This window comes from Opisthocomus hoazin, chromosome 1 (genome assembly GCF_030867145.1).
Source record: "Opisthocomus hoazin isolate bOpiHoa1 chromosome 1, bOpiHoa1.hap1, whole genome shotgun sequence".
Lineage (NCBI taxonomy): Eukaryota > Metazoa > Chordata > Aves > Opisthocomiformes > Opisthocomidae > Opisthocomus > Opisthocomus hoazin.
In genome coordinates this window covers 3,553,786-3,665,819 of record NC_134414.1, presented here as the reverse complement: position 1 = coordinate 3,665,819, position 112,034 = coordinate 3,553,786, and the positions used below count along the sequence as shown (strand labels likewise).

Here is a 112,034-nt window from a genome sequence, read left to right as displayed (position 1 = left end):
ACCCGTTCCAGTGTTTCACAACCCTCATTGTAAAGAATTTCTTCCTTATATCCAGCCTAAACCTACCCTGTTTTAGTTTAAAACCATTACCCCTCCATTCCCATAACCCCATTACCCTCCCCACTGGCTGCTCACCTACGTGAGAAATCTGGCAATATACTCACCTTGGCCTTTTTTCCACCCCCTGCAAAACATTGCTCAACAACCCTCACTCAGCCCGGGGCAACGGTAACGCGTCCGGGACGGGCAGCAGCAGCGTCCCGCTCGTCCCCAAGCGCAGCAACCCCGGCAGAAAACAGGCAGTTCACTGTCAGAACCTGGTTTTTATTCTGTTTTAACCCTGGCCTTTGTCCCGCGGTTAAAAGTCCTCTTCGCTGTCCGAACGCACGCGCTGTTTGTACACAGTTGGCGTATTTCTGGTTTGGGATTTTCACAAGCAGGGTTTACTCTGTTCCGAATCACAGAAGCCACAACATGAGAGACGCCTGCATGTCATTTTACCCACACATTTTACACATGCAAGTCAACGGTCCTTCAGTGACCCCCCCCACCGCTTTTTAAAACATTCAGACGAAGCCACGCTGCTTCAGCCGAGACCCAAAACAACCGAAAGTCTTTTCCCGCCCCGGTGCTCCGCCGGCGAGCTGAGGAGGGCACGAAAGCACGACGATTTAAAGCATTATCGGGGGAAAAAACAAAAGTGTAGCAACATCCAGAGTTGTTTTCAACAGTTTGACAGCAAACACCAAGGAAACGAGGCGTACGCAACCCCCCCTTCGTTAACCAGCGGCAGGTTTTCCCGTTTGCATAGTGAAGAGCTAATTCTAGAGCTGATGCTTCGCGGTGTTTTTACAGACACGGGGAAGAGAAAGGTTTGTGTCCGACATGCGCGATGAGCGGGGATCGTCCCGGCTCCCGCGCTGGCAACCGGCGTCACGTCCCAGTTCTACCCAGCTGCCACCCACAGGGACGTGCCGCGGGTGTCCATCACGGTGCCATGTGAGACCGTCGTGTCCCACAGCCGTTAGTTTCCGTCTCGGGTCTCCCGACGGGTGAGAGCGGCCGGGTTTTTGTCAAACACCTCCCCGCACGGCGTGGGCGCGACAAGCTCCTTGTCAGCTTTTCGCTGGACGACCGGGAGACGGCACGGGGCTGTCGGAGGCTCCCGGCGCGGCCCTGGGCTCTGTCCTCGGAGCGTTGCTGAAGGCTTGGTTTTAAGATCAGTGATAAGTCTTTAAGGCTTCAACCTCCCCCTTTGCTTTCGTTGAGAAAACACAAAGAAGCGCTTGTTCAGGCTACACTTCATGACTGCTGTGCGCTGCATGTACAATAGCGTTTGAAGAAAAATACTGACAATATAGAACAACATCATACAATCATCTGGCACGATCCCTTCTTTTGGCACTTTTCCTTCATTTCTCTGATCTGACTGGCTCCAAACTTTTCCGTACGGCTTTTCCCGGGCAGAGAGCTCCAGAGGGTCAGAAAGCAACTTGCCGGAGTCGGCGGCATCTTTGGCAGACACGGTCCTCCTGTCGTCAAACCCACCCCAGCCCCTCCAGCGCTACCGGCGCCGCTACCTCTTGACCTGTTGGTTTTTTTTTTTTAATTCTCCCAAGAGAAGACAGCTTCACGTCTTGGGAGGAAGCTCACACGTCCGCGCCGTCCCGCAGCCGTCCCGGACTGCCTTCCTCACGGAGAGAAGGCGGCTGCAGAAAGGAGGAGGGGTTGGAAACGATTTTCAAATACGTGCGAATAAATACTCCGTTCCGTCCTAGGGCCTCCGTGGATCTTGTGCTGCATCCACCGTTCAGCAAGAGGTATTTGACTTCTCAGCCGGCGTTATCTGTGGCAAAGGTAGTGTCATACCTGACCTTTGAAGAGCGGAGGCTGGGAATTCCTGCTCTTTTAAGTGTAATTATATACAATTACTTTTTTTCTTTTTTTTTTTTTTGCAAGCTCACACAAACTTACAGAGCGTTAAATTAATAAAACATTCATCCTAGCTTCACGTGGCCTCGAGTCTCGAACCCGACGCCGCCTCGGGTGGATTTCGGCCGAGGGCAGTCCCTCTCTGCCACCTCTGGAAGAAGATGAGAGGCTCCAAGGCGAGCCGGCTGGAAGACGGCCCGTGTTTGCCCCAGTCCTCAAGCAAAGAGATAGAGAAGGGAACGTGGAAACGCAGCCGGCAGCTTCATCGGCCTGAAAACCTGTGGGTGCACAACCCCGTGAGAGAAGATCGATCCCGCCCCGACGCTTTCCTGAAAGCTGCCGTGACCCCCAGTTGCGACCACACGCCCCAAGGTCTCCTTCGACGCAATGGGCCGTGCGTGATGCTTCAGGACGGGGGTTCCCCACCTTGGGGGGAGCCGGCTGCCCAGCGAAGGCGAGGTTTGGGAAGTCGGGGGCGCGAGGGGTCCCCTTAAGTTTTTTTTTTCAGCTGGGGACAAGCTCCCGCTCAGGCAGTGCCTCCCGCACTTCCGCCCAGCTCAGATTTAGAAAGAGGAAATTAACACACAAAAACCAGAATAGTTCTGTAAGCTTTCAAAAAGAAGATATTTAAGACACCGGCCTGGTGCGCTGGACTGTGAAATCTATTTTAAGAGGGGAAAGAAAGGATACATTCAGCATGTGAATTTAGTTTTTTGTGGTGTAGGCTGGCTCAGAGAGCGCCCGGCAGCCCAAGCCTGGATGAAACCCACACAAGCACCACGAGAAAGAAGGAAACTGCTTGGGGAAGTCTGACTCGGGCTCAGGGGATTAACCGTGGGGAAGGGGCAGGGAGAAGGGGACCTGGAAAAATAATTAGAAATCTAAATGCACTTGGGAAGTGCACGCTTCAGCTCCAAATCTTGGGAAGAAACGACATGAATTCCAAGTAGAAGCTGTGGGTTTCCCTCCCGAGCTTATTTCACCGCAAAGTGCAGATCCAGGCCATCGCTGCTTCTCTCTGCGCCGCTCTTCTAGGTCCGGCCAAGGCTCTAATGACTTTAATTTCCTTCCAGTTCACAGCTGGGTACAGGAGCAGGGTTCGGTTTGGGTCAAAAGCGCCTGCTTCAATCAGCACCTAACGAGGCTGCGGCGCACGCGAGGGCACGGAAAGCCGTCGCTCGCGAGCCGCAGCGGGTAGGCAGAGCAGGCCAGGTCTAGCCAGCCCTGGGTACGACTTTCGACATCCAGTAGTTTGTGTGTTAAGGAGATACAGAGATTGAGATATATATATATATTACGGAATCATTGCTATAAGATTTCTCAAAACGAAAGCATCAATCTGTTGAAATATAGTATTTAAAATATATAAATTTTATCCATTAAAATATAAGATTTCTTTTTTTTTTTTAAAAAAAAAATCCAGTTCAATTAGGAAAAAAAGCGCCAGGGTCCTTGCAGTTACGCAAGGAGAGAAAAAGAAAACCAGCTCCCGTTTTCTTTTTTAACCATTTAAGATGGAGGGAGAAATTTAACTGTTTTTGAGCTCGAGGAAATCGGGCAACGACCGTTCTCTTAGGTCAGATCCGTCTGTTTCAACGCGTCGGCTCTCCGCCCTCCACGCCGTGGGGTCACGGCCCGTTTCCCCCAGCGCTGCGGTTACATCCCCAAAACACCGCTCGCCATCTGGCACACGGGTCAGCGAGATCGCCAACGAAGGTCCCGGCGGGCGCCGAGGGTCCCCAGTGAATACTCTGCAAGGCAGCTTTCAAGTATCGAGTTGAGCCGATGGTTTTTTGAGCCCGAGCGCTGGAAATGGTCAATGAAATCATCGTGCTGTTAATGGACGATGGGGAAGAGCGTCGGAAACACGAAGAGCCGCTGAAGGCCACATCTGGGCAGGCAACACACACTCCACCAAGCCCAGGCTCCACTCTAGCTCTGGTCCAGGCTGCCGTGCCCGACTTCACGCCTTTAAGTGGAAATTTTTAGTGCATCGCTCCCCTGAGCTTTCTTAGTGGTTCGAACCTGAAGACAGCCAGCTCGGCGCAGGGCGGGCTTCCATCGCCCCGAGCACCCACGTCCGTGTGCCTGCCCCAGCTCCGCCACCAACGCCACCGGGTGCCTGCGAGAGGACGGCGACACGTCAGGTACCTTGGGATGCCTCCTCGGGCCGCGCTGGGACGTGTGAGGACAGCTCTTGGCACGCCGAGAGATCGCTTAACTGAGCAAGAACCTGCAGGCTACGCGTCAGCAGGGAGAACGTCCGTCCCGGAATCACCCGGCCAGCGTTTCCCTTTCTGGATTTCAAGGTCAGCGAGATGAACAGGCAACCCTCTCGCCTTGGAAGAGCGAGGAACCGGGGGAGAAGCTGCATTTGCTCCCCGGGTCGCAGCGCCCAGAGCACGGCTCCCAGCTGCCCTACCCCGAGCTCTCTGCTGCGTCGCTACCACGAGCGTACGCGTTCACAGAATCACAGAATGGTTTGGGTTGGAAGGGACCTATAAGGCTTTTATTTTTATGTCTTTCTTCACTGCGTTTGGCTTTCTGCTTAAAGAAAGTAACCGATGAGCTGCACTGCTGGTGCAGACAGGGAGATACATTCATTTGTAAGTACTACGGGTGGATCTATTTGGTGCTTCTAGCAGAAATACGGATCAGCCTCCCTCCCCAACGGCCCCCATGCCAGGTCGTTCCAACACGCTGACACCAGTAACAGTCTGACCACCACAGCCAGCTGCAGCGGGGCAGGCAGAGAGGAGAAGCCTGTTTCTAGGACAGAAAAAAGCCCACTTCCCGCGAGCAGAGCTCCGATTTCTCTCGGCACGTGGAAGCGGCGAGGCAAGGGACGGATGAGATCCTTATCCCGGACCCCGCGTGCTGCTCACGCAACCCTCCCAGCTGGGGAACCCAACCGTCACCGACTGCACGCGGAGACGTTGCAGTGTATTCACGGGGACGACGGACGCTTCTTTCAGACCAATGGACCAGAAAGGCCAGAGGATTTTTTTTCTCGTTCTCTCTTTCTGTTAATCTGAAAGGACTCTGGCTTCCCTCTGAACTGGACCTACAAACATCTTACCACCAAAATGAAAAAACAATTGTGTGGGTGGAAGTATGACAAAAAAATAGTTTTCCTATAAGGTAATCTGATAAACCTCATCGTCCTCTAGAAAGGCAACATCGTCCACCAGTGCTACTTAGCACCCAGAGTGCTCTTCGACCGCAGCAGATACCGATCGACTCTGACTTTCCGCCTATCCACTGTCCTGTTCTCGCTGTCGAAAATCCGCTGCAGGTGCAGGGCCAGCCTCCTGTCCTCCTCCTCTTGTTGGAGCTTCTGCTCCATCTCCCGCACCAAGCGATCCTCCGGAGGCAAGCCCACCTCCCCTGCCGCGTGCCTCAGTCTTTTGACGGAGCCGTTGTGCTCCAAGTGCTTCGTTTTGCAGCGTCTCTTCCGGCCCCGTCTCAGCGTCGGGGGCTGTTCCCCGATGAGGTTCTCTACGGAACTGCAGGTGCTGTTCTGGACGTTGATCAACTCGCTGTTGTTCAGGTATTTCAGCTGCTTTTTCCCCGACGTCTTGACGGGGACTCCGAGCGTGCTGTTGTCAGGCAGCGACGCAGCGACGCCCATGAGTCTTCTGCTCAGCATTTTCGGGCCAAGATTAAGACAGGATGTGTCCATGAAGGCGTTCACTTTTAGGTCAGGGACTTCGGACGCTCGTGTGTTTAGGGAGGCGACATTCGATCTCGCATCTGGTTCGGCGGCGCTGTCGTCTGTTGTTAAGGCCTGTGACTCTCTGTTCTTCTCGCTCCCTCTTCCCAGCTTCGTTTCGCTGATGGAAGGAAAGAAATCCAGCTCGGGGCGAGGGTCTCCTGTTGCGTCAGGCGGAAGGTGATCATCCTGCGCCTGCTCTTTAGTGCAACCGCTGGAGTTGGTGATGTCAGGAACTAGAACGTCTTCCCCGGGCTCCGAAGCCAAGGACGTAAGGGTCGCTTTAGAGAGAGTCTTTTTGATCTGGCGCTCCTGAAATATCTGCTCCCATTTTTTCAGTATTCTAGGACTGGCCTCGTAGGTGGTCGGCTTCTGCAGGCTCCGGTTCAGGTTTCTCGGGGTGGACTTGATAATGAGAGGGCTCAGGACTCTGCCGTCAGGAAGCCTCTTCGGAGGAGTACACGGGGAGCAGACGATGGGCTTGAAGTGGTTGAGCTCTTCCGAGATGCTGTCGTTGCTCTCGGGGCTGATGGATCGCTCTGGCTTGTGCAGGACCGAGAGGGATGAAATGGGGTTGAGAACCAGGCGTTTCTCTGCCGTCAGGTCCGGGGCGGAGAGGCAGCGGTTGTTTTGGGTGGACGACAAAACTCCAACCAGTGGCGTTGACGTGCTGGTGACGGGTGGCACCTGCAAGGCAAGGCACCACAGCTCAGAAAGTCTGTCATCGAGAAGAATATGGACAAGCACGCGAGAGGGCAACAGGAGACCGTGAGGCTACCACGCTCCGCTCCTGCAGCAGACCAGCCGGAGAGCTCTCTGGAACAGCCGTGGCAGCCTCTGCTGGTCACGGCACCTTTTGTGGCCGATAACATCAGCAGAGGACACCGGAGTCCAGCACGACCTGGGTCTCAAATTTATTTCAGTGTGAGAGCTGTTCTTGCCACAAGTGGCGACCACTCCGATGGCAAAATGCTTGAAGCAAGGCAAGACGAGGAGAAGCCGAGAAGCACTGCACCACCACGGCTGAAGGAAGCCACGCTCTCCAAGGGAAATGATCTCCACAAAGCATTTTTTGCTCCCTACCAAGCTGTAGGAGACAAAGAATAAATGCTTGGCCCAGGTTTAACACAGTGCGCTGCAAAACGTCACGAGAAAAGGTGTTTACGTGCCTGAGGCAAACTGGTGGAACAACCTTGGTGAGTGTCTGTGGCCACCACGCTGGACACTGCCCGACACAGCCTCTAGCAGAGCTTAAGGGCAGCGCTTCTTGTCATCATCTCCAAAACCATCCCCTAACGCTGCCACACTGGGAACGTGACAGAATCCAGACACAAATAAATCAGAAATAAAAGCTGCTCGTGTACAACTGCACATGGTGTTCTTCTTCTCTACGGTGAAATTATTTTATCCAGCAGCCAGTTTGAACGAGAGCCTTTCCCTGCTTAGCCTGAAAGAGAGTTGTTTCTACAAGCTTAGTTTGAGGTCAAAGAAAGTTTGTGGGACACCCTTGTAGTGCAACTCTTAATTGGTCAGGTGCATACGACATCTACCTAAAAAAAACCTCCTGAGGAGGCAGGTCCATTATAGACCCTTTCTTTGAGCTCAGTCCTGTCAGCTTCGATGGGAACTGGACCACGGTCCATGGCCATAACCTCAGAGGTGCGTGGCTCAGTGATCGCTGGGGTCAACTTAGTGTGCCCAGTGGGGATCTTACCGTTTTCCAAGCGACATCCCCCAGCCAAACTGACCTCCCAAAGGATTACAGAATCCCAGCATGGCAGGGGTTGGAAAGGACCTCTGTGGGTCATCTAGTCCAACCCGCTGCCGAAGCAGGGTCACCCAGAGCAGGCTGCACAGCACCGCGTCCAGGTGGGTCCTGAATATCTCCAGAGACGGAGACTCCACAGCCTCCCTGGGCAGCCTGGGCCAGGGCTCCGTCACCCTCAGAGGGAAGAAGTTCTTCCTCATCTTCAGCTGGAGCTTCCTCGGCTTCAGTTTGTGCCCATTGCCCCTTGTCCTGTCGCTGGGCACCACTGGAAAGAGTCTGGCCCCGTCCTCCTGACCCCCACCCTGAAGATATTTGTAAGCATTTCTAAGGTCCCCTCTCAGCCTTCTCTTCTCCAGGCTGAACAAGCCCAGCTCCCTCAGCCTCTCCTCGTAGGAGAGATGCTCCAGTCCCCTCCTCATCCTCGTAGCCCTGCGCTGGACTCTCTCCAGTAGCTCCTCATCTTTCTTGAACTGGGGAGCCCAGAACTGGACACAGCACTGCAGATGGGGCCTCCCCAGGGCAGAGTAGAGGGTGAGGAGAACCTCCCTCGACCTGCTGGCCACACTTTGCAGAGGATTTTGTTCCCCAGGGGAGCTCTGGAATTGAACCCTCCCCTTCTCCATCTGGGAAGAAACTGAGCCCAGGAAGGACGGGTGTCAGGAGAAGGAGGTGCAACGTCCTAGGGCCGGAGCTGTTCCAGGCTGAGAATTCACAGCCCTCGCCACTGAATCTGCTGCTGCCAGCTGCCGGGATCCCATGGGTGCATCAGAAAGGAGGCAGAGCACGGCCCTGCAGACAGAGCTTAGCACAAGAGCGAGTGTGCCAAGTCTGCTTCTGCTGGCAGGGCCGGAGGGTCAGTGGTGCTGGCGGGCACGGCGCAAGGCAAGGTGTTTGCAAAGCTTCCAGCCAGTGGAAGGTGCCCAGCGACGATCGCTGGAAGAGCTTGAAGAACCTCCGGGTCAGGTTCTCCTGCGGTGCTTTGTGATCGCCGCTCATTTTGAAGCTGGCAGCGCACTGAAAAGCCAGGCCTGTTGCACAGGGTAACAGAGGCGGTGAATTCATTTGGGCTGCTGGGTGGGAGGGGAAGCAAGGCCAGGCCAGCTCTTCCCATGGCGCTGCAAGCGCAAGAGCATCCTAACATCAGGAGAGCAAGGAGTTTTGCTCTGTTTAAACACCTTTGGAAAAAACAGGACAGGAAGGGGGTGGGAGAGAGGATTTTTTTCCAAACTGTGGAAAGATTTCTATCTAATTGGCTGGGGATTCAGCCTTGAAAAGAAAATTAATGACAAAACAAAAGCACGATGAGTACCCTTCCAGCTTCCAATTACCCTCCAGTGCTAACAAACAACTCTGTGAGCTCTCTGCTTTCCTGCTTGGTAATTTCTAACCTAGCCGGTTTTTATTGTGAGCTGCAAGGAAGTGATTGGCCCCACGGCGATAACACAGCACTAGCAGTGCCACAAGCACAGCATTTTATATCGCCAAGATTACTGGCGCTGTGCAACCTCAGATAAGAATGTTTACACACAGAAACCCCGTGTTTCCAGACGCAGCCGGTACCTTTGTTTTGTTGGCTGGGGCTGACCTCTGCCTGCTCTTTGATCTTTCCTGAATGGTGTCGTTGCAGCTCTGACTCCTTTCCACCTTGGCGGTCAGGTTCCTGAAAAGCAGACGTGTGAACATGAGATTGTTTGTGACCTGAGGAACAACCAGCCCAACCAGCAGCCACCTGCAGGGGAGGCATCCGCCTTGGCAGCGCCCGGCTGGCAGAGATGCCTCCTACACCCGCGGGCAAAGGGATCCAGGAATGCTGGTAGAGATACCTCCTACACCCTTGGGGCAAAGGGATCCAGGAATGCTGGCAGAGATGCCTCCTACACCCTCGGGGCAAAGGGATCCAGGAATGCTGGCAGAGATACCTCCTACACCCGCGGGCAAAGGGATCCAGGAATGCTGGCAGAGATACCTCCTACACCCTTGGGGCAAAGGGATCCAGGAATGCTGGCAGAGATGCCTCCTACACCCTCGGGGCAAAGGGATCTAGGAATGCTGGTAGAGATACCTCCTACACCCTTGGGGCAAAGGGATCCAGGAATGCTGGCAGAGATGCCTCCTACGCCCGTGGGCAAAGGGATCCAGGAATGCTGGCAGAGATACCTCCTACACCCTTGGGGCAAAGGGATCCAGGAATGCTGGCAGAGATGCCTCCTACACCCTCGGGGCAAAGGGATCTAGGAATGCTGGTAGAGATACCTCCTACACCCTTGGGGCAAAGGGATCCAGGAATGCTGGCAGAGATGCCTCCTACACCCTCGGGGCAAAGGGATCTAGGAATGCTGGTAGAGATACCTCCTACACCCTTGGGGCAAAGGGATCCAGGAATGCTGGCAGAGATGCCTCCTACGCCCGTGGGCAAAGGGATCCAGGAATGCTGGCAGAGATGCCTCCTACACCCTTGGGGCAAAGGGATCCAGGAATGCTGGCAGAGATGCCTCCTACACCCTTGGGGCAAAGGGATCCAGGAATGCTGGCAGAGATGCCTCCTACACCCTTGGGGCAAAGGGATCCAGGAATGCTGGCAGAGATGCCTCCTACACCTTCAGGGCTAAAGGATCCAGGAATCTCAGAGCCACCACCGAGCCCGGGTCTGTGTTCAAGGGCTCCGCACCAAACACGCTGACACCTCCACCTACGGCTTATAACTAATTGAGGTCAGAGCTAACGAGGATGCTACAGAAACCTCTGTGCTTCTCATGTGAAAACACACTTGGTTATTCAGCTGCCTCCACTGGATCCCGTGCAACAGCTTTCACTGATAAGCTGTGCGGGGCTGGCGCTACCTCTTAGCACCTGTGCTGGAGAGGGACCCAGCACTCTTGAGTTCCTCACACAGAATTTGGTACTTTAATGATTTTTGTAATTTCAATCTACAGGGAATGATTTTTCTGCTTCATGAGATGAACACTAACTTTCTTAACCCCCAGCATTTTACAACAGGTAGGAGGTAATCAGATAGATGCTATATCTACCAATTAGTCTGTTCTAAAACTCCAGAAAAAATATTACTTATTTTGGATTGGAACAACCATTTTAATTAAATGTAAAGCATCTCAAGTATGTCGAGAACAACAGTCAAAAGAACATCTGTAACGGACATTAATCGGCTTGAATAAAGTCTCAGCATCTTACCCTGAAAGGAAAGCAAAGGAGTAGGCACTGGTCTTGGAAACAAAAGCCGACCGATGTGTTTGCTTGCCCTGGAACGGTTCTTCATTCTCTGAATCCGAGAGACGTTCAGGAAACTGAAGTCAATCAAGGAAGAGTTAGCTGACATGTACAACAAAAAGAATCACTTGGAAAATAAAGCTTTCTTGCAAAGTTATTAAATATTTCAAAAGCTCCCGTTCCGATCACACCTAGAGGACACAAACTGAGAGGGCAACCTGCCAGCAGATACACGTGCTTGTGTGGCTCGCTTCACTGGAGCCGTAACAGCTCAGAGGCTGGCCCCAAAAACATAAATAATGCAAAAACAAGCACGCAGCTCCTATGTACAGCTGTCAGTCATCAACGAAGGTTAATTTATTGATCAAGGAAACGTGAGAAAATCCTACAAGAAAGGTACTGCGGGATGTTATTCAGTACCCCCATATTAGCCTGTCAGTCTTTAAATCTTAAGAGCATTTCCCGCAGAGTCTCACAACCAAAATGAGAAACAGGCAAAATTCAGCACGAAGGATCTGCTGGACTGCAGTACTGCACACCTACACCGTGGAAGATTCATGGAGATACGTTGATAGAAATGCATACATGCCTGAAGACCAACGATACACAAAGCAGAACGGTTACCTCTACAGATTTAATTAATATGTTTGGAAGAGCTGCACCTTCAGTCATGAGTGAGGGTAAAAGGGGGGACAGAAACCTCTACAAGAACATCCATAGTCACAACAAACCTCAGAAGTCGGTTCTCATTAACATGGATCTTTATCATCTGTTAGCTCGTGGCCTTCAAGGGCTACAACGGAGTCAATCAAATCATCCTAGAAAGCTCCCTGTGTCAAAGGATGTTTCAATGGGCAGGAACAGGAGACACTCAGCTACTCAAGGTCTTGAAAGAACTAGTTCCTGTTCCAGGACCGCGTCTCAGCAGCATTTCACCTACCATGTGGTCATTTCAGCGTCTACCATGTGGACAGGAAAGAGAAGCACGAGCTTACTTACACACTCTTGGTTCACTTTAAGCACTAAAGATTCATCTTTTTTCTGTTGTTCTTCCATTTTTCTTTTTCCTACGTCCACGTCATCTAGGATGAACTTGTGAATCAGATCCTCGGAAGCTTTTTCTTCTTGTAGTTTTTCCTCTCTCATCTGGAAACAACGACAAAAGAGACAGCGTATTTAAAATGTTTTACCTCCCACACCTGGTTGCCAACAAGTGGTCTTCCAAGAGTCTGGCTGCATCATTTAATTTTGTGTCTTCGTTTCTCTACTCGAGAGCAGAGCCACCACCTCTCTCCTTCAACAGGTTTGCTTCTACAACGCTTTCACGTTCGTGCACCCTACACAAATACCACGGGTATTATCTTCTTTGCAAAACAGCAAAGGCACTGTTCGGCCCAGGGTTTGACAAAGACTTCTCTGCCACGCTGTTTTCTAAAACAGAGAGACAAAAGCTTTTGTCTGCTCGTAGATAATCAGACTACAAATAAAAATGTCCAAACCAGTAGTTTCATTCAAGCTATGACATTTTGATTTTAGTCTTTAAATGTACAACACAGGACACCCGATTTGGCAGACATACGGACAGCATCACCTACATGAAGCGGTTAGATACAGCAATTCCCACGCTGAAGCCTACAGGCGATATGAAATCCCGTTGTTTCACTGACACCTTGGGATGGAGAAGCCCCAAAGAGATTACCTCACCCTCCGATGGCCAACGGGAGGCCCAAAGCTGGAATTCCGTTTATCAGCCGAAGTGCAAATGCGGATGAGAAGTGCAAGGGAACGCCAGGCTCTAGGACACAAGGATACGGATCCCTGGGATCCTGCCTGCTGCACATGGAACAGCCGCTGCCCGCACACCGTGCTGGGCAGATCTGCTTTTACCTCCTGGCTTCCGACTCTGCTCCGCATAGTTAGCCCCTACTGATACCTCCTTGCTTTGTTAAGACATTCCTGCAATCTGTGGAGTCTGATCCAAAGAAGGCACCAAGCACTTGCAGCCTTTTTGGTCTCATCCCCTATGAGCAATACTTCCCCTACGTTCCCCTTTGCTTTTCTCTAATTCCACTGCATTCTTTTTTCTTGCTACCTTTTATCACCCTGGCAATTCAAAAAGGCTACGATGCAACATTATTTCAGCCATATGCTGTGCTACCGCGTTTCACAAACCTGAAGGCTGCACCAGAAACCCTGCCGACCTGCCAGGGCAGCCCCAAGCTGCGTCCTGCTGCACGGTCCATCCTCCTTCTGCGCCGAAGGCTTTTTCGCTCTGCCTTCTAAAGTGTGCCTCTTCCCGTGCCCGCAGACTCCCTTTATCTTCCTGGAAAATCCCCTACCCATTCCTGAGCTGGTGGAAGTCCAGTAATAAGAAAAGTGGATTTCAGAAAAGTGCAAAGACTTTCCTTCCTTCCCTCCCAACAGCACAATCCATCACTCCGTGATCCCTTTTAACCAACCAAAGTCGACTTTAGCATCCACAAGCTCGTCCTGGCCAGGCTCTCCCTGCAGAGATTTCTTTCTTCCTGAAGCAAAGGATTATCCCCAGCACTGTAGGTGACCCTGCTTCAGCAGGAGGGTTGGACTAGATGACCCACAGAGGTCCCTTCCAACCCCTACTATTCTGTGATTCTGTGAGCCACGACTCCGATGGGCTGCCTGTCCTGCTGCATTATTGTGCTCCCCCTTACCTTAGGAATCAACTCCCCATTTCTGCCAGGACCTCTTTTCTGCAGACTTGCTACTCTAAACCAACAAACCCCCTTTTCTCCTCCTTCCCCCACCCCTTTTCCTGATAAACAGGCTCTGCAGTACATCAGATAACACCCCCCAATCGTCCCTGCTCAGGATAACACCACCTCACTCCCTTCTCACTCACCACATAGCTTGTCTCTTACCTCTTCCTCAACTTCAGACTTACACACAGGCACGAATACTCCACGTATATATGTACACATACCAGGTTCTTCCTTCTCCACCCAGCCTCTGTGCATAAGTTATCCTTGTCTGGGACAACAAACTTGACCTCTGATTAACAGGTCTCCATCACACTGATGTGAATCACAGCTATGGCTACGCACTAGGAATCCAAATACTTTGTTTATTCCTCATATTTGAGCGTAGGTATCTCAGATGCTTCAGAAGCTGCCCTGTTACGTTCCCTCCTATCTTCTCACACCGCTGCAGTTTCCCCCTCTCCTCCCTGGAGAGCAGCGCTGCGGGACCCGGTGCCCTCCAGTAACGCTCACGGCATCCGCAGGCAGCTCGAGCACTGGTCCTACAGCACGGCACGTAAAGGCAGCGGGAGACGTTGCAACAACTCCTCATTCTTCCACAAATATGGAGTATTTTACTTCCTTGCTGCAAGGTGGGGGAGAGGGAAGCACGGACACGCAGGTGAACGTGCCCCAAAAGGTGAAGGGATAAAGAAAACAGAGTTCACGATGCATTATATGAAAAGCACCTCATGATTTTCAGACTGGGAAGGACCCAAATCCTCCTGAATCCAAACCCCCAGAGACAAGGAAGAGAGAGGCAGAGGAGAGAAGGTAGAAACCTGGAAAAAAAAAACCCCTTTTGCCTGATTGTGGGTGTTTAGCAAACGTTTTCAAAGACTGGTTTGACTTCTCGTTTAGAGTCGTTTTAAGATGTATCTTTGAATTCCTGATCTATTAATAATCTCCAGCAATAACTACAACACAGTGGCTGACTAATACAGATTATGGCTACGTGATGCAGCCACGATGAACAGCCTGCTGTACGTTTCACGACCAACATTTCTGCACTTTAAGGAGCCTTTTTTAACTATCTGAAAAACAAATTCATGTCACAATTTATCATAAAGATGACTCTTTTGGGCTGGCTGAAACACTTGCGTCCCTTCTGTATTTCTCACGTGGAGGAAAGCTATATGGAAATCTTCACTTTTTCGTCTAACTTACAAAATTATACTCGATTCCCAAATGTAAAGGCACATGTAACAACACACTGGGATATTTAAGGATTTTAAGCCAACCCATGGCATGGTTAATGGGAGGTGTGAGAACAAGCTCTGCCGACAGTGAACAGTGAAAAAATCAACAGGATCCTAATCCTAATTAACAGGATACAAAAAGGACTTTAGGTCCAGGATTCAAGTCGCAAAGAAAAGCAAACAAAAATTTATACTAATTACTTAAAAATAAAAAAAAATATAGCCTAATGTAAATTTATACTAATTAAAAATAATTAAAAAAGTAGCCTAATGTAAATTATCTCCCAGAGAATTCACTTACAGCCGTGGCAACACCGTGCTGGCACGGAGGACTAGACACTGGAACGAGCTGGTGTGAAACGCCTGCCCTGGGAGGAGTATCTTACGATAAGTGAGTAGCATCTTTGAAACGCTGGATGCAGGGCTGCCAGCTGCTGTTAGCAGCACGGCCATCAGAAAACACCCTTTAACCTGTCTGTAGCCCTTTCAGATATCCCATTGGAAACCGGAGGGAAAAACGCTGTACGAGCAATCGCCACTTTTTCGCTCAAGAACTGCTCAGAATATCACAGAATATCACAGAATAGTAGGGGTTGGAAGGGACCTCTGTGGGTCATCTAGTCCAACCCTCCTGCCGAAGCAGGGTCACCTACAGCAGGCTGCACAGGACCTTGTCCAGGCGGGTCTTGAATATCTCCAGAGAAGGAGACTCCACAACCTCCCTGGGCAGCCTGGGCCAGGGCTCTGTCACCCCCAGAGGGAAGAAGTTCTTCCTCATCTTCAGACGGAACTTCCTGTGCCTCAGTTTGTGCCCATTGCCCCTTGTCCTGTCACTGGGCACCACTGAAAAGAGCTTGGCCCCATCCTCCTGACACCCAGAAACGAGGATTTCAGGAACATCATTCTTGATGTTAACGTTTGTTTTCGGAAGTTTGGTAAACTCACGTTTGACATCTTCACTCCACAAGCTGTCTGGGTTTGCCTGCTCGCTGCCCGAGCCTGCTCCGTCCGCTGGCAGGCTGCATGTCAGCGCATGCCTCAGGTAGGAGTTTCCCTCCTGGCTGCGTGCGATTACAAGCCACAGGCTGCTTGTGACAGAAAGACAGCGTACCAGGATGACTTAGGTTCTCAGTACGCAGAAACGATCTCCTCCTCTGGATAAATATAAAATACAAAAGCACCAAGCGCGCTGTGTGAAAGAGGGGGGGAAAAAATCTCGCTATCCTGCACAGAGGGCAAACGTTTCATCTCATTCTGAAAGCCAGCTGAGAAAACTACAGTACAAGATTATCCACTTCAAATAAAAATTCTTCAGTACATAATCACAGAATGTTCAGGGTTGGAAAGGATCCCTGGGGATCCCCCAGCCCAACCCCCTGCCGAAGCAGGGTCACCCACAGCAGGCTGCACAGGACCGTGTCCAGCCGGGGCTTGAATATCTCCAGAGAAGGAGACTCCACAACCTCCCTGGGCAGCCTGGGCCAGGGCTCCGGCACCCTCAGAGGGAAGAAGTTCTTCCTCGTCTTCAGCTGGAGCTTCCTCTGCTTCAGTTTGTGCCCGTTGCCCCTTGTCCTGTCGCTGGGCACCACTGGAAAGAGTCTGGCCCCGTCCTCCTGACACCCACCCTGCGGATATTTAGAGGCATTTCGAAGGTCCCCTCTCAGCCTTCTCTTCTCCAGGCTGAACAAGCCCAGCTCCCTCAGCCTCTCCTCCTAGGAGAGATGCTCCAGTCCCCTCCTCATCCTCGTAGCCCTCCGCTGGACTCTCTCCAGTAGCTCCTCATCTTTCTTGAACTGGGGAGCCCAGCACTGGACACAGCACTGCAGATGGGGCCTCACCAGGGCAGAGCAGAGGGGAAGGAGAACCTCCCTCGCCCTGCTGGCCACACTCCTCCTCATGCACCCCAGGATCCCATTGGCCTTCTTGGCACCCAGGGCACACTGCTGGCTCAGGGTCACCCTGTCGTCCCCCAGCACTCCCAGTCCCCCTCCGCAGAGCTGCTCTCCAGCAGGTCAGCCCCAGCCTGTACTGGTGCCTGGGGTTGTTCCTCCCCAGTGATGGTAACTACTTAGCTTTCAGCTGCAAAAGGCTGAGGAAGCAGGTCAAGAACGAGGATTTATAACACAACTCGCATCTGCGAGACATAAAAGCTTTTGAATGCTCCTCTCCCTTCCTCCGCAGGAAAGCCAGCACGGGTTATCCCCGTTTCATGGGCCAGGAAGCTGAGATGAAACCTCTGGCCTCGAGACAGAGAGGGAAGCCCAGTTATCCACAACCTTCAATTCCCAAACCCGACTTCTCCTCCCCTTCTGCCTAATTCAGAAGTTCAGAGACACCAAGAAACTCTCCCTAAGCAGCACCAGCCATAGCTTTGCCTGGAATAAGGAAAAAGCGCGGGTGCATCACCAGTTGCCATTTTGTCAGCAAAATGACATCGCCCTTTTCTCTTGGGTGATGATTCAGAGAACCCCTCCGCCCCCAGCTCTTTCAGACGAGGTTCATAAAAAGTGAGTTTAAGTCAGGAGGGGAAAGAAACCTACCTCTCATCTGCCAGCGAGCAAAAAGAGGAAGGCAGCAGGCCGAACAGGAACGAGACAAAAACATGCCCAAAATGCCAGAAACACGTCAAAGTATTTCCTTTTGACTGGTGGCGAAGTGAGAAGTGTTGGCACTGGACCGCACGTCGTCTCTTTTTGTTCAAGTCAACAAGCAGTTGCAAAAACCTCTTCAGCTGCAGCCTGACGATGCTTCAGATGTGCTCACTTCATATAGAACCACAGAATGTTTTAGGTTGGAAGGGACCTTAATGATCATCTGGGTCCAACCCCCCTGCCATCAGCAGGGACATCTTCCACCAGACCAGGCTGCTCACAGCTCCATCCAACCTGGCCTTGAACCCTGCCAGGGAGGGGGCAGCCACAGCTTCTCTGGGCAACCTGGGCCAGGGTTTCACCACCCTCATGGTGAGGAATTTCTTCCTAATCTCTAATCTAAATCTGCCCTCTTTTAGTTTAGAGCCGTTCCCCCTTGTCCTATCACTGCACACCCTTGTGAAAAGCCCCTCTCCATCCTTCCTGTCGGCCCCTTCAGGCACTGGCAGCTGCTCTAAGGTCACCCCGGAGCCTTCTCTTCTCCAGGCTGAACAGCCCCAACTCCCTCAGCCTGTCCTCGGAGGAGAGGTGCTCCAGCCCTCGGATCATCTTCGTGGCCTCCTCTGGCCCCGCTCCAACACATCCATGTCCTTCCTATGTTGGGGGCTCCAGAGCTGGACGCAGGACTCCAGGTGGGGTCTGACGAGAGCGGAGTCAAGGGGCAGAATCCCCTCCCTCGCCCTGCTGGCCACGCTGCTCTTGCTGCAGCCCAGGACACGGTTGGCTTTCTGGGCTGCAGGTGCACATTGCCGGCTCATGTTGAGCTTCTCACCCAGCAGCACCCCCAAGTCCTTCTCCTCAGGGCTGCTCTCGAGCCACTCTCCGCCCAGCCTGTGCTTGTGTTTGGGATTGCCCCGCCCCACGTGCAGGACCTTGCACTTGGCCTTGTTGAAATATATATACTTTAAATATATATAATATTATACTAACGTATAATACATAAATATATATTTATATATACTTTAAATATATATACTATTATAATATATAATTTAAATATATATAATATTTAAAGTCAATAACGGAGTGCTCAGGATTAACAAGCAGTGACAAAATACCCACTCTGTCCTGCATGGATGCAATGCTCCTATAAAATTTTTATGGACCATGGGAGAAAACATGGTTTAATCCTTCCAGAAGGTCCGGATACACATCAGTCTGGCTGCCCTTGGAAGAGCTGCAGAGCTCAGGTCCTGTGCCCACAACCTCAGGCAGTTCCTGCTCCTCTGGACACCCGGGAAATCCTGGCCTTGCAGCTGGACTGAAGACATCAAGCAACAAGTCCGGCGGGATCAATGATGAGTTAGCTCCAATATCATCATGGAAACTCTCCCACTTGCTGATTTCTAAAATCCTAGCGAGGTTTAACGTTAATACCTACAGAAAAAGCTTTATTTCTTCTTTAAGCCAAAGATACGCTGGGTATACTCATCCTAAAGGTGACAGTGAAAAAAAAATACTTTGCCAAATACAGTGACGCATGTTTAAGTTAACTAATAAACGAGATTTTTACATGATTTGTCTGCACTTAAGTCTTACACCGCTGCCTAAACCAACTGTTTCTCAACAAAGCATCTCGCCCTTGCTAAAAATGTCCCAGGTCACCAGGCTTTACGCACAATGGGACCGAGCAGAAGTCACCCAGACCAGAGCAGTCTGCAATTCTTCAGTTCAGTTAATGACAGGTCCGAGTGATCCTAATGACCTGTAGTGACACTGCCCATCAGTGTCACTGCTAATTCCTCACATGGAGAAGCGGGAGCGAAGACCCTTCCACATTTTCTAATTGTCTCCTCACCTCCATGCATTTCCCAGACTAGTTATTTACCTTAAATCTCACTCAAGCAGCAATTTCCTCCTTAGCATCGCTCAGTGGACAAGGTTTTTTCTTCTAGCTAAACATCAGCTTCCCAACGCTTTCTACGGTTGTTGAGATCTTCAAGTGAAAACCCAAAGAAAATTCTTCAACGATGAGAAAAAAAACCTCTGTTCCTGTTCCCCAGCAGGTAAACTAATCAGCGAGAGGCTGGCCTCATCTCCCGGAAAAACCACCATCAGAGATCAAGGCCCCGAGCCAGCGATTAAATCTGTCGACACAGACACCAGCAGCGGGGCAGAGTCCACGGGGTTTTGGCAGGACGGCGCGCAGGTCCCGGCAGAGGAAGGGACGACAGAAGCGGGAGCTACGAGCGGCAACGTGAATGTTTCAGCAAGTTACGGGCGACTCTCACGAGAGGGGCTGCAATGGAAATCAGTATCCGCTCGGCTGCAGCAGTTGTTGCTTTCACAGTAATGATTCTCACTTAAAAAGCAGCCAATTTCCATAAATGATTGGCCACCGGAGACGTTTCGGTGATTTAGATTAAGAAAAAAATCCCTTTTTAAATGTAGAAAATATTTTCCCAGACTTTAACTCCAAAACAGCCGAAAAGCTTTTCTTCCCTTCTCAGTTTTTGTCTTTAAATTACATTTTTTTCTTGCCTAAAACCAGACAGAAAGCTGTAGTTTGGAATAGATGGTTTCTGAGATGGATGTTAAGGCGGTAGCGAGAAAACGCCTTGTGCTGCAAAAGCCTTTCTGGAATTACATCCACAAATACTGATGCTCTACTCAACGCTGTGTGACCGAGTGGTCACTTGAGGTCCAACAAGCAAGGTGCTCTTCCATGTTCTGGAAGGTGGCCTAAGACAGCAAAACCTAGCTTCTCCATGTTCGATTACTGCCAGCATTCTCCTGAACTGGCTGAGCAGCATAAAGGGAGTAAATGACCTTTGTCATGGAGCAGGAATAAACAGCCCTTCAGGTTTCCTTACAGGTAGGATGGCATTCCTGCAGGAAATCCAAGTCATTCTCAAATAAAAACTCCAACGACACACAATACCGTACCTTCCTTAGCTGGCTTTCATATTCTTCTCGGAGTTCCCCCGGTTTGCTTAACTTAATGGGTGCTCTGAATATAAAATCTGGAAAGAGAAAAGAAAAAAAAAGGAATCACTTTTTAGCGTATTATGCCTGGGGTTGTCCATTATTTCCCCAAAAGGGTAAGCTCTCCAGGGACTGCACAAGCATCTCTGCAGCGTTTCTTCAAGCACGTGTATTTATGTTACGACGCTGCTACCCAAGCTCTGTTTAACACACAGAAACACTGGGAGAAGGGTGGCCAAGGAACACCATTTGGCACTGCTATAGTTTCTTCTGAGACTCTGAAGAGTTCTTGACAAGCACTGAAGCAATCAGGGGACTGTTAGGAGGATGCAAACGCAGAGGTTCAGTAACAGCCCTGGGATGTCGCAGGGAATCCGAGTCCTAGAAATAAAACCAGGCTTGAAGCGTCTACTCCAAGAAACACAGGCTGACAGCAGCAGGGCAACATCCCGAATCCCCACCCGTGCCCTTCTGCCATTTAAGTGAACGCATCGAGAACGCTCTCTATTTTCTCAACAAAGTGTTTTTACTCCTCCACGTCCCCTCCACCTTCGCAGCCGTTTGCAGTGCTGTCCCGCCGATCCGCAGCAAGCACAGCTTTTATTCCGCTTGCAATGCGCTCCCCGAGGTCAATATTTCGAAGCCAGGCAGGCTGCTCCGTCCGGCAGGAATTCCCCATCCTGCTCCCACTTCCTCCCTTCCCCCTCGGGAATTCAGAAACCAAAAGTGTATTGGCAGGGGGTTATAGTTTAACCTCCATCCCTGGAGTCTGCTGCTCCCCAAATGACTCCCTTCTTCACGCTGGCCTCAAAGCTCCCTCCGGCTTCTGCGCGGCGCAAGCTGCACTACAGTCGGAGGAGCACGGCTGGAAGAGGGAACAACCGGCATAAAACAACGACCCCTGAACAACCGGCCTGGCTCAGCTGGTATCAGCGCTCCAGGCAGGGCCAGCACGGCTCAGCATCCCCACGCGCCGCGCTCGGGGTCAAACGGGTACGACAGCGAGGAGGAAGCATCAGTGGTATTTCCTCTTCCCAGCTCGCTGAAATTAAGGGATATAAAGCGGCAGCTCCACCGCTTGTTTTGCTGAGGAAGCTTTTTGATTCCTCAGACACATTGGCCTGAAATGAGAAGTTCACGGCGGGGTAAGTAAATCGAAAACCCAGCGGCCGGCTGCCCCGGCGGGCACCCGCCGGTTCACGGCCACATCTGCCCCCTCCCCGGGGACAGGTCACAGCCCTGGCGCTGAAACACACCATTCTGGGCACAGAGGAACCTGATGAGGTTCAACAAAGCCAAATGCAGGGTCCTGCACCTGGGGAGGAACAACCTCATGCACCAGTACAGGCTGGGGCTGACCTGCTGGAGAGCAGCTCTGCGGAGAGGGACCTGGGCGTCCTGGTGGATGACAGGGTGACCATGAGCCAGCAGTGTGTCCTGGGTGCCAAGAAAGCCAATGGGATCCTGGGGTGCATCAAGAAGAGTGTGGCCAGCAGGACGAGGGAGGTTCTCCTTCCCCTCTACACTGCCCTAGTGAGGCCTCATCTGGAGTACTGTGTCCAGTGCTGGGCTCCCCAGTTCAAGAGAGATGAGGAGCTACTGGAGAGAGTCCAGCGGAGGGCTACGAGGATGAGGAGGGGACTGGAACATCTCCCCTACAAGGAGAGGTTGAGGGAACTGGGCTTGTTCAGCCTGAAGAAGAGAAGGCTGCGAGGGGACCTTAGAAATGCTTACAAATATCTGAAGGGTGGGTGTCAGGAGGATGGGGCCAAGCTCTTTTCAGTGGTGCCCAGTGACAGGACAAGGGGCAATGGGCACAAACTGAGGCACAGGAAGTTCCGTCTGAAGATGAGGAAGAACTTCTTCCCTCTGAGGGTGACGGAGCCCTGGCCCAGGCTGCCCAGGGAGGTTGTGGAGTCTCCTTCTCTGGAGATATTCAAGACCCGCCTGGACAAGGTCCTGTGCAGCCTGCTGTAGGTGAGTCTGCTTCGGCAGGGGGGTTGGACTAGACGACCCACAGAGGTCCCTTCCAACCCCTACTATTCTATTCTATTCTATTCTATTCTATTCTATTCTATTCTATTCTATTCTATTCTATTCTATTCTATTCTATTCTATTCTATTCATTTAAAGACTGCCTAAATCCCGTTTGCACCCGGCCTGCCTTCCACCGACTTGTTTTTAAAGTTCTTAGAGGAAAGCCCCGTAACTCCAGTCCCTCCCCACCGGTGAGTGCGAACTCCAGACCTTCCCGCTCGAGGAGCTCCGGAGAGGGAACACTGCCAATGCCAGAGCTGAACAAATCACCAAGTATTTCTTTAACACTTGCTTTAAAGGCGGCAGAGAAACCCTCTTGTAATCAAACATCAAGCATGCAGACTATATGGCTTCTTTCTTTTAAAAAAAACCCAGAGCTGCTGTTCCCTCTTACTCACCCGCCTGCGTGAGCTCGGCTTGTTTTTAAAGGAAAAACCCTCAAAATGTCCCAACATGCGTGATAAAAATCCCGAGCAGTGGCGATGCTGGGGAGGCCAGGCTGCATTCCTCGCTCCTGCTTCCGTGCCTGCAACCGGCCGCGCTGGAAACCTTCCACTGGCTTCTCAAAAATGTGTTTTTTCATTTGTGTCCTTGAGCAGTTCCAGTTCTTTGTGAATTTTATCAAGCTGAACTTCCACGGAAGTTCCCAAGAGCGGCGGCAACCTTCAATTACTTCTGAATGTTTAAGGCTTGTCTCAAACCTTATCTTCATGGCTAAAAAGGTGTATTTTATCCCTCCAGGGTAATAAAAGCGCACGAGCTACCCCGAGGGAAACATGCAGCAGTGAAGACGAGCCACATCCAACTGTTTCATTGCTTACATGCGTTCAGCAAGCCAAAAGGGATTTGAAAGAACGGAACTATATTTATCTATAAAGTTGTGCCAGTTTAGCTAACATCGGGTGGAGGCAACTTTATGTACAGCATCTTTATGCAACAACTTGTACTTTTTATAGATGGGTCAAAAGACAGAGACCCCAGATTTCTAACTCTGTGTAGAAGAGATGAAAACAAAAATGTATGCACAACTGTGTATCTACGTTTACAACAACCTGTCATAGTTTCTGGGTTAAAGTGACGCTGCACGGTGGCTGCCCCCAGCCAGAATCCCAGAATCCCAGCACGGCAGCGGTTGGCGGGGCCCTCTGGGGATCCCCCAGCCCAACCCCCTGCCAAAGCAGGGTCACCCAGAGCAGGCTGCACAGGACCACGTTCAGCCGGGGTTGGAATATCTCCAGAGAAGGAGACTCCACAGCCCCTCTGGGCAGCCTGGGCCAGGGCTCCGTCACCCTCAGAGGGAAGAAGTTCTTCCTCGGCTTCAGCTGGAACTTCCTCTGCTTCAGTTTGTGCCCATTGCCCCTTGTCCTGTCGCTGGGCACCACTGGAAAGAGTCTGGCCCCATCCTCCTGACACCCACCCTGAAGAGATTTAGAGGCATTTCTAAGGTCCCCTCTCAGCCTTCTCTTCTCCAGGCTGAACAAGCCCAGCTCCCTCAGCCTCTCCTCGTAGGAGAGATGCTCCAGTCCCCTCCTCATCCTCGTAGCCCTCCGCTGGACTCTCTCCAGTAGCTCCTCATCTTTCTTGAACTGGGGAGCCCAGCACTGGACACAGCACTGCAGCTCGGGCCTCCCCAGGGCAGAGGAGAGGGGGAGGAGAACCTCCCTCGTCCTGCTGGCCACACTCCTCCTGATGCACCCCAGGATCCCATTGGCCTTCTTGGCACCCAGGGCACGCTGCTGGCTCATGGTCACCCTGTCGTCCCCCAGCACTCCCAGTCCCTCTCCGCAGAGCTGCTCTCCAGCAGGTCAGCCCCAGCCTGTACTGGTGCCTGGGGTTGTTCCTCCCCAGGTGCAGGACCCTGCCCTTGCCCTTGTTGAACTCCATCAGGTTCCTCTCTGCCCAACTCTCCAGCCTGTCCAGGTCTCACTGGATGGCAGCACAGCCTTCGGTGTATCCGCTGCCACTCCTCCCAGTTTGGTGTCAAGCCAAGCATGCTGCCATCGGCACAGAACCGCTGCAAATTGAACCGGACTCGTCCTTGCACCGGGATGCAGCTGGGGAGGAAGGTGAGATGGTCAGAGCATCACGCGTGTTCCTCCAGCACACCTCCACGTGCTAATTCTGCACGTTCAGGTCCAGGACAAGGCTGCTGAGCTGTTTTGATGCGTGCTATGGCCTAGGACGACAATGGAAATGGGTAGATGATGGAAGAAACAGCTTTTTACTTGATTTTGCAGCAAAACTCCTGCTTGCTCTTCCTCTCCGGTGATCTGTGGGTCAACAGAGATGGTTTCTGAAGGAAGCTGACTTGGGAGCGCTGGCACTGGGATGCTCCTTCCAGTCAGGGTGATCACACCAGAACAGTTGCAGCAGCAGGAACAAACCCGGCATCCTGGTCTTTTATGCTGGCAGACAGTAGTTTCATCCTATTGTGCTCAATCTTGGAAGAAATAATTGATTTCTGCATTATTTGAGAGGACAAAAGATTTTCTAATTATTTAATGCTGGTTCTCTTCGTAAGAGACGATTGACTCGTAGCCCCAATCCCCTCGAGTGACTCCATCCTCTCAAGGGCAGCACACAGAAGCGTGCGTTACACACCGTCACCGTTAATCCGCCCTCCTGGCCAGCAGATTTTACATTTACTGGCGAAAGATTCAGAAACATCCATCTGGTGAATTCAGCAGCACGGGCTGAATCAGTTGAGCTCGATTCAGAAACCCTTCAGTTCCCTGTCTGTCGTTCAGAGGCTCCCGGGTTTTGCCAAACCGATGCCACCCGGCAAGGCAAAGCTCTGCCACTGGCAGCAGCAAATCCCCCTCGCCCCCAGCTTCCACGGAAACTTTCAGCAGACTTTCTAGCTTCCCTTTATTCCTGGCAGGGATAATCAAAACCTTGAGGTTTGCACTGTTTTTCCTTTTAACTTCCAGCAGTTAGTGTTTATACTTGCAGATGAAGATGAGATCTTCATGTTTTCAAAACACAAAACAAGAAGTTAGAAGGTTTCTGACTACGGAAAGGTTTGGAAACAGTTTTCCCCCAAGAGTAGCTACTCTAGTTCTTTTAAAAGGATGTAAACTAAATTACATGAAGATACACCAGTGGCATGCATCATGTACCCATACAGCTCGGCACTGGCGGATTGGGGCATATTTGGAAACAAGAAATTAAAACTCAGAACATTTCAGCCACAAATCTGCAACTTTTTCAGCAGCGTTAGAATCAGTACGGTTGGAGATGTAGGAAGACCTTGGGCTGTCACGTACAGGGAGGACAACACGCGGCATGGCCAGTCCCTTCTCCTGCCCTGCCGCGGGCAGCTGTGGTCACAGCAAACCGGAGGTGGAACTGAGCTGAGCTAAGACTGATCTACTGAACAAAAATGCAACCCTCTAAAATTTTTTCACCCCAAAAGCAGCTCCTGTACCACAACAGGCTCCAGACCAGTTCTCATGCAAAGCCAAATGGGACAAAAATAGATTTGGAGGTGGTCAAGGCCAGGTTGGATGGGGCTTTGAGCAACCTGGTCTAGTGGAAGGGGTCCCTGCCCCTGGCAGGGGGGTTGGAAGCGATGATCTATAAGGTCCCTTCCAACCCAAACCATTTTATGGTTCTATCGTTTAATCTAGTTCTGAGCCTTGGAGTTCCAGCTGAAGCAGGAGATGACACTAAAAAAACATTAATGTGGGTGATAGCTATTAACATACTGTCATTTCTCCCTCGCTTGCTACACCCTAAATAAGCTAGTACCAACAATTTCAATGCCATTCCCAAGACAAGTCTTCCCAACAGATTTTCACAGAATCACACAATGGTTTGGGTTGGAAGCGACCTTTGAAGATCATCTAGTCCAACCATCCTGCTGTGGGCAGGGACATTTAGTGGTGGACTTGGCAGTGTTAGGTTTATGATTGGACTCAGTGACCTTCAAGGTCTTTCCAGCCTAAATGATTCCATGATTCTATGACCTTCCACCACATGAAGTTGCTCAGAGCCCTGTCCAACCTGGCGTTGAACACTTCCAATGGTGGGGCATTCACAGCTTCTCTGGGCAACCTGCTCCAGTGTCTCACCTCCCTCAGAGTAAAGAATTTCCTCCTTATGTCCAATCTAAACCTACTTTCTTTCGGTTTAAAGCTGTTGTATCTTGTCACTACAGGCCTTGGTAAAAAGGCAGCAATAAGCTCTCCCCGCAGCCTTCTCCTCCCCAGGCTGAGCAGCCCCAGCTCTCCCAGCCTTTCCTCCCAGCAGAGGGGTTCCAGCCCTCGCATCATTGCTGGGGCCTCCTCTGGCCCCGCTCCCACAGCTCCAGCTCTGCCCTGTGCTGAGGGCTCCAGAGCTGGACACAGGACTCCCGCGGGGGCCTCAGCAGAGCGGGGCAGAGGGGTAGAATCACCTAATTTTGCCTGATTTATGTTCCAAATGGAGCGACTCGGCATCCAGCACTGATGCCAGGGCACAGAAACCACTGCTTTCCCCCATACCTCTTGTTCCATTTCTTCATTTTCAAAAGCTTGGTGTGGGGAGCTGAGAAAAGGCACATAAAGCCACCAAGAAGTGGATTTAGACATGAATGAAAAGTAAGACAGAAAACGAAAAAGCCCATCAGTTAATGGGAAGAGGGCAAAGAAATAATTATGAAAGCTTCTTTGAGGCTTCCTGGAGCAAAGGGGTTTTCTTTAAGGTCGTGGAGAAGTAGGGGACCGAGAGAGGAGGCAGCTACTTGAAAACAGCAAAACAGTAGGCTTACTTTCAATATGCAGACGGGTACTACAACTAATTGTTAGGTCATTAGCAAGTATCTAGCAGGTAACAGGCAGACACCAAACTAACATCAACTCCGTAAGAACAACTCACACTAATTCAACCCAATCTCCTCCTCTGATGGGATAATTAGGGGATGAGGGAGGAAACAGGTAACGATACAGGTTCATCTCCTGGGGTGAGAGGGTATTTTACCTGATGTAAAGACCAAGATAGCCACGATTTTTCTTTGCAGAGAAAGTGAAGGACTAGCAGATGCGCTGTGTTAGGGGTTGCCCACGTACTACTGAGCAGCTCATGCAGGAGATACCTCCTGCACTGTCCAAAACTTGCCCTGCACAGAAATGCGTAAGGAAATAAAGCAAGAAAATAAGAGAGCAGGAACTGGAGCATCTCTCCTGTGAGGAAAGGCTGAGGGAGCTGGGCTTGTTCAGCCTGGAGAAGAGAAGGCTGAGAGGGGACCTTAGAAACGCCTCTAAATCTCTTCAGGGTGGGGGTCAGGAGGATGGGGCCAGACTCTTTCCAGTGGTGCCCAGCGACAGGACAAGGGGCAATGGGCACAAACTGAAGCCGAGGAAGTTCCAGCTGAAGACGAGGAAGAACTTCTTCCCTCTGAGTGTGACGGAGCCCTGGAACAGGCTGCCCAGGGGGGCTGTGGAGTCTCCTTCTCTGGAGATATTCCAGACCCACCTGGACACGGTGCTGTGCATCCTGCTCTGGGTGACCCTGCTTCGGCAGGCGGTTGGACTGGGGGATCCCCAGGGGTCCCTTCCAACCCTGACCATTCTGGAATTCTGTGAACCACTGCAAAGGAACTCAAAATCCTGCCCTTACACCTCCGTGGAGAAAGGAGGAGAAGAGCTGGCTGGGGAGCCAGGAGTGTGGGATGAAGGCATCAGAGGAAAGCAACTCTGAGTCCCAGATGGAGAAGCTCTAGGGAGTGGGAGCGGGGTAAGGAGCGATAGCTCTTAACCTCATGAAGACAGGTTATGAAATTCTGCTCGATACGGTTTAGTGCCAACACCCCTTGGCTCACGGAAACTATTTCATTTCAGGCACAGCGCTGCACCAACACAAAAGCCTGCGCGCAGTCCCGGAGCTGCCAGGCACACTCGCAGCCCCGCAGAGCTGCCAGGCTGGGTACAGCAGGGCTCATCCCGAGACGGAGCCGGAATTCCAGCAGACGCAGGCTCATTCCACGAGGCTTCCTTGCGTGCCGCTTCCCAGCTCACCCGTTAGTTCCCGTATTGTCTGGCTACATCCCTGTTTTGCAGGATAACCCTGTCCTCAGCACCCTGAGTAACAGCACGCCAGAAATATTTCCTCTTTTTCGTTTGGAAGCATGCGAAAAAAACCATTCTTAGAAGCACAGTGAGAAAAAAAAATAGCTAGTCTAGCTATAACCACTATTCAGATGGATGCACAACTAGCTGAAAAACTATTTTCCACGAGTTAATGATCCTCTCCCATGCCAGGACAGCCTCTCACATTGGCTACTGGGGCTAGCTCTGGGTCTGGTCACAGAATCACAGAATCACAGAATAGTAGGGGTTGGAAGGGACCTCTGTGGGTCACCCAGTCCAACCCTCCTGCCGAAGCAGGGTCACCTACAGCAGGCTGCACAGGACCTTGTCCAGGCGGGTCTTGAATATCTCCAGAGAAGGAGACTCCACAGCCTCCCTGGGCAGCCTGGGCCAGGGCTCCGTCACCCTCAGAGGGAAGAAGTTCTTCCTCATCTTCAGACGGAACTTCCTGTGCCTCAGTTTGTGCCCATTGCCCCTTGTCCTGTCACTGGGCACCACTGGAAAGAGTTTGGCCCCATCCTCCTGACACCCACCCTTCAGATATTTGTAAGCATTTATAAGGTCCCCTCTCAGCCTTCTCTTCTCCAGGCTGAACAAGCCCAGTTCCCTCAGCCTCTCCTCGTAGGGGAGATGTTCCAGTCCCCTCATCATCCTCGTAGCCCTCCGCTGGACTCTCTCCAGTAGCTCCTCATCTTTCTTGAACTGGGGAGCCCAGAACTGGACACAGTAGTGGTCCTAATCACCCTCTTCATTAACGGCTTGAATGGTAGATTAAAAATAATTTGAGTATCGTGGATGACCAGAGAGAGGACAGCGAGGGAGCAGGTTTCCTGGGCAATCTTAAATTAAGCCCATCCCATCAAACAGCCACACAACACCAATGCTGCGACGAGGGGGGGAAAAAGAGGTGGTGCCGACTTTAATCAGTTTGACGTGGGGAGTAAATCACTGCTTTTCACGTCGCAGGGCAAGGCTTCCTCAGGCTTGCCGTTTCTAAACTCTCAGCGCTGTGGTCTGGAGACAAAAAAAAAAAAACCTGGCGACAGGCTACGGAACAACAGAAATGACAGGAAATTAAGGAATCACCAGGAAACGCTCAAGAACCAGACTGGTCTGGTCCAGCGGGGAAAGAGGGAAACCACAGCCAAAAAAAGACGCGGAGGAAGGAGGGGGAAGTCATGTTAGAAGTCTGGCGAAAACACCCCACCCCTCCTACAAAAGCATCAGTTATTAATTTTTCTGCATAGCTACCAGGCAGAAGTGAAACAAAAGAAATCAGCTGCGTTTGTAACGAAGGAGATTTTGATTAGATATTAGGCAAAATTTTCCTAGCCTTCAGAGGCTGAAACAAAGGCGGCCGTGGGGTCCCCTTTGGCCATCTGTGTACGCACGGACAGCTCGGATGTCTGCGAGGAATGGTTTAGGCGCACTCCACCCTGCCTCGGTGGAGGGGAGCAGATTTCCCCTGTCCCTTCCAAAAACACCTGGGGGATTCGTTATACAAACACTCATTGATTCTTTCCCTCCCGGATCGCTCTCATGTCAGGAGTTTAAAGCTCATGCCCAGCTTAACAAGCCCTTTCCTTGGAAAACTGAATTTCTCTTTCCCTCTTCATAGAGGAACACTTGTCCTCCAGCAATTTTCCAAGCTCGCTGAAGTCATCTGTAATCTGGGATGGTAATGTCAGGATAGGCAAAAAAATCTATCAGTGCAGGCACGTATCCAATACTGAAGGTAAGCCTTATGGAGAGGGGCTTTTCACAAGGGGGTGTAGTGATAGGACAAGGGGGAACGGCTCTAAACTAAAAGAGGGCAGATTTAGAGTAGATATTAGGAAGAAATTCTTCCCCAGGAGGGTGGTGAAACACTGGCCCAGGTTGCCCAGAGAAGCTGTGGCTGCCCCCTCCCTGGCAGTGCTCAAGGCCAGGTTGGATGGAGCTCTGAGCAGCCTGGGCTGGTGGAAGATGTCCCTGCTGATGGCAGGGGGGTTGGAACCAGATGATCTTTAAGGTCCCTGCCAACCCAAACCAGTCTATGATGATCCTATGATTCTATAAGATACAGCCATGATCGCATCTGCTTGTCCTTTTTCACAAGATCCTTTTCTTTCGTCTTGATCTGCAGAGTATTCCAACTTCCCCGGGAGAAATGTGGATGTGCTCATTGTCTTAACAAATCAGGCTGAGCACCTCGCCGTGAACATGTTATGTTCTTTCTTCTTCTTGGCTAGCTGAATCCTCAAACGCACACCCGCAGTCTCCAAGCCTCCCATCTGCTGCACCTATCTGCCTTCCAAGACTTTCACCAGGCAATTGCTTTAATACAAGAAACCTTACTTAGCAAAGCATTACAGCCAGCGCTGCATCTTTAGCTCAAAATGTGGTTTTCCAGGGGGCCTACAGGAAGGTTGGAGAGGGGCTTTTCACAAGGGTGTGTAGTGATAGGACAAGGGGGAACGGCTCTCAACTAAGAGAGGGCAGATTTAGATTAGATCTGAGGAAGAAATTCTTCCCCATGAGGGTGGTGAAACACTGGCCCACGTTGTCCAGAGAAGCTGTGGCTGCCCTGTCCCTGACAGGGTTCAAGGCCAAGTTGGATGGAGCTCTGAGCAACCTGGTCTGGTGGAAAATGTCCCTGCTCACGGCACGGGGGTTGGAACCAGATGATCTTCAAGGTCCCTTCCAACCCTTACCAAAATATGATTCTATGATTCTATCTAGGGTGCCTTTGCAGGTTCTATATGGTACTCAGAGATGCCCACAGAGCAGGTGGAGAGGACGTGGGACCTACGGGCCACCGACACCGTTCTGCAGTAGCAGCTGGAGGCCCAGCTGAAGGGCATCAAATGCCCAGAAGCAGGCAAGCAAACCCAGGCCACGCTAAGACACAGCACAGGCAGCGAGTACGGGTTGTCTCCGCTTACTTCTATCCAGTTTTGCTGGACAAGTGTCATGAGAAGCACATCGCCCTCACATGTACTTGTACAGGATCTAATGCAGAATCCCCAATCTCAGCCAAGGTCTAAGAGCTCCCTAAGTCCATTAGTACCTATAAATCCCAAAGTGAATGACAAAAATTGAGGCTTGAAACCATGATTAATTAGCTAACTTAAGCTGGAATAATAAAGGTATGTCAAGAGGTCACACCAAGTAGTTAATAAGATTTTTGCAGTTTTTAAGTGATTTAATTAAATACCTCAGCTTATTCAGTGTTTGATGACAGAATCACAGAATAGTTGAGGTTGGCAAAGAGCACAGGAAACCAAACCCCTCTCCTCAAGCAGGGTCACCAGGAGCAGGCTGGCCAGGTCCACGTCCAGTTGGGTTTTGACGATCTCCGAGGATGGAGACTCCACAGCTTCCCTGGACAATCTGTGCCAGTGTCTGGTCACCCTCACAGTAAAAGATTTTTTTCTTCTCGTGAGTGAAACTTCTCGTATTTCAGTTTGTGCCCACTGCCTCCTGTCCCGTCACTGGGCACCACCAGAAGATCCCGGTTCTGCTGCCTTCACTGCCTCCTCTCAGGGATCTGTACACGTTGGTAAGGTCCTCCCAGGTCTTCACCCATCTGTCATTACGGGTGTTATGGGGACAAGGGTCAAAATGGCAAAAAGCAAATGGACATGATGGAAAACAAGAGCGACTTCTACAAGTACGTCAGCAGTAAAACGAAAATGTGGGTCTGCTGCTGGGTGGGGCAGAGGACCTGATGCCAAAGGACATGAAAAAGGCCGAGATGTTCAATGCCTCCTTTCCTCAGCCTTTACCGGTAGAGCAGGTCCAGAGGAGGCCACAAAAATGGTGAGAGGGCTGGAACCCCTCTGCTGTGGGGAAAGGCTGAGAGAGTTGGGGCTGCTCAGCCTGGAGAAGAGAAGCCTCCAGGGTGACCTTATTGTAGCCTTTCAGTATATAAAGGGGGCTTATAAAACAGATGGAGAGGGACTTTTCACCAAGGCCTGCCATGACAGGACAAGGTGAAACAGCTTTAAACTGAAAGAGGGGAGATTTCGATTTGATCTAAGAAAGAAATATTCCCCTGTGAGGGTGGTGAGGCCCTGGCCCAGGTTGCCCAGAGAAGCTGTGGCTGCCCCCTCCCTGGCAGGGTTCAAGGCCAGGTTGGATGGGGCTTTGGGCACCCTGGGCTGGTGGAAGGGGTCCCTGTCCATGGCAGCGGGTTGGAACTGGGTGATCTTTAAGGTCCCTCCGAACCCAAACCTGTGATTCTAAGACCAGCTTCAGGAATCCTAAGCCCCTGAGGCCAGTGGGAAACTCCAGAGCAGGGAAGACCCACCCTCGCTGGAGGAAGGATCGGGTCAGGGAACATTTAAACAAACTGGACATAGGCAAGTTGATGGAACCTAACGAGCTGCACCCACGAGGGCTGAGGGAGCTGGTCAACATCATTGTGAGCCCACTCTTGATTATCTCTGAAAGGTCATGGTGACTGGGAGAGGTTCTTGAGACCCAGAAGAAAGCAGATGTCACTCCTCCCTTCATCAAGGGCAAGGAGGAAGAATGGCAGGGCCAGCCCCACCTCGATCCCTGGGAATGTAATGGAGCAGCTGTTCCTGGAAACCACTTCAAGACAAGGGCAAGGAGGTGTTCGGGAGGTAGTCGGCTTGGACTGATGAAAAGGAAAACCATGCTTAACCAACACAGTAGTCCTCTGCGATGAGATGCCTGGCTCATGGATGAGCGGAGAGCAGTGGATGTTGCTTATCTCGATCAGTGAAGGGCCATGAAGATTTCACTAAGTGACTGGAGTACCTGACAGGTGGCCAAGCGTGGAGGTCGAGGGAGGGGATTCTGCCCCTTTATTCCGCTCTTGTCAGACCCCACCTGGAGTCCTGCGTCCAGCTCTGGAGCCCCCAACATAGGAAGGACAGGGATGTGTTGGAGCGGGGCCACAGGAGGGCCACAAAGATGATCAGAGGGCTGGAGCACCTCTCCTACGAGGACAGGCTGAGGGAGTTGGGGCTGTTCAGCCTGGAGAAGAGAAGGCTCCGGGGTGACCTTAGAGCAGCTGCCAGTACCTGAAGGGGCTACAGGAAGGATGGAGAGGGGCTTTTCACAAGGGTGTGTAGTGATAGGACACGGGGGAACGGCTCTAAACTAAAAGAGGGCAGATTTAGATTAGATATGAGGAAGAAATTCTTCCCCAGGAGGGTGGTGAAACACTGGCCCAGGTTGCCCAGAGAAGCTGTGGCTGCCCCCTCCCTGGCAGTGCTCAAGGCCAGGTTGGATGGAGCTCTGAGCAGCCTGGGCTGGTGGAAGATGTCCCTGCTGATGGCAGGGGGGTTGGAACCAGATGATCTTTAAGAGGAGGCTGAGGGAGCTGGGACTGTTCAGTCTGGAGAAGAGCAGGCTCAGGGAGATCTTACCAATGCGTTTAAACAGCTGGTGAAAGACAGTACAGAAGATGGATCCAGGCTCTTCTCAGCGGTGCCCAGTGGCAGGACAAGAGGAAACAGGCACAAATTAAAATACAAGAAGTTTCATTTAACATAGCCAAAGACTTTTTACTGTCAAGGTTATCAAGCACTGACCCAGGTTGCCCAGAGAAGCTGCAAAGTCTCCAATCTCGGAGACAGTGAAAGCCCAACGGGACACTGTCCTGGGCAATCTGCCGCTGGTCACCCTGCCTTGAGCAGGGGTTGGGTCTCGAGAGGCCCCTGCCAACCCCAGCTTTGCTGTGATTCTCCAACAAGCCTCGCTAACGGCAAGATAAACCAGATCCACTGCTCGCTCTCTGCGCGTAGGAGGTTACCGTTCGTAACGGATCGGCTACCTTTGATTTCCACGCCATTAGCCCAACTTACAACACAAGTGGCCAATTATCTCCACGGCTTTTAGCCCGACGCACCCGTCCGGTGCTGCTTGAGGACAAGCTCGAGCCTAAGCTGGAAACGCAGCAGAAACGCCGTTCAAGATCACAGCTCATTTTAGCTCCCCTCATCGGCTGTTAACTCAACCGCTCCACAGCTCTAAGCACAATTTTACGGCGGCGAGGTCTACGGCACGAAACGCGACCAGAGCGCAGGGCGGGCAGGGGTTGGTCCGGCCCAATTCAGAGCGCCCACGACAAAGCCGCGCTCGAGGCGTACAAGGTGACGGCTCAGATGCACGTGTCCACCCGCGTTTGGGGGGCACACCTCACGCTTCTCGGCGCTTCTCAGTACCCTCAGCAAGTTTGCTGATGACACCAAACTGGGAGGAGTGGTGGATACACCAGCAGGCTGTGCTGCCATTCAGCGTGACCTGGATAGGCTGGAGAGTTGGGCAGAGAGGAACCTGATGAGGTTCAACAAAGCCAAATGCAGGGTCCTGCACCTGGGGAGGAACAACCCCAGGCACCAGGACAGGCTGGGGCTGACCTGCTGGAGAGCAGCTCTGCAGAGAGGGACCTGTGCGTCCTGGTGGACGACAGGGTGACCATGAGCCAGCAGCGTGCCCTGGCTGCCAAGAAAGCCAATGGGATCCTGGGGTGCATCAAGAAGAGTGTGGCCAGCAGGACAAGGGAGGTTCTCCTTCCCCTCTACACTGCCCTAGTGAGGCCCCATCTAGAGTACTGTGTCCAGTTCTGGGCTCCCCAGTTCAAGAGAGATGAAGAGCTACTGGAGAGAGTCCAGCGGAGGGCTATGAGGATGATGAGGGGACTGGAACATCTCCCCTACGAGGAGAGGTTGAGGGAACTGGGCTTGTTCAGCCTGAAGAAGAGAAGGCTGCGAGGGGACCTTATAAATGCTTACAAGTATCTGAAGGGTGGGTGTCGGGAGGATGGGGCCAAGCTCTTTTCAGTGGTGCCCAGTGACAGGACAAGGGGCAATGGGCACAAACTGAGGCACAGGAAGTTCTGTCTGAACATGAGGAAGAACTTCTTCCCTCTGAGGGTGACGGAGCACTGGAACAGGCTGCCCAGGGAGGTTGTGGAGTCTCCTTCTCTGGAGATATTCAAGACCCGCCTGGACAAGGTCCTGTGCAGCCTGCTGTAGGTGACCCTGCTTCGGCAGGGGGTTGGACTAGATGACCCACAGAGGTCCCTTCCAACCCCTACTATTCTGTGATTCTGTGATTCTAAGACCCCCCACGATTCTCTCCAAGACACCTCCAGAGCTTTAGGAAGTTTGGGCAGGCAGAAAACGACAACCAACAGGGTGACGGGGTGCCCTGCTGCAAAGCATCCACATCTCGGACAATTCAAGGCAAGCAGAGAACTAAAACTAATTTTTCTTATAGAAAAACAACCAAGGCACTGCATACGCACTCCTGCAGCACGGCTGGGTATTTTCTTTCAAGCTAGGTCGGACCAAAGCGAGTATATTTAAGCGTGACCAACACAACCACCTTGGAGCATAGATTGACTCGGGGAGTTTCTGCTGTCCCTCCTCCGGCTGGGCCGGGGAGGAGGAATCGCTCCCAGCCGTTTGGCTCGGCTCCCTCCGGACAGCCCGTCTGCTCATTGATTCAGCAAATCCTTCTGCGCGAAGGCTTCCCAGTTTGCTTCCAGCAAAGGTTAGCGGGGTTACTTCAAACCACCAATTTAAGCCGTTTAAGCTCATCCTGCCAATTTTTCCCATAGCAAATTAGAGGACGCTGACACGAGCGTGAACCGGGAGACCAGTAACGCGCTGGAAAAGGAACGGTCAGGGCACGGCTGGACGGTTAAAAGGACGTTCAACCGTGGCTTAAAGCCTCGTCTGCTCTCCAGGGCTCCCACCAGCGCCGCGACGTCGGCGAAGCGCTCGCGTAGGTGCGGCGTGGGCAGCCGATCTCTGCCAGCGCTGCCGCGTCCCCTCTCCAACCGAGACGCACCGCGGCGCCGGCAGAAGATCCCGGCGCTCCGGGAGGTTTTGACAGCGGCAAGGTGCGCGTCTTCTGCATCCTTCCACCGGGAAAGAGCAACGCCGCCGCCTCAAACGAGGGTTTATTTTAAGCGGTAGGCAGGGAACGGTTTTCTAGGAGTTGAGGAAGGCTGCCGGCTGTCGAGGCGGGGAGGAAGCGCGCGACAGAAAGCTGTGACCTCAGAAACGATGGACTTTTTTTATGTCAACAAGGGACCGGGACTTCCCACGGCGCAAAAGCTTTCCGCTCCCGACGTGGCAGAAACCCGCCCGACTTCCACCAGCCCTTCCGACGGGCAGCACCACCATACCCAGCCACTTTTAGGACAACTTTATGATAAAAATAATTGCCCGTTCGCTATTCCGGGGTCCAAACCCAGCCCTGCTCCACGCTGGGTGTGTTTAGACCCGTGGGTGCTGAGAACGGGGCGAGACGCTGCCGGCAACCGGCTCCCACCCAGCCTTCACACCTCGCCGCTGCTCCACGGGAGCCGCCCTGCCCTCACCCCATCGCCGACGCTGCCGGGCACGGCGAAGCGGGGAAAAGCCGCGCGTCCGCAGGCCTCGAGGCCCACCACCACGAGAAGGCCTCCAGGCCCATCTCCCACCGCCGCGAAGGAAGGTGGGCTCGGCCTCGCCGCTCTCCCGCCCGGGCTTGGCGCCCGCTGAGAACTCGGCGCAACCGCCTTGGCGGCAAACTCGGCGCACCTGGGTCCGGCGGCCGCTGCTCCCCTCCTCCTCCTCCTCCTCCTCCTCCTCCTCCTCCTCCTGCGGCGGCCGTGGTGGCGGCGGGCTCGGGCCGGGCCTGCTGGCGACGGGCCCAGGTGGAGAGGCGGCTGCGGCAGAGCGGGCAGCAGAGGCCCGGGCCCTGCAGGCAACGCTGGAAGCAGGCGAGGCAAAGCGAGTGGCGGCAGGGCGGCGTCACCGCCTCCGCCAGCGGCTGCCGGCAAACCGGGCACTCCTCCTCCTCCTCTTCCTCCCCCGCCGCCGTCGCCCCGGGCCGTCCCCGCCGCCTCCTCCCCCGCCGCGCCTGCACCGCGGCCCGACCGCCCGGGCCCGCCGCCGCCGCCGCCATCTTCTCACGCTTTGGAGGGACAGAGCGTTGGGGGCGGGGAGGCCCCGCCCATCACACATAATTCATAACGAGGCGCCACCCCCCTGCTTCATATTCATGAGCGCCGCGGCGCTTCTGCGGCCACTCCGCGTCGGCCGCGCCCTCTTGTTGAATATTCATGAGTCGCGGCTATATAAGGAAGGGCCGCCTCTCTGCTCCCTTAGTAGCTGGAGGCCGCTCGGTGCGGCGGGGCCGGGGCCGGGGCCGGGGCCGGGGCCGGGGCCGGGGCCGGGGCCGGGGCCGGGGCCGGGGCCGGGGCCGGGGCCGGGGCCGGGGCCGGGGCCGGGGCCGGGGCCGGGTGGTTTCGCCTCACAGAGCCCGGGCGCGGTGTGAGGGGCTGCGGAGCGGGAGCGCTGACCCGGAGGAGGCCGATGTCACCTCCGCAACCCCGGCGAGGGCCCAGGGCAGGGCGGCCGCGCTCTCCTTCAGCAAACCGCAGCTCTCCAGGCCGTGGCCCGCCATGGGGGGCTCCTCTGCGGTTGTGAGGGGGATACATCTCCTATTCCAGCTTTCCTGGGTGCTTCGGTGAGGGGGATATATCTCCTATTCCAGGTGAAGGGTGTAATCCTGGGTTGTTGCAGCTGGTGTGGGTTCCATGGAGCTGCTTTGAACCTCAGGGGTTTTATGGCTGGGGGCTCTTGGCAGCCCCAGAGTGTGTCTGTGGGGAGGACGCAGCCCTCCAGCCACTCCCGGCCTCCTCCTCCGACATGATCAGGTGGTGGGTCTTCAGACACCACGAAATCCCCATGTGCAAACAATCCTTTGCTGTCTTGGTTTGCTGTTGCTGACAGTTTCTCTTCCTTCTGTCCACAGCACGTTCTCCTTTTTGGGCTCCTTGGCACTCGTTAGGCACAGCTTGACTTGGACGTCGCAAGGCCAAGTGGTGGAGGGCTTCCCATCCTGGCTAGAAAAGTCCAGGAGCTCCACAGATGAGATCAGCAGGTTATAAAGTGGCAGAGCACAGGGGCCAGTACCGCACCAACCCTTTAGTTTAAACCTTCCTGGGTTATATATTTGTATATACCCTTTTCTGGGTAATGTGTGGTACTCCCCATCTGCAATACTGTGTCCAGTGCTGGGCTCCCCAGTTCAAGGAAGATGAGGAGCTACTGGAGAGAGTCCAGCGGAGGGCTACAAGGATGGTGAGGGGACTGGAGCATCTCTCCTACGAGGAGAGGCTGAGGGAGCTGGGCTTGTTCAGCCTGGAGAAGAGAAGTCTGAGAGGGGACCTTAGAAATGCCGATAAATCTCTTCAGGGTGGGTGTCAGGAGGATGGGGCCAGACTCTTTCCAGTGGTGCCCAGCAACAGGACAAGGGGCAACGGGCACAAACGGAAGCTGAGGAAGTTCCAGCTGGAGACGAGGAAGAACTTCTTCCCTCTGAGGGTGATGGAGCCCTGGCCCAGGCTGCCCAGAGGGGCTGTGCAGTCTCCTTCTCTGGAGATATTCAAGACCCGGCTGAACGTGGTCCTGTGCAGCCTGCTCTGGGTGACCCTGCTTGGGCAGGGGGTTGGGCTGGGGGATCCCCAGAGGTCCCTTCCAACCCCTGCCATGCTGGGATTCTGTGATTCTTCAATACCTGCTTGTAGATAATCAGTCAGCATTTTTGCAGTGCTTGGTTCCACAGTCATGGGGTCTGCAGGAACCCAAATCCCCCCACTTGCGGCCTCAGGCCAGCCTAGCAGCCATGTCCCCAAAATCCCAGGTCACCCCCAACCCATCATCTTCCACTGCTGCTTGAAACAGGGGCTTAAAATTCATCTGGAGTTTTTTCAGTTCTGCTAAAGAACTCCCTGAGGAGGGGTGGGAGGGGTGGTGGGGCAGGTCCTGCTCTTGCTTAAGCTAGGGTGTGAGCTCCTGGGGGGTGAGGGGTGGGGAGGTTTAGGAAATCACATCCCTGAAATGATCCGCTTCCAACACAGAGCCTGTGAAGCTCTGTTCCTTGTGGATTCTCTGGTGTCTGGTAATACATCCCAGTTAGTGCAGGGCACTAATTTACATTTCTTACACCCAGCTCCTGTTTGCACAGGATATTTTAACGTGCAATACCCTTGAGATTTTGATCTTCCCGTCAGGCTGGTTGGAAGGGCCAGCTGATTCAGGAGCGATTAGACCTGCAAGGCTTCCTTAGCCCAAGCTAAGAAACCGGGATAAAACCCTTACGAAGGTGCACTCCTACCTGCAGCGCTTGCAGCAGCAGGGACAACGCTGCCGTGCGTCTGCTGCTGTCAGCGTTTGAGGGCTGAGCGATGCAGAGTTGATTATTTTCGTTAACAACATTTAACAAATACTCCTCGGAGGTTTAATGTAAGGAGCAGTCATTTTTGAAGGAAGACCGACAGTGTTTGGCCTGCAGCATTAAGCGATTAGCAAACGAGGAGGAGACCTTCAACGCTCAGGGAGCAGACTGATGATTTAACAAACAGCTTTTGCTGAGGGAGAAAGGCTTTGAACTGCTTTCCTGCTGTGAGGTGCCGCATCTTTTTGGGGAGCCTTGGAGGAAGAGATCCAAAATCACATTTAATCATTGTGGGGTCTTTTTTAGGGGAAGGGTGTGGGAAAGAGGTTGCAAAACAGAGCTGGCGTAGAGGGGTGTGCCCTGGCTGCCAAGAAAGCCAATGGGATCCTGGGGTGCATCAAGAAGAGTGTGGCCAGCAGGACGAGGGAGGTTCTCCTTCCCCTCTACACTGCCCTGGGGAGGTCCCATCTGCAGTGCTGTGTCCAGTGCTGGGCTCCCCAGTTCAAGAAAGATGAGGAGCTACTGGAGAGAGTCCAGTGGAGGGCTACGAGGATGACGAGGGGACTGGAACATCTCCCCTACAAGGAGAGGTTGAGGGAACTGGGCTTGTTCAGCCTGAAGAAGAGAAGGCTGCGAGGGGACCTTATAAATGCTTACAAATATCTGCAGGGTGGGTGTCAGGAGGATGGGGCCAAGCTCTTTCCAGTGGTGCCCAGCGACAGGACAAGGGGCAATGGGCACAAACTGAGGCACAGGAAGTTCCATCTGAAGATGAGGAAGAACTTCTTCCCTCTGAGGGTGACGGAGCCCTGGCCCAGGCTGCCCAGGGAGATTGTGGAGTCTCCTTCTCTGGAGATATTCAAGACCCGCCTGGACAAGGTCCTGTGCAGCCTGCTGTAGGTGACCCTGCTTCGGCAGGAGGGTTGGACTAGATGACCCACAGAGGTCCCTTCCAACCCCTACTATTCTGTGATTCTGTGGGATGTGCAGCCAGAGCAGGGTGGGCAGGGAAAAAGAGGCTGCAAACAGGCTTTGAAAATAAGCAAGACAGCAAGGCGTGGGCATGAGCAAGGGGTACTGGCTGCTGGCAGGGACGAGCTCCTTGTGTACAGCGAACCCCAACTCCATCCCTGTGGGGTTATCAGCTGCCTTGGGAGCTGATTCCTGGGATCTATTTCACGGTGGCTCCCGTTTTTCCCTTCCTCCTCCGGGCAGGGTTTGCAGAGGGATGCTCTTCCAGGAGGGAATGGTTGAGGAGAGGAGCTGTGGCGTCCAGATGCGTGTGCTTTCCTCAATAGTTGGGGGAATACAAACCCCCCTGCCATGTTGCTGGTGACAGGGGACTAAGCTGAGTGGTTGGTTATTAAAGACAAATGCTACTTGGAGTTTCAGATCCGTGTGATATCACATCCCAGCATTGCCCGAGGGGGTGCAGGACTCATGGAAAATCCAGCTGGCAAGGTTCCCATGGGGTTATTCAGTCACCCCCTTTCCCGGCAGCGGGATCAGCTCAGCCCGAGTCACTCCTGAGCAATGCTTGGTCATCCTCTTCTGAAAGACCTCCAGTGCTGGCAACCCACCTCCCTGCCAGGCGACTGGCTGAGCTTATCCCTGCCATCAGAAAGGGCTTTTTTTTTTTTTTTTTCTGTTGTTGGACATAAATCTTCCGTAATTCTTGTCTTGGTGTCCCTCCTGGCCCCGTTAACCTGCATCCCTTCCTCCCGCCTCAGGCTGGTAACGGAGGATTCTCGACTCGGAGCTGCCATGGCACAGCTGCTCCCTGAATTGAAGTGCTGGGGTTGGGGAGCGAGTCAGATCCCAGGGAGGGGTTTGTGTTATGTCCCAAAGCATCCCAGGGAATTGTTAGAAAGATCCTTGGTACAGTTTTGGTCTCCAAAAACTGGCCCCCTGCTAACCCAGCCCATCCCCAGGCATGTTTTTGAGGTTACTGGGGCCACAGGTTGTTCTTCAAAAGTAGTTTAGATGCAGTCACGCTGTCTGGGAAGGAATAAAGCACTTAACAGTGTGGCTTTAGCCTGGGTAAGGACTATTTAATTTGTTAGTAGCTACAGGCTCCATCTGTGGAGCCTCAAATTGCTGTGACACATACCACAAGCGGCATGGCACACCAGGAAGGGGTGGGAGCGGGTGGTTGGGTGAGGGCCCTTGCTGCCACCACCTCTGTGCTGTCAAAATCCCACCCGGTGCCTGTCTCCCCCTCCAGACACCTAAATTGCTTCAAACTCTGGGCTTCTCGTGGGGAGTCTGAGATGGATATCTGCTTGGAAAGCCCACCAGCACGCCTCCGAGCTGGCCTGGCACAAGCGAGGTGGCATGCAGGCTTGTGAGGTTGGGCCATAGCTTGTTGGGGTGTTAGATGTGAGGAGTGGGAGATGCACAGCACCCGTGCAAGCAGGAGGCCTGGCCAGCTCACCAGCTCTTCTGCTTTCCAGGTTGTCACGTGTGCTGGGTTGGGAAGGCGTCTTGTCTCTCTGCTGAAGTTGATCCTGGACCCCTGCTTCGATATTTGTGCAGCGCCGAGTGCATAGGACACTTGGTAGCATCTCAGCATCCTGGGAGATGAGTTAGCAGGGAAGGAAGAGGGGGATGAACCATCCCGGTCACATTGTCCCAGAACTTCTCCTGGGGTGAGTCTGCTCTTTCCTACACCAGCGGTGGGGGCTGAGGTTGGGGTGTTGCGACTCACACGGGGAGCGGGAGAGGCTGTTTTGTTTCTTCAGCCAGACTAGGGAAGGAGGACGTGGGACAATCTGGACTTTGTCAGTCACCCACCACAAGTTTGACTGTTCTTGTGTGCCCTGGGAATGAGGGGAAGATGGACGTAATAGAGATTTAGGGAATTTTTCAGGAGATTTGTTCTCTCTTGGTTTTAGGTTGCCATGGCTGCCAGACCTCTCTGGTGCCTCTCCATCCTTCTGATACCTCCAGCAGCTCCTCATCGCTGCGGTGTAGTTGGAGTTTATTTATCTGCAGCTGAGTAGAGTGCTCAGGTTTTGGATCAAGGGTAGCAACACCTCTGGGGACCTCTACATTGCTGAGACAGTGTTAGTGGGAGAGCCACCCACTCCCGCAGGGATGACCAAAAGCTTCGTGAAGCCATCGTGGAGGGGCAGGGCAGCGGGTTGGATGGGACGTGCACGAGGTAGCAGTAAATGCCACCAAACCATCAGGTCAAGCGCATGTTTTTGGGGCATCTGTTTGGGGAGTTAACTTTTTTTTTCTTGCGAAGCTGTGTGCTGAGCAGGACAGAGCACAGGGAACCCGTGCCTCAGGTTTGCACACCCTGCTTTCTAATGCCTCATGCTCTTAACAACCAGCAGCGAATGTATTTGAGGGAATTGCACCCCAGTCCAGACAACCAGGGGTGCTGGACTGATTTTTACCCACGCTCCCTGCTCCTTCAGGGCTGTATCACAGAATCACAGAATGCTTTGGGACCTTTAGAGGCCATCTAGCCCAACCCCCTGCAGTGAGCAGGGACATCTCCAGCTGATCAGCTTGCTCAGAGCCCCGTCTCCACTACCTCTCTGGGCAACCTGTGCCAGGATTTCACCACTCTCGTGGTAAAAAATTTCTTCCTTATATCCAGTCTGTATCTCCCCTCCCTTAGTTTAAAGCCATTACTCCTTGTTCTCTCACAACAGGCCTTGCTAAAAAGATTTTCCCCATCTTTCCTATAGGCCCCTTCAGCTACTGAAAGGCCGCAATAAGGTCTCCTCGGAGCCTTCTCCTCTCCAGGCTGAGCAGCCCCAGCTCTCCCAGCCTTTCCTCCCAGCAGAGGGGTTCCAGCCCTCGCATCATTGCTGGGGCCTCCTCTGGCCCCGCTCCCACAGCTCCAGCTCTGTCCTGTGCTGAGGGCTCCAGAGCTGGACGCAGGACTCCCGGGGGGTCTCAGCAGAGCGGGGCAGAGGGGCAGAATCCCCTCCCTCGCCCTGTGCCCACGCTGCTGGGGATGCAGCCCAGGGCACGGTTGGCCTTCGGGGCTGCCAGCACACACTGCCAGGTCATGGCCAGCTTCTCATCCCCCAGCACCCCCAAGTCCTTCTTGGCAGGGCTGCTCTCCATCCCTTCATCCCCCACCCTGTGTTGGACCCAGGGGTTGCCCCGACCCAGGTGCAGGACCTTGCCCTTGGCCTTGTTGAACCTCATGAGGTTCACACAGCCCCACTCCTTGAGCCTGTCCAGGTCCCTCTGGATGGCATCCCGTCCTTCTGGTGTGTCTGGCTGTCGGTGCAGGAGAGGTCTTTGAGCTCAGAGATGCTCCCCTGGTGTGTTAATCTGTTTGTTAGGTGGGATGTTGGGAGGTGGTTTGTGTCCCAGCGTGGCACGTGGTGTGGATGCCCTGTTGACCATCAGAACTAAACCTCTGCTGCATGGCAGCTTGCGGTCAGAGGGCTGGACATGGCTGCTTCTACTCTTCAGTCCGAGGTAGCTCTGCCTGTGTCATCGCTGACAGATGCATTCAGCCTCTTCTCGAAGATCTCCAGCAGTGAGGACCTGAAGCCTACCCAAATGATCAGTCCCAATCTTTTAGTTTCTCACTCTTTTACCTGAATTTCTCTTATTGAAATCTAAACCTGGGACTTGTCCGGTCTCGCTGGGATGTCTCCCCCTACCTGCCATCGTCTCTGAACAAGTATTTGTTTCTATGACATATTTTTATCATAAGTAAAGAAAGGGATCTCAAATGCCAGCACAGCTCAGAAGACATGTTTCTTCTCACAGGGCTGCCTCAGCCACGGTCCTGCTTCGATGCCCCTGGTTGCTGCTGCTCCGTGCTCTCCAGCCCAGCCGCTTCATCAGCTTCCCCCAGGACGCTGCTTCCTACCAGCTTCATCTTCAGGTGTGCAAGGACTTCTTGCTTAGCCCTCAGCTTGGCCAAGGGTGACTTTATCTTTGTTTTTTTTATTTCCTGGGAAGACCAAAGGTGCATCAAGTCTTTATTTTGAAGTCAAACGGAGCTCTCGCCTTCCTGCGTGTTGCCTGAAACGCTGATTTTAGTAGCGCTTGGGCTGGATGTCACCGCGATGGCCGTTGTACTCGGGACCCTGAGAGCGTGACTTGGCTTTGCGGGTTTCTACATTCAGGGGCTTGAATCAGCTTGGAGAACTGATATTTTCTGTGGCATTTTTAAGCAAGCCTTAGGTTTGACGGAGCCCTGGAACAGGCTGCCCAGAGGGGCTGTGAAGTCTTCTTCTCTGGAGATATTCCAGACCCACCTGGACGCGGTGCTGTGCAGCCTGCTCTGGGTGACCCTGCTTCGGCAGGGGGTTGGGCTGGGTGACACACAGAGGGCCCTTCCAACCCCGACCATTCTGTGATTCTGTTCAGAATCCCCCTCCAGAGTAACTTGGTGCTTCCTTTGGCGAAGGAGCCGGTGCCGGGGATTTCTGTCCACCCGGCTCCATCGCGTGCTCTCTGATCCTCCTTTAAGGCCATCCCTTTCGAGCGGGGTCAGCGATCGTACCAGCACCCCTGGATTATCAGTGTGCAAGGAAGGTGAAGCAGAGAAAATCAGAGAGGCAGAGCCTCTGCACTGGTTGCTATGGAAATCTCTTGTACTTCTGCTTTTCATCTGCTTACTGGGGCACTAAAACAATCTGTCTTTTTACCATATTTTAGTGTCAGGTCCCTCTCCGATGAAGGCTTTCAGCTACCCTAGACATTGAGTTGGCAGCAGAGCAACTGTGGCTGCAGAGTTGGAGGTGAAGCCCTACGCCTCTGGGCCTCCCTGAAAGACCCACAGCTGGAGAGAGGAAGGCAAGACCCGAGCCCAAGAAAGAGCCTCTGAATGCGAGCCAGGAACGTGCTAGGGGTTATCATTTACTTGCCGTCTGTCTCACCCACAGTTCTGCTTTAGGCGTCTCTAGTTTAGCTGTTGAATGACTAAAAGGATATCAGTGCATCGATCCTCGCTGCTGTGGGGATCCACAAAATGCCGGCTGACAAAAGCTTAATTTCCAGGAAACAAAAAAAAATCGTCGTGACTTTGTGAAGATGAATGATGATGCGAAGGAGGCGGTGGTTTGGTGCTGGGTCTGGACTTAGTCCAGCAGCTCGGGTGCCTCCTGAAGATGCTGCTGCTAGACAGGGTCAGATGGGGCACGTTATCCCCGTGGACACCCTGGCCCCCGACAAAGCTGCCCACTCCCTGGGATCAGCCTGGCTTGGCAGATGGGGCCTGGAGAGCCCTCGGAGAGGAACAGAGAACATGGGGAGAGGAGACATTTCCCCACCACAGCCGCTTATGCAGCAAGCCACCGTGCAGAGATTTAGCTTTCTGCAGAGGTCCAGCAACCGTGGATTTGGAAAGGGATCTCTGACAGATTTTCTGCCAAATTAGAATCATAGAATGCTTTGGGCTGGAAGGGACCTTTAGAGGCCATCTAGCCCAACCCCCCTGCAGTGAGCAGGGACATCTTCAACTGGATCAGGGTGCTCAGAGCTCCATCCAACCAGGCCTGGAATGTTCCCAGGGATGGGGCATCTCCCACCTCTCTGGGTAACCTATGCCAAGGTTTCACCACCCTCACGGTAAAAAATTTCTTCCTTATATCCAGTCTAAATCTACCTTAGTTTAAAGCCATTGCTCCTTGTCCTATCACAACAGGCCCTGCTGAAAAGTTTGTCCCCAGCCCCCTTTAAGCACTGGAAGGCTGAAGTAAGGTCTCCCCGCAGCCTTCTCCTCCCCAGGCTGAGCAGCCCCAGCTCTCCCAGCCTTTCCTCCCAGCACAGGGGTTCCAGCCCTCGCATCACTGCTGGGGCCTCCTCTGGCCCCGCTCCCACAGCTCCAGCTCTGTCCTGTGCTGAGGGCTCCAGAGCTGGACGCAGGACTCCCGGGGGGTCTCAGCAGAGCGGGGCAGAGGGGCAGAATCCCCTCCCTTGCCCTGTGCCCACGCTGCTGGGGATGCAGCCCGGGGCACGGTTACTCCTGTGCATCCCACCTACCCTGGAGAGAACTTGGTTTCCGTGGCTCCAATTTCTCTTCCAACCCAAACCCCTGAAAGGGGCAACAGTTTTAAACTGAAAGAGACTGGGTTCACATTGGATGGAAGGAAGAAATTTTTCACCCACTCATGGGTCGGGCAGGAGTGTCAGAGTCCTACTCCTGTCTCATCCTGCTCGACACCCTCCTCTCTGCAGGGACAGGGAGTCCTGCCCCTCTGCTCCGCTCTGCTGAGACCCCCCGGGAGTCCTGCGTCCAGCTCTGGAGCCCTCAGCACAGGACAGAGCTGGAGCTGTGGGAGCGGGGCCAGAGGAGGCCCCAGCAATGATGCGAGGGCTGGAACCCCTCTGCTGGGAGGAAAGGCTGGGAGAGCTGGGGCTGCTCAGCCTGGGGAGGAGAAGGCTGCGGGGAGACCTTAGAGCAGCTGCCAGTGCCTGGAGGGGCTGCGAGAGAGCTGGAGAGGGGCTGTGACAAGGGCATGGGGTGACAGGGCAAGGGGTGATGGCTTTAGACTGACAGAGGGGAGGTTTAGGTTGGATATAAGGAGGAAATTCTTCACTGTGAGGGTGGTGAGGCCCTGGCCCAGGTTGCCCAGAGAAGCTGTGGCTGCCCCCTCCCTGGCAGGGTTCAAGGCCAGGTTGGACGGGGCTTTGAGCACCCTGGGCTGGTGGAAGGGGTCCCCGTCCATGGCAGGGGGTTGGAACTGGGTGATCTCTGAAGGTCGCTTCCATCCCAAACCCTTCTGTGGTTCTCAGACTCGGGACGTGTGGAGCTCAGCGCTGACCTGCAGAGGGTATCCTAAGCCCATGCATGGCTCCAGCCTCATCTCCCGCCACCCCAAGCCAAAACCTCGGCCATGCCCAGCCTGCCGGGGAACATTTCTCTACTTCTCACCTCTCCCCAGGACCTGGCAGGGTTTCACCACCACCGTTTCTCCTTGTGGCCCTCCCAGCGATGATGCCCGGCCCTGGCCAGACACTGCCGTGCGGTGCAGGTGGGGATGTGTTGCAGTGCAGACATGAGATACGGACAGGCACAGGGCACTGTGCTCCCCCATTTTTTCTCTCTATTCTTCCCCCTTGATTTGCCCAGCCCCTCTTCAGCCCTCTCTCTTTTTTGGTTGCTGATCTCAATCCCTGGAGAGGAATCTCTTACTCAGTGTCCTCTCTTCATCGCTCAGTATAGACCATCTACATACGTTGGTCTTGTGCTTGGCAACATACTTGGACACTAAAAAACCTACTAGATGTCCCATTCCAGGTTGGACTGCGTGGAGAGAGTCCAACAGAGGGCTACAAGAATGGTGAGGGGACTGGAGCTCTCCTACGAGGAGCGGCTGAGGGAGCTGGGCTTGTTCAGCCTGGAGAAGAGAAGGCTGAGAGGGGACCTTAGAAATGCCTCTGAATCTCTTCAGGGTGGGTGTCAGGAGGACGGGGCCAGACTCTTTCCAGTGGTGCCCAGTGACAGGACAAGGGGCAACGGGCACAAACTGAAGCTGAGGAAGCTCCAGCTGAAGATGCGGAAGAACTTCTTCCCTCTGAGGGTGACAGAGCACTGGCCCAGGCTGCCCAGGGAGGCTGTGGAGTCTCCTTCTCTGGAGATATTCCAGAGCCCCCTGGACAAGGTCATCTGCAGCCTGCTGTAGGTGACACTGCTTTGGCAGGAGGTTGGACTAGATGACCCACAGAGGTCCCTTCCAACCCCTACCATTCTGTGATTCTGCAAATTATATTTTTAAGCTTCATCAGTCGTTGACTGCCTTAAACCCGCAAAGATGCAGCTTTAGAGCGGTTGAAGGTCCTCCAGCACTCAGATTCACGCGAAAGCAACCGCTGCCTGCAGTCATTATGGCTGTTTGCATGGGGAACAGACGTTCTCGGATGCTGGCAACCCGGAGCTGGCACGTGCTCCCACAGCGTTTGACCGGATCCTGTTGCAACTCCGCAGAGCCCTTGGGAACACACTTTGCGTTCAAGGTGCTGTGACAAATTATGCTGCCTCCAGCACAAGTCCTGCAGGTTGTTAGATCGCTGTAGGGTGATAGAGGTAAAGGCTGCTCCTCCTTTTCCCCAGAGCATGAGTGGGGAGAAGAAGAGTGATGTCCTCAGGAGAGGTAATGTCCTCTGTAGGCAGTCTTTGCAGCTCGAAGTGTGGTATGAGACTCAATAAAGCTCCTGAGTGAGGCGGAGTTTCACTCATGGTCCAGTGGACAGAGCAATCTTCGAGACTGCTCCACAGTGAACGCTCTGCTTGAACATCCCCCAAACACAGCTGCTTTTAAGAGACCTTCAGGAGGAGCTCTCGCCAGCACAAATCACTCGTCAGGATGGGAGCAAGAAATCAGACAAGGTGATCCCTGTACCAGACTTGCAGCCGGAGGCAGCTTCCCCCAGCTGCTGCCTCATGAGGAGGTGCTGGTTGCTTGCAGGCAAGGTGTCTCCTTGCATCTCCAGATGTTCAGTGCTGAGGTGCAACCTCCAAGCTTGCGAGGTGTGTCTCCTGCCATCACTGAAGCAAAGCAAGGCCCTGGGTCGGGGCGGCACAGGAGACCGGCTGCAGGGGTGGCTGCAGCGAGCCCAGCGAGGAGTCCAAGGGCTACGCCATGAGTCGTGGGAAGGAGGTAGTTCCTCTCCCGTGGTTTCACTGCTGTGAATTACAGCGTTTCTCCAGTGCAGGAGAAGGACCAGCATAAAAACAGACCAAGGCTCAGCCTGAAGGATGCTTGCCAGCTCTCCTCTTCCCACCCCAGCTGGAGCTGCAGAGGAGGCAGGATTGCCTCTGCTGCTCGGAGAGAGATGTTTTGTCTCCCCATCCAAACCTCCATCTCTGTGTGGTGCCCAGAGGGACCAGTGGGGAACAGAGCCACCCAAGCCATCAGCCCCAATTATCCAAATATTCCTCTCTGCCTCCTGGTATCTTCTGTCATAGCATTATATCAGAATCACAGAACGGTTTGGGTTGGAAAGGACTTTAGGACCATCCAGTTCCAACCCCCTGCCATGGGCAGGGACCCCTTCCACCAGCCCAGGGTGCTCAAAGCGCCATCCAACCTTGCCTAGAACACTGCCAGGAAGGGGGCAGCCACAGCTTCTCTGGGCAACCTGGGCCAGGGCCTCACCATCCTCGCAGGGAAGAATTTCTTCCTTAGATCTGATCTAAATCTCCCCTCTTTCAGTCTGAAGCCATCACCCCTTGTCCCATCACTCCATGCCCTTGTCACAGCCCCTCTCCAGCTCTCTTGCAGCCCCTCCAGGCACTGGCAGCTGCTCTAAGGTCTCCCCGCAGCCTTCTCTTCCCCAGGCTGAGCAGCCCCAGCTCTCCCAGCCTTTCCTCCCAGCACAGGGGTTCCAGCCCTCGCATCATTGCTGGGGCCTCCTCTGGCCCCGCTCCCACAGCTCCAGCTCTGTCCTGTGCTGAGGGCTCCAGAGCTGGACGCAGGACTCCCAGGGGGTCTCAGCAGAGCGGGGCAGAGGGGCAGGACTCCCTGTCCCTGCAGAGAGGAGGGCTGTTGAACAGCATGGGACTCTGACACTCCTGCCTGACCCATGCGTGGGCTCAGGGCTTTGAGAGGTGGAGGAGATGGATGTCTCTGTGGTGACCACTCTTGGCTATGGAGGAGAATTCATAGCTGTTGCCTGCTGGAAGGGCCAGAAAAGAGCGACAAATAGGAAAAGGGCTGATAGGAAGGATTTCCAGAGAATCCAACCTATGGCTGATGGTCTCCAAGCAGAAGTTTGCAGGACCTCATCCTTCTATAGAGGGAGCACAATGGCAGCTCATCGTAGAAATGACAAAACTGAGAAGAGCCCTCGTTGGTGAGGGCAGCGGGAGGGAGAAGGGTGAAGCCCTCCAAAACAAGGTGCTGTGGGAAAGTAGATGGAGGGAATCACTCAGGGTTGTGCCTCAGCCCTGTGTGAACTCTGCGGCAGGGCTCAGGCTGTGCTGCCAGCGGTGGTGGCAAGTCTTCTGCTCATGAGGGGCTTTGAAGACACAACTCTTACCCTCCTAGGAGGCTGGGCTGGAGCTGGGGGCTGGGGAGGTACCATGAGCTTGTGGTCTCTCTGCAGAAGTGGCATGAGCAACCTTTCAGATCCCCAGGCGAGGAGAGGAAACCCATGAGGCTCCAAGCATCAGATGCGAGTTTTGTGAAGTTGCAGCATGAAGAAAATAAGGATTTTTCTCTATTTAGCTGTACCCTGTGGAGTATGGCAGAGAGGCGTCATCCCATTTCGTGTCCGTCTCACTGGGATGGAAGGGCCCCATCTCCGTTGACTCTAGCTTGGACCTCTGGCATGCTGCTGTGGAACACATCAAGTCCTCCTTGAATGTGTGACAAAAATAAAGGACACGGTCGCCAGCCATCGACAGGGATGGAGGAAGACTGTGGAGTTACAAGAGGAATCTCTCCTCTGCTTTGGGCGACCCCGACTTCATGTGCCAGCGCCTCTGCCCTCCCGCCGGCCACAGTTCCCACGAGGCTGTGACCGTTCGCTCAGGGCCTCATGCCACAGCCTGTGTTGAAAAAACAAAAGCAGAATCCACTCAGGAGAGGTGATTTTCCCTGCTTTGACGAAAGGAGCTTGGTGCCGGCTCGGATTGTGTAGCTGGCTGAGGGTTGGTGGGGTGGGCTTCAATGAGGACTGTGGTTTTCGCTGCGAGATGACTGATAATCAGGATTTGCTCCCGCATTCCCCAGGATGGGCAGCCTTCGCACCCGAGCAGAAGATACCACGTCAGGCTACGTGTTTTTGCAGCCTGGTGTGAAGTGAGGCAGCAGCTCCCTCGTCTCCAGGGCAGGGCTCGCTCCCGCGAACGGATTTCTTTAGACCGGCTTGCAACGGTTCGCGGCCCCGCAGGTTTCCAGCTCCATCGCCTGCAGCTGGCAGCCCTCGCCTGCGCGTTTCTCGTGGTCCACAGACACGCGCCGGATCAAGTGTCGGGGCCGCAGGGCTGCAAACTTCCAGGGGAAGGTGTGGTGTGGAGCCAGCTCCTCCAGCCTGCAGTCTGGCCAGCTCACGATCCTGCCACGAGGCTTGCGTGGCGGGGGTTGTTATTGGAGCCCACGCTGTTTATTCAGTAGTTTGTAGGAGAATCTCAGTTTTAATTCAAAAAGAAAAACCACCCAAAACCAAAAAAGGAATCGTCTCCTCTCCTCAGTTGCCCAGAAAACATGAAATGAGTTTGACCTAGAGGCTCAGGAACCAGAAGGCAAATAAAAAGCACCCAAGTTTTATTATTTGCAAGCCAATCCCGTGTTTTTTGGAGCCTGATTCATGATCGCAGATGGATTGATGTTGGCAGTATCGAACTGCCAGCCGGATTCCTTCACAGATGAAGATAAAGAGCCTCGTTTTTGCCAAAGGGTGAATGTATTCTTTATGAGACGCAACAGAGATGTAACACAGCACCTTGCCCCTGACAAGGCTGGCCTTTATTTCCTGGGTCTGTGCTTAGGACATGGCTGAACTTTCCCATAAGTTTTAGCCCTGATGTGGGGCCAGGATCTACAGTCCTGAATTCAGCTGTTGCTGTTGCAGCGGAGACGTAAAATAACTTCATTGACTTGGGCTTCGCGTCCCCATTTTTCTAAGCACTTTGATAACTTGCCCACAGACTTATGCTACAAATGGGCTTTTCAAGTCCGCCCTGTGCAAGGGAAGAGCTGGGAGAGGAGGTTCTGGCTGTTCCTGGTGGGAGCTGGAAGGAGCTTGCTGTTTACCTAAACCCCTTTAACATCTTTTCCGAGGCATGAGAAGAAAAAGAGGGATGTTGCTAGCAGAATTTGCAGGGAGCTGGAAACGAGTGGATGCTGAAGCAAGCTGGATTAGATGGTACGTTGAGGACCGTTGGGTGAGTTGAACCTGTCTGGTGCGACTCTACCCTGCGTGGAGGCATGGAGCTGCCAGTGTGCTGATAACACAGTGGGGACAGGAAGATGGGGAAAAAAATATGGGTGCTCCAACCACAGCATGGGACATCCCAGTCCCAGGCCTGCACGGAAGCTGCGGCGGTGCCGACCCATCGCTCAGAGAAGAGGGCAGCGTGGACCATCCCGGGCTTTGGGTTGCTCTGACACATCAGACGCTGTAATCCACAAGTTATGTTGCTGCCTTCTCTAAAAGCCAGCTTTGTACTTTGTCTTGAAGGTGTGTGGTCGCGTCAGGATTGCTCCAGTTAGCCCTGAAATACAGCAGCAACGGCACTGCCTGTGCTTTCTGTAGACGATGGGTGGCAGATGAGGTGCAGAGCAGCCCTGGGTTAGAGGCTCCTACGTTCCCCTGTAGTGACTTGCTCCTTCAGCAGAACTTGCTCCTTCAGCAGAATCATGCTCGCAAGTCACGGGGGAGGGCACCGAGTGGGAAAATTATTTTCAGAGCTTGTAAGCAGGTAGACCTGTGATGGTTCCCGCAGACGACCCAGCCCGGTCTCCCGCACAGCTCTTTGAGGATCCGTATGGAGAGTCAAGGCGGGGTGAGGACTCGTCTGCGTTTGCCAGCCGTGGTTGCCATCTGCTTCCTGAAAGGTGCGTCCAGCCAACGCGCGTGCAGGAACTCATCCTGACTTCTCGTACTCAGCAGCTTAAAGAGAAAATAACAAAGCTGGTGATTGAAAGTATTATTAAAACAGGTTTCTTATTACAAAGGTGATTTCCCTCATATCCAGCTCCAGCAACAGGCGCCTGCAGACGTGGTTTGGTACAGGGGGATGTGTCTGGCTCCTGGGGCAGGGTTAGAGCCAGAGGGAAAGAAGAGATGAGTGGAAAGAAGAGTTTTTGCTGCAGAAATTCCCCTTGTCTGCTTTCGTCTCCAAGCCAAACGAGGCACGTGTCTGGTGTGACCAGGATTAGGGGTTTGGGACACATTGGAGCTGTTGTTGGCAGGCTGGTGGCTTGGTGCCACTCTGAAGCGGGTTGGCATCAGACACGAAGGTCTCACACCCTGGAAAGCCAGGCCCCAAGCTTGAATTAATGGAAGAAAATAAATAATAACTTGGCTGATGGAGGAGCTCACCTGGTGCCAAAGGGATTGCAGGTGGTGACAATCTCTCCCTTGCCAGTGGTGTGAGGGAGCTGAAGGAGATGAGGGGAAGAGAAGGGACCCCGTGGTGTAGAGATGAAGCCATTCGCAAAGGCCTCCTTCAAAGTCTGGGACCTCTATCCAAGCCTGCCTGGAGGAGAACGTGGGCGTGAAGGTGTTCAGGAGTTCAAGCCTGTATTTCTTGTGCTAATAAATTGTCGTGCTCTAAGCACCCCTGGAAGTTGTGAAGGTGGAGTAGGAGAAATGGGGAAAAAAACATGCAAAATCTGGCCTTGGGGGTCTAAGGAAGCTGCAGGAACCCATCCCCATGATGGACTGGTGGCCCTGGGTTATTCTGGCCGTGGGAAGCAGCGCTGCTGAGCAGATGCAGCTGCTCAGGGACTATCCAGTGCTGCCCAGCTTCTCCGTGAGGATCCTGGAGAGGAGAAAGCTGAGCCCCACAGACAGACAGAGCAGGGCTGGCAGCCGGAGCTGGACCATTTCGTGCAGGATTTGGGGAGCAGCGGGAACAGCAGCAAACGTGTCTGGAGGAGAGGTGGCTTCTCCAGGGGTGACTGTGTGACCGGTGGCTTTCCAACCGACGGTGTTTCGTGCCCAGCAGCTCCATGCTGCGGAGACGAAGGGCAGCCGAGGTGCGATCGCTGCTCTCCGCTCTGCTGGGGAGGGTTTGGGAGCGTGGCTGGGGGCCAGGGGTGGTCCATGCAGGCAGGGGCTGCCATGGTCATTTAAGATGACTTTATGCAGTGGGAGGAATGTAAAGCAGCTGGCGGGGAGAGCGGACTCGACCGCTTTGTCTCGCTGAAACCTCTGTGTGCTGCGGGTATGGGGCTGATAGCTGCACCCCACTTCCCCGGGAAGGAAGGAGCCCATCCGTGGCACTGGGAAGGGAGCTGGGAAATACTGGGGAGGGAGTCAAGGCGCTGGGGGACCTCGGTGATGGAGCAGAGGCTGCAGCTCGGATTTCTGCTGGGAGCATGGGATGCTCGGGGCTGTTCCAGCTTCACCCCAGGATGGGGTAGATGCATCTGCGTGGGCTCAGCCCCAGCGTTGGGGTTTAAACCTCTCCCGGGGGCGGGGGGTCTCAAGCATCTCAGGGCCAGGTGGGGTTTAACAGGGTGAAGAGGTGCAGCCGGGCCTCGTGTCGGGAGGTGGGGGTGTGTGTGACATGTCCCCTTAGTGTCACCTCCCGGCTCGCAGCACCCCAGGACGGGGGTCCGGGGAGGCAGGGGTTAAACCTGCGGCTCCCGCACCCCTTCCCCGCCCGCTCTCCCTCCCTCCGCCCTCCCGCCGCCGAGGAATTTCCTAAAACACCAAAAAAAAAAAAAAAAAAAAAAGTGGGAAAATAATAATAATTTAAAAAAAAAAAGCCACCAAACCCCACCACCCTGCGGATCTACCCCCCCACCCCCCCACTCCGATCTCCGCCTTTAATACCAACAAACAAACTCCTCGGCTCTCCCTAAAGGAGGCGCCTTTGATCGGAGCCAGGCGAGCCCCGCCGGGCACCGGCACCGGCACCCCCGGGCACCGACAGTTTCGGCAACCGGCACCCTCGGCACCGGCACCCCCGGTCCCGACACCCTCGGCACCCTCAGGCACCGGCACCGGCATCGCCGCACTCCCGGGCACCGGCACCCTCGGCACCCCTGGGAACCGGCACCGCACCCCCGGCACCGCACCCCCGGCACCGACACCCCTGGACACCGGTATCCCTGGTCCCGGCACCCTCGGCACCCCCGGGCACCGGCACCGGCACCCCCGGACACCGGCACCGCACCCCCAGCACCGGCATCACCGGCAGCCCCGGTCCCGGAACCCTCGGCACCCCAGGGCACCGGCACCGCACCCCCGGCACCGACATCCCCGGGAACCGGCACCCCCGGTACCGACACCCCCGGCACCCGCGGCACCAGCACCCTCGGCACCCCTGGACACCGGCATCTCCGGGAACCGGCACCGCACCCCCGGCTCCGACACCCCAGGGCACCGCATCCCCGGGAACCGGCACCCCCGGTACCGACACCCCCGGCACCAGCACCCTCGGCACCCCCGGGCACCGGCCCCGGCTCCGAGAGCCCCGACACCGACACCGAGACCTCGGCACCCCCGGCAGCGACAGCGAAGCCCCTCCGGGCACCGACCACCAACGCATCCCCGGGCACCGCACCGGGACCAGCACCGGGACATCGGGCAGAGAAGCACCGGGACCGAGACATCCCCGGGCACCCCCCGGGCACCCCCGGGCACCGGGACCGGAGCCCCCGGGCGCCCCATCGCCGGGCTGCGATGCTTCCCGGGGCGGGACCCCTCGCCTTCCTCCTCCGGTGCCTGCTGCTCCTCTTCGCCTCCGAGAGCCGAGCCCGGGCTCGTAAGTCCCCCTCGCTCCTCTCCCGGTTGCGCTGGGTCGCTCCGTGCCTCAGTTTCCCCACCCCGGGAATTAGCCGGGGGGGGGGGGGGTGTGCTTGCGGGCGTGGCTGGGGACACGGAGGGGCTGCTGGCCACGGCAGGTGATGGTCCTCCATGGCCAGGATGTCCCAGGCCATGCGGCAAGCCATGTCCCCCCATCCTGCGCTGCTGGGGTCACGGCTGTGTCCCCCTCCACCCGCTGCTGGCCCCGGCTGCTTTTGAGGGGGGGGACACGGGACGTACAGCGCCGAGCGCACTGCTGCGTGCTGGTGAGGGGGCTGTGGGCTTCCGTGGGCTGGCAGGGGCTGGGACCCCTCTCCCGTGGGCTGGAAGTCGCGTGGGGCAGAGAGGTGAATCGCAGCCCTTCCTCTGCACAGATCCCACCCCACGTGGGTTCCTCTCCCCACCACCGGTGGAAGGGAACATGGGCGGTTTGGGGAAATGACCCCCCCCCAAGCCAAAGCTGGGGGCTTTTCTTGATGTCCACCTTCATGTCCCTCTTACGAAGAGCAGCTGAGGGAGCTGGGGCTGCTCAGTCTGGAGAAGAGGAGGCTGAGGGGAGACCTTCTCGCTCTCTACAGCTCCCTGACAGGAGGGTGTAGTGAGGCAGGGGTTGGTCTCTTCTCCCAAGGAACCAGCAATAGGACAAGAGGCAATGGCCTCAAGCTGCATTAGGGGAGGTTTAGATTGGATATCAGAAAAAATTTCTGCACTGAAAGAGTGGTCAGGCCTTGGCCCAGGCTGCCCATGGCAGTGGTGGAGTCCCCATCCCTGGAGGGGTTCAGAAACCGTGTGGATGTGGCCCTTGGGGACATGGTTGAGCAGGCATGGTGGGGTTGGGCTGGTGGTTGGACTTGATGATCTTCGAGGTCTTTCCCAACCTTAATGATTACATGATTCTATGTCCACCCCTTGTTCTCTCCTTGCTCCCGCTCCCAGCTGGCCCACTGGGGCAGGTAAGATTTGGGATGGTGAAGGGATGTTCAGCATTTCCTTCTACAAAAAAAACCTGAAGAACTTGGCCAGGGCTGTTTAGCAGCTTGGAGGATGCTGAAGGTGTTAATGGGGGCCAGGAGGTGGGTTTGGCTTGAGCAAGGCACCGGGACCCCACCGAGGGGTGCTGGGCACCCCTACAACATCGCAAAGCCACCTGAGCGCCGAGCAAACCAGAGCAGGACCCGTCGCTTCCCGACATTGATTTTCTCCTTGAATCTCCCGAAATCCCGGCAGAGTCTGTCGGTGGCTGCGTTCGGATGATTTACGACTTCCCCGCTGCCAGCAGCACATTAGGCACTCGGCGAACAACCGTCCTGCCCGGAGCACCGACCCAAAACGTGAGCGCTGGTTTGCTCGTCCCAGCGGTGGGGCGTGCTGGGGGAGAAAGGCAGGAGGATGGATGGGTCTCGGAGAGCAAAATCCGGGTGAGTTTGGCCCCTTTCCCCCCCCCAGGCTCATTGAAAGCCGCTGAGATCGGCCCACAGCGTCTGTTTCTTGCAGGAGGGGCTGCGGGTCTGACTCCCTGCCCCTGCCAGGGCTGCGTTAACCCTGGTACCCAGGTCAGGAGGAGGGTGGAGACATCTCCAGAAGGTGAACCAACTCCTGGGTGAGGTGTTCACTCTTCGGAGGTGCCTGCTGATGGTAGCAGAGCCCCGAAATTGGGCATCCACCAGGATGGATAGGGGCTTCCTTTGAGGGAAACGGGGTTTGTGATGGTGCAAAAGGGCAGGGGACTGGACCAGGGTTGGAGCAGGGTGGTCCGGGACCGCCTCCAGCTCCGCATCGCTTTGTCTCTGCTCCCCACGGCGCGGGGAGCTCAGCTGCGGCTCCAGGTGTCCCGCAGTCAAGAGCAGGGGGTCTCGGGGACAAGGTCCTCATCGAAACGTGGGCTTTTCTCCGCTGCCCACCTCTGCAGCTCACTGTCTCACATTTTTCTCGGGGCTGAGTGCTTGGGGAGAATGAAGGCAGGGATAAATTAGTTATGAGCAGGCTCATCAGCCAAGAGACCTACAGTGTCGTGGCTAAAAATAGGTGAGAAGCAGAAACGCTTGAGCTTGAGGGCAAGTCAGAAAAGAAGAATTTGCCCACAGAAATAGGCTATTTCGGGGGATTTACACTCTCAGCTGAAAAAATATCAGGGGCACAGGTTACTGGGCCGACTGTGCTGCAGCCCGGCCACTGTGAGTAATTCAGCGGCCGCAGATGAACGCGATGGTGGTTTGGCTGGAGGCATTGAAACACCAGCAGCTCCAGAGAGCACGGGGCAGTGGTTTTGCCCAGGAGCTCGGAATTTGCAGTTTCATTTCTTTTTAATGCGGTTCCTGGAGAAAAGGGGGTTCGTGGGATCAGTCTGTCCTATGAGTTTGAATCCAGTGCGACGAGGGACGGAGCGGCCCAAGATGGGAAAGACCGGGATTAAAAGCAAATCCTACTGGTGGCCACAGTAAGGGAGAGGTGAGGGCAGCACGCCCTGCTTTAGACAACTGAGCATCCCCCTGGGAAGGAGCGGAGGGAAACGGGGCCCCATCTGCTGCTCGCAGAGCCCATGGGGATACTCTGAGTGCATGACCTGGACAGGCTGGAGAGTTGGGCGCAGAGGAACCTGATGAGGTTCAACAAGAGCAAGTGCAGGGTCCTGCACCTGGGGAGGAACAACCCCAGGCACCAGTACAGGCTGGGGCTGACCTGCTGGAGAGCAGCTCTGCGGAGAGGGACTGGGAGTGCTGGGGGACGACAGGGTGACCATGAGCCAGCAGCGTGCCCTGGCTGCCAAGAAGGCCAATGGGATCCTGGGGTGCATCAGGAGCAGTGTGGGCAGCAGGTCGAGGGAGGTTCTCCTTCCCCTCTGCTCTGCCCTGGTGAGGCCCCATCTGCAGTGCTGTGTCCAGTGCTGGGCTCCCCAGTTCAAGAAAGATGAGGAGCTACTGGAGAGAGTCCAGCGGAGGGCTACGAGGATGATGAGGAGACTGGAGCATCTCTCCTACGAGGAGAGGCTGAAGGAGCTGGTCTTGTTCAGTGTGGAGAAGAGAAGGCTGAGAGGGGACCTTAGAAATGCCTCTAAATATCTGAAGGGTGGGTGTCAGGAGGAGAGGGCCAGAATCTTTCCAGTGGTGCCCAGCAACAGGACAAGGGGCAATGGGCACAAACTGAAGCCGAGGAAGTTCCAGCTGAATATGAGGAAGAACTTCTTCCCTCTGAGGGTGACGGACCCCTGGAACAGGCTGCCCAGAGGGGCTGTGGAGTCTCCTTCTCTGGAGGTATTCAAGACCCACCTGGACGCGGTGCTGTGCAGCCTGCTCTGGGTGACCCTGCTTCAGCAGGGGGTTGGACTAGATGACCCACAGAGGTCCCTTCCGACCCCAAACATTCTGTGATTCTGTGACTTCCCTCGGCTCCTCCATCCTGGGGAGCTTGGCAATGCTTTGTGAGGCTGCGTTTGCAGAGCTGCAGAGCTTTCCAGGCTCCCGAAGTCCTGAGAAGAAAATCCCAGCCCAGGACTGAGCCAGGCGAGTGCGTGGGAAGTGATCTGGACGTGAGTGGAGTCGTTAGGATGCCGCATGTCAAGAGCCCGGTGTGCTTTAACCAGTCCCTTCGCAGCTAAGTTGCATTTTAAGCCCTTCATAAATACAGGGCTGTCATAGGAGCGCCTGGACTTTGTGTACCAGACAGTACTTTTTTACACTTTATTTATGACCGCTCTTAAAACTCGCAAACTGGTTTGTGTAAACACCCCCCCGCATGCCCGGCGCGGTGCTGGCTGGCAGGTGCGTGACCTCCGAAAACGCTGTCGGGGCCGGGAGCCCAGCTCAGACGTGCCCTGCTCGGGGTAGAGCTGCGGGGGGATCACCCTGGGGATGCAGAGATGGGGGAAACCCCTGTGCCATGAGACGAAATGAGGGGGAAGTGGGGTGAGACCTGCGGGATGGTTTGGCAGCATCCTTGCTGGAGCCAGTTTGGTACCTGGAGTGAAAGTCCCTCCTAGGGAAACTGAGGCACAGGGCTTTCCACACTTCGGGGTCTTGTAGGTGCATTAGCTCCTCTGCAGCCACAGGTCAAGGCTTTACCTGCAGCAGGGCCTCACCGCTGGGGACTCCTCGGTGTCCTGCAGCGTAGAGGAGCTCCAGTGTGAATCAGGACTGATGTACCTGGCTGCCAAGAAGGCCAATGGGATCCTGGGGTGCATTAGGAGGAGTGTGGCCAGCAGGTCCAGGGAGGTTCTCCTTCTCCTCTACACTGCCCTAGTGAGGCCTCTTCAGGAGTACTCTGTCCAGTTCTGGGCTCCCCAGTTCAAGAAAGATGAAGAGCTACTGGAGAGAGTCCAGTGGAGGGCTACGAGGATGAGGAGGGGACTGGAGCATCTGTCCTACGAGGAGAGGCTGAGGGAGCTGGGCTTGTTCAGCCTGAAGAACAGAAGGCTGAGAGGGGACCTTAGAAATGCCGATAAATCTCTTCAGGGTGGGTGTCAGGAGGATGGGGCCAGACTCTTTCCAGTGGTGCCCAGCGACAGGACAAGGGGCAATGGGCACAACCTGAAGCACAGGAAGTTCCGTCTGAACATGAGGAAGAACTTCTTCCCTCTGAGGGTGACGGAGCACTGGAACAGGCTGCCCAGGGAGGCTGTGGAGTCTCCTTCTCTGGAGATATTCAAGACCTGCCTGGACAAGGTCCTCTACAGCCTACTGTAGGTGACCCTGCTTTGGCAGGAGGGTTGGACTAGATGACCCACAGAGGTCCCTTCCCACCCCTACCATTCTGTCATTCTGTAAGGTGATCCCACACGTGCGGAGACCTGGCTGGGTAACGGGTGTGCAAATCGGAGCCATTCCCTGCGCTGATGGAGCAGTGGTGTAAAAACAGCTTTAATCTTCCCATGGAAGCCCATGGAGCCCATCAGGACTCTCTGCTCAGGTCTGGGAAACACCAACATGGGAGTTGGGGGTGTAAGGGCAGGGTCTTGCTCGCGCGCGTGTGTACATGGCTTGACTTTGTTGAGCATCAGTCCCTATATCCAGCAGGAGGTGAAGTGAGCATGGCTGAGGCTGAGCCAGAGAAGGATTTGGCAGCAGAACATGGTATTTTGGTAGCCATCATGTGTGCAAGTTTAACAGCTTGCTGTGGTTCCTGCTGCCGTGGGGCTTGGGTTCGGTGCAGGAGAGCATCTGACCTGTGTTAGCCCCTGGTTCAGCCTTGGTCAAGGTGCCTGAAGCAGTGGGATGAGTCACACCATGATGGGAAGCCCATGGGGACATCCTTGTCCTCACAGCTCCCTGCAAATATGAAGAGGTGCAAGGAACTGGCTCAAACAAGTTGTGTCAGTGGGTGAGACAGCTTCAAGGGACAGGTCTCATGGACATGCGAGGGGACTTGTCTGTGTCCAAGGCCAGGAGATGTCCAGGGGTGGTCTGACTAATATTGGCCAGCTTGATGGTTCAACAAGGTGGCTATGGGGTCTCGCTCATCTCCCCTCAGTTCTCTCACTGGATGTAGAGCAGATCACAAAGATGTGGGATGGCATCTCGTCGATGGCTGGTGTGTGAAGCTGTTAAGATGCGTCTCAAAGAGGCGTTGGGGCCATTCTCATGGTGTGAGAGGGATGTCAGCAGTCACCTAAGGCAGTGCAGGATGGGTTTCTCCATGCCATTCAGTTTGTCACCCCGGATTGACGTCTCTAGACCATCTCGTGAAGATGCTGCTCCAGGGGGTTCACAGAGTGTCTCCCAGCCTCCATGATAGCCTCTTCTGGGGTTTAAATCTCCTGGTAGCTGGAAAGCTTCCCACAATACCTTAATCTTCCAGGCTTTGCCCTAAGCTGATTGCTTCTTTTTGTCCTTGCCATGGCCAGAGCTCACCCTTTTCTTTGAAACGGCCCTCTCTTGCCTCATCCTCGCCCTTGTTCTTTCTGTCTTATATTAGATACCCTCCTTGGTATCCAGAATGCAAATGATGATAATTAATGTCAATTAATGATAATCAAGGTCAACGAGGGCTTGGCATAGCCTCAAGCATTGACCGAGGGCGTCCAGACTCTTGCTGCGGGTGCACTCCCCAGCATGGTGTTGGCTGGTGCCAACTTGGGCTTTGCCAAATGCCTGGGGACAGCTGGACCAGGGTTATTCCAGCAGGTGGGCATGGATATGGGATATGAGCTGGGCCAGATCACTGGCCCCAGACCTTGGCCTGTGGTGGTCAATGATATGGATGTAACCAGGTGGCCCTCACCCAAGAAAACACTGGAGCTATGGTAGAAAACGGCTATTGGACAGGGAGGCAGAGAGAGACTTTCTTCCTCCATGATGTCCCCAGCAGAGTCCTTTGGGGTGGGCAAGGCAGAGCAGGTCCCACGTGGAAGATTTGCCTCTGCAGCATCTCCCACCCTCCCTCTCAGCATGAGGCCACAGGACTTGGTGCCGGGCAGCAGAGAAATGGTTTACATGGTTTTCGGCTGATTTTTCTGGTTCATACAACCCGTAATGGTACTCTGAAGGGCAGGGTCTTGTATCGGGAACTTCTTGTATTTGAGAAGAAACTGGCCAGCTGGGACCTGTTCTTGGAGGTGTTTGCAATGGGAGCTGTTTGCCCCTTTCTACCTCTGCTCCTGCTTCCAGGTCCCATAGGGCCACCTCCAAGTGTGGAGCCTCTGGCTTGCAATCAGCAAGCTCTGGTTGTGTCTCCAAGGTGGCATGGACCAGGCTGGCCCTCTGTCTTCTCCTGCCCAGGGATCACGTGATCCGCAGGAAGAAAAACTAAGTGGTGGCTTCATCTGGACTTTTGGTACTGCAGCCTTGAAAGCACTCTGCAGCTCAAGAGCCCTCTCTGGAAAACAAGAAGTAAAACAACGTGACTTTTGTGAGCGTGCTGCTGCCGAAGACGCAATAAATAAGGAGACTGAACGGCACGGGAGCAATTTACTGCCACAAATGGCTTTTCACTCCGAGTGAATTGGGAAAGTTTGACCTCTGAAAATGAAATTATTAGACTGGCATGGGAAAAAATGATCCAGAGCCTCCAGCTTTTAAGCCTCCTCCTTCCATCCATCCCCAGCTTGCTTTTAACCAAACATGCCGGCACCTCTTGCCAAATACGCGGCATGGTGCTACTGAGATGTGGACAAGTGTCTGCTGCTGCCCAGTGCTGCCAGTCGGCTTTAATTTTACCAGCGGGCCCTTTGCAGACATGAATCAGGCTGCTTTCGAGGGCTGGACCCAAACCAGGGCTCCACTTGTGATTAAATGTTTGAACGAAGCAGCCAACTGGCATGGGAGCCTGCGAGTTGAGCGGGGCCGCGTCACATGAAGGCAACTCGATTTCTTCACGCATAGCGTAATTCATGAAGATGCTGCAAGCAGGGAAAAATGAAGTCATTTTCTCGCCCTTTTGCAAAATGATGATTTCTTTTTTAGGTTTGTGGATTTTTTTTTTCCCTTCTCTTCTGGGTTTCTGCAGTTTCCAGCCGCATATTCCCCATTCTTGCATGGTTTGCTGTAAGCTCGTGTCGTGCGTGGCCAGGAATATGGGTTTGCTGACTTATCAAGAGGTTTGGAGCAAGCTATGGGGACGCTGTAAAGACCTGAGTAGAGAAAATGAAGGAAAATGCTTCTGCCTGTCCCTCTGATGGCATCCACCCCAAAATTATCGCAAATCTCTACCTCTGCAGATGCAATGTTGGCCCCATACTGCTGTGCTTGGGATGGGCGATCTGGACAGCTGGTAGCCACCTCCTTTGAAGGTACAACTTGGAGAATCATGCGCTTGAAGCCATCAACTCACCAAGGAGCTGAGGACTGCTGGCAGACCCACAGGGCTTGAGTTGGAAGGGATCCATAAGGATCATCATAGAACCCTAGGGCTGCCCTTCCTGATGGCCACAGGGTCTGGCTGTGGTAGAGCATCGCTTGGGTTCATCCTGAGGATGGTCAGGAGGACGGATGGGAGCCCACCATAGGGTATTTGTATGAGTTTTGCCTAGTTGGTGGGAGAAACACATTAAGCAGGTGGCATTGACAGCTTTGGCAAGGTGGGACAAGGCCAGCCGGGCTCTCTACACCACTCCTATGTCCCAGGTGACAGATTGGAACACAGGATGGCTTTTAGCATTGTTGGGGTAGAGAACGCCTCTGAGCTCATTTTTGGGACCCTCTACTAGTCACTGAGGAGTCCTTACAGCAGTGTAGCGGGGTCAGCAGCCATTAGCTTGCCCGACTTCACGGGGCAGGCAGTGGGAGCTGGGCACCATGCTTCAGAAAACAGCCCTCTCCCCTCTTCCCACGTCCCCAGGGTGCTGCAAGGTTTTAAAAGACTCATAAATGCTTCAGGGAGCATAAATGTCTCCGCTGCCTTCAAGCAACGTAACCACCCAGACTACCTCAAGTCCCCTCGATGACATAGCCTTTTAAATCACCTTCAGTTTTTAGTGGGGCTGTAAGCACTTAAACCACTAATAACACACACGGACAGGGGTGTGCTTGTTCACGAAAGAGGTTAAGCCCCGGCGCATCCCTCTGGCTGGCCCGGGCTTGGGGACACGCCATGGGAGAGCAGGAGCAGCCAACGGGCTGCGGTGGGAGTTACAAGGTCCAGGTTCCTGCAGGTCCAGCCATGGTCAGATCTCGGTCCTGCAGGACCAGGCGATGCTTTTTTGATGTGAACATTAAGGATGACTGAATTGGGCTTTCTGGCCAAAGCCCTGTGGTTTTTGGTGGTGATTATGGCCACGGTTTGTCCCACAGGTCCTGCTGCAGGCTGGCCTCTGCCTGGCAAAGACTTGGAGTGTAACCAAGGGCTAGGAGATGGAGGGGTTGATAGGGACCTGCTAAAGTATGGGAAGAGGGGACATCTCTGAATGGGGTCTCCTTTGCCAGTCGTGCTGGGCACCACCTCACCCCTCTCCCTGTGCTGTGGCAAGGTTAAACCCATCCAGTGTAGGCAGGGCTGGATCATTTCTAGGACAGTTCAAGAGCACGGCTGGAAACTGGCTCTTCTCAGGATGGTAGGATCAAGGGGGAAGAGAAAAATACACGGTTTTATGCGTTTTGCGGCATAAAGTGGACGAGGTGGACTTGTGGTCCCCATGGACAGCCACCTAAACAAAGAGCATGGTTCAACCCACTCCAGCCAGACCAGTGCCATGTTGAGCTCAGGAAAGCCAAGGGGCAGAGCCTGGTGGGACAGGGCCAGCTAACATCGTCCTGCCACTTAGGGCTGATACTTGACTGGCTGTGTGCTGATAGTGCTTGTCCAGGGATTCTTGAGAGAATGAGCTGAAGCTCTTACAGGGAGCAAAAGGTTTTCCTTCAGAATGTGTTTTTAACCCCAAAATGTATTTTTTTCTTCTTTTTTTGGGTAACAGTGAAAACGTCTCCTAAACTCAGGCTCTCCTATACCCTCCACCACTCACAGCCCTGCTGGGGAAAATTCAGTCCCATAGAATCACCCTGAAATCACCTGCCCATCTTCAAACGAGCATTTCTACTGATATATTGTAGAGAGTCAACTACAATTTATGCCTCAAACCAGCCGTTCTGTTCCTTGCCTGCAAAGCGACTCCAGCTCGCACAGAGGAGTTGCCAGTTGGTTGGATGGGTCCCAGGCTAAGAAAGCTCCCCAAATCATGGCAAAAAAAAAGTGGATTTTGGGGAATGTATTCAGCCTGGTGTTATGGTGGGTGGGATGTGGCCATCAGCTACTCACGGGGGACAGCATGAACGCACCAAGCTGTCCCTGCTCTGCTCATTGCAGAGGGAGGAGAGGTCTCCCAAGGACCGTTTGTTTCTCTCATGCAGCTTCTCTTGATTGACTTTCAGGGCCGGATGTGTTCTGCGACTTCAACGGAAAGAAGTACAGCCCGGGCGAGAGCTGGCACCCCTACCTGGAGCCGCAGGGGCTGATGTACTGCATCCGCTGCAGCTGCTCCGAGGCATGTCTCCTGCACGGTGCCGGAGGAGGTGGTGGGGATGCTGCTGCGTTGGGGAGCAAAAAGCTTTGTCAGCTTTTAAGCAGATCAGTTCTGGTGTCTAATTTGACCAGAGGGGCCCTTTCCAGTCCTGTAGGGACGTTGGATTGATCTCTTTCCTTTTGAAAAAGCCCCTGGTTCCCCTTTGGGTTTTCGGTTGGCTTTGTGAGGGAGCTGTCTCAGTAGCGTTAGTGGGCTGTGGGTGGAGATGGCTCAGGGCTGCTGTGGGACCATCTTGGGTGATGAGAGACGAGACCATGAACTGGCTGACAGCAGGGTCCAAGCCAGGGATGGAGACATCCTTGGCTGCATGAGCTACACCAGCACAATCTGTCATGATAATGGGGCCATCATCCAACATCTTCCTCCTCGTGCAGGGCTGAACGTGTAGCTGACCAAACCATCTTTCTCTCTGTCTCTCCCCAGAACGCCAACACCAGGTGCTACCGGATCCAGTGCCCGGCTCTGCAGTGTGCCAGCCCGGTCACAGACCCTCAGCAGTGCTGCCCGCGGTGTCTCGGTAGGTGGACATCCCACAGGGAGGGGGTGACAGGGTGGCCATGGTCCTGCAGGGCAGATCATTTGCCAGGAAAATGTGTTGCATACAGGAAAAAAAAGATAATTTTCAAGGTTTTTAACAAAATTCTTGAATTTTTCACTCCCGTGGATGTGATGATCTCCAACATTACATCATGCAGCCTGCTGTAGGCGACCCTGCTTTGGCAGGGGGTTTGGACTAGATGACCCACAGAGGTCCCTTCCAACCCCTACCATTCTGTGATTCTGTGTAACATCAGCTGGAGTCAGATCAGAAGGGCTTCTCCCATGGGTAATTGGCTAAATATAAAATACAGGGGGGAGGGTTCTAGTTTTTTTTTCTTGATTTCCCAAATCGCCAGTGGTTTTTGACTAGCTTTGCCACCACTCTGGCGTGGCTGAGGGCAAGACCCTGGGAGGTCAGACTTCCAAGTTTTACCTCCGTGATGAGCTCAGCGCAGTCAGGGCAGCCCCATTCTCCAAACGCTTTTGGGCACATCAATCCCCACCGGTCATGCGATGCCCCGGCCACTTCTTCGTGATAACTGGTGTGTAAGGGGCTCTTTGTCCTTTCGGGCTGGGCTGCTGGGGAATATGCTGAGCACCTACGCTACATGGGAGCTGGGTTAGGGGCTGGCTCTCATCCTGCTGCTTTCTCATCTTCTTTTCCAGAGCCACATTCCCCTTCTGGCCTCCGGGCACCTGTCAAGTCCTGCCAATACAATGGGACGACGTACCAGCAAGGCGAGATGTTCACCACCAGCGAGCTCTTTCCCAGCCGCCAGCCAAACCAGTGTGTGCAGTGCAGCTGCTCCGTAAGCTCCCTGCAAGCCCGCGGGAGGTGGGGAGGGCTCAGAGTCTGCTTCTGCACCCCAACAGTGTCCCACCAGGTCATAAAACTCATGAGGACCATTGGGTGGTACCAGCCCGTGGTAGGATGGTTATTATTCAGCGGGCACAAACTGAAGCATAGGAAGTTCCATCTGAACAGGAGGAAGAACTTCTTCACTCCAGTTCTGGGCTCCCTCATTCAAGAAGGATGAGGAACTACTGGAGAGAGTCCAATGGAGGGCTGCAAGGATGAGGAGGGGACTGGAGCATCTCTCCTACGAGGAGGGGCTGAGGGAGCTGGGCTTGTTCAGCCTGAAGAAGAGAAGGCTGAGAGGGGATCTCATAAATGCTTATAAATCTCTTCAGGGTGGGTGTCAGGAGGATGGGGCCAGACTCTTTTCAGTGGTGCCCAGCGACAGGACAAGGGGCAACGGGCACAAACTGAAGCATAGGAAGTTCCAGCTGAACATGAGGAAGAACTTCTTCAGTCTGAGGGTGACGGAGCCCTGGCCCAGGCTGCCCAGGGAGGTTGCAGATTCTCCTTCTCTGGAGATATTCCAACCCCGGCTGGACGCAGTCCTGTGCATCCTGCTCTGGGTGACCCTGCTTCGGCAGGAGGTTGGACTAGATGACCCACAGAGGTTCCTTCCAACCCCTGCCATGCTGTGATTCAGTGATTCTGTGATTGTGTGCAGAGCTGTGCCCCTTAGAAGGGCTGTGCCTGTGCTTTCCAGGCTGTCTACAAAAAGCATTTTCAGGAAGTGTCTGCCTTTCACGCTGAGTTGCAATGACCTTTGCAGGACCATTGCATGCCCTACCTGAGGGCTGTGACGGCAGCCAGGATGCTGCTTGGTCCTCAGTGTGCATCCCCGTGATGGATTGCCCATCCACCACCCATTGCCAGCACCAGAGGGATGTTCCTTCTCTGTGAGCCTCCAGCAATGCCCTGCGACAGGGCTTGGCTCCGCTCTGCCCAGCCCTCTCCCACAGCCTGGGATCCTACGAAAAACCATCAAAACCCGAGTCCTGACACTTTCCTTGGGAGGCGCGAGGCAGCCTGGCCAGCAGTGATGGGGAAGGTGTGCGGAGCGCAGCGCTGCCCGCGCCAGGAGCTGAGTGTTGGGAGATAAATAGAACAGCTCCTCCTCCTCGAGAGGGAGCGAGGAAGGGGGATTGAAAGTGTTGGCACTGGACTTGCATGCTGTGGGGAGCTGCTCACACCGGCTGCAGCCTCTGCCATAAAAAAGAAGAGGGTTGCAGACGTGGCTTTCACTGCGCGTTGTACAGAGCCCTTGGATGGGACCACGTTCCACTGGTCTGTGCTTTGCTTGTAACATATAATTGGACTAAGCTTGGCCAGGAAAGAAAAAGGGGTGAGAGAGCCCAAACTACCTCTCTGGCTCATGCCAAGAACACGCACATGGTGGTCACCATCAGCCGATGCTTGATAGTAAAGTATCCGTGATAGCAGGATAGCTGGTCTGATCCGTTGTGCTTGTGCACGCCTCGGAGCTAGGTGGCTTGGAGCTAGGTGGCAAGAGGAATAGTTCAGATGTAGAAATTATACAGCTTTTGAGGCTGGTTCCTCTCGGACGGACCCCAGTTGGATGCCAGCCCACCAGGCTGCGGACAAACGCCGGAAAGGAGCCCTCGAATCTGACTGTACGTGCCCACGTGGCCCTGCTTTTCCACTCCGCCCGCCACCATCCCCGGGAGCCTGTGGAGCTCCGTGTCCCTCTCGGAGGCACTGGCTCTCGCTCAGACTCTGTTTATTCGGCAGGATAGTGCCTTGGATACGAAGGGGAAAATAAAAGGATGGCTGTGGAGCCTTGCAGCGGCGGGGTCTCGCCGGGCTGTGTCTGATGTTGTCAGCTGCTAGAACAGCTGCGTGAACAGCTGGTCTAAACCTCTTTGCAAACTACCCTGAGACCAGAGCCTCTGGGATAAATCCTCCTTTTTACGACATTTGCTCTTCCCCGCCCAACGCAGGTCATTGCCATGAGCTGTTGGTCAGAAGGAGAACGAAGGAAGAGGCTGCATGGCCAAACCCCACTCCCTGCAGGGCTGGACCCCGTGGAGGTCCCTGAAGCGGAGAGCAGGGTTTGGGTTGCAGCAACCTCCACCAGCTCCTCTCATTCACCAAACTTTCTTCCTCCTCTTCACGTGCCCTGCACAGAGGCTTGCCTTCCTGATGGTAGAAGACGCTGTGGTTTGGTTTTCTAAGGATATCCTTGGTTAACCTTCTGGTTTCGGTTGACTCAAAGCTTGTGGATACCCCAGAGAAAATTGCTGCATGGAGAAGAGGACCTTGCTGTTGAGGTCTGGCTGCTGCTGAGCTGCTGAACATCCTTTTTTCAGCTTTCTGCAAAGCAGCAAAAACTTAGCCCTGCAGCAAACAAGTGCAAATCCATTGACCGAAGTGGGTCTGGGATGCACTAAAGTCAAGACTGGCCTGACCTGTGGTTTTCAGCTTGAATTACTACATGTTTTCCAAACTAACCACCAAGCCAGTGGAAGAAGGTCTCCACCTGAACGTCCACCCACAGCTCTCGACCCAGCGTCTTTGTGTGCTTGGCTCTGGTGTTATCGAATAACCCAAGACAGAGGGAGGGCAGAGCTGTGGCCTGGACCTGGGTCTGGGTTCAGCATCACGCTTTCTCTTTCCACCTGTCTCCTCCAGGTCCTTGTCCTGAGAGATGTCAGAGAAAATGTTCTTGTGCCACTTCGAATTGGTGGGCATTTTGCAGGGTTTACAGGTGTGTGGTGGCTGTTACAGATCCAGCAGCACTAATGATGCCTGAGAGCAAGGCACCACCACCCACTTTTTGGGGAAGACCCTTCCACTCATGAGCAATCAGTGGACCAGCTGTGCTAGGAGAGGACACCATCCACCATGCTATATTCCACAGGATGGAGAGCATGGCAGGGGCAGATTCTCAGCTTTCATCAGTTGTTCAGCGGTTGGTGATATTTGAAGATGGACTCTACGATTTATGCTGATGATGATCCGAGGGCTGGAGCACCTCTCCTATGAGGACAGGCTGAGGGAGTTGGGGCTGTTCAGCCTGGAGAAGAGAAGGCTCCGGGGTGACCTTAGAGCACCCTGCTAGTGCCTGAAGGGACCTACAGGAAGGATGGAGACGGGCTTTTCCCAAGGGTGTGTAGTGATAGGACAAGGGGGAACGGCTCTAAACTAAAAGAGAGGAGATTTAGATTAGATATTAGAAAGAAATTCTTCACTGTGAGGGTAGTAAGGCCTTGGCCCAGGTTGCCCAGAGCAGCTGTGGCTGCCCCCTCCCTGGCAGTGTTCAAGGCCAGGTTGGATGGAGCTCTGAGCAACCTGGTCTGGTGGAAGATGTCCCTGCTGATGGCAGGGGGGTTGGAATCAGATGATCTTTAAGGTCTCTTCCAACCCTTACCATTCTATGATTCTATGCTAGATCTGGAATTTGAAGTGCTGGCACCCCAATACGGGGGACGTACAGCCCTATCCAGATCTTTATAATGCTGACAATGCCTTTTTTTTCCTCCTGCCCTCCTAGGAAGGACAGATTTACTGCGGCTTGGTGACCTGCCCGGAGCTGTTGTGCTCCTCTCCCCTAACGGTGCCGGATTCCTGCTGCCAGGTCTGCAAAGGTAATGAGGGGCCCAGGACCTGCTCCTGAGCAAGGGTTGGGAGACCCCGGCTGGTTGCCACCAGCTGGCAGGAGCCATTTCAAAGCAGAATTTTGGAAGCCTGTGCTGTAAATCAGACCAGTTGCTCTGTCTTGGTTGCACCAGGAAACAAAAGAAGAGGGCTCAGGTTTTTTCTTGCATGCTTCCTCTACCACACCTAGTTGTGTCCTGCCTCCCTGCAGCCCATACGCTGGCTAGGGCTGAGCTCTTTGCCCTGCCACTGGTGTATCATGCCAGAGATGTGACCTGCATGGAGGGCAAAGTCCTCCAAACAACTCACTCATCAGGATGGAGGTGGTTGTATGGACCGTGTAAAGATGGTACATGCTGCTGTTCCTCCAGGAAAGTTTCCAGGAGAGTCAGGGGAAACCAACCCTTTCCACCCCAGTAGAGCATGGTTGAGTTAAACTCCCACAGCTCTCTGTGGAGGAGAAACTCTTTAATTTTCTGCCATTTCCCCTGACTCACACTTGGGAGGATGAGGAGAGATCAAGCTCCATGTCTCCAGATGAGACAGACTCAAGAGCGAATGGGCAGGTTCGCACCCTGCTGACAATGAAGTCACAGCGTAAAATGACTCTTTAATGCAAGAAATATTTATGAAGCTGCAAGGCCATGTGGTCTCCTGGCCATGGCCACATTATGGCCTCCTCCAGGTGCCTCCTCCAAACTCTTCCCTTCTGCAATTTGTGCTTCTCTCTCCCAGTTTTCTTTGGTGCAGCTGGGGCTGTCACTGACTTGGTCAGAAATGTCTCTGGATTTATTTTAATGCCAGATCATCCCTATCACCTCATACACTACCGCTGGGGTGTTTTCATGCCACCTAACTTCAGAAATCTGCAAAGCCGTGTCTTTCTGGAGCTGAGCTCTTGTTAATAGTGGGGATAAAAGGTTTTCTGGGGTATGGCTCCCATTTGCTTTGGGTAATGTGAATTGCATACTCAAATCTCTTCTCTCTCCAGACCTCGGAAGTGGGCCAGCACCCTGAAGACGGCTGCTTTTAGTCAGCTAGACATCAGAGAGCAAATCCTCATCCAGTCCTGCAGCATTTCACAGGACAATGTTTTTTTCATTGCAGATGGCTCGTATGAGAAGTCCACAGAAGAGGAACCGCTGCAGTTAAACAGAGGTGTTGTACGTGACGTTTGCATTTTAAAACTCAGATTATTGCTTCTAGCACAGCCCCATTAAACAGCTGAAAGAAAGTAATTTGCCCTCGGCCATAGTCTTATACAAAGAAATGACCCACAGAAGCTCTAGGAAGGCAATCAGTTCCTTGGACAGCAGAACCACGGACACCTGGTTTGCAGGTGAATGGTGTCTGGGGGTTGACTTTAGGTGAGGGCTATCAGCATAGGCTGAGACCACAGACCACCAGGGAAAGACTCTTGTCCTCTTCCTCTGAAGCATCTCTGATGTCTTCGAAAGAGCAAAAGACCTGTGGGAACTGGAAATCTTGGGCAATTCTCCTCATAGTTGGCCAACCTGGCTGAAGTTGTCCAGTGGGTTCAAACAGCTGAGGAACATGGACAGAGCAGACTCAGAAGTGACCGACAGCCAGACGTGATCCTTACCTGTAGAGTCAGATGACCCAAATCTCTCTTTGGGGGGGGGGATTTGCTTTAGGAGAGGGTCTCTCCTCTCTAACCTGGGCTCAAAGGTGTCCTGCTTCCCAGCTGTAGCTCCCACAGAGTAGCCAGCACTGGAACTGGCCACCAGCGTGCTTTCCCCAGGCTGTTTTTATCGGCAGCCCCAGCAAGGAAAAAGTGACTCCTTGGCTGCCGAGGATTGATTCACGGTGACATTTCAGAGCAGGGTGTCCCATGCCAGGTCTGTGGGATTAGGTCACTTACAGCTCCTGGCTCTACCCTTTTCCATACTGCTGGGTGAAATGCCAGCGTCACACCTCCAGCACCTATAAAACCTCCAAAATAGACACAAGGGGACCCTTTGTGCTGCGTGTCTTGTCCCAGCGGTTTGCTCTTGGAAGCCTGGGATGTTCCTGGGATTTCAGTCCTGCTGGCTGGCAGCCCCATGCCAACCCTCCTGGTGCCAGACAGGTGACAGGGCAGGATACGGCCCGTCCTTACCTCTCTGATCCTTGTTGTGTTGCACAGATGCCCATCCTCAGTTTCCCAGCAGGCGTCTAGAAAAGACCAGCCCATTTCTCTGCCTGTGTTAGGGATGTAGAACCTCACCTGAGGGCACTGGGTTGAGCGTGGGACAAGAGTGCTGCTCCACTGAGGGTGACCCACATGTAGCATAGGGAGGGCACCAGTGTGGGGCATTGACACAAACTGCTCAGCACCCCTTAGGCGATGGTAGGCACCGAGATGGCTCCTGGGTCATTGCTCATCCCTGTGGTCTCTGGACCTTCCACTCCTGACAGAAGGTGTGCAGGACACTGCATGGCTTTTTCCAGCATGCTTTGGGGTGAGAACAATCCTACTGCCTGGGTCTGAGTCCTCGTCTTTTCTCTGACTGCTCACAGAGGCACTCGCAAGACCAGTGTTTGGGGGAAGCAATGGGCAGGAAGACGCCTGGAGCTACCGCGTCCACTGTTCTCAGTTCTTCCCTGGAGTTCATTTCCAGGAGCTTCAAACCCAAGGGAGGAGGTGGCACCACTGTGAAGATTGTCTTGAAAGAGAAGCACAAGAAAGGTATGGTATGGAAGGGCCAAGCAGTCTGTACGTGGCCTAAGGTGACTTCTCCAGGACTTTGAATTCTCCAGGGAGTCTGTTTCAGCAGCAGTTTTCCACCACCAAGTCCCACCTCCCACTCCTCCAAAGCCAGCCTCTCCCAGCTATCTCAGCCCTGGTGGCCCACAGCCCCTTAGCTGCATGAATCTACCACTTTCCGAAAAGGGTTAGAAGAAGATTGGTCCTTGGGGTGTTTCAGAGATCTGGGACGTGGGAAGGGAGCTGCTCAGCTGCAAGAGTCCATGTTGTCTTCCGGGACAGTGCTGCAGGAGGACAAGATGTTCCTCTGTGCACCTACCCACCATGTGCTGAGTCTGTCGCAGTGCTGTTGTCTTTCTCCTGGAGGAGAAAGCTGGAAAATGAGATGAGGAGGCAACCCCATGGAGCCAAAGGGGAAAAGACAGGTCCCTTCTCTTGGGGGCTCTCCCACCACCGCATCTCCAGAAGGGCTCTTTCCAGTCCTTGGAAATGAAGCCCTGGAGGAAATTTTGGGACCTCCAAAAATTTTCATGGAGGAGTCAGCAGGTGGCACTCTTCACTGTGCTTCATGCCTGTGGCAGCCTGGGAGAGACCCTGGGCTTGCAGAGGCGTGGAGGCAGGTGAGGTCCTGCCCACACTTACCACTCAGCCCCACCAGGGTGGTTGAGCCCAGCAGCCTCCATCTCCTGGAGCTGGTCCCCCTGCCCCATGGCACCTCCTGGGTGGGATGGCTCCAATATGTCTGTGTCTGCTGCTGCCGGGTGTGTGGCCAAAGGACCATGTTCCTCAAGACAGTGGGGCCACCCATTTGCAAGGTGGTGAAATGTGTTGAGCTCCACCAAGCCTTGGGTGTACAAAGACAAGGAGAATTTATTTCCGCCACCAACTTTTTTCTCTCTTTCCTCCAGCTTGTGTTTACAATGGGAAGACCTATTCCCACGGGGAAGTGTGGCATCCCGTCTTCCGGCTCTACGGCCTCCTGCCCTGCATCCTCTGCACTTGCAGGGATGGTGTCCAGGACTGCCAGAAGATCACGTGCCCTAAGGAGTATCCGTGTGACTATCCAGAGAAAGTAGATGGGAAATGCTGTAAAATATGTCCAGGTAGGTGAAATCCCACCTGCTCCTGCGGCTGCCTTCCAGTTCCTTCTCTTAGCCTTGGTTTAAAGCCCAGCGCAGATGTGTAGGTGTTCACATCACTGGTGACTTGAATTCACACCAGGTGAGCTCAGCAGAGCAAGCACTGATGTAAGGGTTGGCCTGTCTTAGAAGGCAGCAGAACTAACTCAAGGTGAGGACCCAAAAGGTTGCATCTGTTGGGTAGGTGTAGTCTGGAGAAAGATACCCAAGGAGGGACATGTTAAGCATCTTCAGACAGATAGAAGATGTTTCTTGGAGGAGAGGGCATGGTCTGTTCTCCAGACCTGCAGCTGGGACAAGAAGTCATAGGGTTAAATTGTGGCAGCTGAAATTTAAGTTTGAGATGAGGAGGACCCTTTCCGGGCGCGGGGTTATTTGTGGCACTCATGGTTTGGGTTGAATTTCACTTGAGGTCCCCATCCCTGAGAGGGAAGGGTTAGGCACACAATTGTTGGGGTGGGCCAGGTAGAACTGGACTGGTGCTGGGTCTGGGACATGGTGAAGAGGACACCTTTTTTTTTCATGTTCAATGGGTTTTGGGTCTCTCAGTTGCTTCTTGGTCTTCAGAAAGCTGTTTACCTTAAACCTCAGACCTGGCAAAGATGTGGCAGGGCATGAGATCTTCTGCTCCCACTGGAGAATGTATCCTAGGTTATACCTCCTCGTACTCTCATTCAGCAGTAGGTGTTTAGATGATGGACCACCCACTTCTTCCCTAGAGAGACTAAAGATGCCTGAGGCTCTTTGAGCCTGACTGCAGATGCAGCAATCGCTGTGTGCTCTCCTCCGATGTGCATCTGCGAGGTGGTTTCGTGGAGGGGTCTCACCACGGAGAATGAGCAAGGGACGTTGCCACATTGAAGAATGGAGGCAAACAGGCTGCGAAATAATTTCAGCTGTGATTTTCAAGGTTTTCCAGCCTCCGAGCAGGAAGGTTCTGGGATGGCCTCTCTGGGCGAGCGAAGGGCAGAAGCTCAGCTTGCTTTAATAAGGTTTCTGATATGTTTATGAGCAGGATTTATGACGTGGTGCCTGCTGGGAAAGGGATGTGATGAGTGAGCAGAGCCCTTCCAGTCTTGCATTCCCACTATCTTTCTGGTTTAAAGTCTACAACTTTCTCTGCTGGGATCTCTTGTCTGCTGTTCAGTCTTCATTTATTTCCAGTTAAACGCTCTGACCCAGCCAAAATTATTTTCTCCTTGCTTTCCAGTACTCGTAGATAGCAATCACACACACGTTGCTCAGCCAAGTTACTCCGCGTCGAGGTTTCACCCACCTTCTTTTTCCAGCCAGTTTCCACGACTGTCCTCTTCTTCCTCCTTTGTACCCAGTAGCTCAGAGAGAAGCGCCGCGTGATTTCTATTTGCACCAAGGAATCCTGACTGAAGGGGAATTGCTGCGATGCCTTGGTTGGATGGGGAAACCCATCTGCTGGGGGCAGAGCTAGCAGCTGGGACCCCTGGGTTCCTGCTCCTCCTCCCCAACGCCGTCGGCCATCGAGTGGCTTCAGCGTGAAGCTCTGAGGTTGTTAAATCCCTGTTGTACCTACGAGGACGTGTGGCTCCTTCCCTGTCGTGAAGGGGGGCCCTGGAGTGGGTGAAGTTTAATGGTCTGGGATGGAAGTTTCCCTGCACCCAGACCCTGAGGTGGTCTTCCCCCTTCATGTCACACTGAGCCCGTTGCTGAAAAAGCCTGGCTTTGCACCCCTTTAAATTGAGATTTCCATCCCCTCTCTGAGAAGAGTAGCTCAGGACTGCCCCAGAAAGCACGGGGGAGAGCAGAATCAGGCCTAAAATAACTGTCCTACTAAAATAAACCCCACGCGTCTATTTATAGCCAAGCTTTCTTTCGAGTAGTGTAAAAAGCTTCAGCATCCAAAGTGACGGGGAGAACAAGGCTAAATTCAGCAGAGCTGGGCTCCTCTGCGTTCCAAGGACCACAACCAAAGGCAATAAATCTCCTTCCAAAACCATGGGGATTCTTAATTACTCCAGATACATAAAAATAATTAAAAAATTAGCAGCTCTCCTTTACCAAGGATGTTGAAAAAGTCACGTAGGTTCCTGCCGGTGCCCCTGGTGTGGGCGTCCCCGCCGTTGCACCCCGTGTGGGGAGGGGGCTCAGTCTGGGGCTGAGCCCACTCGTGGGGCTGAGCCTGGAGCGCTGCCCAGGCAGCCCGGCCACGGCGCTGGCTCCGGTGCTGTGGGCTCATCCCTTCGCTTCGCTGATGTTCCTTCTCCGGGACGGCAGCGGGAGCGAGATGGGAAGCAGGGAATCCAGCCTGGGCTTTGCAGTGATGATGGCACCAAGGTCCCTGCAGCAGGTACAGGGGATTCAGGTGGAGAAAATCCCCATTCCCCATCCCCACTGGCACAGAGGCTTCCAAAATCAAGGGGAATGGAAAACATGGGGACGAGAAGGTCCACAGATCCTTTATCAGCATCTCTCTTTGCTGCCAGTCTCAGTGCTGGGGAGCAGACTCTGGGAGCCAGGCTCCCATCCAGTGATGCGACCGTGCCACGTGGCATCAAACCCAACGAGATGCCTTTCCCTTGATCCGGGTGCTGAGATGGCTCCTCCAAGCTCCTTCCTGCCCCTGTTTAATGAACTCTGTCCTTGTTTTTTCCCAGAAACCAGAGTCAAACCCACCGATGAAATAGTCACCACGCGGTGTGGCAAGAACCCCAATCGTGTCCTAGTGTACATGTTTGTGCCACCAAGCTCGGAGACCTCCAAGGAGATCCTCAGGACGATCGCAGTTGAGAAGGAACCTGCAGAAGAGGTGGAACTCTACAACTGGAAGCTGATTAAAGGTGAGTACCCTAATGAAACCAGCCAGCAATGGAGGAGGTGTGTGTGGAAACCTGGTGCTTTCCAAGCTTTGTTCAATTTTTTCAGGCTTTTCTAGTGGTGCTCCAGACATTGTGTAGTGAGTCGAAACCTGCTGACAGCAGATTGGCTTTTCTAACTCCCCCCTTTTGCACTCTTTTGCTGCAGTTGCGTGCAAACGAGGGGCTGGAAACCACTTTTGGCCCCAGTGTACCCTGCCATTGGCTACAACACCATCCGGAGGCACAGCACGTGGGCCAACGAGGCCGGGGCCATGGGGTTGCTCCTCCAAACCTCCCTGCTTCCATGCCAAACGCACATGGAAAACAAAACAAAAAATTGTTCTGGTCATTCCATATTTTTGCTTTTGCTCTTTTTTTTTTTGTTTTTCCCCCAAGTCCATCCATCACTGGCAGCAAAGCTTGCAGAGCTGCTGCAAAGGCGCACGCAGTGGGGATGAATTGCCCCCAGCTCACTTTTTGGACAGGTGGATTTGGATGCTTCGGTCATTGTGTCCTCCAGAAGTCAAAGCACAGCAAATACACTGTCAAATGACACCAGTCTCTTGCTCTGTCCCCATACCTTTAGCTTTGCAACACTCTTACGGACCAGAGGAGCCTATCTCTACTAGACACACTTGGTTCAATAGATATTTGTGTTGTGTTTCTCTTGGGCCTGAGAAAGCATTGCAATCCCCCAACCCTGAGTCTTTTGGACATACTCTACCCCTTGCAAAAACTTGTGCCTTGAGCACTTTGAGGTTGGTTGCACCCTACCTATGGATACAGCGACCCTCAGCCCATGTAGCTGTGTGTCTCCTGGACGTGTAGGCAGATATTCTGGTCTCTTGGGTACGTTAATGTCTCACCTCACTCCTTAACGAGACCTTAGCCCTCCTGGGACTGGCTCTTCCCAGCTGCCAAGGGTGGACACACATGGACAGTAGCTGGAGAAGTTAACTGCAGAGATGGAGCCCTGGCTGCCACCATGTTTCCATCCTCCGCCTGCCATCCTCCGTCTTCCACGTCCTCCACAGTGCCCCTCTCCCCATCCTCCCCCCTGCATTGGCAAAGCCTCTTTCACAATGGCACCTTGTAGCTGGAGGACAGCTCTGAGCCTGCACTGTCTGGGCCCCACCGTTTCCTCTCCTTGCTCCTTGGCAGAGGTCGCCACCCAAACCTTCTCGCCACCTTCTGAGGCCAAAAGCTTCATGTCTGCACGGAGCTCCCGAGCCCTGCCAGCCAAGGACAGGGGAGGCCCTTGTCCCCGAGGCCAACACAGCTCTTTTGCTTGGCAGAGCAAAGTGTTACTATTGGGAAAGAGCATGAGCTCAGTCACATATGGATTCCACCTCTCCATGGTCCATCACTCTACCAACAGAGCAGCGTGTGTGGAGAAAAGAGGTTGCAAGTCGCGCCTGGAGCCTGTCCATCTGCCTTTGTATGGGCTTACGATACCTACGTGGCTTCATCTATTTCTGTGCCGGGACGGTTTCCTCTATGAGGCAGGAGTTTGGAGGAGAAACCAGCACCAACATTCAGCCGAAAGCTTGGCCCAGCTTGCTGGTGGTGCATGACCAGCCCCCACATGAGTGGCAGTTGGGGCTTCCCCATGTTTTTAGGGGTCTGAACACCTCAGGAGTTTTGAAATGTGACTTTCTGATGTATTGGAGAAGGAATTGTCGCCAGGAGTGAGGACAAAATAGGAACAGGCAAGATCAGAGAGGGACCAGCACAGTTTGGAGGCTCTGTCGTTAACTCCTGCCCTTCACCCTGCCTCGCTGGAGGCCTGGGCTGTACTTGGAGGTGCGGTTCCCCCCATGAACCTCTTTCCCACGTTTACCCTGCCAGGCTGTTGATTAGACATTGACCAAGATATTCTTTTCTGTCCCGAAAACCTGCAGCTCTGGGACCTTCGGTGATCCCCAGTGTTTCACCACGCTGATTTACCCTCACACCCAGGCTGGAGGGGACCTGTGGGGTCCAGATTGGCCGTCCTTATGCTATTCTGGCATGTCCTTGACAATCTCCTGCCATGGAGACTCTATGGCCCATGTAATCTCTTCCAGAGCCACAAACCTGTTTCTAAGGGAAGACTTCTCCCAGCGTGCAGCCTCCCTGCAGCTTGAGCTTGTGCCTTCTCGTCCTCTCTACCGCAGGTGTGAAGAGCAGACTCTTTCCTCTGAAGATGCCATTAGCTCCTGCCTCTGTCCTCTCTCACACAGTTTAAGCAGATGAGTTTTTTCAGTCTTTTCTTGATGTTAGAAATTTCTGGTCCTTTGGTCCTTCCCATAGCTCTCCTCTGGATTCTCTCTGTGTCTGTCTTGAAGTACAGAGCCCGAAACAGGGCACAGGGCTCTGGTCAAAGGTTGTGCCCTGCTGGGATGGGTCTCATACACCCATATGCACCCATGCTGCCATCTCCATCCACCCGCCAATGCTTTGTTTTCCAGAAAATTTAGCAAGTTCTGAGACCAGTTTCTTGAATTACGGGACCGGTGCTGTTAAACTTCTTTGTCGACGACATAGACAATGGGATCAAGGGCACCCTCAGTAAGTTTGCCGATGACACCAAGCTGTGTGGTGCAGTTGACATGCCTGAGGGATGGAATGCCATCCAGAGGGACCTTGACAGGCTTGAGAGGTGGGCCTGTGCTACCCTCATGAAGTTCAACAAGGCCAAGTGCAAGATACTACACGTGGGTTTGGGCAATCCCAGGCTGGGTGCAGAATGGATGGAGTGAGCCCTGAGGAGAAGGATTTGGGGGTGCTGGTCAACACGACCTGGCAATGTGCGCTCGCAGCCAAGAAGCTGCATCCCCAGCAGCGTGGGCACGGGGCGAGGGAGGGGATTCTGCCCCTCTGCCCCGCTCTGCTGAGACCCCCCCGGGAGTCCTGCGTCCAGCTCTGGAGCCCTCAGCACAGGACAGAGCTGGAGCTGTGGGAGCGGGGCCAGAGGAGGCCCCAGCAATGATGCGAGGGCTGGAACCCCTCTGCTGGGAGGAAAGGCTGGGAGAGCTGGGGCTGCTCATCCTGGAGAGGAGAAGGCTGCGGGGAGACCTTAGAGCAGCTGCCAGTGCCTGGAGGGGCTGCGAGAGAGCTGGAGAGGGGCTGTGACAAGGGCATGGAGTGATGGGACAAGGGGTGATGGCTTCAAACTGGAAGAGGGGAGATTTAGACTGGATATAAGGAAGAAATTCTTTACTGTGAGGGTGGCGAGGCCCTGGCCCAGGTTTCCCAGAGAAGCTGTGGCTGCCCCCTCCCTGGCAGTGCTCAAGGCCAGGTTGGACGGGGCTCTGAGCACCCTAGGCTGGTGAAAGAGGTCCCTGCTCATGGCAGGGGGGTTGGAACCAGATGATCTTTAAGGTCCCTCCCAACCCAAACCATTCTATGAGTCTGGGGTAATGACACTCCCCAGCCCAGTGTTAAGTAAAGTGTTTAAAGAGTCTTGTTGGTTCCCCACATAGTCCCTTCCAACCTGCAACATTCTGTGATTCTGTATGTCCCATCCTCACGTTTTAGGATGGGTAGAGTGGCACTGCAGAAGAGACTGTCTCTCCCTTGTCTCTCCAAAATTCGGACAGATGAATTACTCCCTTGGAGATCAGGCTGGTCCTTAATTCTTTCCTTGTACTCTAGTGGACTCTGCTTGTTTTTTGGTTCTGAAGTAGTGCCTAAAGCATAGAATCACAGAATGGTTTGGGTTGGAAGGGGCCTTTCAAGACCATCCAGTCCAACCCTCCTGCAGCGAGCAGGGACATCGTCAACAGGATCAGGTTGCTCAGAGCCCTGTCCAACCTGGCCTGGAATGTTCCCAGGGATGGAGCATTGACCACTTCTCTGGGCAACCTCGGCCAGAGTTTCAGCACCCTCAGAGTGAAAATTTTTTTCCTTATATCCAGTCTAACCATTACGCCTTGTCCTGTCACAACAGGCCCTGCTAAAAAGCCCGTCCCCATCTATCTTATAAACCCCCTTTAAAGTGCCAGGAAAGGTGGTAAGCGTCCAACAGCCCCATCACCTCCCTCCATCTCATCCTAAACTTTGAAGGAACGATCCCGTCTGTTGGACAGGATGTGCTCGCCGGGAAACGGCGTCACCCTTTACCAGCTCCATCCCGTATTGCCTCTTCGGCGGACGGCAGACACAGTGGGCTATTCTTATCTGCACCGCCTCGTGCTCTCCTTGCGCGTGCTGGAGCATCGTCTGCATTCCTCCACTGCTCCCCAGCTCCTGGCATCTGTCAGAGACGACCGTCCGGGCGGGCCAAAGGTCTCAGCCAGCTCTCCGAGGGCTCTTGGGTGAACATTATCTAGGTCGGTTGATTAAAAGATGTTTATCTCTTGTAGCTCTTGTTTAAAATATCCTCTTGGTTACTAATGTACTGGAAAGTGCTTCATCAGCCATGGGGGCTGTAAGCACACCCTCCTGCTCCTTTCTAAGTATAGACCAGAAGGATTTATTGAACACTTGTGCCTTTCTTGCGTCATTAACAGTTTTACTATCTCCATCCGGTATCTTCTTTTGTTACTGGTAGGACTTCTTTTCCAGACCCACTTGTAGGACTTATTAATAGTCCAAATATCCACATATTTCTCCGGATGTCTTTGACTTCCTGTATTAATTTTCCACAGTCCGTAACATCTCGTTTATATGGATTGCTCGGCAGCTCCCATTCGTTACGTACTCCTTTTATGTGTAATTGCTGCTGGGAAATCAGTGAAAGTCTCTTCACCAAATAAGGGGGACCACGTTGCCTCTCACATCTGCCGGGTGAGAGGTGGAGAAGGATATACCAGGAATACCTGCCTGGTTTGTCATGCTTCGCAGGCAGATATCGTAACCCCAAATTCTGCAGAAAGGTCGCTTCGGTTGCTAAACGCAGGTTCTGGTTTTCTTGGGTCAAACGTCTCAGTCAGGCACCTCTGCTAACAGGACGGTGCTGGCACGGACAGAAATATCAATCTCTGCTGAGGTCATTTGTGGGTTTTTTTTTTCTGTCCTGGACGATTTTCAGGGCTGGGGGCAGAGAGATGGAAAACTTTGGTCCCCGGCTTCTTCCAAGAAAGGAAAGCATCTGAGGATGGAGGGGCCTCCACGGTCAGGGAAGATGCGTGGTCCAGAGGGAGCAGAGAGGACAGGGATCCCAGGATCCAGCTGGTCTCACAGAATCACAGAATGGTAGGGGTTGGAAGGGACCTCTGTGGGTCATCTAGTCCAACCCTCCTGCTGAAGCAGGGTCACCTACAGTAGGCTGTAGAGGACCTTGTCCAGGCAGGTCTTGAATATCTCCAGAGAAGGAGACTCCACAACCTCCCTGGGCAGCCTGTTCCAGTGCTCCGTCACCCTCAGAGGGAAGAAGTTCTTCCTCATGTTCAGATGGACCTTCCTGTGCCTCAGTTTGTGCCCATTGCCCCTCACCTTTATTTCTCTTATGGTTTTTGGGGAGATCAGACCTCCTCCGGCGCAAGATGCTTTTCGGAGCAACAAAATCTTAATGGCTTTCACCTACTTTGTGGTGGTGTCCCTGCTGCGTTGTGATTTAATGAGCAGTTACTGTTTTCAAATGAGATCTCTCCCGGTCCTTGGCCAGCCCTGGATTCACTCCCAAACTCCCACCGGGCTTCGGCAGCAGGTCCTGCACCGACCCGGGACCCCGGGTGTCTCAGGGAGTTGTGCATCCAATCCTGTCTGAGCCTTCATCCCGAGCGCCGCAGAGTCTCACGCCCAGTGTTTCCCTCCCCAGGAATATTTCATCTGATACAGACCAGGAAGATCAGCAAGCAAGAATTCAAGCAAGAAGCGCAGAACTTCAGGCTGATCACCAGGACGAATGAAGGTAGGGAGAGAAAAATCCAATTTCCCCCCTCCTCCAGCAGACCCTGCCCCAAACAACCCCCGTGTTTTGCTGCTGTGCTCTGGCTGTTCCGCAAAGGCTGCGTAAATCCCAGCGCGGCGTGGGGAATCACAGAATCACAGAATAGTAGGGGTTGGAAGGGACCTCTGTGGGTCATCTAGTCCAACCCCCCTGCCGAAGCAGGGTCACCTACAGTAGGCTGCACAGGATCTTGTCCAGGCGGGTCTTGAATATCTCCAGAGAAGGAGACTCCACAACCTCCCTGGGCAGCCTGTTCCAGTGCTCCGTCACCCTCACAGGGAAGAAGTTCTTCCTCATGTTCAGACGGAACTTCCTGTGCCTCAGTTTGTGCCCATTGCCCCTTGTCCTGTCACTGGGCACCACTGAAAAGAGCTTGGCCCTGTCCTCCTGACACCCACCCTTCAGATATTTGTAAGCATTTATTAGGTCCCCTCGCAGCCTTCTCTTCTTCAGGCTGAACAAGCCCAGCTCCCTCAGCCTCTCCTCGTAGGGGAGATGCTCCAGTCCCCTCCTCATCCTCGCAGCCCTCCGCTGGACTCTCTCCAGTAGCTCTTCATCTTTCTTGAACTGGGGAGCCCAGAACTGGACACAGTACTCCAGATGAGGCCTCACCAGGGCAGTGTAGAGGGGAAGGAGAACCTCCCTCGCCCTGCTGGCCACACTCTTCTTGATGCACCCCAGGATCCCATTGTCTTTCTTGGCAGCCAGGGCACGCTGTTGGCTCATGGTCACCCTGTTATCCACCAGGACACCCAGGTCCCTCTCCGCAGAGCTGCTCTCCAGCAGGTCCACCCCAAGCCTGTACTGGTGCATGAGGTTGTTCCTCCCCAGGTGCAGGACCCTGGTTCGGGGAGCCGAACCGTAGGGAGAAGGCTTGTGCAAAAGTAGGCGGGTTGGGGCTGACCTGTCTTCGCAGGCGTATGCGACACTCCTGGTCAGCAGTCACATTTTCGCTTTGTGGTATCGGAAAGGGCAGCCAGCTTTCTAAAAGTGGACGCACGCTTGTGAAATCCAAAGGCTTTGTCTCTCCAAAACCCGTAAAACTGTTTGATTTTTTATATCTAATCCATCTGGTGTTACAGGGGGAAAGAAAAAAATAAGATTCAAGGGATTTGAAAAAAATAAACTCTTGAAATATTTTTCAAAATCATTCTTAATGTTCTTGGATGTGCGTAAATGTTACAAAAAACAGGAATGCCAGTGCACATGCCGAGAGTGCCTGTGCGGAGCGAAACTGCCGTGCTATTTCCCGCTGGCTGCCTCTTTGCCTGGGCTGGGTCAGAGTTTAATGGGTTGGGTTCGGATCGGAGCCATTCCCGCATCGTCCAGCGCCCACGGGTCATCGGGTCAGCCGGGAACGGCGCTGCTGCCCAGTGCATACCAGCACATCCAGTGCCCCGGGGCGGGTGGAGGTTTGTTTTCACCTCCAACCCGTTCAAGACAACATCTCTTGACCAAATCCCTGGGGGATTTTCCAATCCCTGCTGCCAGGTTGGGCTTTGCACCCTGATGGGGTCTCTGGCATGTGCCCACCCGCTTCTTGCCTCAGTTTCCCCTGACAAATAACCCTGTAGTGAAACCGTCCCTCTGCCGTTGCTGCAAGTTCTAGGAAAGCACTGGCTGGTGATTTCTTCACAACAGGAGATTAATTCAGCTAGAAAATATGCCCCCCCTGGGGATGATGACATCAGGGCTGCATAATCCTTGCTGGGATTACGGGGGAAGCGACCACCTAGAGAGAAAGCACCTCCAGCCACCTCCTGCTCCTACGGGGATGCTGGTGCTTTGGGGGAGCAAGGAGAGGGGTTGGGGAGCTTTGTTCTCGGTTTTGGGGTGTTGCTCAGCTCCCTTCCGTGCATTTGCTTTGCAGGGAGTCTGCAGCTCCCTGGGGGAGGCTGTGGGGGGATCTAGAGGGGTTTTTTTCTCCTTCTGCACCAGTTCTTTCCCTGACTGTAGCTGGTTGCAAAGCCCCGCACATAGAGCCAACGCTGGGGCAGCAGCAGAAAGTGAGTACGGATGTGGGGGTTTTGAGCAACCCACCCCAAAGTCGTGGGGCTGACAGAAGGCGGGGAGAGAAGCATACTTGCCCATGGCCCATGAAACGTGAACTTGGCTCTCTGATGATGAGGCAGAGGACAAGCAAAATGCTTCTTGTCCCGGAGAGGCAGGGAGTCAGCCCGAATCCCAGACACGCCAGGGAGGAGGTGGCCCTGACCACTCCTGCTAAAGCACGAGGAGGCAGAGGGGGGGTTATCCCTGTTTCAGGCTCAGCTCCTGTTCTTTTAAGAGCGTGCAAGTTGGGCAGAGAGGAACTTGATGAGGTTCAACAAGGGCAAGGGCAGGGTCCTGCACCTGGGGAGGAACAACCCCAGGCACCAGTACAGGCTGGGGCTGACCTGCTGGAGAGCAGCTCTGTGGAGAGGGACTGGGAGTGCTGGGGGACGACAGGGTGACCATGAGCCAGCAGCGTGCACTGGGTGCCAAGAAGGCCAATGGGATCCTGGGGTGCATGAGGAGGAGTGTGGGCAGCAGGGCGAGGGAGGATCTCCTCCCCCTCTGCTCTGCCCTGGGGAGGCCCCATCTGCAGTGCTGTGTCCAGTGCTGGGCTCCCCAGTTCAAGAAAGATGAGGAGCTGCAGGAGAGAGTCCAGTGGAGGGCTACGAGGATGATGAGGGGACTGGAGCATCTCTCCTATGAGGAGAGGCTGAGGGAGCTGGGCTTGTTCAGCGTGGAGAAGAGAAGGCTGAGCGGGGACCTAATATATGCCTCTAAATCTCTTCAGGGTGGGTGTCAGGAGGATGGGGCCAGACTCTTTCCAGTGGTGCCCAGTGACAGGACAAGGGGCAACGGGCACAAACTGAAGCATAGGAAGTTCCAGCTGAACATGAGGAAGAACTTCTTCCCTCTGAGGGTGCCGGAGCCCTGGCCCAGGCTGCCCAGGGAGGCTGTGGAGTCTCCTTCTCTGGAGATATTCCAACCCTGGCTGGCCGCGGTGCTGTGCAGCCTGCTCTGGGTGACCCTGCTTGGGCAGGGGGTTGGGCTGGGTGACCCACAGAGGACCCTTCCAACCCCTGCCATGCTGGGATTCTGTGATTCTGAGTGGTTTTCAGGAAAGCCTTGGAAACACCTTTGACTGTGCTGTTCATTACACCGCGAGAAGTAGACGGGGCGCCTCTTGACCTCAAATACCATTTTAATTGCATGATGGCAAAGTCTAGGACCAGGTTATGGGACCGCTGATGAGCTGCTCTGGCCATGGCCAGTGTTGCGGGTAGACCTCTCTCCCAGCGTGGTCCCTGCAAGCCCCCCATTGCGGAGGGTGCTACACCTTGGGTAAATTTTGTGCTCCTGCTCCAAGGGTTGTTGCTAACGAGTGACCACCTCTGCTCCTCCAGGTCACTGGAACATCTTCCGAGCCCAGACGTCAGAGCTGAGGATGACAGAGAGCCCAGAGAAAGAAACAAAGAGCTTGTAAAGAACAAAAACTTTACCCTAGCTATTGATTTATCTACACACACACACACATACACACGTACACATATATATGAAAAAAAAAAAAAAAGCCTCATTATTAAATAGACTGGCACAGCAATAAAGGATACATTAGTGCAAATTACAGAAACTCCAGCAAACGAACCAAACTGAACGGCGTCGGAGCCGCAGCCGCGGAGGTGCCTCTCTCCGGCGGGAGAGCGCGAGAGGCCGGCCGGCGTCTCCTGCTGCCCAAGGTGCCGGGTGTGCGGAGGGAGAGACGGTGGAGACGCGAGCCCCGGTGCGACGTGAAGAGGTGGGATACATCCCCGACACCCCGGCATTTCTGAAGAGCATCAGGAGCCAGCAGCGAAGCAGGAGATGACCACGCTTTTTACCAACCGCCAGAACAAAGATGACCTGCAAGGAAAGAAAAAAAACTCATCCTCATTTCTTTTCTCGGAGCCCCTCTGATCTGAAAAGGGTTTTTTTGGCTAAACACCCTCTGAAGGGCATTTCTTGAAAAATCTTGGGTCTTTTCTCCTCCGTTTCAGGTGGGAGGATTCTTTTCCCTTCTTTGCAGGTCACTGGAAGATGTAGTTTTTGGGAGGACCCCCCCTGCTGACAGGGTCTAAGACCCTGAACGCTGCACTAAGGTCGCTACTAAGCATGTTATTGTGCTATATATTTATATATATCCTACATAATAGCTACTGGGCTGTATTCACAGGAGGGGCATCTCCCAAAGGGCGAACAGGACCATTTCTGCAGCGTGGGGAGGAGGGAATGCAGCAGCATCGCCCTCCCCCTGTCTGGAAACAGCTTTGGGGGATTTTCAGGTTGTTTTGGTACATATATTTATCCCTGGTTTCTTGTTTTATTCTGTTTTGATAAATCTATTTATTTGGAGATCCAGATCTGTCTGATAAATCTGATTAAAGCATCTTCTTGATTCAGCCTCCTGTGCTGGCTCTCCTTTCCCCGTAGGGTCCATGGTACGACTCTTGGGGGCCCTGTTGGGACCTCCATCCTGGTAGGGCGGGACCCCCATCATGGTGGGGTCTGACCCCCTGCGCTCACTCAGACGACGTCCTCAGGGTTGGGATCGGGGCACGCAGAGAGCATCCCACGGATGTTTTGCTCATCATCGGGGGGATCGTCCCACCCCACTTGCTTATGATCCACAGCTGGTTTGGGTCTGAAAACCAAGCTTGGGGCTGATGGTGGGCACGGGGGGGTCAGGCGAAGGCTGGGGGCAAACCTGGGTCAGGAAACGGGAGGTCCTGGCATGCTGGACGGGTGCCCAAGCAAGCTGCTAAGCAAGTGCAGGTGCTCTCTCTTGGACGGGCAACCACTCATGTGGGGCTATGAAAGGATCAAGGCGAGCAGCTCCCACCCTGGGGATGGCCATGCCTTCCCCTTCTCTCTTCGTTACGCTTGTTACTCTGCTGCCACATGGCTCGGGATGTTGAGGTGCTGGAGCGTGTCCAGAGAAGGGCAACGAGGCTGGGGAGGGGTCTGGAGAACAAGTCTGATGAGGAGCAGCTGAGGGAACTGGGGCTGCTCAGTCTGGAGAAGAGGAGGCTGAGGGGAGACCTTCTCGCTCTCTCCAGCTCCCTGACAGGAGGGTGTAGTGCGGCGGGGGTTGGTCTCTTCTCCCAAGGAACCAGCGATGAGACAAGGGGAAATGTCCTCAAGCTGCATCAGGGGAGGTTCAGATTGGATATTGGGAAACATTTCTTCACTGAAAGAGTGGTCAGGCCTTGGCCCAGGCTGCTCAGGGCAGTGGTGGAGTCCCCATCCCTGGAGGGGTTCAAAAGCCATGTAGATGTGGCCCTTGGGGACATGGTTGAGCAGGCATGGTGGTGTTGGGTTCATGGTTGGGCTTGATGATCTTAGAGGTCTCTCCCAACCTTAATGATTCTGTGATTCTATTCTATGTGGATAGAAACCAGGTCTGTGCACAGCCAAAGGATGGAGAAGCCAGAGATCAAAGCGTCTGCAGCTCCAGCAGACCCGCAGCAAGGGGCGACCGGGGATAATCGGAGCAGCCGCTGGGCACCGACGCAGCACTGCTCACCGGAGCCGTGCGATGATCCAGGCGATGGGGCCGATCTGGTTAAATTTATCTAGGAAAAAAAATCCCCGTGATGCTTTGGGCATTACGGGTGTTCCCCGTGGCGTGGGGTGAAGGGAGAGGGGCAAAGCCACCCTCTCACCCCACGGCCGCGTGCATGACTGCGGCTGCATGCTGGCAGGGAGGATGCTGCCGGTCCCCGGGCAGAGCCTGACCCCTCGCTCGTCAGCCTAATTAACTCGCCCTTGCGTGCTCTAATTGAAGCAGAGCCGAGGCCCAGTTTACGCTCGTTTACCAGAAGCGGCAGGCGTTTGAAATGAAGCTGCCCCGTTGGGTTCCTAGGGAAAGCCTGGAGAAAACCGGCACAAACCCTGAACTGCCTGGCCCAGACGAGGTTTCCTGCAGGTATCCATAGGTTACTGAGCCCAGTATAGGTTATACTGAGCCAATATATGTTATACTGAGCCAAAATAGGTTATACTGAGACCATATAGGTTATTCTGAGCCCATACAGTTTATCCTGAGCCCAATACAGCTTGTACTGAGCATATATAGGTTATACTGAGCTCATACAGATTATACTGAGCCCAGTATAGCTCATACTGAGCCCATATAGGTTGTACTGAGCCCGGTATAGGTTATACTGAGCCCATATAGGTTATACTGAGCCAATATATGTTATACTGAGCCAAAACAGGTTATGCTGAGCCCATATAGGTTATTCTGAGCCCATACAGGTTATGCTGAGCCCAGTATAGCTTGTACTGAGCCCAGTATAGCTTATACTGAGCCTATATAGCTTATACTGAGCCCGTATAGGTTATGCTGAGCCCAGTATAGGTTATACTGGGCCCATATAGGTTATACTGAGCCCAGTATAGCTATACTGAGCCCATATAGGTTGTACTGAGCCAATATAGGTTATACTGAGACAGTATAGGTTATATTGAGCCCATTATAGCTATGCTGAGCCCATACAGGTTATACTGAGCCCAGTATAGCTTATACTGAGCCCATATAGGTTACACTGAGCCAATACAGGTTATACTGAGCCCAGTATAGCTTGTACTGAGCCCATATAGGTTATACTGAGCCCAGTACAGCTTATACTGAGCCAATATAGGTTATACTGAGACAGTATAGGTTATATTGAGCCCATTATAGCTATGCTGAGCCCATACAGGTTATACTGAGCCTGGTATAGCTTATACTGAGCCCATATAGGTTATACTGAGCCAATATAGGTTATACTGAGCCCAGTATAGGTTGTACTGAGCCCATATAGGTTATACTGAGCCCAGTATAGCTATGCTGAGCCCACACAGGTTATACTGAGCCCAGTATAGGTTGTACTGAGCCCATATAGTTATACTGAGCCCAGTATAGCTTATACTGAGCCAATATAGATTATACTGAGCCCAGTATAGCTATACTGAGCTCATATAGGTTATACTGAGCCCAGTATAGGTTATACTGAGTCCATATAGGTTATACTGAGCCAATACACGTTATACTGAGCCCATACAGATTATACTGAGCTCATACAGGTTATACTGAGCCCAGTATAGCTATACTGAGCCCACACAGGTTATACTGAGCCCAGGCACCCACAGGAGACCTCCTGGGTGCGAACCAGCTGAGTGCCAGGCACACAGAGCTCCTCTGTCATCTCCGGGAGGGTGGCGGATGCTGCCGGCTGCTCCACGGCCAGGAGGAACCCTCTGGTGAGCAGCGACAGAGGAACCTGCATGGGATGAGGTCCCAGCCATCCCTCACGGAGTGATCTCTGCCCTGCGCGTGGTGCCTGACATTTCTTCCAAAAAGCGCTGGGTGTTTGATGTCACCACAGAGCTGCGTCACCCCAGTGCTTTATCGCCCTGGACCCCTGGCTGAGCTTTGCCTCGGGCAGGGAGATGTGGAGATTTGACAGTGATGTGCAAGAGGGAGCTGCTCTGGAGAGAGTTTTCATGGAGATGAAGCAGTCCTGTCCCAAGGAGCTTCCCACCAAGAGATGGTGCTGCCGCCTGGTCCCTTCCCAGGAAACACAGAGGGCATTGCCCTGGTTGCTGCACCAGTGCAGGTGCTCTGGGATGGACTGGGTACGCTCTGCTCCTGCCGCTGCCAGTGTCCTTGCACTGAAGCTGGTCCTAGCAAATACAGTTTGGTGCTGAGTGTACCCACCACAAAAGGAAGACATGCAAGTCTCCAGAGAAGCCATCTGCACGCTGTGACTGTCCCATCCTCCCATAGCTTTCTTCATCTCCCAGCCCCATTGCACCCTCTGGCCCTGGCTGCCTCCAAGCAGCATCTCATCTTCTCTGGTGTCAGCTTTTCCCCCGCTGCCAGGCGTTAGGCCACTGCCAGCTCTCTGTTGTTGCGAGTCAGGCTTTCTGCTGCCTTCTAGTTATCCCTTTACTGCAGCCCTGCTTTGGGACGCTGTCATAAAAGGCACCCCATAAATTTTATATTGAACAGTAAAACATTTTCGCCTTGGCTGCTATTCCCCATCGCTCGCTGCAGCAACACAGACCAAAGGGGCGAGCTCCAGTTAGGCAGGAGCCAAGCGCCGTATCTCGTCTGCCGGCTCCTGGCAGAGGAAACCAGGATGACGTTCATTTTGCTGGTTTGGTTGGAGGAATAAGCCTGGAGGCACCTTGCCTTGCACTGGTCCTGGAGCAGCGTTGGTGTCTGCTGTCCAAGGGATACAGCCACAGGTAGCACAGGACAGGTTGTGTCCACCCACGGAGACCCAAAAGCCTCCCCTCTGCTCTCTGCGGTGAGGCAGGAAGGGCTTTTACCCACCTGAAGTGATCCCTGAGCCAACAGGGATATGAGGGGTGGGCTCAGCTCTCCTCTCAGATGGCAGAGCTGCAATCATGGGTTTCTTAGGTGGGTCCCTCGTCCTTCCTCATCCATCCATCCATCCATCCATCCATCCATCCATCCATCCATCCATCCATAGAATCATGGAATCACTAAGGTTGGAAAAGACCTCTAAGATCATCAAGTCCAACCCTCAACCCAACACCTCCATACCTGCTCAACCGTGTCCCCAAGGGCCACATCCACACGGTTTTTGAACCCCTCCAGGGATGGGGACTCCCCCACTGCCCTGGGCAGCCTGGGCCAAGGCCTGATCACTCTTTCACTGAAGAAATTTTTCCTAATATCCAATCTAAACCTCCTGTGATGCAACCTGAGGCCATTTCCTCTCGTCCTAGCGCTATGTACTTGGGAGAAGAGACCAACCCCCACCTCACTACAACTTCCTTTCTCCATCCGTCCGTCCGTCCATCCATCCATCCATCCATCCATCCATCCATCCATCCATCCATCCATCCATCCATCTCCATCTATCCTTCCCCACCCTTCCTTCTCCATCCATCCTTCCCCATCCATCCTTCCACATCTGTAACCTTTTGGACCCTCTGGCTTTTCCTTCCTTGCAGTGCCATGGGAGGGAGAAGACATGAGCTTTACCTTGGTTTACCCTGAATTCTGGCCAGTGTCAGAGACCTTCATTTCTCCCAGGACTGTGAAAAAACATCCCAGAGGAGCACTGGGGACATGCACAGGGGCCACAGGAGCTGGTCACCAACCTCCGCATGTGGCACTACCCGGTTACGTGTGACTGAGGAGGGGCAGAGGGACTCGTTGTGGGGCTGGAACGGAGCTGCGAGTGGTGGGTAATCTCCTGCAATCATGTCAGTGATACGCCAGACCTGTCCTCCCCAGGAGCCTGCCCTAACAACCATATCTCCCCATGGGGGACCTCTTCCAGGCTGCTTTCCCCGCGGGGGCATCTCTGGGGATTAACCCTTCTAATTGGATCAGCAGCCACAGGTCAGAAGCCAACATTCCGCAGTTGGTGGCATCACCTCCCTCGCCCCGCTCCTCCTCCCTGCGTCCGTTTGCCTCTGCAGGAATCACCCTGTTGCCACCCTAAGCTGTGAAGATGGGGTTGACTGTGACCGTGACCCCTCACTAAAGATTGCATTTACTCCCCTTCCTCTGAGGTAGCTCAACACCTTTGTAGTCTTTCTCCACAGCTGGGCCACATTCCTTACAGCTTCTTCACAGGGTTTGCAGCCCTGTTATTGTCCAGCTGTGGTGGTTGTGACTCATTTCTGATCTGCTCAAGGGCTGGGGACAAAACCCTGCAATCCTGACTGTGTTTACACATCGATGAGCAAGGAGAAACCTCAGCTTATGGTTGCAGAGATGATGGATGGTTTGGGGAAGACGGAGACCTCTGAGACCTCCCTGCATAACGTGGCTGATGTCCCCCTTCTCTGGACTGCCTTCCCCATATTTCTCTTGAATTATTCCCAGAGCATGAGCAGGAGTTTCAGCCAGCTCGGACGTCTGCTAATGTGGATAAAACCTGTGAGCGGAAAGCCAGCACCCGTTGGTGGCACCACCAAGCTGGAGGAGCAGCACGGGTCTTGGTGCTGTCACATAGAGGTAGCCTGAAGTCTTGAGAGCAAAAAAACGCAGAGCAAACACCCAAATGCAGTTTGTATGGCACCAAGGGCTTTGGAGCTTCAAATGTTCCGTCCAAGAGAACCTGGCATGGACCCAGATGCCAGCCCAGAGGAGAAGGGCTCTTGCGTGAGCGCTGAGGTGGCATCGATGGGTTTTGCCAACTTGACTGCATCTGCCTGGCCTCTGCCAGCGTTTTGCATGGGGCTTAAATATGGCTAATTCTGAGCACTGCTGGCCAACAGCTCCATTGAACTCGCTGTGGGGTCCTCGGGGTGCTTGCAGGTGCATCCATACAATTGGACCATGGTAGCACCTCTTCTTTTGGGTTTGGCTCTATGGGGCAACAGCAACACACAGGGGTGTTCAGTGCAGCATCCCTGGCTGGGGCAGTTCTCCCCTTGCCACGGTCCCTTCTCGACCCTCAGGGAGAAGATGTTGTGATTTAATTTCATGCTGTCGTTGATTCTGCAGGACCCGTATCTCCTGCTACTTCTTCTGCAGGACCTGTATCTCCTCCTGCTTCTTCTGCGGGACCCGTATCTGCTGCCTGCCCTGCTGAAATCCCTCTCTTCTCTTGCTGTGGTCTGTTTCGTGTGCAGTAAGTTCATTGCATATCTCATAGCTGTGCAACCTGTGCTGAGACACCTTTGGTCTCTGCAGAGAGCATTTGGGCACTGGATCCAGTTTGGGTCCCTGGTACCAGGTAGTGAGTGACAGGCTGGACCCAGCCCAGCTGGAAGATATGCCAAAAAAGTTTTCCCTTTTAGGCTGATCAAACGCTGGAACAGGGACCAAGGGAAGGGGGAGGGATCTCCATCCTTGGAGAAACTCAGCTCTTGCCTGGATGCAGCCCTGAGCAACCTGGTGTAACTTCAAAGCTATCCCTGCTTGGAGCTGGAGGTTGGACCAGGGACCTCCTGGGGTCCTGTCCAACCTGAATTACCCCGTGGCTGTGTGCTCCGGGACGGATGGCAAGTCACCATCAGAAATCTTGGCTCCGCCGCCGGGGTCTTAGGGTTTTTTTACGTCAGAGCCATGCTATTTCATGCTCTGTTATCAGGTTAGTCAAAACACTTCTCTAAACTATATGTCTATATAATTGCCAGCTACACTCACTTCCTTGGCTCCTGCTGTTTTCCATTGCATCGGGTTTTCAGTCATGCAAAATATCTACTTTCACCTTAATCTGCACGAAGTTCCCCTTCCCCGCAGGCGGCTCAGGAGCCAAGGGGAGGCCAACACCTCTCGGCTACGTTTGCCGGAGCCGCGTTCCCCGCCGGGCGAGACGGGAGAACCGGTGCTGGTGATATGCACCGCTCATTTGGAGGTGTCACTGCGCCATCAGGGCTCTGCCATGGGGGGATTAAGTCACACAAAAGAAGCTTTTGCTGGGTTTGGTGCTGCCCCGAAATTCCTGTTTGAAGGGTTGGATTTTCGACTTGTAGATGAAGCATCTCCTGATGAATTGGGACGGTATGTTCTTGTGTCACCTTCCCACAGCCAAAGGGGGAAGATTTCTCCCCAGAGGGATGGGATTTCTCTTAAAACGGTGCTTGCAGCTCTCCATAGAGACCCAGGCATCGTGTGGGGCGAGCGTTTCCCCCACATCCGCTCTCCCCTGCACATCCTTTTCTTTCTGAGTGATGAAAAATGGAGAAACCAGAGGACTGTCCGTGCTCTGTGGCTCACAGGCTGTTCTCATGCCACCACGGACCTGTCTCCTCTCCAGACTAAACAGTCCTAATATTTCCTGTCTCTTCTCACATAGAAATGTGTCTGTAATCACTCTTTTCTCCTGTTTTCTGCACCTTTTTGGATGCCGAAGCAGCTCAGGATGTACCTAATCTGGCGGGTTGTCCAAATGAGATCGCATTTCCCTGCTTCCAGCTTTGTCAAAGCTTGACACCCCCAAAACTGGGGAACAAAACAAATCCCCGCAGAGAAAAGCTTTGCCAGCAAGTCAGGACTATCCGGACACTGGAAAAAGCCCCTGGCTGCCTGGAAGACGGGTGCTGAAAACGGGGTGATGAGAAAAACAGGGAAATCCTCAGAGACGGCGGCTGGCGGGGCTGGAGCCGAAGGAGGGATGAGAGGTGGAGGAAACGTGACCGGCGCGGCACGACCGCAGCCCCAGGGGCCCTTTTCTCCGGTGCGATGCTTGGCCTCTCTGCCTTGTACGTGTTACGTGGCCATCCCCAAATGTGGGGTTTCCAAAGAGGAGGTAGGACAGACTGATGGTACGAAGGAGCTGGTGGAGCATCCCGTGGTCGTCCCACCCCACAGGATGCAGGAGAGCTGCCCACGCTGCCTCCGGCTGCCCTCTCCAACACACTGGGCTTGTGTTTCTTGCTCTCCTATTTTTTGCCCATGGGAGCATGAAGCCCCCGGCAAAGATCCCTGTTTGTACGGGCTGGATAAATCTGAAGGAAACTGCTTACGAGCCCTTCTCACCAACACTGCCAAAAGACCATGATTCAGTGCTTTTTTTGGGGGTAGAAATTAATTAGTTCAGGCCCATCACAATTATCTAACTCAATGAGCACAACAATAACGCACTGTTTAAAGGTTGTTCATGGCCATTTAGCACCATCTGGGTCGTCTGATCAGGGGCTTTGAAAACAGTTGAAAATGAAGTAAGAAGGATTGCTTGGCCCGGACACCCCTTTTTGCCTCCCAGCTGCACAGACAATGAAAATAATCCCGATGGACACATTAGACACAGGGAGAGGGACGGTGGAGCAAACATCACCCCCTATCTCGCCGTTCCCCTCTGAGCTGCAGGTCGATGTCCCCACATGGGACGGTGGTGGCCTTGGAAGGAGCAGGGGAGAAGAACTTGGCCGTATGTCCAAATAGCTATGAGTTCTGCCCTGGGCATGCCCCTCTTCAAGCTTTGGGGATTGAGTTTGAGTGGATAACGGCTGAGGTATCCCCGTGGAAAGGTTGGGGTTTGCAGAGGTCTCTGCTGCTGCTCAGAAGGACTTGAACTGCTTTGGAGATTGGGCAGTTTCTTATGCATGCTGGAAGATGGATTTGAGGGTTTTCCAAGCTGGGCTTCCCCAAATTGGGAAGGCAGTGGGGAGCACCGTTGATTTTTAAGAGGAGTGGTTGCTCACTGTGTCCAAACCTACTCCGAGAGGAGCTCGGAGCCTGCTGGAAATTCAAGACAGGCTCATGTACAGTCCATCCCAGGGGTGGCCAGCTGAGAAGTAAGGCTTCCCATGTCTTGTAGGTTAGGAGATGCCACATCTGACAGCCCGTGTGCACCCTGCCTCCAGGTTCCATGGTCTCTCCAGCAGCTGCCTTGAACCTCCCAGTCACACCAGTACCAACTCACAGCCCCACAGTCTTTCCAGTGTTCGTCCCAGACTGACAGCTTCTCCAGCACCAGGCTGTGACCTGTCGTCTGACTATGTCGCTGGCAGCCAGACCCCCAAACACATGTACACACGCAGGGGAGAGCCCCTCAACCAGGAAAACAGAAATGGAGCTTAATGAGGAGATGGAGTCTCATCAATGAGACAAACTACATTGACTGGGGACAAGTGCAGTGACCATCCACCTTCTTACATGCAGCTGGCCCATTTATCCCCTTATCCCTCTTATTTTCACACACTTGTTCCTCCCCAGATCACCTTCACCCTTCCCTTTGCCCACTGTTGGTCCTTCCCCTCAACACAGTCTTCTGCAGTCCCCAAATACTCTTCCCTTGGGGTGCCAGCACCTTCCCTCATCCTCACGCCTGGGCACATGTCCTTGGGGCCCATGAAACCCTTCCTGCATTGCGAGAGGAGCAGTGGTAGCACCACGGGCTTCCGTGTCCCCACCACCACTACCTCGCACCAGCCAGGTGAGATGGACTGTCCTCCATCTCCCCCAGGCTGAGGGGGTGCTTGGGTGTGGATGGCGTCTTGGGTAGGAACAACACATGGATTTACAGCCCTGGTTTTGCTGCAATCACCACTGCGCAACGGGAGCTGGGTGTCTGGCCATGCCTGGCGGAGGCTGTGCTAAGGACAGACCCTCACCATGTCTTCTGCAGAGAGGGCAACCAGCTTTCCACTCCCTGACGCAGCCACAGGAGCACTGAGGTGGGACAAATCTTTCTCCGTGGTGCACTAACACGACCACCACAACTTGCACCAGGAGCTTTCCCAGCTGGGTGCCTCAACCTCTTCTTGTCAACAGGGCAATCGCTTGCGTGACTGGACAGCAGATCAGATCTGATCGTACATCTGCTTGGAATTGACTGCGCAGCCCTGAAATGTGGCTGTGTGGTCTGGGGTGGATTTTGGGTGGTCCGAGGAAGACAACTAACCTTTTCTGCCCTGGGAAGATGCAGATCCCAGCCAGGCTGGGGTGGTGAGGCTTGACCCATGGGCTGGAATGGGCACCATGGCTTCTTGTGATGACCAGGAACACAGATCTGAGTCCAAAAGGGGACAGAGACAAAGTGATGGAAGGGGCTGCTGTGAAATGTGGGCGTCTGGTGGCATAAGCTCTGCCCTTGCAGCACCGTTTCTCTCTGCAGGTCACGGGGGGAAGCCAAGGTGACCAGCTTGGGAGGAGACATTGCATTTGGGCATGCTTTTTGGCTGGGTGACCCCGCTTGTGCTGTCCCAGGCCACCCAGTGAGGCAGGGGACCTGTGCCTCAAGGGTCTTCCCAGGTCCTGAGCAGCTGGGCGAGTGTTGCAGTTTGTGCTGGACACTGGTCTGTGGTATGGCTTCCCAAGGGCTTCCTTCATCTGTAGCACCACATCTCACCAGCCTCACCCAGCAGGCCTGGGATGACCTTTTTCTCCTCTGCATGGGGATGAATGACATCGTTCCCCACCCCTTTGTCCCTCTTGCATCATCCTGGAGCTGGCCTGCAGCAGAAGAGAGCTCTTCTCCTCCTGTGGGATGGAAAAATTGTCTTTTAAGAGAGTGGCCATGCTAAGGACACGTGTGTGTGTGTGAGCCATTCATATTAGCAGAAGTCCTGCTTGTGCTGGAAAAGGTACCTGCATCTCCAAAATGGTGTCTGTGATCCCTGCTTGCAGCAGAAAATGAGATCTTTCCTGGTGTTTGTGCTCAGCAATGGTTCTCCCAAGCACTGCTAGGGGTTGGAGCAGGCTGTGCTCTTGGCAGGGGGTTCCCACCAAGCAAGGCGATGACTACTGAGGACTGGGTGGGAGAGGTTTTTCACCAGTTGGTCCTATTGCTGCTAAGCCATGCATCTTTCATTTCTGCATGGCATGAAGACTGACATTTTAGGAAGGATCCAATCCAGTTGCCCTCCAGGACTTGGTCCTGCTTGGAGAAAGCTGCACACATCACTGTGGGCTTGCATACTTGCTCCTGTCAGGTGGGCACCCATCGCCTGTTCCCCGCCCCAACTGCAAGCCCAGCTTTCATCCCAGGGGAGGAAGGACCTGAGAGCCCACTCCCATGGTTGGGAGCTCTTGCTCGCCTGTCTCCACATCTCTCCTATGCTGGGCTGCACAGCCACTGACTGCTGGAGAACTGGGGCAGTTATTCCCCCAGTGATGGATTCAGTGAGATGGGTTGGGGATGCAGGAAGGTCTAAACTCCAGGACAACCTTAGCAACCAGTCCTCCGACCTCCAGGCATTTGTGAAAACGAAGGGAACCACAAGATATTAAACCCCCAGGTCCAGAGTGGGAAGGACAAGCAGGTCTCCAAGAAACCTACCTAGATGTGAAACGTAGGCAAGCGTCCTCTACCAGCGTCCCCTACAGCCAAGATCTACAATGTCAGTGTCCATCCAAACAGGCCAAGTTTAGGTCTTTTTTTCTTACCTGCCGGCCTCTATGGCTGGGTTTTTCATGGTGCTGAGTGCTTTAGGCTGCAGTTTGCACAAGAAAACCTGGTAAAGCAGAGTTTTCCTCACCGGTGGGCTGCCCAAGACAGTGGTTGGCAAGTGGGCTTTGGCAGGGGGCTGCAGAGGGACCTGCTGAGGTTCCTCCAAACCCCGTCAGGCTTCCGGCTCCCGTTCCATGGCAGGAGGATCGGCACTAAATAACGAACGGAAACGTTGATCCCCTTCCAGGCTGCTTTTAGCACGTCCCGAGAAGTTAGGCAGACATCGTGCAGGCTCCTCCTCCTCCTTGGAGAAGCAGGGGAATCTGGAGCCTACTGATGTAGCAGCCCAGGCGTTACATAGAGGAGAGCTACACATTGTCCTTCCCTCGATGACCTTCCTTGGAAGTCAGGAAGACCCAGTTACAGAACAGGTGAAGGCTTTCAATACGTGATGATAACTGCATCAATACACGATGTGGCTATCAGCAATGGCTACCTGGGCCAAAAGGTTTCCAGGGGAAAACTGCAAGTTACTTGGCTGACTTCCCGACATGGATTATTGGCATCTGAAGCTGAATGTGAATCACCAAAACCAACAAAAAAGATCGATTAAAGGTGGATATCACTTGGCCCTTCATCTAAATGACCATCAGCCTGTGATAGATACCCAAAATTACTAGAACAAGCTCTCCAGACAGTGTTGCTCTGCTAATAAGCAAGAGATCGTATGACTGACATTGGATTTCCAAATCAGCCACACCAACCGCTGGCCCAGGATGACCAGATCCTCAAAGGCTTTTGGGTGTCTCTTGTCCTTGAACCCGCCCTGCAGATCTGAGCATCTTCAGTTAAAATCGGGGCACACTGGAATTGGAGGGAGTTTTGTGCTTCACGTTGGTATGGCTGGGCTTTAACCTTACGCATCCAGAAGGATTTTGAGGGAGGTTTTGTCTTTGAAATGGCAATTCAACCCTTTCTATCTGGTCATTGCCTAGCAGGAATCATTTTCCCATGATGAAAAACTTGAGTTTTACCTTCTCTTCCTTGGCCAGGCAGCTTGTGTGCTGGTTGGGATGGGGATGCTCCCCCTCTACTCTGCCCTGGTGAGGCCCCATCTGCAGTGCTGGGTCCAGTTCTGGGTTCCCCAGTTCAAGAAAGATGAGGAGCTACTGGAGAGAGTCCAGCGGAGGGCTATGAGGATGAGGAGGGGACTGGAGCATCTCTCCTACAAGGAGAGGCTGAGGGAGCTGGGCTTGTTCAGCCTGGAGAAGAGAAGGCTGAGAGAGGACCTTAGAAATGCCTCTCAATCTCTGCAGGGTGGGTGTCAGGAGGACGGGGCCAGACTCTTTCCAGTGGTGCCCAGCGACAGGACAAGGGGCAACGGGCACAAACTGAAGCCGAGGAAGTTCCAGCTGAAGCTGAGGAAGAACTTCTTCCCTCTGAGGGTGACGGAGCCCTGGCCCAGGCTGCCCAGAGGGGCTGTGGAGTCTCCTTCTCTGGAGATCAAGACCTGCCTGGCCGCGGTGCTGTGCAGCCTGCTCTGGGTGACCCTGCTTTGGCATGGGGTTGGACTGGATGACCCACAGAGGTCCCTTCCAGTCCCTAACATTCTATGATTCTGTGTGACTTGGCTGCCAGCTAGCTTCCAAGGGACTTGGTGCCCTCCGCGGTCAGGCTGCAGGTCCTAGGAGAAGACAGATGATGGGCTGCACATGGAGAAGTGGTGGGAGCTGGGACTTGCAGCCATCACTCCATTGTAGTTCATTGCTCTTTCTTTTGGCGAGACCAGCAGTAGAGTAGCCCGATCTCTGCATGGGGCTCCAAAACACGCCCTGGGTGATGCTCTTACCAGCCTCATGGTCCCCATTCCTGGTGGGGATGGTCCCTTCTTCCCTGTGAAGCTTTGCACCCCCCGGGGAGCGGCCGTGCTCCCCACACCTGGTCTGGGGAAGAGGGATAACGTCATCGGCAGCTCCTTGGCACAAAAGCGATCGCAAAATGCCAGCCAGCAGGCCAGAAGAGAGGCCAGCTGGGGGAAAACTTCTGGGTGAGCCCAGCGCCAAGTCTCCCAGCCGGGAATTGGTGGGGAGAGCTCAGGCTCCGCTTTTCACAGAGCCTGCGGTTTTATTCCCTTTACACCAAGGTAAGGGGAGCGAGGAGGAAACTCTCACAACCAAAAAAAAAAAACAGCCCTGGGATTTTTGTTCTTCAGACATCTTGGTTTGGGATGGTGCAGTGGGGTAATCAGAGGGGGATTTTTTTGGAAATAACATCCCGGTGTTCCCATGAGACGGTCCCAGCAGGTCCCTGGGTGCCCCTTGCATCTGTGTATGTTCATCTCCCGAGTTCTCCTCTCCTCCCTTCTATATTCTGTTTTTTTTAGACATCCTAGAGCTTTTTTAGAGGCCTGACAGACTGCTGTGCTGGTTCATGAAGCTCTCCAAGCTTTGACGTGGTCTCTAGCCCTTGCTTTGAAGCCGGCAGGGCAGAATCTGCTCCCCTTTCCAGCCTGTGGTCCCTACTGGGAGAGGTGGGATCCTGGGGAGCAGATGCTGCTTCTTGGGTTTTTTTTTCGCCTGCAGTGAGTTTTGAAGTTGCCAAGCACCGTGCTTAGCCTGCCGGAGAGGGGCGTGCAGACAACCCCCTCCCACCAGCCTTGTCACCCCAAATTAAGGAAAACCACAAGAAATAGGGTGGGTGGGAGATGCCCCTTCCTTGGGGTACCCCCTCTGGGTTTCTGGCAGGAGACAGGTCTGGGCTTAGAGGCGGATGGCACATCCAAAACCACCATGTGTGATAGCCACCAGCAGCTCCACGTACTCACCTGGTCCCAGTTCAAACCCATCCATAATTATGGCCTCCACAAGGTCTTGCAGAAGGTCTGAATTCACTGCTGCAGACCTCCAGGAATGCCTTTGGCTTCTGATTACTCCTGGTTTGCACCTGGGTGGGTGAGACACCCAGCTCTTGGGGAATTGGTTAGAAATGCTGTTTTTTTCACAATGTTTCTGAGTTTCCATCTCAGGAAGGGTTTAGAGGCTTTCTCCAGCCCTGTGGGGCGTCATGGGAGGATGTCCAACCAACCCAGGAGACCAAAACACTGCTCCCCACCCTGCAAGAACTGGATTTTCTTTGCGGCACTCAGCTCTGACCCAGGATCCGGCCAGCCCTGGCATGGCAACGCCTTTTTTTCCAGGGTTAGAGCAGCTTCATCCACCCGGCTGGCAGTGCTGGCATGGGACAGACTGAGGTGGACCATCCCCGGACTGTGGCGGGCAGCGCTGCAGAGACACCAGGAGCGGGCATGTCTTCTTTTTTGGCAGCAAGGATTTTTGTGCCCCCCAACACACAGATCAGCACCCCATTTCTGCCCCATCCCTGCACAGAGCAGAGAGGTTACGTCTGGGGCCGAAGCACCAGAGATCCCACTCCTGCCACTGCTGCTTTATCCCAGTAAGAGAACGTCTCCTCCAGGTGAAGGATGAGAAGAAAATGGGGACAGACAGCTTAGACCAGGACCAACCTGACCTCCAGCTGCGTGCACAGAGGGTGAGCGGGGATGGGATACACTGGGATTTTAGCAAAGCTTTTGACAACATCTCCACTAGCATCCTCATGGCCCAAACTGGGGTGATATGGGGTGATAGGGACCACCTATACCAGCAGGTATCCCTGGAGCATAAGGATGGGAGAGGGTGAGGATGGGTGAAGGTGATGTTGGGCTCCTTTGTGACACATCTGCTGGCTCAGCCGGGTCCCATCCCACCCAAATTTATTCTGAAAGCCATTTCAGAAGCAGAGCCCCATCCTCAGCACCGGTGGATGTCGTGAGTGCAGATAAAGGGCTGGAGAGCTGCACTCCCTTGGGACCGAGTGTGGTCATGTAGGATGGGAGGAATGCCAGAAATCTGTCATTATAAGAATAATCTTATTATTTGACCATTATTATTTGAAATATATGGTGGGGGTGGCCGCCCTAGCAGAAGACATTGTGGTGGTGCATGAGCAGGAGCTGGAGCAGGAGCAGCGACGGAGGAGAAGGACGAGGAAGAGGAGTAGGTGGAGGAGGAGAAGGGTCAGATCTCTTGGATAAATAGCTTGAAAGTCTTCAAGATCCCACATTTAGCAGGCTGGGGGACCCCAAATGCTGTGTCCCAGCCCTGGAGCCCCCCGGGTTCCCCCGGTGGGTGTAGTCTCCCGGCTCAGCCCCAGGGTCTCACTCATGGTCGTTCACACAGAATCACAGAATCACAGAATGGTAGGGTTTGGAAGGGACCTCTGTGGGTCATCTAGTCCAACCCCTCTGCCGAAGCAGGGTTACCTGTAGGCTGTAGAGGAACTTGTCCAGGGGGGTCTTGAATATCTCCAGAGAAGGAGACTCCACAACCTCCCTGGGCAGCCTGGGCCAGTGCTCCATCACCCGAGGACTTCGGAAGAGCACGGATGTCCCTGGGGTGGGGGGGAACCTTGCAGCCAGTCCCTGTGCCCCCCCAGCACACACGGGTCTCCAAACTGGGAGGGGGGACCAGTCCTCACGAGCATCACTGGGGAAGATGTGATGGTCCCTCAGGAGCTGGCTCTGAGCTTTGCCATCCCCAGCTCCAAGCATCCCCTTCTGGGTGCAGGGCAGGGTGACACCCTTGTGCCAGCCCCCCCAAAGCCAACCCCCCGGCCGCGGGGCTGACCGCTCCCCGCACCGGGGTCCTGCACCCCCTCTCACAGCAGGGCCGGTAGCCGGGAACCTGCGCCGGGACCAGAAGCCCGTTTCATACAGCCGGGGAACATAATAAAATTAAAGCTCATTAAGCACTTAGAGAAGGGTTTGCATTGAGGGGGTGCGGGCGGGGGGCCGGGGGGGCCACACGTCTCAATACTGGGCTATTTAGAAGGGAGAATTTTAATAACAGGGGGGTTGGTTTTTACGGCAATAGATTTATTCCACCTGGGCTAAGAAATACATTCCACATCTGCCGAGCCGTGTAACCAGACTCTAATTAAAATCGTATGCCAAGCGAGGGCCCGGCTGTAAAACACAAAGCTGGCTTTTAGAGCGGCTGGGAACCGCGGCTCGCGCCGAACCCCGGGCCCGGGGCCAGGCGGCCGTGGGGCGGCGGTGGCCGGCAGGACGGGCACGGGGCTGGCGGGACAACTCTTGGGCTGCTTGGTTTCCCCGTGGTGGGATAGGAGGGGAGCGTGGCTCCGGGAGGGGTGGAGATGGGGGGTGGTGTCTGTGTGGGCGCAGGGACTTTGGACAAGGTGACATCTGTGGGCATGTACTGGCCCTGGGGACAAGGTGACGTCCATGTGCATGTAGTGACCCTGGGGACAAGGTGATGTCCATGTGTATGGAGTGACCCTGGGGACAAGGTGACATCTGTGGGGCATGTACTGGCCCTGGGGACAACGTGACGTCCATGTGCATGTAGTGACCCTGGGGACAAGGTGATGTCCATATCTATAGAGTGACCACAGGGAAAAGGGGACAAAGTGACATCTGTGGGCATGTACTGGCCCTGGGGACAAGGTGACGTCCATGTGCATGTAGTGACCCTGGGGACAAGTTGATGTCCATGTGTATGGAAGGACCCTGGGGACAAGGGGACATCTGTGGGCATGTACTGGCCCTGGGGACAAGGTGACGTCCATGTGCATGTAGTGACCCTGGGGACAAGGTGACATCCGTGGTCATGTAGTGGCCCTGGAGACAAGGTGATGTCCATGTGTACGGAAGGACCCTGGGGACAAGGGGACATCCCTGGGTATGCAGTGATCCTGGGGACAAGGTGACATCCGTGGGCATGTAGTGGTCCTGGGGACAAGGTGATGTCCATGTGTATGTAGGGACCATGGAGACAAGGTCACACCCATGTGTGTGCAGGGATCCAGGGACAAGGTGACACCCACCTGTGGGCACGTAGTGACTCTGAGGACAAAGTGATGTGCATGTGTGTGCAGGGACCACGGGACAAGGGCATGTCCACATGCCTGTAACGGCCTTGGGGACAGGGTGATGTCCGTGCATGCACAGGGACCCTGGGACAAGGGGTGTTCAAGTGTATGTGGTGACTATGGGGACAAGGTCATGTCCACGTGTACATAGTGACCTTGGAGACAACACGGTGTCCATGTGTGTGCAGGGAACATGGGACAAAGTGACATCTATGTGCATGTAGTGACCATGGGGGCAAGGTGACACCTATGTGTACACAGACACCATGGGACAAGGTCACATCTGTGTGTGTGTGAAAGGACGCTGGGACAAGGCGATGTCCATGTGGATGGAGTGACCACAGGAACGAGGTGACGTCCATGTGCGCGCCTGGAACATGGGAGAAGGTGACGCTCACGTGTGTGCACAGTGATGGTGGGGACAGGTTGACATCATTGTGCGCACGGTGACAGTGACACCCATGCGTATGTGGTGACCATGGGATGCGGCAATGTCCTTGTGTGCACAGTGGCCACGGGGACAGGGTGACATCTACACACACTTGGTGACTTTGGGGACGGGGTGACGTCCATCTGTAGGCAGCGACTGCAGGGACAGGGTGACATCTACACACACTTGGTGACTGTGGGGATGGGGTGATGTCCACCTACAGGCAGCGACCACGGGGACAGGGTGACATCTACACACACATAGTGACTGTGGGGACACGGTGATGTCCACCTGTAGGCAGCGACCATGGGGACAGGGTGACATCTACACACACATAGCGACTGTGGAGACAGCCTGTAGGCAGTGACCATGGGGACAGGGTGACATCTAGACACACATAGTGACTGTGGGCACACGGTGACATCCACCTGTAGGCAGTGACCAAGGGGACAGGGTGACATCTGCATACACATAGTGACTGTGGGGACATGGTGATGTCCACCTGTAGGCAGTGACCATCGGGACAGGGTGACATCTACACACACGTAGTGACTGTGGAGACAGCCTGTAGGCAGCGACCATGGGGACAGGGTGACATCTAGACACACTTGGTGACTGTGGGGACATGGTGATGTCCACCTGTAGACAGTGACCATGGGGACAGGGTGCCATCTACATACACATAGTGACGGTGTGGACAGGGTGACATCCACCTGTAGGCAGTGACCATAGGGACGGGGTGACATCTACACACATGTAGTGACTGCGTGGACGGGGTGACATCCACGCATCTGTAGTGACCGTGGGGTGATGCCCATGCACCAGTGACATGGGGACAGGGTGATGTCCACGCATATGTAGTGACCCAGGGGTCTGTGTGCGCACCGTGATGGTGAGACCCACACATGGGATGGACCACGGGATGGCTGATGTCCCCGCACAAGCCGTGCCGTGGGGACGGGGCGACATCCACGGATGGGGTGACATCCACGGATGGGGTGACACCCAGAGATGGGGTGACACCCAGAGATGGGGTGACATCCACGTCCACGCAGCGGTCGGCGCCGGAGCGACCGTCTCCCGGGGCTGAAAGGCTGCCCTGTGCGCCCCGTCGCGGGACACCCGCGCCGCGATTTTTATGGTCCCGCGAAGTCACGCCTAATAGTGACCGAACAAACCGCGGTTCTGTCTCGGGTTTAACAGGCCGGTCCTCCAGACAGCGGCGACAAGCGCCAGTTCTGACGGAGAAACTAATGAGACCTTCGGAACGGTTCGTACGGGAGTAGCGAAGAAAAAAAGGGGGAAAGAAAAAAAACCCCAAACGCCAACGCACTTGATGCCAAGGAAAACACACTTACCTAGTAAAGCATGAGTAATAAGTGGCACTTTTTACAGCGTGAAGATATAACTTTTCATGAAAATACCAAATAAGGCTCCGTGCGAAAGGTGGACGGCCTTTCTATTGATTTTTTTTCCTTCTCTCTTTTTTTTCCTTCTCTCTTTATTTTCCTTCTCTCTTTTTCCTTCTCTTTTTCCTTCTCTTTTTTCCTTCTCTTTTTCCTTCTCTTTTTCCTTCTCTTTTTTCCTTCTCTTTTTCCTTCTCTCTTTTTTCTTCTCTTTTTCCTTCTCTCTTTTTTCCTTCTCTTTTTCCTTCTCTCTTTTTTCCTTCTCTCTTTTTTCCTTCTCTTTTTCCTTCTTTTTTCCTTCTCTCTTTTTTCCTTCTCTTTTTCCTTCTTTTTTCCTTCTCTTTTCCCTTCTCTTTTTTCTCCTTCTTTTCTCCTTCTTTTCTCCTTCTTTTCTCCTTCTTTTTTCCTTCTTTTTTCCTTCTCTCTTTTTTCCTTTTTTCCTTCTCTTTTTTCTTCTCTTTTTTCCTTTTTCCTTCTTTTTCCTTCTTTTTCCTTCTCTCTTTTTCCTTCTCTTTTTTCCTTCTCTTTTCTCCTTCTCTTTTCCTTCTTTTTCCTCTTCTCTCTTTTTTCCTTCTTTTTTCCTTCTCTTTTTCCTTCTTTTTTCCTTCTTTTTTTCCTTCTCTTTTTCCTTCTCTCTTTTTTCCTTCTCTTTTTCCTTCTCTCTTTTTTCCTTCTTTTTCCTTCTCTCTTTTTTCCTTCTTTTTCCTTCTCTCTTTTTTCCTTCTCTTTTTCCTTCTCTTTTTCCTTCTCTCTTTTTCCTTCTTTTTTCCTTCTCTCTTTTTCCTTCTTTTTTCTTCTCTTTTTTCCTTTTTCCTTCTCTTTTTTCCTTCTTTTTTTCCTTCTCTCTTTTTTCTTCTTTTGTTCCTTCTTTTTTCATTCTCTCTTTTTTCCTTCTTTTTTTCCTTCTTTTTCATTCTCTCTTTTTTTCCTCCTCTTTTTTTCCTTCTCTCTTTTTTTCCTTCTCTCTTTTTTCCTTCTCTCTTTTCCCCCCCCTTCTCTCTTCGTCCTCTAGACGCACGTGTGTTTTCCCCAGCGCCCATTTCACAGGAGCCTGTTTACGGGGCTGGGTTCCCACCATCCCCCGCACAGCCCCGGCTCGGGTTCCTTCACCGTAAGATGAAATGACGAGGGAATGGAAAAACAGGAGCTGCTATTCTGCGAGACTTTCTATTTTTAAAAGGTTCAAAAATATCTATTTTCAGACACCAGCCCAGGAAGCGCTGGGGTGAAGCGACGCGGCGGGACGCGAGGAGTAAACAAGCGCCGGGACGTGCCGGGCAGCGCAGAAGCCGCGGCTTCGAGGATGCTGGTGGGGACGGGGACATCATGGACCACTGCGAGCCACAGAACGTGGCCCCAAGGAGATGTGGGGTTGCAGAAAAGGGCTGCAGGGTTCAGTGCCGGTGGGGATGCTTGGCTCTGAGGGAAGGTGCTCACCACCAAGGTGGGATGCTCACCGCCAAGGCTGGGTGGTGCTCAGTCCTGAGGAAGGATGCTCAGCGTCCAGCATGGATGGCTTATCTCCCTCAGCATCGCGGTCCTGGTGCCCTCCTGGCTCGGCAAGACGGGGTACTTGGCTACCGCACATGGTACCCACCACAGGAGCAGGATGGGAAAAAACCATCTCCAAAGTCCCATAGATGCTTTTTCTCCTTGCATTTTACAGCTTCTCTCCCATCTCCTCTCCACCAATTGGCAGGTCCTGACGACGCTCTCTGGGCTGGCTCTTAGGGATCGGGCCCTTATGCTCATCCCTCGGCCCCATCCAGGCATTGTTTGCCGTGGTTTTTCTGTCTCAGGCGCCCAACGTGCCACACTACAGCCCAGCAGAGCGGTGATTTCAGCAGACACCTCAACATGCCCCACCTCGGAGAACATTTTGGGTCCGTGCTCCGGGGAGGACGGTTGTTCGCCGAGTGCCTAATGCGCTGCTGGCAGCGGGGAAGTCGTAAATCATCCGAACGCAGCCACCGACAGACTCTGCCGGGATTTCAGGAGATTCAAGGAGAAAATCAATGTCGGGATGCAATGGGTCCTGCTCTGGTTTGCTCGGTGCTCAGGTGGCTTTGCGATGTTGTAGGGGTGCCCGGCACCCCTCAGTGGGGTCCCAGTGCCTTGCCCAAGCCAAACCCACCTCCTGGCCCTCATTAACACCTTCAGCATCCTCCAAGCTGCTAAACAGCCCTGGCCAAGTCCTTCAGGTTTTTTTTGTAGAAGGAAATGCTGAACATCCCTTCCCCATCCCAAATCTTACCTGCCCCAGTGGGCCAACTGGGAGTGGGAGCAAGGAGAGAACAAGGGGTGGACATAGAATCGTAGAATCATTAAGGTTGGGAAAGACCTCTGAGATCATCAGGTCCAGTTGCCAACCCAACCCCACCATGCCTGCTAAACCATGTCCCCAAGGGCCACATCCACACGGTTTTTGAACCCCTCCAGGGATGGGGACTCCCCCACTGCCCTGGGCAGCCTGGGCCAAGGCCTGACCACTCTTTCAGCAAAGAAATTTTCCCCAATCTCCAATCTGAACCTCCCCTGATGCAGCTTGAGGCCATTGCCTCTCGTCCTATTGCTGGTTCCTTGGGAGCAGAGACCAACCCCCCCCCCTCACTCCCCCCTCCTGTCAGGGAGCTGCAGAGAGCGAGAAGGTCTCCCCTCAGCCTCCTCTTCTCCAGACTGAGCAGCCTCAGCTCCCTCAGCCGCTCCCCATCAGACTTGTTCTCCAGACCCCTCCCCAGCCTCGCTGCCCTTCTCTGGACACGCTCCAGCCCCTCAATGTCCTTCTTGGAGTGAGGGGCCTAAAACTGAACACAGCACTCGAGGTGTGGCCTCACCAGTGCCAAGTCCAGGGGCACGATCCCCTCCATACTCCTGCTGGCCACACCATTCCTGATCCAAGCCAGGATGCCCTTGGCCTTCTTGGCCACCTGGGCACACTGCTGGCTCATGTTCAGCCGGCTGTTGACCAGCACCCCAAGGTCCTTTTCTGCCAGGCAGCTCTCCAGCCACTACTCTCCAAGGCTCTAGCGTCACATGGGGATGTTGGCTCAACACTCTGAAGCTCGGCATCTCTGGTGCCAGGGGACACGACCACACTCAGAATCACCCATAACTTTCCTTAAAATTGTCAAAGACTGGGGATGGGTGATGAACTGGGCCTTGTCAGAGGCCATCATAGCCTATCTTGGTCCTGGGATGGCACTGACCATCTCCCCTGTCCTTGTGTGACACTTGGAGCTGAGACAAGGATTAAGAGCATCTCCTACGTGGAGGGTGGTAGGGGGTTCCATAACTCGCCTGGACTTCATCCCCACTGCCCTGCACTTAACCCTGTCCTTCAACACAGCCCCTGCCCCTCGGCCAAGGTGGGGGATCAGCAGAACCATCTCCATCTTCTCAAAAGCAGCCACCAAAATACCCGAAACCATCAGCAGCTGCACAAGCATTGTAACCCTGAATCTATCGCAGCCACCTGCCTTCACCCTGGCACGCTTGCCGGATCGTGAGTTGGCAGCTCTTGGTGCCGGGATGTTTTAGGTCTTTAAAGCATCGTAAGCACCTACACGGTGCTGGAAACGACGGTTCCTCAGGAGCGCTCTCCAAGCCCCCTGCGTCTCCAGCGCCTCTTCCAAGGCTCAGCGGAGCCATCGTCGGCCGATCCAGCAGTGGTTTCCTCGAGTAAAGCCAGCAGCATCGCACCATGGGGGCTCGGTTAATGCTTTTTAAATCCTTCCCCAGCTGCACGGGGTGGTGCTTGGGAGGGAGAGATGAGGCAAGAGCTGCCATCGAGCTTCCATGGGGATCTCGGCATTGAGGTCTACAGACACCGTGACCTGCTGCCACCAAAGCAGACCCCAACGTGGCACGGGGCGCCCCGAATCCAGCCCGGCAGCACCCACACCTCATGCACCCCCTGGGGTGCCACGCCACGTTCCCCATAGCCGGGGAGAAGCGAGGAGGTGACGCACGGCCCTGGCAAGAGTCTGCTCTCCCGTCCGCCAGCGCTCGGCCTCGCCGAGATGAGTTTTGCTTCCTTTTAAGGCCCTGCTGCTCCGCGCTCCCCTCTCCGGTATCTGCGGCCGAGCTGGCATCGCCTGTTGGGAGAGCAAAAACAACTCCCCGCACGCCGCCGGGACACCCTCCTGCCCGGCTCGGCCGCGCCGCTGGCCCGTTTGTTATTGTTACCCTACCTTAGCACCCAGCAGCGCTTCCTCGGATCCCCGCTCTGTTTTTCTTTAACTAGATAAAGGCCAGGAGGCCCCAAGAGCGGGAAACGCAGCGGGGTTTTTTTTCCGAGCAGGCTCTGCCCTGCGGGAAGGAGGGCTGTAAATCAGCCGAGCTGCGTCCCAAACAAGGGATGGGGATATATTTTTTTTTTTTAATCCCTCGGAGCAGAGTTTGTATCCCCTTCCCAGCGCACAGGCAGCCGCTGGTTCCTGGTTCAGAGGCAGTTTGTCTGACGGGCATCGAGAGTTTTGCGTCAGAGCAGCTGACGGAGCAACTTCTTCAGCTTCTCACCCCACCTGGAAAACAGGAACGGAGCTTCCTCCACCTGGAAAAAGGCTTTCAGGGAGGCTGAGCAAGGAAACACCGTAAAACGGGCAGAGAATATTAAATTGACACAGATCCTCTCCCACTGTGAGGGTGCAAACGCGGTCAATAAGGAGTTGGAGGGGAAAGAGGAGAGCCCTAAAAGATTTCTGGATCTCCAGGATGAGGTTTTGGACCCTAAGCACCACCACTGCTGAGTCTCGAGCTGACTGCGAGGCAGAAGATGTGCTCCTCGCTCCGAGAGCTGATGCCTGGCTGGGATCGGCCGCCACCTCCCAGACATTTCACCCCCCCCCCCAGCCAGTGGGTGCCAAACGGGTGACATCTGCCCACAGCAGCAGGAGGGAACCTTCTCCCTCCAACCAGCAGCTCGGTTTCTCGCTCCCACAGCGCCCGGGGACGCTCCCGCCTGGCCAACGGGGCATCCAGGGACCCGAGGCCCCCCTGGGGCTG

General features: G+C 53.9%; 2 protein-coding genes across 2 annotated transcripts; one reads left to right on the top strand and one right to left on the bottom strand.

Moving 5' to 3' along the window:
• Positions 1–310: 310 nt before the first annotated feature.
• Positions 311–37,207, bottom strand: RNF169 (ring finger protein 169). The gene is made up of 6 exons (XM_075414781.1): positions 36,841–37,207; positions 20,148–20,224; positions 11,637–11,783; positions 10,602–10,714; positions 8,973–9,072; positions 311–6,331 (listed from the first exon to the last, which is right to left on the bottom strand). Exons 1-6 carry the CDS (start codon positions 37,205–37,207, stop codon positions 5,126–5,128), a joined length of 2,010 nt encoding a protein of 669 aa, XP_075270896.1. The 3' UTR covers positions 311–5,125.
• A 6,671-nt stretch (positions 37,208–43,878) lies between these two features.
• Positions 43,879–86,881, top strand: CHRDL2 (chordin like 2). Its single transcript, XM_075421429.1, is given in 17 exon segments — positions 43,879–43,933; positions 44,231–44,272; positions 44,275–44,348; positions 54,954–55,058; positions 55,524–55,621; positions 55,688–55,749; positions 55,752–55,856; positions 65,692–65,804; positions 66,267–66,360; positions 67,050–67,192; positions 70,751–70,844; positions 71,962–72,017; positions 73,375–73,543; positions 74,470–74,664; positions 77,331–77,513; positions 83,275–83,367; positions 86,802–86,881. Coding segments are annotated over 17 exon segments (1,761 nt in total).
• Positions 86,882–112,034: the final 25,153 nt, after the last annotated feature.

Excerpts from the sequence above, each read along its gene's own strand:
- RNF169 (XM_075414781.1), bottom strand. The coding sequence starts at position 37,207 with ATGGCGGCGGCGGCGGCGGGCCCGGGCGGTCGGGCCGCGGTGCAGGCG. Across the intron at positions 9,073-10,601 it reads TCCTTTGCTTTCCTTTCAGG|GAACCTGACCGCCAAGGTGG; the intron begins GTAAGATGCTGA and ends TCTGCTTTTCAG. Across the intron at positions 6,332-8,972 it reads CCCCAGCCAACAAAACAAAG|GTGCCACCCGTCACCAGCAC; the intron begins GTACCGGCTGCG and ends CTTGCCTTGCAG.